Source organism: Salmo salar, chromosome ssa22 (assembly GCF_905237065.1).
Source record: "Salmo salar chromosome ssa22, Ssal_v3.1, whole genome shotgun sequence".
Classification (NCBI taxonomy): Eukaryota; Metazoa; Chordata; class Actinopteri; order Salmoniformes; family Salmonidae; genus Salmo; species Salmo salar.
In genome coordinates, this window is record NC_059463.1 from 48969084 (window position 1) to 49113262 (window position 144179).

A 144179-nucleotide genomic window follows, 5' to 3' on the forward strand; every position below is an offset into this window, starting at 1 on the left:
GGCAGGAGTTTGGCTACGGACAGGGTTCCTAAACCAAGTACAAAAGAACAGACGTTGTCACTGCTGGGAATGACAGGCTATTGTTGAGTGTGGTTAATTGATTACTCTAAAATGGTCCAACTTCTGTCTGATCTCATTCATTTGAAACCCTTGGCCATGGGGGATCAGTTTGAGTGCACTAAAGATGGTGAAAAAGCGCTAATTCGGCTTAAACGGGCACTCTCATTGTCGCCTTGTTTGGGGTTATCTGATCACTCCAAACCTTTCCATTTGTTTGTTTTGGAAAATAATGGGTTTATGTAATCAGTACTGACACAAACTTTGGTAAGATGAGACCTGTTGGTTTCTACTGGAAACGTCTCCATGCTGTTGTGCGTGCACTGCTCCCTTGCCTCCTCTCTGTGGCGGCAGCAACGGAGGCAGTGTTGGCCTGTGCTGACATTGTAGCTATGCAGCCATTGACTGTTCATGTGCTTCATTCTGTTTTCTTCCTTATCTCACAGGCAAGGACAGCACAACTCACCCCCGCAAGGCTGTTACATTGGAAGAACGTGTTATTAACAATGCCCCAAGTTACTTTGAAACGCTGCACTGTCTTAAACCCTGCAACCTTACTCCCCAAACAGTCTGACGGTGATGCACATGACTGCAGTGAGGTGGTTGACCTCTTGTGTAAACCATGCCCTGATCTCCAAGATGTGCCAATTCCTAGCAGTGATTCAATCTATTTCGTGGAAGGTTGTGCTTAACGTTCTTCTTCAGGTGATCCAGTTGCATCTTATGCTGTATGTACACCCCACAGTATTGAGGAGGCAGCTAGACTGCCCTCCCACTTCTCTGCACAGGCAGCAGAGCGTTTTGCTCTTACAAGCGCATGTGTGTTGGGAAAGGGAAAATCCCTCACAGTGTATGCTGACTCTCAGTACGCTTTCTCAGTACATTTTTGGAACCCTGTGGCAACATCATGGTTTCCTCACCTCAACTGGTAAACCAATAGCACACCATAACATGGTTAAATAACTGCTTGAGGTAGTACTCCTGCCCTCTACACTTGCAATTTGTAAATGTCAAATCTAATCAAATCAAATTGAACATGTGCCAAATACAACAGTTGTAGACCTTACAGTGAAAAGCCCTTATTAACCAACAATGCAGTTTTAAGAAAAATAAGTGTTAAGAAAAAATAGGTAAGTAAAAAATAACAAATAACAAATAACAAATAGATAAAGACAGCAGTAAAGTAACAGCAGCGAGGCTATATACAGGGGGTACCGGTACAGTCAATGTGCGGGGGTACAGGTTAGTCGAGATAATTTCGGTAATATGTACATGTACTGTAGGTAGAGTTAAAGTGACTATGCATAGATAACAAACAGAGAGTAGCAGCCGAGTAAAAGGGGGGGGGGGGGACAATGCAAATAGTCTGGGTAGTCATTTGATTAGATGTTCAGGAGTCTCATGGCTTGGGGGTAGAAGCTGTTAAGATGCCTCTTGGACCTAGACTTGGCACTCCAGTATCGCTTACCGTGCGGTAGCAGAGAGAACAGTCTATGACTAGGGTGGTTGGAGTCTTTGACCATTTTTAGGGCCTTCCTCTGACACTGCCTGGTATATAGGTCCTGGATGGCAGGAAGCTTGGTTCCAGTGATGTACTGGGCCGTACGCAGTACCCTCTGTAGTGCCTTGCGGTCGTAGGCCAAGCAGTTGCCATACCAGGCGGTGATGCAACAAGTCAGGATGCTCTCGATGGTGCAGCTGTATAACTTTTTGAGGATCTGAGGTCTCATACCAAATCTTTTCAGTCTCCTGAGGGGGAATAGGCGTTGTCGTGCCCTCTTCACAACTGTCTTGGTGTGTTTGGACCATGTTAGTTTGTTAGTGATGTGGACACGAAGGAACTTGAAACTCTCAACCTGCTCCACTACAGCCCCGTAAGGATAGGGGGCAGTATTTTCACGTTCGGATGAAAAACGTGCCCAAATTAAACTGCCTGCTACTCAGACTCAGAAGGTAGGATATGCATATTATTAGTAGATTTGGAGAGAAACCACTCTGCAGTTTCTAAAACTGTTTGAATTATGTTTGTGAGTATTACAGAACTCATATGGCAGGCAAAAACCTGAGAAAAATCCAACCAGGAAGTGGGAAATCTGAGAATTGTAGTTTTTCTTTTGAATCCCTATCGAAACTACAGTGTCGGTGGGGTCACGTTGCACTTCCTAAGGCTTCCATTGGCTGTCAACAGCCTTTAGAAACTTGTTTCATCCTTCTCCTGTTACTGGGCAGAGAATAAGAGCTCAGTCAATCAGTGGACTGCCTGAGGACAAAGGACTTGGTTATGCGTGAGCACGCAAGCGTGCCGTTCCTTCTTTTTCTTCTGGAATGAATACGCTATTGTCCGGTTAGAATATTATCGATGTTTTATGTTAAAAAGACCCTAAGGATTGATTGTAAACAACGTTTGACATGTTTCTACGAACGGTAATGGAACATTTTGACTTTTCTTGTCTGGATTTACGCTCGCGCATTATGCCTTTGGATAGTGATCTGAACGCGCGAACAAAATGAGGTATTTGGACATAAATATGGAGTATTTCGAACAAAACAAACATTTCTTGTGGAAGTAGGAGTCTTGGGAGTGCATTCTGACGAAGATCAGCAAAGGTGAATATTCATAATACTAATTCTGAGTTTAGTTGACTCGTATCTTGGCTGGTATCTGTATAGCTTGCTTTGATGGTTGAGCTCTGTACTCAGAATATTGAAAAATGTGCTTTTGCCGTAAAGCTATTTTGAAATCTAACACAGCGGTTGCATTAAGGAGAAGTGTATCTATAATTCTTTCAATAACTGTTGTAAAGTTTATCAACATTTATGATGAGTATTTTTGTAAATTGATGTGCTCATTCACCGGACGTTTTAGGTGGCAATACATTTTCTGAACATCACGCGCCAATGTAAAATGGGGTTTTTGGATATAAATATGAACTTTATCTAACAAAACATACATGTATTGTCTAACATTGAGTCCTGGGAGTGTCATCTGATGAAGATCGTCAAAGGTTAGTAATTCCTTTTAGCTGTATTTCTGTTTTTTGTGATGCCTCTCCTTACTTGGAAAATGGCTGTTTGGCTTTTCTTGTTTAGGTGATGTGCTAACATAATCTAATGTTTTTTCTTTCGCCGTAACGCCTTTTTGAAATCGGACACTGTGGTTAGATTAACGAGAATCTTATCTTTAAAATGATGTATAATACTTGTATGTGTGAGAAATTTGAATTATGAGATTTTTGTTTTTTGAATTTGGCGCTGTGCTATTTCACTGGCTAACGGGATTTGCGTGTTAACCTCTTACATCTAGACGTTCCGCTAGCGGAACACCTGCTCCAATATCCAATGATAGGCGTGGCGCGAATTACAAATTCCTCAAAAATACAAAAACTTCAATTTTTCAAACATATGACTATTTCACAGCATTTTAAAGACCCTCCTTTATCTAACCACACTGTCCGATTTCAAAAAGGCTTTACAGCGAAAGCAAAACATTAGATTATGTCAGCAGAGTACCAAGCCAGAAATAATCAGACACCCATTTTTCAAGCTAGCATATAATGTCACAAAAACCCAGAAGACAGCTAAATGCAGCACTAACCTTTGATGATCTTCATCAGATGACACACCTAGGACATTATGTTATACAATACATGCATGTTTTGTTCAATCAAGTTCATATTTATATCAAAAAACAGCTTTTTACATTAGCATGTGACGTTCAGAACTAGCATACCCCCCGCAAACCTCCGGAGGAATTTGCTAACAATTTATTAAATTACTCACGATAAACGTTCACAAAAAGCATAACAATTATTTTAAGAATTATAGATACAGAACTCCTCTATGCACTCGATATGTCTGATTTTAAAATAGCTTTTTGGTGAAAGCACATTTTGCAATATTCTAAGTACATAGCCCAGCCATCACGGGCTAGCTATTTAGACACCCGGCAAGTTTAGCACTCACCAATATCAGATTTACTATTATAAAAGTTTGATTACCTTTTGTTGTCTTCGTCAGAATGCACTCCCAGGACTGCCACTTCAATAACAAATGTTGGTTTGGTCCAAAATAATCCATTGTTATATCCGAATAGCGGCGTTTTGTTCGTGCGTCCCAGACACTATCCGAAATGGTAAATAAGGGTCGTGCGCATGGCGCAATTTGTGACAAAAAAATTCTAAATATTCCATTACCGTACTTCGAAGCATGTCAACCGCTGTTTAAAATCAATTTTTATGCCATTTTTCTCGTAGAAAAGCGATAATATTCCGACCGGGAATCTCCTTTTCGGCAAACAGAGGAAAAAATCACAAAGACGGGGGCGGCCAGGTCACGCGCCTAAGCCCACAGTCCCTTGATCGGCCACTTGAGAAAGGCGATAATGTGTTTCAGCCTGGGGCTGGGATGACGACATTCTGTTTTTTCCCGGGCTCTGAGCGCCCATGGACGACGTAGGAAGTGTCACGTTAGAGCAGAGATCCTTTGTAAAAGATAGAGATGGCAAAGAAGTTCCAGAAATGGTCAGACAGGCCACTTCCTGTAAAGGAATCTCTCAGGTTTTGACCTGCCATTTGAGTTCTGTTATACTCACAGACACCATTCAAACAGTTTTAGAAACTTTAGGGTGTTTTCTATCCATATATAATAAGTATATGCATATTCTAGTTACTGGGTAGGATTAGTAACCAGATTAAATCGGGTACGTTTTTTATCCAGCCGTGAAAATACTGCCCCCTAGCCATAAGAGGTTAAGGGGTCACTAAGAGGTTAATAATGGTGTTGGAGTCGTGCCTGGCCATGCAGTCCTGAGTGTACAGGGAGTACAGGAGGTGACTGAGCACGCACCCCTGAGGGGTCCCCGTGTTAAGGATCAGTGTGGCGGATGTGTTGTTACCTACCCTTACCACCTGGACGTGGCCCATCAGGAAGTCCAGGATCCAGTTGCAGATGGAGATGTTTAGTCCCAGGGTCTTTACATCGCTGCAACTCCCGTCCGGACTCGAGAGAGGCGAAGGTCGAGAGGTCCTCCGAAACACAACCCAACCTAGCCGCACTGCTTCTTGACACAGTGCACATCCAACCCGGAAGCCAGCCACACCACTGTGTCGGAGGAAACACCGTACACCTGGTGACCTGGTCAGCGTGCACTGCGCCCGGCCCGCCACAGGAGTCGCTAGTGCACAATGAGACAAGGATATACCTGCCGGCCTGATAAGGGAATTTATATGTTTAAAGTAATGACTAAAGAATTCCACCCTGAAACGTAATTATTAGACTATGTGAAATGTATTAGCATAATTAGACTATAATCCAATAATGTAAGGGTGAGAAATGTGGGACTGAGAAAACACAGAGGACAATTGAACTATACGTGACCTGACCTGGTTAGAACTCTGAAAAACTTATGACAGGAAAGAGACCCTGTCAAGGTCCCTCTAATCTAGGGAGGGAGGGAATGGCATGGAACTGCCAGCTTAGTGATAAATGAGGAACGTGGACTGTGGGGAAAGATACAGCCCACCTACTGTTTGTGTGTGTGTGTGTGTCGTGTAAGTAGGTGGGGGTGGGAGTTATAAAATGACATGTTTTTTACTTTAGAGCGCTCTCTGAATAAAGCTTACGAACCTTTTGCAGAAGCTGAGTCTTTGCCTAATTATTATTAAACCCAGGGTCTTACAAACCTCGGGGATTGGTCAAAGCTTAAATAATTGTTTAGTTATCATCATTGGGATTGAAAATTCTCGTGACACGGCCAAACACTCCCTAACACGGACGACGCTAGGCCAATTGTGCGTCGCCCCATGGACCTCCCGGTCACAGCTGGCTGCGACAGAGCCCTGGGCTCGAACCCAGAATCTCTGGTGGCACAGATATCACTGCGATGCAGTGCCTTAGACCACTGCACCACCCGGGAGGCAACCCTCAGTGTATTTAAACCTATGTTCTCTGTTTGTCTGTTGCCAGTTCGTCTTGTCTTGCCAAGTCAACCAAAGTTTTTCCTAGCTCCTGTTTTTCCTAGTCTCTCTTTTCTAGTCCTTCCGGTTCTGACCTTTTGCCTGCCCTGCCACTGAGCACGCCTGCCTAACCATTCTGCCTGCCCCTGACCTCGAGCCTGCCTGCCGCCCTGTACCGTTTGGACTCTGGCCTGGTTATGAACGCTTGCCTGTCCTCGACCTGCCTCTTACCTGACCCTCGTTGTTCAATAAATATCAGACTCGAACTATCTGCCTCCTGTGTCTGCATCTGGGTCTCGCCTTTTGTTGTTATAGTAAGGTCTACACCTGTTGTATTCGGCGCATGTGACAAATACAATTTGATTTGATAATTGTTGCAGTCATTTCAGTCACTGTAGTAGCTGACGTGTATAGTCAGTGGTGGAAAAAGTATTGAAATCTCATACTTGAGTAAAAGTAAAGATACCTTAATAGAAAATGACTCAAGTAAAAGTGAAATTCACCTTAATTAAGAAAATAATATTTCAGTAGAAGTCTAAAAGTATTTGTTTTTAAATATGCTTAAGTATCAAAAGTAAATATAGTTGCTAAAATATACTTAAATAATTTAAAATTCCTTATATTAAGCAAACCAGATGGCACAATTGTCTTATTTTATTTATTTACAGATTGCCAGGTTCACAATCCAACCCTCAGACATAATTTACAAATTAAGCATTTGTGTTTAGTGAGTCTGCCAGATCCCCTATTGATGTCACTTGATTAAATCCACTTAAATCATTGTAGATGAAGGGGAGGAGACGTGGATTGGGTATGTGTGCCATTCAGAGGGGGAATGGGCAGGTTGCAGCAACCCCTAGTGCTGAGCCGGCTGAACATTGTTAACGCAGCCACGCAGAAAGGCTTGTGCACTGCGCCACTTGTGGGCGGATATATACACTCAGCCCTCTCTCTCTCCTTCTCCTTCTCCTCCTCCTCGCTCACATTCTCTCTTCTCCTCCATCAGGCAACATCCTGCTCTCGCCTCCATCTCCAGCAACCATGTCCAGCACTGTATCAGGTAAGGCATATGTTACAACCTATTGTTTATAAAATGGGGGGATATGTATTTATCAGATACAATCCTTCTGTTGTATGGTTTTAGATGGAATATCTAGATGTTATTGGAGATGCACTGATGGGTGGGGTGTATTTTGATATGTATTGCTCAAATAGGTTCTTCATTTTATATGTCATTTTTTTTTTACATGTAAAATAGATCTTCAGAGCATTTTTTGTTTGATCTAATGTCTGGCCACTTGAAAATCCACTATTCATGAATGGATGAGATCTTGGTTTCGCATTTGTTTCATTTGAGTGCTTCTAAAGGTCGTATGTTGAAACTGAGTATGTCTCTCTAAAATGACCAAGTGTGGATTATTTCAGGGGATCAGATGGTTTCCATTTGTGATTAGAGATCTCAGGGATTTGCCTCCAGTCATACCAAGGGCTGCGTCTCAAACGGTACCTTATTCCTTAATAAGTAATGCACTACCTTTGACTAGGGCCCTAGGGGGAATTGGGGGGCCATTTGTGACGCAGCCAAGGTGTGACTGCTGGTAAAATGCCGGCTTGATGACGCAGATCTGAAGCAGTAAAAAAAGGAATCTCACATTGAGGCTTGCAGTGCACGCGGCAAATTATACAGTTCAAATTCTAGGTCCTATACAGTTCATTATATAGGAATCACCAGGGGTGTAAACCTCTGACAAAACTATGGTACAGTATTGGATACAAAATATTATATTGAATTCATCTGATTCGATATAGTCTGATACTGACCTTTATTTGCTAATCCCTCTTTTGATGGCATTCATGATCATGACATTTCACTTTTGTGCCTGTGGGGGAGGGGGGGTGGGCATTTTAAAGTGTGTTGAATATGATAGTGAATAAATTGTCTTTGAAAGGCCTAATCGTTTTAGTTGGTGTGCGGGTAATTTGCAGTAATCTCTGACATGCTTAGCCCACCCAATTAGCCATGTACATACGATGTCAGTTCAGTTGGCTGTCATATACATTTTCAGTCCTAAAAGCCCTAAAAGTTAAATCCAACATTTCTGTTATTATGAATTGTAATTTGCAACCTTGTATTTAAAATACAAAAATGTTTCTTAACTATTGATGGCCTATTGCAACCCCGATCGGCCACCGCATTAACACGAGGGTTAACCAGCGCTAACTCAGTGTTCCATGCTCTGTGTAGCTTCTTTAGTTCTTGTCCTTCCATGAATCTGTTCACACAGATTGTGTGTGTATTAGTCTCATCTCTGTCTGAACATTGACCTACAGTATAATAGCTCCACGCTTGATTGAGGAAAAAGACAATAGGCACCTCATTTACAACAGCTATAGGATCTGGAAACATCATTGCCGACGCATCCAGCTAAAATTCAGGCAGATTAACAACAATACTAATTTCACCACTTTTTCATCAAAGAATAACAGTTCTCTGCACAGGTATTGCGGATGAAGTATATATACAGCATGGAAAAAGTAGTAAACATCTTATGGCAATGTGGATTATCATCCTTTCTTGTCAGTACTGTTGTTACAGTGTCAAAAGAATGTCTAAAGTATCCGTATTGTTAATGTTGCGACAGTTCGTTTCTGGTATCAGAACAAAATAGTCAGCACATAGTAACTTCTGATTTATTTGTACTTTAATTAATGCAAACACGTGTGTGGTAAATGGGTTGTTCGTATATACGGTCTCGCTGTTTTACCTCGCAGGGCAAACAGAGAAGAGAACGACACATCCTATTGTTCTCGCTTTTATACTCTGACAGAGATAGTTCCCGCTCAATGCTGGCCTGTCAGAGGGAGGAGGAGCGTGGTTTAAACTTGCTCCTCCTAACGTCGGTGTGCAGGCTGATCCCAGCGTCGTGACGCACTTCCTGTTGCCGGTTGTAGTTCTTCTTGTCTTCAACAGTTGATTTACCCGTAGCTTCCCCGGTATATTATATAAGTTATGCATACAAATAGTCAGTTCAACCCTAACAATCCCCCTTTTCACACCCCTTGGGGTGTGAACATACTCTAATAAGAAATTTCAGGGAAATTTAAGAGTCCCCCTTTTGACACCCCCTAGGGTGTCACTCAACACAATTTGTATATCTCCATTTTAATGATTAAGTGATTAGTAAAAAACCCTCACATCCTTCCGGCTACACCTATTTTGTACTAGGTTGACTATCAGTCATCCAGGAACTTCAAACCTTCACATAAGGAAAGACAAATAGTATACAGGATAAATTCATAACATATTATTCAACACGTATAAAAAATATTTTTGCGACAGTGGCTACACCTAACATGTGTGGGACAGACTCTTTGTCCCAGAACTTAAAACCTTCTCATCCACCTGCCACTACATTCAATACATATGAATTGATTGTGCATACGCTTTATTCAACCTCTTCCTCAACAGTAAAACAAGGATCGTCCTCCGACAGATCCATCTTTGGCCCAGAGCTGGATTTAGTGTTCTCCGGGGTCAATTCCATCAAAGGCATCATTCCGGTTGCTCTGACAACTTCTGTAAGATACTTTCTTATGCAAGTTCCTAACCACCCTTTGTGGTAATTCCTGTCGTATCCGTCCTTTGCTGGTACTAGCCCACCCTTCATCAGTTATATGTGCTCTGAGGTTACACATTTTCTCCTGTGCTTTCAAACCTAAGTCAGTCAGATTAACGATTACTTTCAGCCATTAAAATCATCTTAGTTCTCGGTGCCATTCTTGTATCTACAGGCCACACAACATATCAATAATAGGAACACCAGTACTAGGGTCAGAATTCCAGTATCCACCATAGATGTGTACTTGCCAAAAAAGAAATTCATCCAATTCCCCTCATATACCCCCGCTACACCATTCATTTCAGCAGATAGCTTGTCAAGTCTCAATAGGGCTTAAAATCATATCATTTCCATTACAATCCACCCGTTTTGCTAGATATTTCACATACATTATAACACATTTATTTTTATTGGATTCAGAAATTTCACACAAATTCAAACTAATTCATGCATCTCAATAGATGGTCTCATCTAACATGTGCTCCTCATATTTGAATGAATCCTCCACCAGACTCGGCGGTAGGTACTTGTCGTCTCATTGGTCTGAACTTTGACTCGGTCCGTAGCTCATCATCTGCTCCGTTATCCATCTCTCTAGAGTTCTGGTGATTAAACCTCTCGCACACGGGACCAAACAACAACCACACAATGCAAACACACTCATACAGGTGAAAGCAGCCCATAATACAGTTCTTACACCACTTTTCCATTTCCCAAACATGAGCTGTGCTATCAGAAATGTACGTACAGCAATGAACCTAATCATTCTACCTACACCGCCCTCTTTGCCCGTAACCTATCGAGAGTCATTCTATTTTACCAGGTCATGAGGGAGGTGGCGGATAATTGGTCAGAGAACCTCTTTACTGCATCCCCGGTTTCATTCATGAATCTCTGTTGATTATAAAAGATGTCATTAATTCAATCCACATTTTTATTTATTGTCAACTACCAAAATAATGTAGTGTTAAAGCCCTCACATATGTGATTCATAGCTTTGTATTCATCTGGAACCTCCCTGAGGATGCCAACAGCATCCATCTAGTCAAAGCTATTTCCATCCTTGTCAAAACTCCTCCTGTGCCTTCTTTAGCCTCCTATAACTGGTCTCTGATAATTAATGGTTGGACCAATAACCCCAGGGCGCAAGTTCCTAACCACCCTTTGTGGTAATTCCTGTCGTATCCGTCCTTTGCTGGTACTAGCCCACCCTTCATCAGTTATATGTGCTCTGAGGTTACACATTTTCTCCTGTGCTTTCAAACCTAAGTCAGTCAGATTAACGATTACTTTCAGCCATTAAAATCATCTTAGTTCTCGGTGCCATTCTTGTATCTATCACACTGGTGCTCATCAGGAGTTAAGGTGAACCGAGGTGGTTTGGCTAAGTACTTCAATCTGGCCAACCCCAATTCCTGTACAGCTGTCTGCTTCCCCAGGAAATTGTTTAATGTTTACCTTAAATTCTACATCTTGATCTTCTTTGATTCCTTATTCTGTATGTCACTCATCAGTGTATTATATAGTTTATCTTCTACTTCTTCTCAATGACAACTGTATCGTATGATTAGTACCAGAAGGTGGTGGATCTGAATGAATCAGAAAGATTAGACTATGATGCAGCTCAGAGTTTCTACTCTTCCCAAAAACCGCCAACCCTCTCCCGCCCTTAGTCTCGCTGCTTGGTACCACCCCATACTCACACCTCTAGGAGCACACACAGTGATGAACGGTCGGGATAGGACATCTTCGTTAAGGAGGTAACCCCCAGACCTTATTGGTTCTCGGCTCTTCTCCTAACTCTGTGTGTGATCATCAGTGCTCATATGTGTACATACCTTCTTGCAGTGGATAACGTGGACCCAAGTGACTCTCTCTGCTTTTCTAATGGCAAAGGCAATGGTTTAACAGCACCTGGTATGGGCCTTCCCAACGGGACTGCTTCCAGTTTTTTCTCCTCAGGGACTGGATCCACACCCAGTCTCCTAGTTGGATTGAGTGAATCACCTTCTCCTGTAATTCACCTGCTGGACACAAAATCTTGGACATACGGGTTTGGTTAACAGTCTTCTCATGTGCTCTGCTAGTATTTCTTCAATTTCTATGTCTACCTGTTCTGTTCTCTCTAACTCTGGCATTCTATAGGCTCTACCTAATTAGCTAAACTGTCATCCATCATTTAAAAAGATAGATCCCAGTAAATCAACACTAGGGATAATATCTTGTCCTAATATTCTAGCTACCATAATCATGTCCACCAAGTAAGTTGGGAACACTTCTACCCATTTGCTATACTTATCTGTTATTGTTAAACACCCCTTCTTCCCCTCAATTCGGAATAGTTCAATAAGTCAATTTCCAAATGTTGGAATGGACATTCTACAAAAAATGTTTTTGTTCTAGTAGCATCCTATCCTGTTCTATCGCCTGCTCTACCATACTCCCCCTTTTTATACATGGCTCAAACCATGTATCAATTTTGCTGCATTTCTTAACAATGTCTTTGGTAAGGTTAGTAAATTATCCTTATGTCAGCCCTTCTCTTGTAGGATTGCCCCCTTTCATATACCACATGTCCAATTCTCCCTGGGGCATTCATCCTTAGCTACCCTGTGCATTTCTCTATCAAGTGTCTTATCTTCTTTAAGATTTAACAACTACTTTCAACTAAATTATCATATCTTTTCCTAGCGAATTTGACCAAACATAACTTAAAATCAAAACTAAAATACATGCTAATGGAGCTGACAGGATATTAATATCCTATCTAAATGAACCTAACTACATTATCCTTCTATCTTCTATTCTTATGTCTTTTCTGTCTCTCCCAGTGTCATTTCTGTCCTCACCTGTTTATAATTTAACTATGCTGGTCGTCACTCACTAACCGTTATCTAATTCTTCTATGTCACTTTTATCTTCTCTTCCTTGCTTATGCTCTCCTCCTTCTACTTCCAACCCATCAAGGTCTCAGCAGTGCAGGGGAGTACTAGATGTCTCATTGTCTTATTACATAGCTACTTAAATTTATCTCGATACCCTCAATAATCCTGGATCACCTACAGATGTCATATTTCCCTGTCCTGTTGACTTAAGTCTACCATTATTAACCTTAATTAACAACAAAATATAATATTACTATTATATTAATTCCACAGTCTTGTTGTGTTAAATCTCTTCCACTGCTTTCAACCACAGCTGACTTCCTAAGGGAAAATAAACGTATCTAGATCATGTAAAAAATACCCCTAATTATCAAACGATATTCCCGTAACATAATCAGATCAAAATGACTAATCTGAACTACTCCCCAAAGAAAAATTATTGTACCCTTTTCGTCATTTTGTCTTCTCATTGGTTCAAATTATCAATTGTGTCTAAGAACTTTAACTCCATCATAATTATCAGTTATCCACATATCCTTAAAGTCAGTATCACAAATGACCTTAAATTCACCATCCAAATGGCTTTTCATTGCGGCTGATCAGACCACAAAAGGAAAAGTCACCAGAGGGGTCAAAAGTCATACCCCCTTTTCAGAACCGTGTTTCTTACTATATTAGACAAATGAAGCTAATAACTTTATCTACATTTTGTATCTCAAGTTCCCAGAACATTCCCTATTAAAAGAATTTCACGTGTTTAATTAAAACTCAGAAAACAAAACTTCAAAATGCCATGTGTGTATACCCCTTTAAGATATCCTGTCCCTAGATATTTTTCTCAAAAGAGCTAAGCGCTCCCTTTTCCATAAAATAACCACTTTGTCAGCATTTCCTCATACTACACCGATTCAGAAACCCAAAAGTGAACTACAAACAAAACCTAAAAATGCTTATAATTCCATTGTACTCCCCCCAATCATTAGTTTTAAACTTAATTGAACATGCGCTACCCTTGGATACAATACTGTACTTCAATCTATGAAACCCCATATTTTAACGTACTATTTGACTAATTTAACCCAAGATTGCTTAAAACCTTACAACCCTTTCAGTTTGTCTGCAAACCGGCCCATTCTGTTTGTTAGGAATACCCTGCCATTATACACAACTGTGTTTAATGTGCACCGTCCCTGTAAATATAAAATTAACTCAACCTGCAATTCACTGTACTGTCCTGACATTGTTCCACGTAATGGAAACAGAGTATAATGTTTAAATACATAAACTTCCTTTTCTAATTCACTGGTGTTACCTAAACATTCAAACCCAGAAGCAATAACCAGCTTCACATCACCAAATGCTGCCTTCCAGCCAAACATAGCCCAAGCATAGCTCAGCGCACATAACCAATTCCTTTCTCATCTTTTGTTTTACCCGTAAGCAAAAATATAACCCACTACTCAACCAACATTCTGCCTTACCTCTATAGTAAGATTAAAACCAAACTTTACAACTTCCTCTTCTCTTTCAGCTTCACACTTATGAAATATCCAAGACTTTAAAAGTAACATGTAAATCGCCATACTTATAAAAATAACATTATTCAACTCTTTCTCTGTATGCCATTTCCAGCAACAGACAACGTATTATATCAAAATCCCCTCGCTATTATTTTCTAATTAATTAGCCTTTCAATTTAAACTAATCAAGCTATCAAAACGTTACATTTATATCTTAAACAAACGCTAGCAACCGTATCTCTCCAGGCAAAACATATATTCGTACATTTTAGTCCCATGGTGCATGGGCTGGGATCCGAACCCAGGCCTCCCGCATGGCAGGCGAGAATTCTACCACTGAACCACCAATGCTATTGCTTAGAGCTGCAATTTCGGTGGTTGTGTCCTACTCAGTCACAATGTTTACAGGATGTTTTACAGTATCTGGCGAGATGTCCCGTTCTATCGCAGTTAAAACACCGCTTCTCTCCGTCATTGTCAGCGTGTCTCCCTGTTTTTCCCCTTCTGTCTACGGAGTCTCTGCTCCTCCCCGCTATTTCTCTTAGATTTGCTATCAGGTACTCTGTTACCCCGACAGTTACTGTTAGATGCTCTATCTCAACCGATTCACTCTTTTTGCAGTTTCGACCTATTTTATTGCAGTGTTTACACAGAACCTCACATTCTCTAGCGAAATGACCCGGTTTGTTACAGTTAAAGGATCCATTTCTCCCTTTCTTTTGTCTATTCCCATCCGGTCTTTGATTATGATAAACGAGTCTACTGGGGGCTCCGGGTTGTGCAGCACCATTTACACGCTCTCGACCCCACGTTCTCATCATTATATCTCCCTCTGTTTCTATCCACTTTTTTAATAAAGTGGCTAAATCCTGTCCTCCTCGTTACTTTGTTTTTCTTTCCCCATTTTCTTAAGTTTCTCTGTCATTGTCAGTCCTATTCTCTCCTTCTGTCTGGCTTTCTCCATTGCTTCCATAATTTTACCTTCTCTGGGTTCTCCCGCTTTCTTCCATTTCCCCTCTGCTTTCTGAATTTTCCGCTTCAATGCTCCCAGTATTCTACCTGGCTCACCTTCTGTGGGAACGCCATCAGGGGTCAATACCCAACCATCCTCTATCCATATAGTTTCTCTCCTCGTCTCTTCCATTCCTTCCCTCCATTGATTTCGAGCGTGGATTTCAGAGCCTTTAATACTCTCTCCGCTTCTTCACTGGTATTGATGTTTTTGTTTTACTGAATTATCCCCGTATTTATTTTCCGACCAACACAAAAATAATTGATAAATCAAATCAAAATCAAATCAAATTTATTTTTATATAGCCCTTCGTACATCAGCTGATATTCTCAAAGTGCTGTACAGAAACCCAGCCTAAAACCCCAAACAGCAAGCAAAGCATGTGAAAGAAGCACGGTGGCTAGGAAAAACTCCCTAGGAAAAACTCCCTAGAAAGGCCAAAAACCTAGGAAGAAACCTAGAGAGGAACCAGGCTATGAGGGGTGGCCAGTCCTCTTCTGGCTGTGCAGGGTGGATATTATAACAGAACATGGTCAAGATGTTAAAATGTTAAAATGTTCATAAATGACCAGCATGGTCAAATAATAATAATCATAGTAGTTGTCGAGGGTGCAACAAGCACGTCCGGTGAACAGGTCAGGGTTCCATAGCCGCAGGCAGAACAGTTGAAACTGGAGCAGCAGCACGGCCAGGTGGACTGGGGACAGCAAGGAGTCATCATACCAGGTAGTCCTGAGGCATGGTCCTAGGGCTCAGGTCCTCCGAGAGAAAGACAGAAAGAGAGAATTAGAGAGAGCATATTTAAATACACACAGGACACCGGATAAGACAAGAGAAATACTCCAGATGTAACAGACTGACCCTAGCCCCCGACACATAAACTACTGCAGCATAAATACTGGAGGCTGAGAAAGGAGGGATCAGAAGACACTGTGGCCCCATCCGATGATACCCCCGGACAGGGCCAAACAGGCAGGATATAACCCCACCCACTTTGCCAAAGCACAGCCCCCACACCACTAGAGGGATGTCTCCAACCACCAACTTACCGGTCCTAAGACAAGGCCGAGTATAGCCCACAACGATCTCCGCCATGGCACAACCCAAGGGGGGGGCGCCAACCCAGACAGGAAGACCACGTCAGTGACTCAACCCACTCAAGTGACGCACCCCTCCCATGGACGGCATGGAAGAACACCAGTAGGCCAGTGACTCAGCCCCTGTAAAAGGGTTAGAGGCAGAGAATCCCAGTGGAAAGAGGGGAACCGGCAAGGCAGAGACAGCAAGGGCGGTTCGTTGCTCCAGCCTTTTCGTTCACCTTCACACTCCTGGGCCAGACTATACTTAATCATAGGACCTACTGAAGAGATAAGTCTTCAGTAAAGACTTAAAGGTTGAGACTGAGTCTGCGTCTCTCACATTGGTAGGCAGACCATTCCATAAAAATGGAGCTCTATAGGAGAAAGCCCTACCTCCAGCCGTTTGCTTAGAAATTCTAGGGACAATTAGGAGGCCTGCGTCTTGTGACCGCAGCGTACGTGTAGGTATGTACGGCAGGACCAAATCGGAAAGATAGGTAGGAGCAAGCCCATGTAATGCTTTGTAGGTTAGCAGTAAAACCTTGAAATCAGCCCTTGCCTTAACAGGAAGCCAGTGTAGGGAGGCTAGCACTGGAGTAATATGATCAAATTTTTTGGTTCTAGTCAGGATTCTAGCAGCCGTATTTAGCACTAACTGAAGTTTATTTAGTGCTTTATCCGGGTAGCCGGAAACTAGAGCATTGCAGTAGTCCAGCCTAGAAGTAACAAAAGCATGGATTAATTTTTCTGCGTCATTTTTGGACAGAAAATTTCTGATTTTTGCAATGTTACGTAGATGGAAAAAAGCTGTCCTTGAAACAGTCTTGATATGTTCTTCAAAAGAGAGATCAGGGTCCAGAGTAACGCCGAGGTCCTTCACAGTTTTATTTGAGACGACTGTACAACCATCCAGATTAATTGTCAGATTCAACAGAAGATCTCTTTGTTTCTTGGGACCTAGAACAAGCATCTCTGTTTTGTCCGAGTTTAAAAGTAGAAAGTTTGCAGCCATCCACTTCTTTATGTCTGAAACACAGGCTTCTAGCGAGGGCAATTTTGGGGCTTCACCATGTTTCATTGAAATGTACAGCTGTGTGTCGTCCGCATAGCAGTGAAATTTAACATTATGTTTTCGAATGACATCCCCAAGAGGTAAAATATATAGTGAAAACAATAGTGGTCCTAAAACGGAACCTTGAGGAACACCGAAATTTACAATTGATTTGTCAGAGGACAAACCATTCACAGAGACAAACTGATATCTTTCCGACAGATAAGATCTAAACCAGGCCAGAACTTGTCCATGTAGACCAATTTGGGTTTCCAATCTCTCCAAAAGAATGTGGTGATCGATGGTATCAAAAGCGGCACTAAGATCTCGGAGCACGAGGACAGATGCAGAGCCTCGGTCTGACGTCATTAAAAGGTCATTTACCACCTTCACAAGTGCAGTCTCAGTGCTATGATGGGGTCTAAAACCAGACTGAAGCGTTTCGTATACATTGTTTGTCTTCAGGAAGGCAGTGAGTTGCTGTGCAACAGCTTTTTCTAAAATTTTGGAGAGGAATGGAAGATTCGATATAGGCCGATAGTTTTTATAATTTCTGGATCAAGATTCGGCTTTTTCAAGAGAGGCTTTATTACTGCCACTTTTAGTGAGCTTGGTACACATCCGGTGGATAGAGAGCCGTTTATTATGTTCAACATAGGAGGGCCAAGCACAGGAAGCAGCTCTTTCAGTAGTTTAGTTGGAATAGGGTCCAGTATGCAGCTTGAGGGTTTGGAGGCCATGATTGTTTTCATCATTGCGTCAAGAGATATAGTACTAAAACACTTTAGTATCTCCCTTGATCCTAGGTCCTGGCAGAGTTGTGTAGACTCAGGACAATGGAGCTTTGGAGGAATACCCAGATTTAAAGAGGAGTCTGTAATTTGCTTTCTAATGATCATGATCTTTTCCTCAAAGAAGTTCATAAATTTATTACTGCTGAAGTGAAAGCCATCCTCCATTTGCGAAGGCTGCTTTTTAGTTAGCTTTGCGACAGTATCAAAAATAAATTTCGGATTGTTCTTATTTTCCTCAATTAAGTTGGAAAAATAGGATGATCGAGCAGCAGTGAGGGCTCTTCGATACTGCACGGTACTGTCTTTCCAAGCTAGTCGGAAGACTTCCAGTTTGGTGTGGCGCCATTTCCGTTCCAATTTTCTGGAAGCTTGCTTCAGAGCTCGTGTATTTTCTGTATACCAGGGAGCTAGTTTCTTATGACAGATGTTTTTAGTTTTTAGGGGTGCAACTGCATCTAGGGTATTGCGCAAGGTTAAATTGAGTTCCTCGGTTAGGTGGTTAACTGATTTTTGTCCTCTGACGTCCTTGGGTAGGCAGAGGCAGTCTGGAAGGGCATCAAGGAATCTTTGGGTTGTCTGAGAATTTATAGCACGACTTTTAATGCTCCTTGGTTGGGGTCTGAGCAGATTATTTGTTGCAATTGCAAACGTAATAAAATGGTGGTCCGATAGTCCAGGATTATGAGGAAAAACATTTAGATCCACAACATTTATTCCATGGGACAAAACTAGGTCCAGAGTATGACTGTGGCAGTGAGTAGGTCCAGAGACATGTTGGACAAAACCCACTGAGTCGATGATGGCTCCGAAAGCCTTTTGGAGTGGGTCTGTGGACTTTTCCATGTGAATGTTAAAGTCACCAAAAATTAGAATATTATCTGCTATGACTACAAGATCCGATAGGAATTCAGGGAACTCAGTGAGGAACACTGCATATGGCCCAGGAGGCCTGTAAACAGTAGCTATAAAAAGTGAGTGAGTAGGCTGCATAGATTTCATGACTAGAAGCTCAAAAGACGAAAACGTCATTGTTTTTTTTTTGTAAATTGAAATTTGCTATCGTAAATGTTAGCAACACCTCCGCCTTTGCCGGATGCACGGGGGTATGGTCACTAGTGTAACCAGGGGGTGAGGCCTCATTTAACACAGTAAATTCATCAGGCTTAAGCCATGTTTCAGTCAGGCCAATCACATCAAGATTATTATCAGTGATTAGTTCATTGACTATAACTGCCTTGGAAGTGAGGGATCTAACATTAAGTAACCCAATTTTGAGATGTGAGGTATCACAATCTCTTTCAATAATGGCAGGAATGGAGGAGGTCTTTATACTAGTGAGATTGCTAAAGCGAACACCGCCATTTTTAATTTTGCCCAACCTAGATCGAGGCACAGACACGGTCTCAATGGGGAAAGCTGAGCTGACTATGCTGACTGTGCTAGTGGCAGACTCCACTAAGCTGGCAGGCTGGCTAACAGCCTGCTGCCTGGCCTGCACCCTATTTCATTGTGGAGCTAGAGGAGTTAGAGCCCTGTCTATGTTCGTAGATAAGATGAGAGCACCCCTCCAGCTAGGATGGAGTCCGTCACTCCTCAACAGGCCAAGCTTGGTCCTGTTTGTGGGTGAGTCCCAGAAAGAGGGCCAATTATCTACAAATTCTATCTTTTGGGAGGGGCAGAAAACAGTTTTCAACCAGCGATTGAGTTGTGAGACTCTGCTGTAGAGCTCATCACTCCCCCTAACTGGGAGGGGGCCAGAGACAATTAATCAATGCCGACACATCTTTCTAGCTGATTTACACGCTGAAGCTATGTTGCGCTTGGTGACCTCTGACTGTTTCATCCTAACATCGTTGGTGCCGACGTGGATAACAATATCTCTATACTCTCTAAAATCACCCCGCTTCTAGCCCACCTCGCTTCTAGCCCACCTATCTAAACTTGGTGTTCGTACACTTGACAAATACCAGATATCAACAAAATCAATAAATCAAACCATTCTACACCATCAAACATTTAAACATTGAAACAGCAAGTTAATTGATAAATCAACCCGTTTTAGCCCCCCTTATTCCAACGTGGTGCCTGCGTACCATCAACCATTGAACATAAATCAATTGATAAATCCCCAGCAGTGCCCACGATAACCCATCAATTAAAACATATATTTCTTCAAACTTAACCATACCCTTAGTACATCAAAATCACATTACCCCACCATTCAAAACATATACGTTACAACCCAAGGCACGCCTGCAGTATGTGCCTTACCAATAGCCACAATTATCGTCCTATGTAAAATATTCCTCCAGTCCTTTTACTGGCCTTTAAGTTATTTCAATTATTCCCTTTACCCCCGGGTCGCACCCTCCAAGTGACAATCCCAGCCTGAGGTCTCAGTATTTTCTATTTTATTTCTCCGGGTGGCACCCTGTATGTTACGATCCCAGCCGGAGATTTCGTTATTCAATTATTCCCTATTTCACCGGGTCGCACCCTACCCGTAACGATCCCAGCCGGAGATTTCAGTTTCTATTTTTATTTCTCTATTTCTCCGGGTCGTACCCTTTGTTACGATCCCAGCCGGAGATTTCAATTTCAATTTTTTTTATCTCCGGGTCGCACCCTTTAAGTTACGATCCCAGCCGGAGATTTCATTATTCAATTAGTCCCGGTATCTCTGGGTCGTACCCTCTGTTACGATCCCAGCCGGAGATTTCAGTATTTTCTCCGGTCCTAATCGTGACCTATAGTGTCACGGATCTTGCCGGTAGAACAATACTCAAAGTTACCCAGGTAATAACAACACATTCACCATGAGTTTGCATGTCACTATAATGACTCTATAATATTTCTAATCTACTCATAATAATTCATAATTTTGTACACTTACATCAAACAGGTGCTTCACAAATTAACCTTTTGGGCGCACCCTAGGATAGGGGGCGCCACAGCGCATTTTGAAAAAAATGTGTGCCCATTTTCAACGGCCTACTAATCAAACTCAGAAGCTAGGATATGCATATAATTAATACCTGTGGATAGAAAACACCCTAAAGTTTCTAAAACTGTTTGAATGGTGTCTGTGAGTATAACAGAACTCATATGGCAGTCAAAACCCCGAGACCGATTGAAACAGGAAGTGGAATTCTGAATTGTGGACTCAACTTCACATCTTTCCCTATTAATCACACCGTGAGCTATCGTTCATTGAGCACTTTCTATTGCTTCCACTAGATGTCCCCAGTCTTTACACAGTGGTTTGAGCCTTCTACTGTCGAAACTGAATGAATGAGACGCTGTGGAAATTGGTCACAGAGGGAGGGCCATCACCATTATGACGCCCTGTCTACCCCCTCCTTTTGAAACGTTTTGAAACACAATACAATCGTCCCCCTCGAATCTTATTGGCTCTCTTGTTGAAACAGGCCCTGAAGATTTATGTTATACAACGTTTGACATGTTTGAACGAACCTAAATGGGGGAAAAATGTTATTTTTCGAAACCGCTGTCCCGCGCCCGACGGAGCATTTGGATACAGCCTTCAGACGCGCTAACAACAGCAAGCTAATGGAACATAAAGGATGGACTTTTTCGACCGAAAATACATTTGTTGTGGACCTGGGATACCTGGAAGTGCTTTCTGATGAAGACAACTAAAGGTAAGGGATTATAGACAATAGTATACAAGATTAGATGTGATATGCGATTGTTCCAAGATGGCGGCGAGCTGGAATTACTAGCTAATTTTCTGAGTATCGCATCCCCTTTTATCGCAAAGTGTGATTACCCAATAAAGTTATTTTTAAATCTGGTATGACAGGTGCTTTCAAGAGATATTCATCTATAAATCTTAGAATGACAATATTACATTTTTAAAATGTTTTCGAATAGTAATTCAGTAAATTGTAGCACTGTTTCCCGGGATGCATTTGAGGGAAAATAGTTAGTCAACGTCAGACCCCGATGTAAAATGCTGTTTTTATATATAAATATGAACTTTATTGAACAAAAGAATGCATGCATTGTGTAACACGATGTCCTAGGTGTGTCATCTGATGAAGTTTGTAAAAGGTTAGTGCTGCATTTAGCTGTTTTTTGATTATTTGTGATGCATGTGGTTGGTCGGAAAATGGCTATGTTGCTACTTTTACCATGTACTCCTCTAACATAATCTAATGTTTTGCTTTTCCTGTAAAACCTTTTTGAAATCGGACGACGTGGGTCGATTCAGGAGAGGTGTAGCTATAAAACGATATGAGACAGTCCTATATTTGAATTTTTTTTAAATTAAATTTCGTTATGCTATTGTCGCTAGGAGTTTTTCGCTGGATGTTGATCCCGCTTACGGGACGAGACGCTCAAGTTAATTTGGTTAAAGCCAATATGCAGATCTTTAGTTATTATAACAATAGGTGTCTGCTTACCTGTTTTTAGTTGTCCGGACACTTTGAAAAGTACACCGTTTCCCCGAAAGCGAAGTCCAATTGGCTGATCAATACTCAGCGAAAACGTTCTATATACCAGACCGTCGGGGTTACCATGTTAATGTTGCGACAGTTCGTTTCTCGTATCAGAACAAAATAGTCAGCACATAGTAACTTCTGATTTATTTGTACTTTAATTAATGCAAACACGTGTGTGGTAAATGGGTTGTTCGTATATACGGTCTCGCTGTTTTACCTCGCAGGGCAAACAGAGAAGAGAACGACACATCCTATTGTTCTCGCTTTTATACTTTGACAGAGATAGTTCCCGCTCAATGCTGGCCTGTCAGAGGGAGGAGGAGCGTGGTTTAAACTTGCTCCTCCTAACGTCGGTGTGCAGGCTGATCCCAGCGTCGTGACGCACTTCCTGTTGCCGGTTGTAGTTCTTCTTGTCTTCAACAGTTGATTTACCCGTAGCTTCCCCGGTATATTATATAAGTTATGCATACAAATAGTCAGTTCAACCCTAACAGTATACATAACAATATCCTGTCAGTCAATAATGTATTTTGTGGGCGTATAGTGTCATCCTGACCGCTGTGCTCTCAAAGCTTCAGGATGGTTGTACGAGGCTAGTATACTGTACGTTCACATTAGTGATCTTTTAGCTAAAACTATGGTAAATATAGATTTTAAATAATGTTAATAGGAAGTTCATAGTATCTGTTTATTAAATTGAAGTGCTTGATCAACGTAAATCCGCAAAATCGCTAAAACATTTATTTGCAGAAACCCAGTGAATTATGCATTTGCTCATAGCCTATGGCCCGGTGGCCTAGCCCTGATCAATCAGCTTGTGATGCTCTTTTTGTGGTTTGAACCTGTTCTCAAACACACAGATTGTTATATGCCACTGGTTAAACACACCACTATCACACAGTAGGGAGTCAAAAGGAAAGACTGTAGGAGAAAAGAGATGCACAGGAATTTGTGTGTAATTTATGCCCAGATTGTCGAGCAAGACAAGAGTTCACATTCTGAACATGAATCCCTGAAACATTTCCTTAATCTCCTAAACAGGCCTTGAAATATGTCAGTTATATTTTCAACCTGAAAATGGGTTGTGATTAGATAGAGTACAGCAACGGCCGGAAGGGACTTTTCGTGGCAGGTTAGGAGAGCAGTTTAGCTAATGCAATTAAAATTGTATGACTGCCTTAATTTCACTGGACCCCAGGAAGAGTAGCTACGGCCTTGGCAGGAACTAATGGAGATCCGTAATAAATACAAATACAAACCCTATGTTACATCTGCTCCTGCCACGCCCTCTACTGCTCATCCTGTGTCTCCTTGACCTGCCACCACTCCCCCAGCGCTCTCTCCCTCTCTTTCTCTCTCTGTGTGTGATTGTGTGGGCGGAGACAGGTGTGCTGGAGTCAGAGCAGATCCCCACCCGATGCAACCTGTTCCATAATCAAGACCTCTACAAATACTCAGTCTTGCCACTTCCACACTGCCAGATCGTAATCTCTGCTCAGTCAGTCTACGTTTCTAGCCGTTTGTTGCTATTTAGATCCTGTTATCCTGTTCTGCCTGTTTTCCTTGCCTGACACGGTTTTCCTCTCTGCTACAGTTCTGCCCGCTCTGACTCTGGTCCCTGTCTCCAGTCCCATATGGATTCCCCTCCTGGATTCCCCTCCTGCTTACCCTGTCCCAACCTCCTTGTCTGAGTCTGCTCTTCGGTTTCCTTGTTCCACTCTGCGTAACAGTACGATCTGGCCGTTGGTCTGGGGGTGATATCCAGAAGAAAGACTGACATTGATACCAAGATCTGAACAGAAGGATCTCCATAACTGGGAGGTAAACTGGGGTCCCCTGTCGGAAATTATGTAAGTGGCAATGCCATGCAGACGAAACACATGGGATATTAGCAGGTCCACAGTCTCCCTGGAGGACAGGAGCTTGGAGAGGGGAATGAAGTGAGCCACTTTGGAAAACCTGTCAATAATGGTGAGGATGACGGAGTTACCGTTAGATGGGGGAAGGCCAGTGAGGAAGTCCAGAGCTATGTGTGACCAGGGGTGACTGGGTAAGGGAAGAGGACGTAAATGACGTAAATGACGCAGCAGCCTGGAGGTGGGTTTAGTGGAGGTATTGTTCCGAGCACAAACCGAGCAGGCTGAGACAAACTCCCAGACATCTCTCTCCATGGTGGGCCACCAGAAGCACTGACACCACCAGAAGCACTGACACAGGAAGGCGAGGGTCCGGTTCATACCAGGGTGACAGGTGAGGTGAGTAGAATGGCCCCACTGAAGAACCTCAGAGCGAACACAATCTGGAACAAACGTGGCATTCCTAGGACCGTTACCCGGGTCAGGCTGGTTCTGCGGCACCTAGAGGATACAGGACTCGATCTCCCAGGCGACGGCGGCAACAATGCAGGTGGATGGCACAATGGCTTCTGGCTCGGTACCCGTGTTGTCGATGGTGAACTGGCGGGAGAGGGTATCAGGCTTGGTATTCTTTGAATCGGGGTGATCAATGAGTGTGAAATTGAATCTACCGAAGAACAAGGCCCACCTGGATTTCCGGGAGTTCAGACGTTTGGCAGTCTGGATGTAGGACAGGTTTTTATGGTCAGTCCACACAATGAAGGGGGTTACAGAGCCCTCCAGCCAGTGACGCCATTCCTCAAGAGCCAGCTTAACTGCCAGGAGTTCCCGGTTTCCAATGTCAAAATCCCTCTCTGCAGGTGAGAGCTTATGGGAACAGAATGCACATGGATGGACCTTCTGGCCAGAGGGGGAACATTTGAGACAGAACAGCACCTACCCTGGTGTCAGAGGCGTCCAACTCCACAATGAACTGGAGTTCTTGGTCAGGCTGAGTAAGGACCGGAGCGGAGGGGAAGTGACGCTTGTGTTCCAGGAATGCTGCCTCTGCCTCAGGAGTCCAGTGGAACGGAGTGGAGGTGGAGGTGAGAGTGGCGAGAGGTGCAGCCAGACGGCTGTAGTTGTGGATGAAACGTCTGTAAAAATGTGCAAACGCCAGGAAACGCTGTAGCTGCTTCAGGTTGGAGGGCGCAGGCCACTCTGTGACTGTCATGACCTTGGCGGAGTCCATACGTAACTGTCCCTGTTCAATAATATAACCCAGGAAAGACACTGAGGCAGCATGGAACTCACATTTTTTGGCTTTAACAAAAAGCTTATTCTCCAACAGCTGTTGAAGAATTTGGCGAAGGTGTTTCTGGTGAGCCTCGGGGTCCTTGGAAAAAAATCAGGATGTTGTCTAAATAGACAAAAATGAAGCGTCCAATCACATCCCTCAGCACATCATTGACTAGTTTCTGGAAAACAGCAGGGGCGTTAGTAAGACCAAAAGGCAAGAAGAAATACTCAAAGTGACCCAGTGGTGTGTTGAACGCAGTCTTCCACTCGTCCCCCTCTCTTTTGCGGACAAGGTGGAAGGCATTCCGGAGGTCGAGCTTGGTAAACACCGTGGCAGCATGGAGGGGGGCAAAAGCAGAGCTGATGAGTGGCAAGGGGTACTTGTTCTTTACTGTGATATTATTCAGCCCACTGAAGTCTATGCAAGGCCTCAGTGACCCGTCCTTCTTCTTCATGAAGGAAAACCCTGCACCCATCGGGGAGGAAGATGGCTTGATAAGTCCTGCAGCCAGAGAATCCTGGATGTACCTCTCCATAGGCTCTTGCTCGGGGCGAGAGAGGCTAAATAACCGGCTACTGAGAAGAGGAGCTCTAGGCTGGAGGTTAATGGAGCAGTCGTACGGCCGGTGAGGTGGCAGCGACAGGGCGCGGTGCTTGCTGAACACAAGAGCTAGATCGCAATACTCTGGAGGAACTGATAACAGGTCTGGAGGTTCTGGAATGAACTGGGGCACAGACAAGGCAGGGGCAAGGGCAGAATGTAGACAATTAAAGTGACAAGATGAACTCCAAGGGGTTGCCTTTCCAGCGGTGCAGTCAATCTGTGGGTTGTGTAGCTTTAACCATGGATGTCCAAGAACCAGGGGGGAGTAAGGACAGTCGATTATGTGGAAACTGATATTTTCCTGGTGGTTTCCAGAGAGACGCAGGATGACAGGGATGGTTCTCTCACAGACGGGCAAGGAGCTGTCCATTGAGAGCGTTGGCATCGAGGGGTGAATCGAGTGGGACAGTGTCCAGGCCCAACTGGGTATCGAGACCTTGGTCCAGGAAGCTCCCGTTGGCTCCCGAATCGATGAGAGCAGACAGAGGAAAAGCCTGGCTCTGCCACACAGGGTTGCCTTCAAGCAGGGGTCGGGGGAAAGATGGGCAGGCGATTTGGCTCAACAGTATATCCCCCATTACTGCCGAACCCCCTCTTTTGCTGGACGCAGGGAACAAGTGGAGACAAAGTGACCAACCTGGCCACAGTATAGGCAGCTCCTAGCGCCAATTCCTGCGCTGCCTCTCCTCTGGAGAGAGACGGGCCCGGACGAGCTGCATGGGTTCAGGATCAGGAAGAGCCTTGGAAAGGGATGCAGTCGGAGAAGGAGGACAAGGCGCTGAAGCAGATGTTATGGTACATGCAACCCTACCTACTCTCTCCCTCCGATGCTCCCGGAGACGGTTGTTGTTGCAGATGGTGAGAGAGATGAGTTCATCGAGTCCATCAGGCTCATCCCTGGACACCAACTCGTCCTTGATGGTCTCAGTGAGCGCGCTCTGGAATGCTCTCTGAAGGGCCTCCTCATTCCAGCCACTCTCAGCGGCAAGGGTACGAAACTCACATGCCATCTCAGCAACACTATGGGGGCCTTGATGGAGGGACAGGAGTTGTTTAGCAGCATCCTTACCGCAGACAAGGTGGCATCGAAGAGACTTTCCCCCCGATTCATTGGTCCCTTTGAAATTGACCGTGTCATTAACACCTCTGCTGTGGGCCTGAAACTCCCAGCCTCTCTTAGGATCCATCCTACCTTCCATGTATCCCTGATTAAACATGTCTGCTCTCGTCCCCTGTTTCCTCCTGCAGCAGCTCCTCCACCCCCTTGGCTCATCAATGACCACCCTGCCTATACCGTCCGGCGGCTATTGGATGTGCGCCTGTGTCTCCTTGACCTGCCGCCACTCCCCCAGTGCTCTCTCCCTCTCCCTCTCAATCTCTCTCTGTGTGTGTGATTGTGTGGTCGGAGACAGGTGTGCTGGAGTCAGAGCAGATCCCCACCAGCTGCAACCTGCTCCATAAACAAGACCTCTACAAATACTCAGTCCTGCCACTTCCACACTGCCAGATCGTAATCTCTGCTTAGTCAGTCTACGTTTCGAGCCGTTTGTTACTATTTAGATCCTGTTATCCTGTTGTGCCTGTTTTCCTTGCCTGACATGGTTTTCCTCTCCGCTACAATTCTGCCCGCTCTGACTCTGGTCCCTGTCTCCAGTCCAACGTCTCCTCATCCTGCTACTCTGCCCTGGATTCCCCACTCTACTGCTCCCTTGGATTCCCCTCCGGACCTGCTTACCCTATCCCAAACCCAACCCCATCCGCTGCAGCCTCTGCACCTGTTTCCTGCAACCCACCCGAGCTTCCCCTGGCCTGCACTCCATCTTCCCCCTGTATTTCAATGAATACCTTGGTTACTTTATCCCAGTCTCCTCGTCTGAGTCTGCTCTTGGGTTTCCCTGTTCCACTCCGTTTAACACCCTAACCCTTTTCCTAACCTTAACCCCAGTCTCCTAACCTGCTACGTTAATTCTCCTAACCTGCTGCGTACGTTCTCTTAACCTCCTAAAAGTAAATTCTGGTCATAGCTGTATTCAACCTAGTCAGCACCCTTAAAATGACCTGGAATACAAGCGGCCATTTTGAAGTATTTTGGTGGAATAATGACTTACAGCTCACACAGTAGGTGTCTCGTTAGGCGTTCAGTTCTTTCCAAAGAGGGTTAGTTTTCAAGTCCTCCTTTTTCACATTAGGTACGTAACAATATACACTATTTCATAGATCAATAGGCTTCTCAGCCCATCATTGAGTGAGAGAGAGGTGTAGTCTGTTTAGTCTCTCTCTCTCTCTCTCTCTCTCTCTCCTTTGTAACATACAGTGAAGGCTACAGATGGGCAATCTGCAGTGAAATTACATGTTTTTGGCCTGGGGCCGAGAGGCTGGATATGATTTACCACTATGTCCTCTGCAGCTCAGATCTGTTTTAATAGAGCTCACAAAGGTAACAATATACAGCTTAGTTCTGTTTTAATAGAAATCACAGAGGTAACAATATACAGCTTAATTCTGTTTTAGTAGATCTCACAGAGGTAACAATATAAAGCTTAGTTCTGTTTTAATAGAAATCACAGAGGTAACAATATACAGCTTAATTCTGTTTTAGTAGATCTCACAGAGGTAACAATATAAAGCTTAGTTCTGTTTTAATAGAGCTTACAAAGGTAACAATATACAGCTTATTTCTGTTTTAATAGAGCTCACAGAGGTAACAAAATAAAGCTGTTCTGTTTTAATAGAGCTCACAGACGTAACAATATACAGCTCAATTCTGTCTCAATAAAAGGGCTAACAGAGGTAATAATATGGCTGTATCAGTCAAAGGCTATGGCTTTGTCTGTCTAGAGAGAGGTCGTTTTTCAGCCATAGAGCCATGATGTTTTTCCAGGCCGTTTCATAGATAGCTGACCACAGGGACTGATGTATGAAGATAAAACCATGATCCATCTCTGTGGAGGTACTGAACATTTGGTCCTGTCAGAAGCTGCCCTCTGGTATTCCAGTGTACAATTCTAGAATTTTTGTGCATACTACCCCCTCTCCACACGTATGCACGCACACATGCAAGCACACGCACGCACACACACACACACACACACACGCACGCACGCACACACAGTCTTGTATAACTAACCTTGTGGGGGGGACACAATTCTGTCCCATTCAAAATCCTATTTTCCCTAACCTTAGGCCTAACCCTATAATGAACCCTAGCTCCTAACCCTAAACTTAACCCTAGCTCCTAACCCTAAACTTAACCCTAGCTCTTGACTCTAAACTTAACCCCAGCTCTTGACTCTAAAATTAACCCTAGCTCCTAACCCTAAAATTAACCCTAGCTCCTAACCCTAAACCTAACACTAGCTCCTAACCCTAAACCTTATCCTAACCCTAACACTCATTCTAACCTTAACCCTAATCCCCCTAGAAATAGCATTTGACCATGGGGAAATAACAAAATGTCCACAGTTGGTCAAATTTTGGTTTGTTTACTATTCTTGTGAGGATTCTGGTACCCACAAGTATAGTTAAACATGTCCACACACACACGCACACACACGCACACGCAAACACAAACACACACACATATTTTGCTGAGTGGGTCTAATGTGCATCGTACTCAGCCGAGCTCTGACGAGAGTGTCAATAATTGATGATGGTGCCTGTGAGGATGCCCTTTATCCGTGATGTAAGCAAGGAACATAAAACTAGCAATCTGCTCCACTGTTATTACATCACTAGGCCATTAGCTGTAATGCAGCTTGCCATCTTGATGTAATAATATGTATCACTAGCCACTTTAAACAATGCCACTTTATATAATGTTTACATACCCTACATTACTCATCTCATATGTATATACTGTTCTCTATACCATCTACTGCATCTTGCCTATGCCGTTCGGCCATCACTCATTCATATATTTTTATGTACATATTCTTATTCATTCCTTTACACTTGTGTATATAAGGTAGTTGTGAAATTGTCAGGTTAGATTACTTGTTAGATATTACTGCATGGTCAGAACTAGAAGCACAAGCATTTCACTACACTCACATTAACATCTGCTAACCATGTGTATGTGACAAATAAAATGTGATTTGATTTGTATATCTAAATAGCTTTATGTATGTATTGATGATGATTGAATGTTGTGTCTAGGGTTGATCCCACCTTGAGTTGAACTATTGTTGTCCAAGGTCCTTTTGGGACTTTATCACGCCCTCTTGTCCCACGTGCTTTCATTTGTTAACTACAGTGCATTGTCCATTGAGAATGTTGTGAGAAACACCTTTGAACGTCAACAAACATAGAAAAGTCTACATTTTCATGGAAGGCTCAAGCTATTTGAGGCCCAAAGCAGGATTTGAGTTAGGGTTAGGTTAGGGCACAGTGTGGATTGTTTGAATAGTGGCCATGGACAGAGAGTACACACTTATGGCTAAGGGTTGTACTTCTCAAATCATAGTAATAATGAATCACTATGCCTGCTGCTTCAGACATGGCCGCCTCTAGCTGATAGAGAGAACCTGTTCCCTGCCTAGCCGCCAGAGATGCCATCTTGGCAGTACACTGTGATTGTTGCCATTTTTAGGAGCACTGAACTCACAGACACACACAAGCTACCCCTCCACTCTCTCTCTCTCTCTAGCTCGCTCTCTCTCCCCCTCTCTCTCTCTCTAGCTCTAGCTCTCTCACTCACTCGAATGCACACATGCACGCACACTCAAATACACACGCAAACACACACACACACACACACACACACACACACACACACACACACACACACACACACACACACACACACACACACACACACACACACACACACACACACACACACACACACACATCCTTCATCTCTGAGCTGCTGATTTGAGTAGTACTGCTGCAGTGAGTGGAGAGAAAGGGAGGGTTGGGTTGGGTTTGCACTCTGCCTAGCTAAGACTGCGATTTCCAGAGTGCCTTGCTGCCGCCCACGCCCATCAGACATCTACCCGCAGTGAAAATGCTTTCAACTCGGCACAGCACGAACCCACTGACCAACATACTGTGTCGCCCGGGAAACGGTGCCTGTGTGTGCCATTGTCTGATTACACCCGCCTCTATTCCATTACCTGGGGTGTCTGTGAGAATTTACGAACATGCATTCAATGATAAAAAAGTATATTCATCTAAGTATACGGTTTCTTAAAGCAGGAAGACTGTTCATTTGGACTCCTGCTAGATAACACCTGCCTGGATTTGATTATAAGGTTCATTGTGTCATCCTAACATTTCTCTATGACTGCTGCCTAACTGTGTCGAACACCTAACAACAACAAAAAAGTCAAACAATGAGGATGCACTCGGCATATTTTCACAACATTATTTTGATATGAGGAAATCTCTGTGGCTTCCCCCTCCCAAGGCAGGCTACATACCAACACCATGACTGGATCTTTGTGGTATTTTAGATTGTTTAGATATTGTTTAGATATGATTCATTTGGATAAAGTGATATTTTGGGGAGAGGAAATGAGTAATACACATGCAAAACAAAACAATGACTTCTATGAAGGTGATAGAAACGCTAGAAGCTGGTATCATTAGCATAGTGTATGTTGTACATTCAGATAAGATGTGCTGTTCATACTCTACTGGGGTGATTTATGTTCATACAGCGTCATGACTCATGTCAGAGAAAAGCTAACGCTTGTGTCAGTTGTGGGCCTACCAGTATGTCCAGATCTAACACTGTGATATATACACAAAAATAATGGTTCTAAATAGTACCAGATAGGGGTTCTTTGGCTTATAAACATTGTTGAACCTTTTTTTGGTGCTATATAGAACCCTTTTTAAAAGACTCTATAAAGAACCATGCTCATAAGGTTCTAAATGGAACCTGTATGGTGCTATAAAAAATGTAAAACTTTCCTAAGGTTCTATAACGAACCATTAAATAAGATTCTATAAAGCACCAAAGAGGGGTTCTACTACTTTTTGGGGTTCTTTATAGAACCTTTATGGAGAATGGTTCTATAACAGACCTTTCTCAATCTGAAGAACCATACAGTTATTTTTTTTATTCTGGTCAGCCATTTTATATTGTTAAAATTCCATTGGTGTTATTATTGTATTAATTCACAAGTTGAGTGAAATGAGCTGCCAGCATCCCACAGTCGCCTCTTCACTGTTGACATTGAGACTGGTGTTTTGTGGGTACTATTTAATGAAGCTGTCAGTTGAGGACTTGTGAGGCGTCCGTTTCTCAAACTAGACACTCTAATGTACTTGTCCTCTTGCTCTGTTGTGCACCGGGTCCTCCCACTCCTCTTTCTATTCTGCTTAGAGCCAGTTTGCACTGTTCTGTGAAGGGAGTAGGACAGTCGTGGCCAAAAGTTTTGAGAATGACACAAATATTAATTTATGGTAGAGTAGGTCAGGGCGTGACAGGGGGTGTTTGTCTGTTTTTGTATGTCTATGTTCAGTTTCTAGTTTTGCATTTCTATGTTGGTGTTGTTTGGCATGACCTCCAATTAGAGGCAGCAGGTTGTCGTTGTCTCTAATTGGAGGTCCTATTTAAGTTGATGTTTGTTTCACATGTGTTGGTGGGGGATTATTCGTTGTGAGTGTATTTGATCATCCTGCGTCACGGTTTGTTGTTTTGTGTATATTTTGAAGTGTTTAATTGTTGCATTCGGTTTCACTGGTTAAATAAATATGTGGAACTACGAAAACGCTGCATCTTGGTCCGCTCCTTCTAACAGCTGTGACACATTTACAACATTAACAATGTCTACACTGTATTTCTGATCAATTTGATGTTATTTTAATGGACAAAAAAATTGTTTTTCTTTCAAAAACAAGGACATTTCTAAGTGACCCCAAACTTTTGAACAGTAGTGTATATTTTCCTTTATTATTTTCCCCTAACTCCACCACACCTAATGGACAACAGCACTTACGCTTCTACTTCCAGCTTATACATACTATATACATTTTACGGACACAGTATATTTTACAATAGTTATCTTTTGTTTGTTTTTAGTCCCATCCTTCAGCTACCATACATTTTAAAAGAGCAAAGAAAACTTTAGTGAACTGTAAAGAACCGTTGAAGAGCTCAAAGGGTTCTTGAGTCATTATGGTTCCACATAGAACCATCACCCTTCCCAGAACCGTTGAGGAACCCTAATATTTTTGTGTGTAGCATATTGAACATTTAGACACTCCTCTAACCTTATTTTGTTGTGCAGGTCAGTAATAGATCAGTGAAGATCTCTCATGATTTTATACAGATACAGGGTGTCATTTCTATGAAGTAACTTAAACCCCTGTTGAAAGAGCTTGTGATACTAAAAGTCGCTGCCACAAAAAGGAATGAACTTGATGAACCTAGCCAAGTTGTGTTGAGGCTATCCTTGCTACCATGGGAAGCCTGGCACATGCGTTGCGTGAGGGCCCTGCTGCTCATCGACGCTATATAAATATTACATGAGTCAAAGCACAGTGAGGAAGAGTCGAGAGGGAGGAGGAAGTTTGCTGCATACAAGTATTACTTTAATGTCATTCAACTTGTAGCTTGTGTGCCAGTTTGTTTCTGCCTCAGTCAACTCCTTCATCACTGCCCAAACATGATTTGGCATGAAAATGACAAGGGAGTTGGCTAAAGCCTGAACAACTTGTTGAGTTGGAAGTATTTTTTCATCATTAACCAGTTCTATTGTCACTTACTGTCAACGGCAATGGAGCAGAACCAACCGCTGACTCCAAATGTCAACATGGTTAGCGTCATTCCCAAACCTGAGTCAATACGTTTACTTGAACATCAAGATGTATATTTGTATTTATTGTGGATCCCCATTAGATGTTGCCAAGGCATCAGCTACCCTTCCTCGGGTCCAGCAACATTTAGGCAGTTTTATACAATTTGAAAAACATTACATTCACAGATTTCACAACACTCTGTGTGCCCTCCGGCCCCTACTCCACCACTACCACATACTGTATCTACAGTACTAAATCCATGTGTATATGTGTGTGTATAGTGCGTATGTTATCATGTGTGTGTGTGTGTGTGTGTGTGTGTGTGTGTGTGTGTGTGTGTGTGTGTGTGTGTGTGTGTGTGTTTGCAAGAGGTGTCAAGAGGTGAAACAAAATGTAATTCTATGCGGTTGTGAATAAACACTTGTTATAATTATATATTATTTACACGAGGCACAGGGTTCAGTGGAGATGCTACTGGCAGCTGGGGCTGTTTTTGTGGCAGTGCTCCCAGTAACTTGACTGAAAGGCCTCCTTAGTAAGTTGACTGAACGGCATCCTTAGTAAGTTGACTGAACGGCATCCTTAGTAAGTTGACTGAACAGCCTCCTTAGTAAGTTGACTGAACAGCCTCCTTAGTAACTTGACTGAACGGCCTCCTTAGTAAGTTGACTGAACGGCCTCCTTAGTAAGTTGACTGAACAGCCTCCTTAGTAAGTTGACTGAACAGCCTCCTTAGTAACTTGACTGAACAGCCTCCTTAGTAAGTTGACTGAACAGCCTCCTTAGTAACTTGACTGAAAGGCCTCCTTAGTAAGTTGACTGAACAGCCTCCTTAGTAAGTTGACTGAACAGCCTCCTTAGTAACTTGACTGAACAGCCTCCTTAGTAAGTTGACTGAACAGCCTCCTTAGTAAGTTGACTGAACAGCCTCCTTAGTAAGTTGACTGAACAGCCTCCTTAGTAACTTGACTGAACAGCCTCCTTAGTAAGTTGACTGAACGGCCTCCTTAGTAAGTTGACTGAACAGCCTCCTTAGTAACTTGACTGAACAGCCTCCTTAGTAAGTTGACTGAACAGCCTCCTTAGTAACTTGACTGAACAGCCTCCTTAGTAAGTTGACTGAACAGCCTCCTTAGTAAGTTGACTGAACAGCCTCCTTAGTAAGTTGACTGAACAGCCTCCTTAGTAACTTGACTGAACAGCCTCCTTAGTAAGTTGACTGAACGGCCTCCTTAGTAACTTGACTGAAAGGCCTCCTTAGTAAGTTGACTGAACAGCCTCCTTAGTAAGTTGACTGAACGGCCTCCTTAGTAAGTTGACTGAACAGCCTCCTTAGTAACTTGACTGAACGGCATCCTTAGTAAGTTGACTGAACAGCCTCCTTAGTAAGTTGACTGAACAGCATCCTTAGTAAGTTGACTGAACAGCCTCCTTAGTAAGTTGACTGAACAGCCTCCTTAGTAAGTTGACTGAACAGCCTCCTTAGTAACTTGACTGAACGGCCTCCTTAGAAAGTTGACTGAACAGCCTCCTTAGTAACTTGACTGAATGTCCTTAGTAATTTGACTGAACAGCCTCCTTAGTAAGTTGACTGAATGTCCTCCTTAGTAATTTGACTGAACAGCCTCCTTAGTAAGTTGACTGAATGTCCTCCTTAGTAAGTTGACTGAATGTCCTCCTTAGTAAGTTGACTGAACGGCCTCCTTAGTAAGTTGACTGAATGTCCTCCATAGTAACTTGTCTGCACGGCCTCCCTAGTAACTTGATTGAAAGGCCTCCCTAGTAACTTGTCTGCACGGCCTCCATAGTAACTTGTCAGCACGGCCTCCCTAGTAACTTGATTGAACGGCCTCCATAGTAACTTGTCTGCACGGCCTCCCTAGTAACTTGTCTGCACGGCCTCCCTAGTAACTTGTCTGCACAGCCTCCCTAGTAACTTGTCTGCACGGCCTCCCTAGTAACTTGTCTGCACGGCCTCCATAGTAACTTGTCTGCACGGCCTCCATAGTAACTTGTCTGCACGGCCTCCATAGTAACTTGTCTGCACGGCCTCCATAGTAACTTGTCTGCACGGCCTCCATAGTAACTTGTCTGCACGGCCTCCCTAGTAACTTGTCTGCACGGCCTCCATAGTAACTTGTCTGCACGGCTTCCATAGTAACTTGTCTGCACGGCCTCCATAGTAACTTGTCTGCACGGCCTCCATAGTAACTTGTCTGCACGTCTCCCTAGTAATTTGATTGAACGGCCTCCATAGTAACTTGTCTGCACGGCCTCCATAGTAACTTGTCTGCACGGCCTCCATAGTAACTTGTCTGCACGGCCTCCCTAGTAATTTGATTGAACGGCCTCCATAGTAACTTGTCTGCACGGCCTCCCTAGTAATTTGGCTGGACGGTTTTTCTGGCAAGCTTCATCCATATCCATTTAGAGTGGAGGGAACCTAACCCACCTGCACACACACACGATCATACACACACAGACACACATACTGTAAGGTCCCGTTTCATAAGCTGTGGGCAATGTAACCCACCACACATGCACTCATGCACGCACGCACGCACACACACACCCACACACACACACCACAGTCCCAGTGGGTGGAGTTAAAACCAGAGATAAAGTATATGTATGAATAATTGAGAATACTCCACATGTTACTGGAAGTCGGGTTTAAAAAAAGAAATATTCATGAAATACCTCCTGGCATGTACAGCATTCGGTAAGTATTCAGACCCATTGACTTTTTCCACATTTTGTTACGTTAAAGCCTTATTCTAAACTTTTTTTTTTTAAATGTCCTCATCAATCTTCACACAATACTCCATAATAACAGAGAAAAAACAGGTTTTTAGAAATGTTTGCTAATTTATGACGAATAACAAAAGGAAATATCACATTTACATAAGTATTCAGGTCCTTTACTAAGTACTTGGTTGAAGCACCTTTGGCAGCGATTACAGCCTTGAGTCTTTTTGAGTATGACGCTACAAGCTTGGCACACCTGTATTTGGCGAGTTTCTCCCATTCGATCCTGATTAGTCTCCCAGTCGATCCTGATTAGTCTCCCAGACGTGATGATTGGCATTCAGGCCAAAGAGTTCAACCTTGTTTCTCCTTCTGGAAGGTTCTCCCATCTCCACAGAGGGACTCTGGAGCCCTGTCAGAGTGACCATTGTTTTCTTGATCACCTCCCTGACCAAGACCCTTCTCCCCGATTGCTTAGTTTGGCCCGGCGGCCAGCTCTAGGAAGAGTCTTGATGGTTCCAAACTTCTTCCATTTAAGAATTCTGGAGGCCACTGTGTTCTTGGGGACCTTCAATGCTGCAGACATTTTTTTGTACCCTTCCCCAGATCTGTGCCTCGATACAATCCTGTGTCGGAGCTCTACGGACAATTCCTTCAACCTCATTGCTTGGTTTTTGCTCTGACATGCACTGTCAACTGTGGGACCTTATATAGATAGGTGTGTGCCTTTCCAAATCATATCCAATCAATTGAATTTACCACAGGTAGACTCCAATCAAGTTTTAGAAACATCTCAAGGATGATCAATGGAAACAGGATGCACCTGAGCTCAATTTCGAGTGTCATAGCAAAGGGTCTGAATACTTATGTAAATAAGGTGGGGTTTTTTGGTTTTGCTTTGTCATTATGGAGTATTGTGTGCAGATTGATGAGGGAAAAAAATTGTTCATACATTTTTGAATAAGGCGTAACCAAATGTGAAAAAGTCAAGGGGTCTGAATACTTTCCGAATGCACTGTACAGTACAGCCTTGATTCACCATTTTACCATTAGACTCTTCACGCATACATTATCTAGTCATATGACGATATCAGCCAGTTTAGCAAATGCTAAATTACTGTGGCATTCACAATAAATTACATATGCCAATTTAAATGTAGATGTAAGGATAACCGTGGATGTCTTTTCTCGTATCCCTGTTTTTCAGCCTACTCCGACAAGATCAAAGAGATGTCCATGCTGTCTCTGATCTGCTCCTGCTTCTACTCACAACCACAACCCAACAGCCTCTACCAATACGGAGGTTAGTAGTGAAGAGCTCTGTGTTTGTCCGTGTCCCATAGAGATGATATAAATGCTGTATATGATCTCTCGATGGTCTATCTGTCTCTCTCCCCTTCTCTGTCTGTCTGTCTGTCTGTCTGTCTGTCTGTCTGTCTGTCTGTCTGTCTGTCTGTCTGTCTGTCTGTCTGTCTGTCTGTCTGTCTGTCTGTCTGTCTGTCTGTCTGTCTGTCTGTCTGTCTGTCTGTCTGTCTGTCTCCCCTTCTCTGTCTGCCTGTCTGTTCTCCCCTTCTCTGTCTGTCTGTCCTCCCCCTGTATGTCTGTACTCCCCGTCTGTCTGTTCTCCCCCTGTCTGTCTGTCCTCCCCCTGTCTGTCTGTCTGTCTGTCTGTCTGTCTGTCTGTCTGTCTGTCTGTCTGTCTGTCTGTCTGTCTGTCTGTCTGTCTGTCTGTCTGTCTGTCTGTCTGTCTGTCTGTCTGTCTGTCTGTCTTCAAGCTGCTGTGTGTTAGTACCATAGCATGGTGTACAAACAGGCCAGTAATTCTGAGTCCTGGCCGCCACAGCCTTACTGCCCTAATACCTGCTGTTCTCCACAGACTTGGAGGTGAAGTCCCTGAACAAGCGGGCATCCGGCCAGGCCTTTGAGATCATCCTGAAGGCCCCCGCTGACCTCTCTCCAGACAGGCCCCAGCCCCTGCTTTCTGCTCCCAAGAAGGACCTCTCCCCGGACGAGCTCCAGAAGAGGCTGGAAGCTGCGGAGGAGAGGAGGAAGGTAAATGGAGAGCATGACAGAGAATGGGTCAATATCTCTTCTCACCCTTCGATTCTTCTCACTCTTCCTCTCACTCTTCACAATCTCTCTCATCATCTATCCCTTTTCCTCTCGCCCCTCTCTCTTTCTCCCTCTTCTCCATCATTGTCTCCTTCTCTCCCTCAACATCTCTCTCCCTCGTCTCTCTCTGCAGTCTCAGGAGGCCCTGGTGCTGAAGCAGCTAGCTGAGAAGCGGGAGCACGAGCGACAGGTGCTCCACAAGGCCCTGGAGAAGAACAACAACTTCAGCAAGATGGCCGAAGAGAAGCTTAACTACAAGATGGAGGTCAACAAAGAGAACCGCGAGGCCCAGCTGAATGCGCTGAAGCAGCGGCTCCGGGAGAAGGTAAGACACCCACTGATTGTCAATCAAAGCTATGGCCTAACTTAGAAAAAGTGTTTTGTGGGTAGAGAGTAGAGTATCCAAAACAGGATTGGAGGTGATCTTTGGTTTAGGGGTCTACTGTAATGAAAAAACCAAGGAGGACCAAGGCCGTTGACATGGGCATTGTGAATACTTACTGGAGGAGTGTGATGACCTAGTCGCCTTTCTGGCAACAGGAGGAAATTCATTAGCATTAAATTATTAGCCTGAATGACAGTCTGTAAATGGATGACCAGTCTGTAACTTAAATTGGCAAGGAAACAATTTAGCATTGCTGAATGCAGAAAAAATCAGATCCCTCCATTCTTCACTTTTGTTTGATGGCAGTTGATGTTGAAACTCTAACCAGTGTTAATAGAATAATAAAGGAAAGAAGGGCACTGAGGAGTATTTCTCTCCTCTCATACAGGAGTAATAAAGGCCTAGTTCACAAATTTTGTGGATTTTTTATATTTAATTATTATTATTATTTATTTTTTACTGCAGTACCCTCAACACCCCTACTTCCTGCGGCTAATTTATGTGTAAAATATTAAAATAAAAAGAGAATAGAGAACAATGGTGTGACTATGTAAATTACCTTCTATTGCAGTATTTTATAGCACATCTTCTCTAATTTTCACTTTGTTTCATCACAGGAAATCCATGCCGCTGAGGTCCGTAGAAACAAAGAGCTCCAAGCTGACCTCTGTGGTTGAAAACATTTTCTACAGTTTTGTCAAGAGATTCTCATCTGATGGGTTTTGGTTGGAGGAAATGCTACTTTTTAAAATCTCAATGTCTCAAAGGCTCTTGCATTGTTCAGTATACACTGGTTTCACAAGCTAATAATTTACACAGATCTCTCAGTGTGTATTTTTTTGCAAACCACAAACATTTTGAAATGCGAAGGCACAGTAGGTCAAAGGTCAGATTTACTAAACCTTTGTACCTGTGTTAAGACTGCACCTGTGAGTTCATACAAAACAACAACATGAAAACAATTGAAAAGTTATTTCTCTGACCTTTTTTTACCTTTTGTTTAAAATAATAATGTTTGGTTCTGTCCAGAAAAATGACCAGTTACATTTTGCAGTAGTGTAAATACTTGGAAAATCTGTCTGTGTGTCAGACCTAAAAAGCTACTGTAGAGTGGCGTATGGTGAAATATTTGATTGTTTTGGCTCATGGGGCAGGCGAGAAGAGGTGGTGTGTGTGTGTGTGTGTGTGTGTGTGCATCTTTAATGTTTGTTTCTGTGTTGGGGATGTTGGGGATTTTGTACAGATGCTAGTTTTATGCATGTTCATGCACACCTTTTCAGAAGGGTGTGTGTGCGCCTACGTCAGAGAGAAAGGCTGTGAGTCGATTCAAAACATAGTAGTTCAATAGGTAATGTTCAATTCTCATAGGAAGTCAATGTCTACGCTGCATCTGTATTCATTTATAGTAACACCCACTGTCAGTTTGTGCAGCTGTCTTCAATCAAACATGTAAAGTTAATCAATTGAGTATATAAAATGGAGCATAGTCACATTTAGGCCTCAGTTCAGTAAAGTTCAGTATTCACGTTGCTGTAGGTCAGGAAATGAATAAGGTTACGACACATATGTTTAATTTGCTTGAAGAGTGGCTTCCGTTCTCGCTTCAGTTTCGTTTCCTAGCTACTGAAATCTCCCACACAGTCTGTTTATTTCTGAGAGTCACTCACTTGTGACTGTTGAGTAAGTGCCACTGTAGGGGACTACATTGAGTAACAAGATGACTCCACGACAGAATGCCATAGTTAGTTTGCAGTGAGATACAGAGTCAATGTGACAGAACTAGTTTTATGCAAATCATATGCAAATAAGAAGGATTATGACGTGAACTTTGGCATGCGATGTAGAGGTATCAAATGCTGACATAGCCTGAATGTATTACCAGACACACTTGCCCTTCTAGCAGCATATAGGCCTAGGTTACTCGTGCCAGGTTTCCCTATACAGTATAATACTGGGATAATGCTGAGATAATGCTGCTCAGCTTCAGTGGGGTTGCGCTAGGACACACAGTGGGGTTATGCTAGGACACAATCCCGTCATGCTGGTGCTTGATTTGGTTGGTTGTTGCCTTGCCTTAAGTAACCTTGACATCGTGCCAACTACTGTTTTAATTATCTTTGTCTAAGATGGGTCCAGCAGTCCATTATGCTCACATACACACAGTCTATTATGCTCACATACACACAGTCTATTATGCTCACATACACACAGTCTATTATGCTTACATACACACAGTCTATTATGCTCACATACACACAGTCTATTATGCTCACATACACACAGTCTATTATGCTCACATACACACAGTCTATTATGCTTACATACACACAGTCTATTATGCTCACATACACACAGTCTATTATGCTTACATACACACATTCTATTATGCTCACATACACATAGTCTATTATGCTCACATACACACAGTCTATTATGCTCACATACACACAGTCTATTATGCTTACATACACACAGTCTATTATGCTCACATACACACAGTCTATTATGCTCACATACACACAGTCTATTATGCTTACATACACACAGTCTATTATGCTCACATACACACAGTCTATTATGCTTACATACACACAGTCTATTATGCTTACATACACACAGTCTATTATGCTCACATACACACAGTCTATTATGCTCACATACACATAGTCTATTATGCTCACATACACACAGTCTATTATGCTCACATACACACAGTCTATTATGCTTACATACACACAGTCTATTATGCTTACATACACACAGTCTATTATGCTTACATACACACAGTCTATTATGCTCACATACACAGTCTATTATGCTCACATACACACAGTCTATTATGCTCACATACACACAGTCTATTATGCTTACATACACACAGTCTATTATGCTTACATACACACAGTCTATTATGCTCACATACACACAGTCTATTATGCTCACATACACACAGTCTATTATGCTTACATACACACAGTCTCCGCACATACAACGACTGTGTGAATAACTCAACAATAGCTCACCTTTGGTCAGCCGTTGTTGCTTGCATATAAAGTCTGATAAACTATAATAAAGTTGGTGATACCTTATTTTTTCATTTACATTTGTGACATTTAATAATTTACATATGTATTGTTTACAATTGTAGTAAAATATGTCACATGAGATCTGATATCATAGCTTTCACACATCTTTGAAAAATCTAGCCTGGTAAAAATAATGCTTCAGAATGAATTTCACTGGATCAATAAACCCTTCATGGCACGTTCAAACATTTTTGACTTTCTGGTTCATCCAAAGAACAGGGGACTGCTGCCTAATCATCCACAGGTAGTGAAATGTATGATGTATCATCATGTGATAGTTATCTGCTATTTGCCGGACTATTATCAACGTTTGGATGATTTGTCTGTCGTAACGTTTGACCAGTAAAATGTGTAATGTGATAACGGATATCATCGAGGCTCTATAGCAGAGATTATGTTAGAATTCTCTAATCTTATTCGTATTATTTATCAACTGTCTCTGTTTACACTAGTCATTCTGCACAGTATCATATGATGATGTCCTCATTCCGACGCCCAGAATGACAGAAACGAAACTTAACTGTGCAGCGAATGAAACAATACTAGTGATGGGCATTCCGAGTCTTTTCGGTGTACGCCAAACGGTTCTTCGTTCAAAATGCTTAAGAATCGACCTACAACCACAAAAAAATGCTAAATTGCGTTCAAATAAATGTTTACCTGGCCAAATTATTAGATGGCCTGCAAAACAATCTGGACCAGATTGACGCATTCTCCCCACTATTTGTTGTTTCTGCCCTGAATATTCACCCTCTTTAGATAATTATTTTGTAACTTCTCTGCAGAAAAAAGTTATTTTGTGCTCAAAAAGCAGTAGCAGGAGGGGAAAGGCAGTAGTAGCAGTATGCAAATCAGGGAGCCAAATGATCGGCTCTTTCACCGATGCGTTTCGGTTGCCGACGTTCACCAAAAAGATCCGTTCAAAAAGAGCCGTTGGTTCGCGAACAACCCATTACTAAATGATATTCCAGCGATGGGAGGGATTTATTGTTCCCATATCCACTATATCTGATACAACGGAAGAAACTGGAGTTTCAATTTAATGTGAAATGTCTGACTGTTAAAAACTCCTCAAACTATTGCGGTGAGTTCAGCATTTTAAAATTAGTTAATTAACCATGTGTGGGTTATAAGCGATCGTTTTGAAAATAATTGTAAATGTGAAGCGACAGACGAACCTGCGACTTCCTTCTAGATCAAACCAGGAATGACTTGATGTTGCATTTTTTTATGACAACAAATGATCTAATATTTTCCTGGTGAAAGGTAAGCAAGGTAAAGCGCCTATAAGAGTCGTCGGAGACGTGTACGCACAAATATTGGACCATATGTGTTTTTCATACTTTTCGTATTCTTAGCGCGGCTCTAACAATTTCTGTAAACTGTAAACACATTTAAATGAATAGAGGATGGGTACGGAGCCGCGTTTGTTGGGAATTTGAGCTGTGCGTCTATCGTGGACCGTGGTCAAGAGATCCATATAGCAAGTTGGGGGCGATGAAACAACAGAAGCACATTCATGAAGCGAAGTGCGCGGGAGGACCGTTGGGCGATGCGAGAATGGCCAGAGAGGAAGAGAGAGGCCCAGCTCGGCAGAAAATCTGTCTCCCTCTAGCAGGTGGCGTTTTTTCGTTGTTTCGCCCAGCAAGCAAGTCGTTTTTGTTTGGAGGTCAATGAGGGAGTGTCGAATTTGGTCAACAAAAACATTTATGGCTTATTTGCTACTCGAGGCTTATTTGATTGAATAGAAGTTTTGTAAGAATGTACTGATATAAATAGAACACGTGACATCCCGGTCACTGAGAAAAAATAATAATATCAGAGTTGTCTCAATAGGGCTTTGCATATTCATGACATGAGGCTCATAGCTTAGCATATCTTTCCATTGAATACTGGTAGTTGACGTCAGTCAACAACCTCATCTAATATTTAAAAAAGCATTAAAATAATGAGACGTATTCACCAATCCAAAGAAAGGATAGGTGGGAGCTAGACAGCCTGCAGTGGCGCTTTGTGGACAATGACTCCCATTGTTGGGGCGGAGCAAAATGTATCTTGTCAGTATATCCATAATCTTCGGAATGGGCGAGGGAGCTTGAACAGGGCGGGAACAAAGTTGGGAAAAGTTTGTACTTGCTATTGACCAATCAACTCTCACTATAGTTTCCAACCCCTAGTGGATTGGCTGTTGATACTTAGCACTACCTAGCCTGGTTTCTAGCTCCTATCACCAACATGAGGGCGAAGGAATCTTTGCTATCTGACTGCTTGACTAAATAAATCTCTGTTGGCCAACAGCCTATCGACCAAACAATCGACCAGTCAACTAAATGGGATCAGTCTTAGTTGACTCCATTGCTTCCAACAGTTGTGTCAAGTTGTCTGGATGTCCTTTGGATTGTGGACCATTCTTGATACACACAGGAAACTGTTGAGCGTGAAATCTTTTGTCTTGCCTATTCACCCTCGGTATGGCACACATACACAATCGATGTCTCAATTGTCTCAAGGCTTAAACATTCTTCTTTAACCTGTCTACTCCCCTTCATCTACACTGATTGAAGTGGATGTAACAAGTGATATCACTAAGGGATCATAGCTTTCACCTGGACTCACCTGGTCAGTCTGTTATGGAAAGAGCAGGTGTTCCTAATGTTTTGTACACTCTATTTGTTGGTAGACCTATAACTATTTCCTCCAATAGTGTTACCGTGCACTCTTTAAATAGGCCTACCTCCTTTCTGCATTGGACTCAGGCCTCATGTCTGGGGTGGAAAATGAACTTCTGAAAGTACAATGCTTAGATTCATAATGACATCTAAGATTGAAATCTTTACAAAACAGCGACAGTTTCATTGCAAACAAGACACACAGGTTTGGCATTGGAGAAATGCGGTACGATGAATATCTTTTAATAGAGTAGGTAGGTAAAATCTTTCCTCATCAATAGCGCTACAAGCTTGGCACACCTGAGCACTCTGCAGCAGGTTTTCATCAAGGATCTCTCTGTACTCTGCTCTATTAATCTTAGCCTCGATCCTGACTAGTCTTCCACGGCATGATGCTGCCACCGCCATGCTTCACCGTAGGGATGGTGCCAGGTTTCCTCCAGACGTGACACTTTGCATTCAGGCCAAAGAGTTCAATCTTGGTTTCATCAGACCAGAGAATCTTGTTTCTCATGGTGTGAGAGTCTTTAGGTGCCTTTTGGCAAACACCAAGCGGGCTGTCATATGCTTTTTACTGAGGAGTTTCTTCTGTCTGGCCACTACCATTAAAGGCCTGATTGGTGGAGTGCTGCAGAGATGGTTGTCCTTCTGGAAGGCTCTCTCATCTCCACAGAGGAACTCTAGAGCTCTGTCAGAGTGACCATCGGATTTTTGGTCACCTCCCTGATCAAGGCCCTACTCCCCCTGTTGCTCAGTTTGGCCGGGCGGCCAGCTCTAGGAAGAGTCTTGGTGGTTCCAAACTTCTCCCATTTAAGAATGATGGAGGCCACTTGTGTTCTTGGGGACCTTCAATTCTGCATACATTTTTTTGTACCCTTCCCCAGATCTGTGCCTCGACACAATCCTGTCTCGGAGAACTATGGACAATTCCTTCGACCTCATGGCTTTGTTTTTGCTCTGACATGCACTGTCAACTGTGGGACCTTATATAGAAAGGTGTGTGTCTTTACAAATCATGTCCAATCAATTGAATTCACCACAGGTGGACTCCAATCAAGTTGTAGAAACATCTTAAGGATGATCAATGGAAACAGGATGCACCTGAGCTCAATTTCGAGTCTCACACGGGACCCAAACCGGCTGCGAGCGTGCGACATTGTGCATAAATAGATTTTGTCCCCCCCCACCAAACGTGATCACGACACGCAGGTTAAAATATCAAAACAAACTTTGAACCAATTATATTAATTTGGGGACAGGTCGAAAAGCATTAAACATTTATGGCAATTTAGCTAGTTAGCTTGCACTTGCTAGCTAATTTGTCCTATTTAGCTAGCTTGCTATTGCTTGCTAATTTGTCCTGGGATATAAACATTGAATTGTTATTTTACCTGAAATGCACAAGGTCCTCTACTCCGCCAATTAATCCACACATAAAACGGTCAACCGAAATGTTTCTAGTCATCTCTCTTCCTTCCAGGCTTTTTCTTCTCTTGACTTTATATTGCGATTGGCAACTTTCATAAATTAGGTGCATTACTGCCACTGACTTCGTTCGTCTTTCAGTCACCCTTGTGGGTATAACCAATGAGGAGATGGCACGTGGGTACCTGCTTCTATAAACCAATGAGGAGATGGGAGAGACAGGACTTGCAGCGCAATCTGCGTCAGAAATATAACTGATTTCTGTTTTAGCCCTTGGCCATGGAGACGCTTGTTGGCGCGCGCGAGCAGTGTGGGTGCAATAATTGAATAACATAGATTTCTAAATGTATTTTGCTACGCTCGTGCATGCGACGCGAGCGGTGTGGTCAGCCTGTCATACGTAGCAAAGGGTCTGAATACTTATGTAAAAAAGGTATTTCTGTTTTTTATTTTTAATAAATTTGCTAAAGTTTCTAAAAAACAGTTTTCGCTTTTTTCATTATAGGGTATTGTGTGTAGATTTCTGAGGGGAAAAAATAATTGAATCCATTTTAGAATAAGGCTGTAATGTAACAAAATGTGGAAAAAGTCAAGGGGTCTGAATACTTTCCGAATGCACTGCAGTCTCTCCATTACCGTCTGATGTTTATATTTAATATAATACATGAATGGTGACCATAGCCCTTCAAAATACATTTGAATTGTGTTCTAATGAGATTTTTCCCACCCTGCTCCATGTATTCACTGTATTCCATTTCAAATTTGGCTCCCAGTGCAGCTAGTTCTGGGGGTATTGTGACGCATCTGACGGTTTCTTCTCTGTATGTTCCGAGACGCGTACACGTTTGCTACCCTGATAGACTGTCTATCAGACACAGGATGTTGGTGGCACCTTAATTGGGCAGAACAGGCTCGTGGTAATGACTGGAGTAAAATTAGTGGAATGGTATCAAATACATCAAACACATGGTTTCCAGGTGTTTGATGCCATTCCTTTTGCTCAGTTCCGGCCATTATTATAAGCCGTTCTCCCCCAACAGCCTCCTGTGCTATCAGCGTACCAAACTGTACGCATAAGCACAGCAGAGTTCTACAATATTGGACCGTTGGCTTTCATACTTTTCTAATTCTCAGCGCAGCTCCAACAATTTCTCCAACTGTCAACACATTCAAATGAATAGAGGACAGGAACCAAGACACACATTGGTTGGGTATTGTGGGGAGGTGCGCGTTCAGGCTGTGCGACTCCCGCGGATGGTGGAGGCCGGACTATCGCTTCCTCATTTATGCTTATGATTGAACAGTCAAAGACAAAGGTTTCCTCTGAAGTAGCCTACATGACAGTAACTTCAGATATTTACTGTTACTGGAAGCACATTGCTGGACTGTTGGGAATTGGAGAGAAATGTGATGGGAAAGCATAAACTGTCTTTTTTCTTTAAAGAGCGACTGAACGCACAGATTCCACATGTGTTAAGAAAAACAAGATTTTAGTCTTGGGGGTGTGGTTAATGTGGCAGTTTCTGATGTTTGAATCCCATGAGACACCCTAGTAACAAAGCCAGTATTACTTCCTCAAAATAGTCATGCTGAGCGATTTAGTGTTTTGAGGTCATTTCGGTTCGATTATAAAAAATGTATAATGGTTTTCGATTTCAATTTCTATAATTTTTTAAAACATTAAATGCATTATGAAATGGAGCTTTTTTATGGAAATTACAAAGCCCAGAATAGTTAGCATTCAATTGCCAAAACATTGTAAATATTCCATTGTCTCTGTCAAGTCCACATTGGGTAGACATCAGTAGGGAAATAGGAAATTACTATGAAATAATACAATATTTAAGCTGTGTATATTACTTTTTATTTGATGACTTTATTATTTTTCATTTCATAAAGTCATCATCTGATCTCTGCTCAGACAGTAACAGTCTGCCAGCCAGACCTAACGTTATCTATGTGCTCCCCATACTGTATTGTCTGTCTTTAGTCATCCTATTTAGCTACCCTGCCTAAGTGGCCTATGCCAAAGAGCTGTTTGACAAAATAATTTTACTACTTCTTCAAAGGCATACTTTCACGAACTGTCTCTGTCCTTCTCGTCATTGTGTAGATTCCTCTCTCATGCGGTCTATATGGTCTGTGTGTATCTAACCTAATGACACGTTTACATCTTAACGTATTTCATTATCAGTAACTCTTCTTCAGAGTCTTGCCCCGCTACTGAACGGACAAGTTTAGTGTTTGTGCAAAATGGAGGAGTGACTTTTTTAAAATTAGAGACAGGATACATATATTATTTCAGGTGATAAAATATTAAACATGTTTTGTTTAACTATTTTATCCACAACTTGTTTCTCTAACTTTATAGCAATTCAAGCTAACTTGCACTGCAGAACAACTAGCTAGCTAGCTAAAAACTAGGCTAGGTTAAAGATACCATTGTTGCTAGCAAAAATACCAATAATACCTAATAATTATCATCAAAAAACAAATGTCATTACAATCACAATAAACTTAGATGCACTATGCAGAAATTGCTCTGCCATTGCTAAAATTGTAATAGTTTGCCTAATTTCAGTTGATGTGACAAAACAAGCCAGTATAGTGTAGAGCAGTGGTCGTCAACCTTTTCTGAGTCAAGATCACTTTCTGAGTCAAAATCTGAGTCGAGATCTACCGCTCAGGTAAAAAAAACTTTGACCAATTCAAAACAGTTCTGTAGCAATAAGATTTGTGCAGTAGGCCCAATACATTATCACTGCATATTGGCTATGCTTGAATTGCCCTGACAATGTTTTTCTTCTCAGACCATTTTGAGAAAAAAAATGATTTGCTCTCTGGGCCTGCCGGGTAGGTGGAGTTCTACCTACAGGCACATGAAATTGTTCAAAATGCGAACATTTTGCCTTCCTGTTGATAAGGCTGCTGAATCAAGTGCATCTACCGCCAACAGCGCAAAACAAATAAAAAAAATTGGAACGCAAGGCTTTATCATAGTTTTTTTTTATACAGAAATGTTTGGTAATCGACAAGGTTGGTGACCACTGGTGTAGAGAATCATTGTACCACCTTAACCACTGTGAAATATATTTTCCATAACCCAAAATATTGTAGATTAATCTGTCTGAAGCTGGTGTACAAAACCGAAAGTTCAAGACAAACAGGAAGCATAGAAATGTCGACAGCTTCTTAGACATGCTTTCAATGAGAATGACAGATCTACAACTACTATGATTATTATTATTTGACCATGCTGGTCATTTATGAACATTTTAACATTTTAACATTTTGACCATGTTCTGTTATAATATCCACCCTGCACAGCCAGAAGAGGACTGGCCACCCCTCATAGCCTGGTTCCTCTCTAGGTTTCTTCCTAGGTTTTTGGCCTTTCTAGGGAGTTTTTCCTAGGGAGTTTTTCCTAGCCACCGTGCTTCTTTCACATGCTTTGCTTGCTGTTTGGGGTTTTAGGCTGGGTTTCTGTACAGCACTTTGAGAATATCAGCTGATGTACGAAGGGCTATATAAAAATAAATTTGATTTGATTTGATCTATAACACAAATTTCTATGGTCATTTGGTTGGGTCGCCCAAAAAGTTAAGTATTGCAGCTTTAAACGGGAGGCAACAGTCATATAATATAATAGCCAATGTGTATTATTTAACATTTACTATTAAAATAGTACGTACTTTATAGGAATGGTAGTTGTTTAAAAGTTGCTAGCTATCTTATAAAGCTATCACATATGTGACTGACCGCCTTGATTCGGTCTTATGTAGCAAAATTTGAAATTGTGTTTTTTACATTGGATAAAAGCAGAGACACAGAGCTACTACATTTGCATTTGAGGAACAATGGGAAAGTAATTCTGCTTTGAAAGTTGATAAACTTGTAACTTCACTTTTGAGAAAATGGCTTTTGAATGTTTTGGTACCTACTGGAGAGCTCTTCTTTGTCTACACCCAATTCAGCATCTCTTTAAGAGTTGATCCGAGCGTTCTGGCCTAACTAGTGGTTAGAGCGTTGGGCCAGTAACCGAAAGGTTGCTGGATTGAATCCCCGAGCTGACAAGGTAAAAATCTGTCGTTCTGCCCCTGAGCAAGGCAGCTAACCCACTGTTCCCTGGCCGCCGAAGACGTGGATGTCGATTATGGCAGACCCCTGCACCTCTATGATTCAGAAGGTTTGGGTTAAATGTGGAAGACACATTTCATTTGAATGCATTCAGTTGTACAACTGACTAGGTATCCCCCTTTCCCTATCAACAACAGTCAAGCTAACTGGCTAACGTAAGAGAACCATTCACTGACCATTTTACTCGCCCTAGCAGAGTTGGTTAGGCTGTTTTTATGTGCTGCTGGCATAAATATACGTTTTTTTTTGCCAACGTTTACTGACACCGGCCATTCAACGGGTGTTGAGTGTTCGTAAATTCGTCAGTTATTCTGCGCTCTGGCACACTCAGACTAGAGTGCTCTGAAATTGGAGTAGATAGCCAGAGCCAATTTACCAGTTAAGTCTATCAACAGTTATCACAGTGACATTCTATTGAAATGGTTACTTGCATAGTGGAGTCTTTTGTTAAGACATGTAGCTAGCTAGCTAGGTAAACAATGAACCATACTCCCAACTCATGACATTGCTACCCTGCATGAATCTGCAGGTAGCTAACCAACCAGGTTCAATATTAGATAGCTAACATTAGGCTATAACTAACTATTAAAGCAAATGGCTAGCTAGCTAACAAGCTAACAGTACACTTTAACTTGAAATGAAAAATTTGAAAAGTGTAAGATCCGAAAATGTAGCTAGCTAGACTATCTTACCCGTATACATCATGGATGGATGCCTCTCCCTGTCACAGATGCCATGGTTGCCCTTAGTTTGAAGATGTAATCCGGACACAGGTGTTTTCTCCATCTCCATAGCTATCATACTCTAATTCCACTGATTTCAAAAACTCTGTCTTCCAGAAAGTGGAGAGCAAAACTTATGCAGTTCTACTACGCGATACATTTTTTTTTTAAAGCCGCGTTAGAGAGGATTACCTACACATACTGACCAGCTCAAATAGACAGAACCTTGCTATATGGCAGAACAATCCGAACTCATCTCTCGGCATGTCCAGCACACTCATTATCTCAGCCAATCATGGATAGGGGGAAGGTTGACAGCTTTTTCTGTGGCTAAACATTTACATTCACATTTACATTTAAGTCATTTAGCAGACGCTCTTATCCAGAGCGACTTACAAATTGGTGCATTCACCTTATGATATCCAGTGGAACAACCACTTTACAATAGTGCGTCTAAATCTTTTAAGGGGGGGGGTTAGAAGGATTACTTTATCGTATCCTAGGTATTCCTTAAAGAGGTGGGGTTTCAGGTGTCTCCGGAAGGTGGTGATTGACTCCGCTGTCCTGGCGTCGTGAGGGAGCTTGTTCCACCATAGGGGTGCCAGAGCAGCGAACAGTTTTGACTGGGCTGAGCGGGAACTGTGCTTCCTCAGAGGTAGGGAGGCGAGCAGGCCAGAGGTGGATGAACGCAGTGCCCTTGTTTGGGTGTAGGGCCTAATCAGAGCCTGAAGGTATGGAGGTGCCGTTCCCCTCACAGCTCCGTAGGCAAGCACCATGGTCTTGTAGCGGATGCGAGCTTCAACTGGAAGCCAGTGGAGAGAGCGGAGGAGCGGGGTGACGTGAGAGAACTTGGGAAGGTTGAACACCAGACGGGATGCGGCGTTCTGGATGAGTTGTAGGGGTTTAATGGCACAGGCAGGGAGCCCAGCCAACAGCGAGTTGCAGTAATCCAGACGGGAGATGACAAGTGCCTGGATTAGGACCTGCGCCGCTTCCTGTGTGAGGCAGGGTCGTACTCTGCAAATGTTGTAGTGCATGAACCTACAGGATCGGGTCACCGCCTTGATGTTAGTGGAGAACGACAGGGTGTTGTCCAGGGTCACGCCAAGGTTCTTAGCACTCTGGGAGGAGGACACAATGGAGTTGTCAACCGTGATGGTGAGATCATGGAACGGGCAGTCCTTCCCCGGGAGGAAGAGCAGCTCCGTCTTGCCGAGGTTCAGCTTGAGGTGGTGATCCGTCATCCACACTGATATGTCTGCCAGACATGCAGAGATGCGATTCGCCACCTGGTTGTCAGAAGGGGGAAAGGAGAAGATTAATTGTGTGTCCTCTGCATAGCAATGATAGGAGAGACCATGTGAGGATATGACAGAGCCAAGTGACTTGGTGTATAGCGAGAATAGGAGAGGGCCTAGAACAGAGCCCTGCGGGACACCAGTGGTGAGAGCACGTGGTGCGGAGACAGATTCTCGCCACGCCACCTGGTAGGAGCGACCTGTCAGGTAGGACGCAATCCAAGCGTGGGCAGCGCCGGAGATGCCCAACTCGGAGAGGGTGAGGAGGATCTGATGGTTCACAGTATCAAAGGCAGCAGATAGGTCTAGAAGGATGAGAGCAGAGGAGAGAGAGTTAGCTTTAGCAGTGCGGAGAGCCTCCGTGACACAGAGAAGAGCAGTCTCAGTTGAATGACCAGTCTTGAAACCTGACTGATTTGGATCAAGAAGGTCATTCTGAGAGAGATAGCAGGAGAGCTGGCCAAGGACGGCACGTTCAAGAGTTTTGGAGAGAAAAGAAAGAAGGGATACTGGTCTGTAGTTGTTGACATCGGAGGGATCGAGTGTAGGTTTTTTGAGAAGGGGTACAACTCTCGCTCTCTTGAAGACGGAAGGGACGTAGCCAGCGGTCAAGGATGAGTTGATGAGCGAGGTGAGGTAAGGGAGAAGGTCTCCGGAAATGGTCTGGAGAAGAGAGGAGGGGATAGGGTCAAGCGGGCAGGTTGTTGGGCGGCCGGCCGTCACAAGACACGAGATTTCATCTGGAGAGAGAGGGGAGAAAGAGGTCAAAGCACAGCGTAGGGCAGTGTGAGCAGGACCAGCGGTGTCGTTTGACTTAGCAAACGAGGATCGGATGTCGTCGACCTTCTTTTCAAAATGGTTGACGAAGTCATCCGCAGAGACGGGGGAGGGGGAGGAGGATTCAGGAGGGAGGAGAAGGTGGCAAAGAGTTTCCTAGGGTTAGAGGCAGATGCTTGGAATTTAGAGTGGTAGAAAGTGGATTTAGCAGCAGAGACAGAAGAGGAAAATGTAGAGAGGAGGGAGTGAAAGGATGCCAGGTCCGCAGGGAGGCGAGTTTTCCTCCATTTCCGCTCGGCTGCCCGGAGCCCTGTTCTGTGAGCTCGCAATGAGTCGTCGAGCCACGGAGCAGGAGGGGAGGACCGAGCCGGCCTGGAGGATAGGGGACATAGAGAGTCAAAGGATGCAGAAAGGGAGGAGAGGAGGGTTGAGGAGGCAGAATCAGGAGATAGGTTGGAGAAGGTTTGAGCAGAGGGAAGAGATGATAGGATGGAAGAGGAGAGAGTTGCGGGAGAGAGAGAGCGAAGGTTGCGACGGCGCAATACCATCCGAGTAGGGGCAGAGTGAGAAGTGTTGGATGAGAGCGAGAGGGAAAAGGATACAAGGTAGTGGTCGGAGACTTGGAGGGGAGTTGCAATGAGATTAGTGGAAGAACAGCATCTAGTAAAGATGAGGTCAAGCGTATTGCCTGCCTTGTGAGTAGGGGGGGGAAGGTGAGAGGGTGAGGTCAAAAGAGGAGAGGAGTGGAAAGAAGGAGGCAGAGAGGAATGAGTCAAAGGTAGACGTGGGGAGGTTAAAGTCACCCAGAACTGTGAGAGGTGAGCCATCCTCAGTAAAGGAACTTATCAAGGCGTCAAGCTCATTGATGAACTCTCCAAGGGAACCTGGAGGGCGATAAATGATAAGGATGTTAAGCATGAAAGGGCTGGTAACTGTGACAGCATGGAATTCAAAGGAGGCGATAGACAGATGGGTCAGGGGAGAAAGAGAGTCCACTTGGGAGAGATGAGGATTCCAGTGCCACCACCCCGCTGGCCAGATGCTCTCGGGGTATGCGAGAACACGTGGGCAGATGAGGAGAAAGCAGTAGGAGTAGCAGTGTTATCTGTGGTAATCCATGTTTCCGTCAGCGCCAAGAAGTCGAGGGACTGGAGGGTAGCATAGGCTGAGATGAACTCTGCCTTGTTGGCTGCAGACCGGCAGTTCCAGAGGCTGCCGGAGACCTGGAACTCCACGTGGGTCGTGCGCGCTGGGACCACCAGGTTAGAGTGGCAGCGGCCACGCGATGTGAAGCGTTTGTATGGCCTGTGCAGAGGGGAGAGAACAGGGATAGACAGACACATAGTTGACAGGCTACAGAAGAGGCTACGCTAATGCAAAGGAGATTGGAATGACGAGTGGACTACACGTCTCGAATGTTCAGAAAGTTAAGCTTACGCTGCAAAAATCTTATTGACTAAAATGATTAAAATGATACAGTACTGCTGGCTGGTGAAGTAGGCTAGCTAGCAGTGGCTGCGTTGTTGACTTTGTTTGAAAGTGTAGCTGGCTAGGTAACCTCGATAGTTTCAGTACTACACCTTATCATGATACAAAGGCAACTATGTAGCGAGCTAACATAACACTAATAAGATGTTCCTTTGTAATGTATTTAGTTTCTACAATGCTGCTCGTCGGTAATAGTTGGCTAGGTTTGGAAATGGCGTCACGGGGGACGAAAATAGCTGGCTAGCTAACCTCGATAATTACTCTAAATTACACAATTATCAAACTATGACAAAGACAACTTATTGACTAAAATGACTAAAATGATACAGTACTGCTGGCTGGTGAAGTAGGCTAGCTAGCAGTGGCTGTGTTGTTGACTTTGTTTGAAAGTGTAGCTGGCTAGGTAACCTCGATAGTTTCAGTGCTACACCTTATCATGATACAAAGGCAACTATGTAGCTAGCTAACTCTAGCTAACCTGGCTAGCTAACCTCGATAATTACTCTAAACTACACAATTATCTTAGATACAAAGACAGCAAAGACATCTATGTAGCTAGCTAACACTACACTAATCAAATCGTTCCGTTGTAATATATTAGTTTCTACAGTGCTGCAAGTCGGTAGAAGTTAGTTAGCTAGCAGTGTTGACTAAGTAGGAGAACGGTGGCGCGGCGGACGAAAATAGCTGGCTAGCTAACCTCGATAATTACTCTAAACTACACAATTATCTTTGATACAAAGACAGCTAAGTAGCTAGCTAAAAAATTGCTCAGATCAAACACATCAAACCGTTGTAATGTAATGAGATGTAATATTACCTGCGGAGCGAAGTGCAGCACGACTACTCGCTCCAAACCCGGAAGTGGCGGGCCGGGCGCAGTAATTTAACAATTGTATTCGTATTTACAAATGGCATACAAGTCTGTTATTAAGGCACATGAAAGCTCACCTTCTGCCCCCCAAAAAGTTTATGTTCAAATGGCTCTCCTGTGAAGTAGTGGCCCGCGACATACGCCTAGTTTCCTGAAACTAGTCATATATTCGCAACAAAGCCTCCTTCACTCATGGTGCCAAACATACCTCGTAAAACTGACTATCCTATTGATCCTTGACTTTGGCGATGTCATTTACAAAATAGCCTCCAACACTCTACTCAGCAAATTGGATGTAGTCTATCACAGTGCCATCCGTTTTGTCACCAAAGCCCCATATACTACCCACCACTGCGACCTGTATGCGCTCGTTGGCTGGTCCTCGCTTCATATTCGTCACCAAACCCACTGGCTCCAGGTCATCTATAAGTCTTTGCTAGGTAAAGCCCCACGTTATCTCAGCTCACTGGTCACCATAGCAGCACCCACCCGTTGCAAGCGCTCCAGCAGGTGTATTTTACTGGTCATCCCCAAAGCCAAGTCCTCTTTGGCCGCCTTTCCTTCCAGTTCTCTGCTGCCAATGACTAGAACGAATTGCAAAAATAACTGAAGCTGGAGGCTTATATCTCCCTCACTAACTTTAAGCATCACCTGTACACAGCCCATCTGTAAATAGCCCACCCAACTACCTCATCCCCATATTGTTATTTTTTTTGTTGCTTCTTTGCACCCCAGTATCTCTACTTGCACATTCATCTTCTCCACATCTATAACTCCAGTGTTTAATTGTTCAATTGTAATTATTTCGCCACTATGGCCATTTATTGCCTTACATCCCTAATCTTACTACATTTGCACACACTGTATATAGATTTTTCTATTGTGTTATTGACTCTACGTTTGTTTATCCCATGTGTAACTCTGCTTTATCTTGGCCAGGTCGCAGTTGTAAATGAGAACTTGTTCTCAACTGGCCTACCTGGTTAAATAAAGGTGAAATAAAAAAAATACATATATTTTCATATTTTTCTGTGGTTTAGTAACTTCTTGTTCTTCGAACTCCGGCTGGACTGAAGACAATGTAGAGTTAGAAAAATGTTAAAGTATGCGGTGTTCAGGCCTCCCGGGTGGCACAGTAGTCTAAGGCACTGCATCGCAGTACTAGCTGTGCCACCAGAGAGGGGCGGCACACATGGGGCGGCACACAATTGGCCCAGCGTCGTTCGGGTTAGGGAGGGTTTGGCCGGCAGGGATATCCTTGTCTCATCGCGCACTAGCGACTCCTGTGGCGGGCCGGGCGCAGTGCACTCTGACCAGGTCGCCAGGTGTATGGTGTTTCCTCCGACACATTGGTGTGGCTGGCTTCCGGGTTGGATGTGCATTGTGTCAAGAAGCAGTGGGTTGGTTGGGTTGTGTTTCGGAGGAAGCATGGCTCTCAACCTTCGCCTCTCCCGAGTTCATACGGGAGTTGCAGTGATGAGACGAGACTGTAACTACTACCAATTGGATACCACGAAATTGGGGAGAAAAAAGGGGTAAAAAAAAATAAAAGTATGTGGTGTCCTTCAACCGCAAGGGGGAATTGAAATGCATGACATCCAGCGCAACGTATCAGAGTGCTTATGGGTAATATAACGTATCAGGCTTAAAAGTGTATTCGTCCAGAGATCTGTATATAATGACGAGATGCTCATGTCTCCGCCCTAACAATGGGGTTGTTGTCCCAAAGGCGGGAAGGCAGGCGACAAGCTTAGGTCCAAAAAAACTCCAATAGAACTGCATTGGGATTATTTTTGATAGATTTTTGGTGATAGTGAAACCTCTCGCTTCGCCTCTTGCTCTATGATCCATCTCTGTCTTGAGAAAAACTGCCGCAATGGATTATTGTCATTGTAGTTACTACATTTCTGAGCTGAACTAGGTTGAATATTTGCTTAATGAAAACTACAACTCCCTCCAGCCCAGCATCCCACATCAAATAAAATCAAATTTAATTGTATTTATCACATGCGCCGAATACAACTGGTGTGGACTTTACAGTGAAATGCTTGCTTACAAACCTTTCCCAATGATGCGGAGTTAAAATAGTAACTAACACGAGGAATAAAATAAAATACACAAGAATGGAAATATATACAGGAAGTACCAGTATCAGATCAATGTGGAGCTATATACAGGAAGTACCAGTACCAGACCAATGTGGAGCTATATACAGGAAGTACCAGTACCAGATCAATGTGCAGAGGTACTAGGTACTTGAGGTAGATATGTACATGAAGGCAGGGTAAAGTGACTAGGCATCCGGATAGATAATAATAAGAGTAAAATATAGAACAGTACCAGCAGCAAACGATGGGTGTAAGTATGTGTGTGCGTGTCTGTGTGTGTGTATGTACAGTATGTTTGTGTTGTGTCGGTATGTGTGTGTGCATATGTAGTGTTTGAATGTGTGAGAGATTTCTGTGGAAGTGACAGTGGAGTGTAAGTGTGTGTATAAAGTCTAGTGAGTGTGCATAGGGTAGAGTCAGTGCAGATAGTTTGGTTATTTAGCATTTGTTTCAGAGCCTGTTGGTCCGAGAGCCGATGCTCCGGTACCGTTTGCCGGATGGTAGCAGGGTGAACAGTCTATGGCTGGAGCTTGGGTGGCTGCTTGGAGTCTTTGGCAATTATTCGGGCCTTCCTCTGACACCACCTGATATAGAGGTCCTGAATGGCAGGAAGCTCAGCCCCAGTGATGTACTGGGCTGTCCGCCAACCATGTTGAGGGTCAGCGTGGAGGAGGTCTTGTTGCCTACCCTCACCTCCTGGGGCCGACCCATCAGGAAGTCCAGGATCCAGTTGCTGAGGGACGGGTTCAGTCCCAGGGTCCCTAGGTTGGTGATGAGCTTGGAGGGGACTGGTGTTGAACACTGAGCTGTAGTCTATGAACAGCCTTCTCACATAGTTATTTCTCTTCCTCAGGTGGAAGAGAGCAGTGTGAAGTGGAATTGATATTGCGTCATCTGTGGATCTGTTGGGGTGGTATGCGAATTGGAGTGGGTCGAGGAAGATGGTGTTGATGTGTGTCATGACCAGCCTTTCAAAGCACATCATCATTACAGATGAGCTCTTGGGAACAGGGACAATGGTGGTTAGCTTGAAACATGTTGGGATTACAGACTGGGACAATGAGAGATTTAAAATGTCTGTGAAGACACCTGCCAGCTGGTCTGCACATGCTTTGAGAACGCACCCTGGTATTCCGTCTGTTAACCGGTTTAAATGTTTGGGGACGGAGAGCGAGATCACACAGTCATACAACGAGTTTCGTAATCCATGGATTTGGTTGGGATATGTTCTTATAGTCACTGTGGGGACGACATTGTCTATGCACTTATTGATGAAGCCTGTGCTGTTGTGGTAAACTCCTCAATGTTATCGGATGAATCCCGGAACATATCCCAATCTTGTACAAGTAAAACAGTCTTGTAGCCTTGTTTCTACTTCGTCTTACCACTTCCATATTGAGTGGATCACTGGTACTTCCTGTTTGAGCTTTTGTTTGTAAACAGGAAGCAGTAGAATGAAGTTATGGTCAGATTTGCCGAAGAGAGGACGAGGGAAGGCCTTATATATGTTTCTGTGGGTATAATATAAATTGCATTTACATAAGTATTCAGGCCCTTTACTCAGTACTTTGTTGAATCACCTTTGGCAGCGATTACAGCCTTGTCTTCTTGGGTATGATGCTACAAGCTTGGCACACCTGTATTTGGGGAATTTCTCCCATTCTTCTCTGCAGATCCTCTCAAGCTCTGTCAGGTTGGATGGTGAGCGTTGCTGCATAGCTATTTTCAGGTCTCTCCAGAGATGTTAGATTGGGTTCAGGTCCGGGCTCTGGCTGGGCCACTCAAGGACATTCAGAGACTTGTCCCGAAGCCACTCCTGCGTTGTCTTGGCTATGTGCTCTGGAGCAGGTTTTCATCAAGGACCTCTCTGTACTTTTCTTTGTTCATCTTTGCCTCAATCCTAGTCTCCCAGTCCCTGCCACTGAAAAACATCCCCACAGCATGATGCTGCCACCAGCATGCTCACCTTAGGGATGGTGCCAAGTTTCCTCCAGACGTGACACTTGGCATTCAGGCCAAAGAGTTCAATCTTGGTTTCATCAGATCAGAGAATCTTGTTTCTCATGGTGTGAGAGTCTTTAGGTGCCTTTTGGCAAACTCCAAGCGGGCTGTCATGCGCCTTTTACTGATGAGTGGCTTCTGTCTGGCCACTTTACCATAAAGGCGTGATTAGTGGAGTGCTGAAGAGATGGTTGTCCTTCTGGAATGTTCTCCCATCTCCACAGAGGAACTCTAGAGCTCTATCAGAGTGACCATCAGGTTCTTGGTCACCTCCCTGACCAAGGCCCTTCTCACCCGATTGCTCAGTTTGGCTGGGCGGCCAGCTCTAGGATGAGTCTTGGTGGTTCAAACTTCTTACATTTAAGAATGATGGAGGCCACTGTGTTCTTGGGGACCTTCAATGCTGCAGACATTTTTTCGTACCCGTCCCCAGATCTGTGCCTCAACACAATCCTGTCTCGGAGCTCTACGGACAATTCCTTCAACCTCATGACTTTGCTATGACACGCACTGTCAATTGTGGGACCTTATATAGACAGGTGTGTGCCTTTCCAAATCATGTCCAATCAATTGAATTTACCACAGGTGGACTCCAATCAAATTGTAGAAACATCTCAAGGATGATCAATGCAAACAGGATGCACCTGAGCTCATTTTCGAGTCTCATAGCAAAGGGTCTGAATACTTATGTTAATAATGTATTCATATTTTTTTATTTTCAAGAAATTTGCTAAAATTTCTAAAAACCGGTTTTCGCTTTGTCATTATGGGGTTTTGTGTGTAGATTGCTGAGGACATTTTAGAATCTCTAATATAAAATATATTTTGATTTGTTTAACACTTTACTACATGATTCCATATGTGTTATTTCATAGTTTTGATGTCTTTACTATTATTCTACAATGTAGAAAATACTAAAAATAAAGAAAAACCCTGGATTGAGTAGGTGTGTCCAAATATTTGACTGGTACTGTATATCAGGCGAGAAAAAGTTTGAGATTTCCTTCACACTTGAAGCAGCACACCAGTTGTTATTTCTGAAAAATACACATCGCCGCCTTTCATTTTCCCTGAAGCCGCAATCTGATCCTGCCTCTGCATGGAGAATCCAACGAGTACTACATGCATAGAGTCATCCTCCAGCCGCGTTTTAGTAAGACATAATGTTGCAGATTTTCAAGTCTCTATGATACGAAACTCGAACGAAGCTCATCCATCATATTCTCGAGTAACTGGACATTTGTCAGTAGAACGGAGGGGAGCACCGTTCGGTTTATTCTTCGCCTTAATTTCACCACCGCTCCACCTCATCTCCCGCGTTTACACCTGCAGCGTTTTGGTAGTCCATGGATCAAAGGAATAGGGTCTGGTATGAACAGTGGAACAGTCAGAGTTGAATTCAAACTCAAAGTTAGTAAATGACGATCTGATGTCCAGAAGTGCTTGGCGGTCATATGTGATAATAGATGTGGTGTTTAATCATGGATGCCAAGTGAAGCCAGGCTTCCCCCCAAAAATGACCAAGAATAAAACAAACAATTTATCTTTCGTGCCTGTTTCCATAACTTTCTATCAATTCGCAAGAGGCTGAATGTATCTCATTGGAGAAAGCATCTGATACAGCACCCCTCTGTATGTGTAGGCCATCTATCTGATTCTATCTGGTCATAAAGAGTATGACATAGTTTTTTTCTTTTTTTTCTTTACAGGGTAGATCAGCTTTAGTATTGCAGATAGATTGTGGCTTTTGTCAATGTAATTGTCTGCATCATTTCCAATCCACCATATATTTAATTTGTAAATATATATATATTATTTTAAATATATATATATTTTTATATATATTCATTCTTTATTATTTTCCCCTAACCCTACCACCCCTCCCCTAATTTCAGTAAACTATTGGACAAAAATAAATAGGCTTTCCACTTCCAGTTTATACATACTACATACATTTCACGGACAGTATATTTTACATTAGTTATCTTTTGTTTGTTTTTATTCCCATCCTTCAGCTATCATCAACCCCTCCCATCCATCTCCGAAGCCCATCCTGCTTGATTTCTACTTTGCCATATATTTTTAACTGTGCTGTTTCATAAAAGTTCCGAACCCATGTACATTTTACGGACAGAGCATATTTGACATTAGTTATTTTGTTGTTTTTAATCCCACCCTTCAGCTCCACTCAACCCCTTCCATCTATCCCCCAACACCATTCATTTGCCATATATTTTTGAACTGTGCTGTGATGTTTCACAAAAGTTCTGAACCTTTCTATTCTCATAGTTTCTACAGTAACATTTTTCTATAAGTATTATTATATTATTGATCAACTGACTATGACTTTTCAAATCACCCACTAGTGCTATCTGCAGAGTTAGCTCCAGGTAAATGTTGCTCTTCTTCAAACATTCCTGGACCTGCGACCAAAGACAAGCAACATATGGGCAGTACCAAAACAAATTATCTAATGATTCTGTCTCTTCGCAGCAAAATCTGTAGAGCTGGGATGGTTGTATCCCCATGACATTCTATTGGTTGCGAGAATTTAGTATAATAATTTAAATTGAACAATTCTAAGTTTTGAATCCAGCATTGTTTTGCGTATAAGTTCATAAACCATGTGCCATGGAATCGGTTCATTGAAAATCTCTTCCCAACTATTTTGCAATCTACACTGCTCAAAAAAATAAAGGGAACACTAAAATAACACATCCTAGATCTGAATGAATGAAATAATCTTATTAAATACTTTTTTCTTTACATAGTTGAATGTGCTGACAACAAAATCACACAAAAATAATGAATGGAAATCCAATTTATCAACCCATGGAGGTCTGGATTTGGAGTCACTCAAAATTAAAGTGGAAAACCACACTACAGGCTGATCCAACTTTGATGTAATGTCCTTAAAACAAGTCAAAATGAGGCTCAGTAGTGTGTGTGGCCTCCACGTGCCTGTATGACCTCCCTACAACGCCTGGGCATGCTCCTGATGAGGTGGCGGATGGTCTCCTGAGGGATCTCCTCCCAGACCTGGACTAAAGCATCCGCCAACTCCTGGACAGTCTGTGGTGCAACGTGGCGTTGGTGGATGGAGCGAGACATGATGTCCCAGATGTGCTCAATTGGATTCAGGTCTGGGGAACGGGCGGGCCAGTCCATAGCATCAATGCCTTCCTCTTGCAGGAACTGCTGACACACTCCAGCCACATGAGGTCTAGCAATGTCTTGCATTAGGAGAAACCCAGGGCCAACCGCACCAGCATATGGTCTCACAAGGGGTCTGAGGATCTCATCTCGGTACCTAATGGCAGTCAGGCTACCTCTGGCGAGCCCATGGAGGGCTGTGCGGCCCCCCAAAGAAATGCCACCCCACACCATGACTGACCCACCGCCAAACCGGTCATGCTGGAGGATGTTGCAGGCAGCAGAACGTTCTCCACGGCATCTCCAGACTCTGTCACATCTGTCACGTGCTCAGTGTGACCTGCTTTCATCTGTGAAGAGCACAGGGCGCCAGTGGCGAATTTGCCAATCTTGGTGTTCTCTGGCAAATGCCAAACGTCCTGCACGGTGTTGGGCTGTAAGCACAACCCCCACTTGTGGACGTTGGGCCCTCATACCACCCTCATGGAGTCTGTTTCTGACCGTTTGAGCAGACACATGCACATTTGTGGCCTGCTGGAGGTCATTTTGCAGGGCTCTGGCAGTGCTCCTCCTGCTCCTCCTTGCACAAAGGCGGAGGTAGCGGTCCTGCTGCTGGGTTGTTGCCCTCCTACGGCCTCCTCCACGTCTCCTGATGTACTGGCCTGTCTCCTGGTAGCGCCTCCATGCTCTGGACACTACGCTGACAGACACAGCAAACCTTCTTGCCACAGCTCGCATTGATGTGCCATCCTGGATGAGCTGCACTACCTGAGCCACTTGTGTGGGTTGTAGACTCAGTCTCATGCTACCACTAGAGTGAAAGCACCGCCAGCATTCAAAAGTGACCAAAACATCAGCCAGGAAGCATAGGAACTGAGAAGTGGTCTGTGGTCCCCACCTGCAGAACCACTCCTTTATTGGGGGTGTCTTGCTAATTGCCTATAATTTCCACCTGTTGTCTATTCCATTTGCACAACAGCATGTGAAATTTATTGTCAATCAGTGTTGCTTCCTAAGTGGACAGTTTGATTTCACAGAAGTGTGATTGACTTGGAGTTACATTGTGTTGTTTAAGTGTTCCCTTTATTTTTTTGAGCAGTGTATATGGCACAGCTGTAAAAAAAAATCTCCTTAAATGAAACTGGTATACCTTTTTTTTTTTTTACACTTTTTTTTTTACACTTTTCTTTAACCAATTTTGGTCTTTAATGCAGGGCCAACAGACAAGTTCCTTACTTTTCCCCCCTTCCACTTGCCTTTCCATTTTTGCAGTAATGCTGCAATTAGTTGTTTGTCATTTTGGGTAGAGCAGACATTTCCATATATTTTTGTTAGCTGCATGTGTGACATAACTCCACCAGTCCTATTTACGATATAATTTACGAAGATTATACATTTTATTATAATACAAAAAAAGTATAATATTTTTTTTATCAATTAGTATAATTGAGTATTATTTTCTCAGTCTTTTCTGGTTGATTAAACTGAAATTGCAACCAACTTTCTATGGATTGTTTTAAAAATAGCGATATTTTGGTGATTATTTCATTTTCAAATAACCAAAAGTGAGAGGTTGTGATCTTAATTTAAGGGAAAAATGCCATTCTTGAACATGGGAAGAGACATTCTTACTAATCTGGTAGAGAACTTTTGTATGACTGACGCCTTTAGTGAGAGGTCTAATGCGTTAATATTTAATAATTTCTACCCTCCGAATTCATATTCATTATATAAATAGGTCTGTTTAATTTTGTCTGGCTTGCCGTTCCAAATAAAATGTAATATTCTTTCCTCAGATAATTTTTAAAACAGGTCACTAGATGTAGGCAAGGCCATAAGTAAATAGGTCAACTGGGATATGACTAAAGAGTTAATCAGGGTGATTTTTCCACAAATAGACAGGTATTTTCCTTTCCATGGTATGTCCACATCACCGTCAGACCATTTTATTGTTAATGTAAAAGTTGTATTTTTTAGTAATCCAATTAAGTAATAAGGCCCGAGTGGGAGTGGTATATGGCCAATTTACCATGGCTAAGAGCTGTTCGAATGCACCTGGATACAGCCCTTAGCCGTGGTATTCTGGCCATATACCACAACCCCTTGAGGTGCCTTATTGCTATTATAAACTGCTTACCAATGTAATTAGAGCAGTCAAATGAAATGTTTTGTCATACCCGTGGTATACGGTCTGATATACCATGGCTGTCAGCCAATCAGCATTCAGGGCTTGAATCACCCAGTTTTATAATACATAATATAGTACACTTGTAATCCAGAGAGATTCGAAAAAGTATCTAGATCCTCTGTAAGACTGTGGAGGGATCCAAATTGTGGATTTATAAAAAAAAACATGAATCATCAGCCTACAGGGACACCTTTGTTTTTAACCCCTGGTCGGGCTCCGTCCACATCCAGCGAAACATCCTATCTCCATTAGCATAACAAAATTATTATTATTTTTTTTTTTCAAATATAGGACTATGTTATATCGTTTTATAGATACACCTCTCCTGAATCGAACCACGTTGTCCGATTTCAAAAAGGCTTTACAGAAAAAGCAAAACATTAGATTATGTTAGAGGAGTATATCGTAAAAGTAGCCACATAGCCATTTTCCGACCAACCACATGCATCACAAATAACCCAAAAAACAGCTAAATGCAGCACTAACCTTTGACAATCTTCATCAGATGACACACCTAGGACATCATGTTACACAATACATGCATTCTTTTGTTCGATAAAGTTCATATTTATATATTAAAACAGCATTTTACATCGGCGCGTGACGTTGACTAACTATTTTCCCTCAAATGCATCTGGTGAAACAGCGCTACAATTTACTAAATTACTATTCGAAAACATTTTTTAAATGTAATATTGTCATTCTAAGATTTATAGATTAATATCTCTTGAGAGCACCTGTAATGCCAGATTTAAAAATAACTTTACTGGGTAATCACACTTTGCGATACTCAGAAAAATAGGCTACCGTTACAGGTCAGCGCCATCTTGGAACAATCGCATATCAAATCTACTCTTGTATACTATTGTCAATAATCCCTTACCTTTGATTATCTTCATCAGAAAGCACTTCCAGGAATCCCAGGTCCACAACAAATGTATTTTCGTTCGAAAAAGTTAATCCTTTACGTCCCAATAGCTTGTTCTTGTTAGCGCGTTCTGAAGGCTGCTCCAAAACTTCCGTCGGCCGCGGGACTCCTCTTTCAATAAAATACATTTTTTATTTTATTTAGGTTCGTTCAAACATGTCAAACGTTGTATAACATAAATCTTTAGGGCCTTTTTCAACCAGAGCTCCAATAAGATTCAAGGGGGACGATTGCATTGTCTTTCTAAACGTTTCGAAAGGGGAGGGTAGCCAGGGGCGCCGGCGTCATAATGGTGATGGCCCTCCTCATGTGACCACTTTCCACAGCGTCTCATTCAGTCAGTTTTCACAGTAGGAGACTCAAACCACTTTGTAAAGACTGGGGACATCTAGTGGAAGCAATAGGAAGTGCTCAATGAACCATTGCTCATGGTGTGATTTATAGGCAAAGTTATGAAGTTGAGTCCGCAATTCAGAATTCCACATCCTGTTACGATCGCTCTTGGGGTTTTGACTGCCATATGAGTTCTGTTATACTCACAGACACCATTCAAACAGTTTTAGAAACTTTAGGGTGTTTTCTATCCACAAGTATTAATTATATGCATATCCTAGCTTCTGGGTTTGAGTAGGAGACCGTTTAAAATGGGCACAATTTCTTTTCAAAAATCGCTGTAGCGCCCCCGAAACCTAGGCGACCGTCAAGAGGTTAAGCCATGGATTTTGAGTCCCTTAATATTATTGTTGGATATGTTTTTAGTAGCAAAAATTTAAATGTCCATAATAAATACAGTTGAAGTTGGAAGTTTACATACACCTTAGCCAAATTCATTTAAACACAGTTTTTCACAATTCCTGACATTTAATCCTGGTCAAAATTCCCTGTTTTAGGTCAGTTAGGATGACCACTTTATTTTAAGAATGTGAAATGTCAGAATAATAGTAGAGAATGATTTATTTCAGCTTTTATTTCTTTCATCACATTCCCAGTAGGTCAGAAGTTTACATACACTCAATTAGTATGTGGTAGCATTGCCTTTAAATTGTTTCACTTCTTATGGCTTGGGGGCAGTATTTCGACATCTGGATGAGAAGCGTTCCCAAAGTAAACTGCCTGTTACTCAGGCCCAGAAGCTAAGATATGCATATTGGTAGATTTTGATAGAAAACACTCTAAAGTTTCCAAAACTGTTAAAATAATGTCTGTGAGTATAACAGAACTGATATGGCAGGTGAAAACCTGAGGACAATCCATCCAGGAAGTGGGATTTCTTTGATGTGGGTAGTTTTCAATTGAATGCCTATAGAGTATCTAATGGGTTAGGCCCCAGATTGCAGTTCCTATGGCTTCCACTAGATGTCAACAGTCTTTAGACATTGTTTCAGGCTTGTTTTCTGAAAAATGAAGAAGAATGAGACCTTTCTGTCAGTGGACTGTAGTATCATGCAGTGCTGGGTTGCGCACGTAACCGAGGGGACGCCCTTCGTTGTTTTTCCTTTCTATTGAATACGCTATTGTCCGGTTGAAATATTATAGATTATTTAGACATCTGACAAGCTGAGGATGAATTATAAACATCGTTTGACATGTTTCGACGAACTTTACTGGTACTATTAGGATGTATTTGTCTGCATGTTTTGACCGCCTTTGAGCCAGTGGATTACTGAACAGATCGCGCCAACAAAACAGAGTTTTTGGGATATAAAGAGGGACTTTATCGAACAAAACAAACATTTATTGTGTAGCCGGGACTCTTGTGACTGCAACCAGATGAAGATCTTCAAAGGTAAGTGATACATTTTATCGCTATTTCTGACTTTCGTGACTCCTCTACTTGGAAAATGTTTGTGTGCTTTTTTAAGCGGGGCGCTGTCCTCAGATAATCGCATGGTATGCTTTTGCCGTAAAGCCTTTTTGAAATCTGACAAAGCGGCTGGATTATCAAGAAGTTTATCTTTAAACCGATGTATAACACTTGTATTTTTTTGAATGTTTATTATGGCTATTTCTGTATTTTGAATTTGGCGCTCTGCAATTTCACCGGGTGTTGTCGAGGTGGGTCGCTAGCGGAACGCCTGCGCCAAAAAGGTTAACTTGGGTCAAACATTTTGGGTAGCCTTCCACAAGCTTTCCACAATCAGTTGGGTCAATTTTGGCCCATTCCTCCAGACAGCTGGTGTAACGAAGTCAGGTTTATAGGCCTCCTTGCTCACACACGCCTTTTCAATTCTGCCCACAATTTTTCTATAGGATCGAGGTCAGGGCTTTGTGATGGCCACTCCAATACCTTGACTTTGTTGTCCTTAAGCCATTTTGCCACAACTTTGGAAGTATGCATGGGGTCATTGTCCATTTGGAAGACCCGTTTGCGACCAAGCTTTAATTTCCAGACTGATGTCTTGAGATGTTGCTTCAATATATCCACATAATTTCCTTCCTTATGATGCCATCTATTTTGTGAAGTGCACCAGTCCCTCCTGCAGCAAAGCACCCCCACAACATGATGTTGCCACCCCCGTGCTTCACGGTTGGGATGAGGTTCTTCGGCTTGCAAGCATCCCCCTTTTTCCTCCAAACATAACAATGGTCATTATGGCCAAACAGTTCTATTTTTGTTTCATCAGACCAGAGGTTATTTCTCAAAAAGTACGATCTTTGTCCCCATGTGCAGTTGCAAACCGTAGTCTGGCTTTTTTATGGCGGATTTGGAGCAGTGGCTTCTTCCTTGCTGAGTGGCCTTTCAGGTTATGTCGATATAGGGCTCGTTTTACTGTGGATATAGATACTTTTGTACCTGTTTCCTCCAGCATCTTCACAAGGTCCTTTGCTGTTGTTCTGGGATTGATTTGCACTTTTCGCACCAAAGTACGTTCATCTCTAGGAGACAGAACGCATCTCCTTCCTGAGCGGTATGGCGGCTGCGTGGTTCCATTGTGTTTATACTTGCGTACTATTGTTTGTACAGATGAACGTGGTACCTTCAGGCGTTTCGAAATTGCTCCCAAGGATGAACCAGACTTGTGGAGGTCTACAATTTTTTTTCTGGGGTCTTAGCTGATTTCTTTTGATTTTCCCATGATGTCATGCAAAGAGGCACTGAGTTTGAAGGTAGGCCTTGAAATACATACACAGGTACACCTCCAATTGATTCAAATGATGTCAATTAGCCTATCAGAAACTTCGAAAGCCATGACATAATTTTCTGGAATTTTCCAAGCTGTTTAAAGGCACAGTCAACTTAGTGTATGCAAACTTCTGACCCACTGGAATTGACCTTATGACCAAAAGTATCCTTTTGTAGTCAATTTTGACTTCACTGTGTTGGAGCTCCCGAGTGGCGCAGCGGTCTAAGGCACTGCATCTCTGTGCTAGAAGCATCACTACAGACACTGTTTCAATTCCAGGCTGTATCATAACCGGCCGTGATTGGGAGTCGACATAGGGCGGTGCACAATTGGCCCAGTGTCATCTGGGTTGGGGTATGGCCGGGGTAGGCTGTCATTGTAAATAAGAATTTGTTCTTAACTAACTTGCCTGGTGTTTTCATCTCCTCTAGAATCAACTGGCGAAAGGAGGCCATGGACATAGATTACATTGTCTTTGAATAATTGCCACATTCTTGACATTTGCAAATCTTGAACACCATCGTTGTGTTCCCTCCATAACGTAAATCCCACTGTCTTTATATCGGATTCTATGAAGATTAAACAATGCCAGCCAAAGGGACAAGTAGGTCCAACCTGACTGATCTCTTGTTGACATATAACTTTAAAGTTGTGTGTTCTGCATGCTCTGTAAAAGAGAACGAAATCTCGTACACCCTTAAAGCAGTCGACCACCAATGCAGCAGAGAACTTCTATTGGCTAAAGGCAAAGGTACTAACAAATGGAGGCTTGTTTCCCGCCGCCCTGAATTTCCAAACCCAAGCCAGTATGAAGTTTGTTGGTTCTTCAAGGAGGGCTCTGGGTGTACGAAGCACAGGAACCGCTGCACCTTCGCAAGGAGCCACGAGGAGGCCACAGTGTGGAACTTTGTAAAGCACCAGAGGATAGATCACAGCACGTTAATTAGACTGATAACCGAGTTGGATAGAAGTGCCGTCCTACTGCAAAACACTGCCGAAACCATCCTCACTGAGTTCTCAGGGGAATTTCAAGAGCTTTGTAAAGACTGCTTCCTCGGCACTCCACAAACAATTACAGGTAAACGGTGGAACAACACTTGCTCAATGGATGCAGCCCATGTCTGGAGCCCAGTCTTGGTTCATTACCTGGCAGGAAGTCAGGGGAAGGAAGTCTACAATCAGATAAGGCCTCTGCCCCCAGTCTGCCCTTTCCAGTACTGCAACCATGTCATGCAAGGTATGCCCTGTTGGCACGGGCCCAGACAGTGCCAGTTTGCCCACAGCGAGGTGGAGATGGCTGTCTGGCGAGCAGAGGCACCAGGGTGTCGCCAGGAACTCCTGCATCTCTCCCAGGAGAGGCAACGTCAGAAGCAACAGTCGGCTCAAGACGTAGTGCCCGCCCCTAACCTGCAGGTGGCGATCTACTGCAAGGCTTGCCTCGTAACCCTCTCCTCTCGGGAGAGCTTTTTCAAACACTGTGCCTCATTGGAGCATGCCCAGATGATCTCCGGGGACACGACCACAGAGTGGAAACATCGTCCCCCGCCCCACGGCCGCAAAGCAGAGTTTTGGCTGTGCGAGAGGTAAACATATTTTTGTAAACTCAAGGAGACAACCTCCACACTCAATGCACATTCCAGACGTTTTTGTACACACCTGAGTGACTGCGAACACTGCAAAGCCTAAAAGTGCAATCTGTATGATAGATGCATATGTAAATAGCCCTTATTGTCTATATTATATTGTCATCAATAAGCCATTTTCTTAACAAATCATGGGATATACAGTAAATGTAATTTGTTGAAATGATCAATAAGCAGCAATAAATCTTACTGATTGTGCCTTTAGCGTCTCATTATAGTTTGTACTGCCATTTCTTCTCAGGCCTGACACCTGTGAATATGGCACCAACTGTGTGAAAGCTCACTCTGAGGAGGAGCTTGAAGAGTGGGTAATGCGAGCCAAAGAGGACAAGGAGATAAGGCGCAACATAGAGGCTCAAGGCCTCATGTCTTACAGGGATCGTCTTTTGGAGGAGTACAGACACAGCAGCAATGAAGTGCACATTGTAAGTCATCATAGTTCAGATCAGGAACAAATGTCTCCATGCAATTGAGATTCAATCCAACCTGTACTTGAGTAAACCTGCACTGCTTAATAATAATAATGTTCCTGCACAATTTCACTGAGGCAAATAATTAGATGATGCCTCACGTGTGAAATGAACAAATCAATATTAAATGTTGACAAAGTGGTGCATTTTTCCAGGAACAGAGTGATTAGTCAGCAACACAGGTTTCCTGCATTGTGGATTGGACTGAATCTAACAATGAGTGTCAGTTATGTTTCAATGTAAAGAACAAATGGTTGATTTATTCAAGTGGACATGAACTATTACATCTGTCAACATATGCCATAATAACACCGATCATAACTGTTTCCAATACATTTAATGACACTGTTATACCGTTTTGTTACTGCCCTCCAGCATACTGATATAACTTTTAGATATTCTACCTACTATATATTATCTACATTTGTTTACTATAAAATGCTCATTGTCCCCAAGCAACTAACAGTGTGACTTCATGTTACAGATGTCAGAGCAAGTTGATGACGTGACTGTCACTTTTGAAGAGGAGGAGTGTGTGGAGACTGATGCAGAATTCCAATGGAAGTTCCAGATCAAAACAGAGGTAACAGTTGGCTAGAAGTATGACCTGTTGTTTTGATGGTTATTCCTAACTGCCCATTACGTCAATATATAGGGCTCTTGAATACAGTCAATACACTGTGAGAACATTTCTCTGCTCAGTGCCTGTGAATATAATACGCTGTGCTTTTACATTTTCTTCTTTGTGTTTCTACTCCATCTAAGTTTACTGTTGGCAGTAAAAGAGTCAAGGCCAGGGCTCTTTCTCACAACTGTTTCAACTTTTTTTGTCCTTCATTGCTATCTCTTTAGACTCTGAGAAACAGAGTACATTCTCTCCACTAAAGTTTCTATGTCCAACCTCTAATTTCAAGTGGAAACAAACTGGCTGGGTGGAAACAAACTGGGCTACTAATAATTAATTTTGTCATACAAAACAATAAATTAATTATTTTCACCCCTCAGCTAGCCAAGTTAGCGAACTTGCAAGGATGAGGTGACTCTAGCGAAGTTAGCATTTTGCAAACATAATTCATAGTGTATTGTGTTTAAGTGTCATTGGTCACCTGTATATTTTGCCTGTATCTTCACAGAGACTACTTGCACATGTAGCATTACTGAAAGAGGAACGTGGAGCCTCTTTCTCCCTGGATGAAAACAGTTCTGAGCCCTGCACTTACTCCACGGGTGAACTGTTCTGTAAATCAGACATGACCTATGACATCATCGTGTCCTTCAAGTCCAACAACCCGGGTCTTTACCAACAGTGGTTGGTGTTTGACTTTGGCATGAGGCCAGTGCTCCTGCAGAAACTGAAGGTTAAAGTCGGACAGCAGCTATCCCCTAAGCTCGAGGAGCCACCTGAGGACGTTGGGCCCCCTTCCCAGAATCAGGAACGCTGGCATCGGGGGAACAGGGTCTTCATCCCCTGCTTGGAAAAGACAGAAGTACAGGAAGAGCTTCTGAAGGAGTACAAGCCTCCTCAGATTAGTTTGCTGTATAAACCACTTGACGACCGCAACACGCCCATGAATCACCAGAATTACAAAGAGAGGATGCACAGCTTCCTGTACACAGAGGAGCAGGCAGAAGATCAGGTGGTTTCAAGGTAATAGCATCAGTAACTTTTTCATGGTTTTATTTCCTAGCTGATCATCTTTAATAGTATTGTGTCGTTCCACAAAATGAGTGCACATTTTTATATCCTTTTGATATTTTAAATAGAAATTGTTCACTAATATTACATCTTAAAAGCCTGTTTTATTCAATGAAGTGCCCATTATTATAGATCACATGGAGTATTCAATGAATCAGATTGTTAATATGAGTAAAGATATGCTAAAGTCCCAAAATGTCCTTCTGTGCACCCTCTGTGACTTCCAGGAAGATTTTAACCCACTTCACCCTAACATTTCACCTAGTTATTTTGTTGCTTTGACAAAGTCATTTATTATTATTAGATTATTATTTATTTCATGTGTTTAAGGTCAAAGGTCAAATAGGGGATAACCTGCACGAGTGTGAGATAGAAATGTGAGTGGGGTCACGGCCAGGGACCAGCCATTATTAATGGCGACCATGGAGCAATTAGGGTAGTGCCTTGCTCAAGGGCACATTGGCAGATGTTTCACCTAGTCGGCTCTGGGATTCGAACCAGTGACATTTCATTTACTGACCCAAAACTATTAATCACTAGGCTACCTTCCGCCCCTAGTGATTCATAAAAAAAAAAGTAAGTTCAACCCTGTTACGTGAACTGAACTTTTGTTTTAATATGGTGAGACTATTCCTTTTTAAATACCTTTTATTTTATTGAACATGTAATAGTCAAATCATAGTGTAAAAGCAGGTGAGCTGGTTCTACTCTATTTGGCCATTTTCTGGTGTTTTGTGTTAGAAAACTGAGTGGATCGCGCATAACACACCAACCCTGTTACCTATACATAGGTAGGCTAGACATTTTTTCAACAATACATTTGTTTTGGTGAAGCTTGCGTTCAATTGCCCCTCCCTGTTGCAGACAAGCTTTCATTTCCTCTTTCACAAGGGGATTTATGGCTGATTTAAGATTAAATCGTCAACCTGGTTACAGTCAACCTTGTGACTTTATTTGGCACTTATACTATAGTATATCTTTTTTTCATTTAACCTCTTGAGATGGGAAAACATATGTTTTATTAGGTTGAATGTGTGCTCTTTATGACAGAATATTACATTTATGTGAAATCAAACGTTTTTCTTTTCACCAAGTCACACATCTCAAAAGACAACGAACGACCCTATTATAAATTATTTTAGGTTAAAAGGACAACAACCTCAAAGTCCCTCCATTTTCTTTTGTGTTTTAGACTCAATGTTCGAGGGACCGTCACCTTGTCGGCCACCCTAGACAACCCTCTGTTTGGGATGAAGATAGCTCCTCTGGGGGAACTATTCTGTGCCATCTTAGTCCCTTTTACTCTCACCCCAGACACACCAGAGGGTTTGATGCTGAGACGAGGCATCCAGTCAGCTCTCATAGCACCAGTATCATCAGATAATCAAAGTCACAAGGTCTACGAAGCCATCATTCTCAGAGACGCCACCAGTGAGTGTAAAATGCACTTGCAGCTGTCTAAAAGATGCTGCTCTGACCTGAAGCTCCAAAAAAATGAAACATGTGAAATGGAAGTCCAGTTCCAGCTGAATCGTCTGAAGTTCTGTGAGATGCACAAAGCCATAGATCTCCTTCCTGACACAGAGAGAGTGTTACCAAAATTCAGGAACTGCAGTGTCCCTGTTAACAAAATACAATTCCCCAAACTCAATGCAAAGCAGCAGGCAGCCATTGATTTCATCATAGGGGACTCCGATGGAAGAGAAAGTGTGGCCCCCCTCCTCATTTATGGACCGTTTGGAACTGGGAAAACCTTCACGCTCGCAACAGCAGCCAAAGAGCTGGTACGCCAACCTCACACCAGAGTACTGATTTGCACTCTTACAAACAGGTAATGACCCCAATGTTCTATTGACCCCAATTCACTTACACCGAGTTCAACTTTCTAGTCCCTTCATGTATTTTCAGTCTTACCTAATACAATTCATTGACTGGCACAGATACTCATTTTTACATAATAGTGCTTAAGACTGGTAAAAATTTGTTTGTGCAAGTAGTCCTACTTATGCGAGCTTTTTGTAAACATTAGATTAGCAACAAAGGAAGTTTATTTGACATCTATGTAATGATTACTTAAAAGAACACAGTGAGGGTATTATGAGTGTGTCCATCAATCATTTGTATTGTGTAAGCCTCATATCAATTTGACAGTTACACTATACACTGACAGTTAAGTATTATGTAACAAATTGTGAAAATACACTGTGGTTAATAATCCTGCAGCAACAGGAAATTAGAATTATGTGGATTATAATAAATTGACATTTTGTTGATACATTTTTCATTAGGACAAATCAAGTCTGAAATGTTAAAGTGGAAATTACAAACTTTATATAGTCTTAAATTGGCATTTTCTGCTGCGACAACAGAATTATCAAATTAAGATAGCACATCTGTATGCCATGTATTAATCCCAATGTTAATACATATTTGAATTACACTAGTAGTTACAGTGTACCTGCTTATGAATTACTTGTAAAGCATCAATTTCATTTAAAAAAGTAGGGCAAGCAATTTTCAGTTCTGGGTTTAAGGACAATCACTGTTAAAAGTTAAGCACGACTAACCTCTCTCTTGTCAGCTCTGCAGATTTGTATGTCAAAGACCACTTCCACTCATACATTAACTCTGGACACCCTGAGATGAAGCCACTGAGGATAAAAGCAAATAAACTAGGGGTTCCAGTGAGTGCCACGGATGAGATCACACAGAAGTACTGCCTTCTATCAGAAAACGGACAGTTTTTCCTACCTCCTGCCAAATGCGATTTAGATTGCCATCGAATAGTCATCACAACTACTGCAATGGCAAGGCACTTCCAGGACCTGAAGCTCCCTGATGGCTACTTCACCCACATCCTGATTGACGAAGCGTCCCAGATGCTTGAATGTGAAGCTCTGATGGCCCTTGGTCTGGCTGGGCCAGTAACTCGAGTGGTTCTAGCTGGAGATCACATGCAGATGGGACCAAAGCTCTTTTCAGTGGACGATGACCAACGCTCCAATCATACCTTGCTGAACCGTCTGTTCCACTACTATCAAGCCCAGGAGAGTAGTGCAGCTTTGAAAAGCAGAATCATTTTCAACGAGAACTATCGCTCCACCAAAGAGATAGTAGAATTTGTGTCCACTAACTTCTACGTTGGCAAGTCTGATGCCATCAAGGCTGTAGGTAATGTTCCAGCTCACCCGAACTGCCACCCCCTGAGGTTCCACCATGTCAGAGGAGAATCTCACTTGGACACCACATCCATGTCGTGGTTTAATCTTGAAGAGGTTACATGCGTGGTTAAAATAGTGCAAAATCTACTCAGAGATTGGCCACCCGCATGGGGGAATAAGGATCAACGCTCAGTCTGTGTTCTTTCTGAAGGATGCCAGGTAAAAATGGTTATTTGTCATTTGAACTTAGTTTAGGAAATCTAATCAATTTCTTGAGTAAATAGGGGAACACCAACATTTTTTATGTGACTTTTTTGTGTCATCGTTTGTCTTTTTTCGTAGGTTCCAATGATCAGGAAAGAGCTTCGGAAAATATCCCTGAGCCGAGTGACTGTGGAAAATATTGCCAATGTTCAAGGTATTTATCATTAGATGTTAGATATTACTACACTGTTGGAGCTACTGTACTGTAGGAACATAAGCATTTCGCTACACCCGCAATAAATATGTGTATGCGACCAATGAAATTTGATATGATTTGATTCATTTGCAAACATTGGTTAATATTCCAATAATTTGTTAATGTTTCCTAGACATGTACATTAAATAACACTATTTTGTAGATTTAACTACTGGTATGTTAATTTTGATCTTTGTATAGAAACCTTTTTATCTGTCAAAATAATGAGTCCTTAACCATACCATTTTTTCATTATTTCTTGACAGGCAAACAGTTCAGAGCAATAGTATTGACAGCCGTTCAAACCCGTGACAGCATTCACCCTTCTGACTCACATTGTGTGGAGTTTTTCAACGATGCTCGCGTGCTGAACACGGCCATGACTAGGGCTCAATCCCAGGTTGTTGTGGTTGGAGATGCTGCCGCTCTGTGCTACTTTGGAATGTGCTCAAGAATCTGGAGGAACTACATTGACCAGTGTATAACAAAGGGAAGTGCTGAACCGAAACACCTTACACAAGACATAATTGATGGCGATATCAAGGAAATGTCAAGATTCCAACGGTCAGAAGACCTGGATGAGACCAGCACTCAGTCAGTTATGTTCGGCACAGGGAACAACGTGGATGCGATTCTCCAACAGCTGCAAGAGGAACAAAACATGGCAATCTACAATTCATCTGATGGAGACAAATCGGAATCGAAAAATGTAGACCAAAATAGACCATACGATAGTACCGAAGTTGAAAGAGATGAGTTGTTGCAGTTGTTGAGAGAGCAGCCAAATGTGTACAAGCAAGGTGAATTGGTCATGGAGAAATATAACGCAGGTTATATCATACCATTTGACAACCCAACCAAGCACATTATCATCAAAGGTAGAGGTAACCTCGGCAAGTCCTTCGCTGGTGACGAAGTGGTCGTAAAAGAATTTCCTTGTGAGGGCCATTCACAGGGAAAGGTGTTAGGCACCATCAAGGCAGCTGAATCCTCTCGTGTGTTTGTTTGTACCCTCGAAGATGAAGATTACCAGAAACGCAAACCGAAGTCTGAATATCAAATTCCCAGAAAGATAATGGTACCCCTCAATAAGAACACTACCAAAATTTGCACCTTGGTCAGAAAGAAGAATCGCAATGTTATTCCAATATGGAAGCATGATGATGGAGAATGGGAGTTTGTCAGATATCAACACCTTGATGAAGACATCAAACACAATCATGTGTTTGTGGTGGAGGTCTTTGACTGGAAAACGAAAACTGAAAGCAATGAAATCTATCCCTTTCCGTTAGGGAACGTAATAGATATTGTTCCCATAGGATCATCTTTGGAAGAGGGCTTAAAGATTTTGGACGCAGAATTTAAAGTCGAACGATCGCCTCCCAGACATGTTTTAGATGAAGTGTGTTCCTGGGAAGACACCCACATTGGTAACAGAAAGGACCTCCGAAAGTTGACTACTTTCACTGTTGACCCAAAACATTCCCAAGACTTGGATGATGCAATTAGTGTCATTGACAAGGAAAGCCATTATGAGGTTGGAGTCCACATAGCAGATGTGGCAAGTTTCGTGAAGATTGGTGATTCGTTGGATGATTGTGCACAAAAACGGGGTGCAACAATATACACTCCTAAAGAACCATTTTACATGTTCCCAAAACCATTTAGCATCAACCACTTGAGTCTCCTGCCTGGTCGAGATCGTATGGTGATTTCATTAGTGGTACAAGTAGACAAGGCAACAGACAATATCATTGACAAGAACTTCAATCTTTCTCAGATCAATTCTGATAGAAAGTTGTCTTATGAAGAGGCGGAGGACATCATCAGTAAGCAGTCAAGAGAAGAGGCCAAGTTTGATACTGTAGAAGACTGTGTTGCTGTGGCATATCGTTTTGCCAAAGTCCAAAGGAAGGCCAGGCTTGGCAAGGATTGGAACTATAATCGACTGGATGATCACCAGATGCCGGGGAAGAGGAGATCCCATCAGATGATTGAGGAGCTTAGTGTACTGTTCAACAATTCTGTGTCTGAATTTTTGATCAACGCAGAAGAAACCATGCACTGCACTCCTCTCCGATGTCAAGCAAGTCCTGACCCTAAAATGGTCAAAGACTTGAAAGCGCAGTGCAAAGACATCATATCACTGTCCTCACACCTAAGGCACAACCTTGAATACGCCCATGACCAGGAGGTCTTGGAGAGCAAAAGCTTCCCCGTGCTAACATCAGTGTGGAATGAGATCCTATCAGCTGCTGGGAACGGGGAAGTTGACACTGACAGATTGATTGATCTGATAGCTACAGATGACATCTATCCCCAGCTCCTTCCAGTGATATCTAAGTTTAGGAAGTGTCTTGGCAAAGCGTATGTCATCCGTTCCAATTCATCCCCTAAGGCAACTGTTGGGCACTATTCCTTGCATCTGAAGTCCTATACACAAGCATCCTCGCCCATACGTCGCTACATGGATGTTATCCTGCAAAGGCTTTTGCATTCAATCCTAAGCGGCACTCCAGTCCAATATTCTCCACAAGACATTGACATTCTGGGTCAGAAGAATGAAGAAAGATACAAGAAAGCCAATGAGTATGAAAAGAGGGCTGAGATGATTTCCTTTGCCATGGACATGAAGAAACAAAATGCTTTGAAGATAGCATTTGTTGTTGGTGTTGAGGTAGGAGACAGTTTCAAGCTGTCATTTCCATTTGACAGGCACTCATTTCCAGACAGTTTGCCTGTTATGTACAGAGATTTGCAACTGGAGGATCAACCACTGTACGACTCAAACGAGAATCACATGACTCTAACATGGAGAAGACGAGTGTACTCAGTTGACACTGCCAAAACTCACCAAGAGCTAAAAAGGGTGCAAAATTCTTCTGCATGCACTGAGCTTTCACAAAAGACTTGGCGAGACATTGTTGATGCAATTGACCAGGAAAAATGGAACATAGCAAGGTCTCTCATACTAAGCGCCACAACAAAACAAACGGAACATTTTAAGAGTGTGCCAAAACATACCACACTGGATTTGCTTGACACAGGGAATGACTCTCATAGAACTGCACATGGACAAGATGAAAAAATTGAAATGGAGCACTATGTTGATCTTACTCTCCAGTTGAAGCCAGGAGACACACTTCAAGTCCAAATTACATCTGAAAAAAAGCGAGGTTATTGGACACCCACTCTTCAGTTGGTGTGCATCAAACCAACGTTTGAGGTGTGTGTAGACCACGCCCACAGCCCTATCACATGCTTCTCCAAATGTGCAGACCGTCCATCCAAGAGTGAATATAGCAACGCTGAAGAGTATGTGAGGATCTGGAAACCACTTTGTGAGATGGAGTCTGCAGCCAATGCTGTGGATGAAAGTGACATCATAATCATTGAGGACCTGGAGCTGAACTTGAAGCAAGGGAGCAAACTAGAAGGAAGTTTTGACCTTCCTCTCGAATACATTAAAGAATGGGCCATCGAATGCAACCTTAACAAGTGCTTACTGTGTATCCGAAAAAGAGGGTTGAAACTGGCCTCAACCCCTGACCAATCAGATGAAGTAGTTGACCCTAAAAACTACACATGGGTGGCCCATGGTGTTACAACCAAGTTCGACGAACCAAAGAAGAAGGCTCCAAATCAAGCCAGAAAAGTGCATTTCTACATCCACCATTTGCCAATGGATACCATTCCAGATTGTGTCTCCCAGAGAAAGACAAGATATACAGTTGAGATAATCCCGAAGCTTCTACCAGACGTGTAAGTATTACATTAATTAGTAAGAGAAAGAAGAGAGAGCCATGAATTTATCAATTGTCATTTCAAATGTATAGACATTACAGTAACACTTTATATTACAGATCCAGTACTTATTTAAAACTAAGTCAACAAAATGTTGCTTAAAATGTAATTACCATTTAAACATGTAACGTTTTAGTAAATACCTGGTAATTTCTTACCCACATTGCATTCTGTTTAAAATAAGGTCCTAATGTAAAACTACTATCCCATATTTGTATTGGATGGGCATAATGTTCCTATATTAATTCAGTATATTATAATTAATGGTGTTTAACATTTTCTACTATCTAGACGTAAAGAAATGGCTGTGAACAACGTTGTGTCTGCAAATGAGCTTGTGCAGAAAATAGCCCTAGGACAACCTATTCCGAAAGGAGGTAAGCGCTGGACAATAACATAAATAGACAAATAAAATGTCTTAAGTAATCCCATCTTACATCTGAGGAGATTTACAGTTCACAATGTCATTGTTAAACATTATGTTTGAAAGTATTGTTTTGCTGTCTTTTTTGGGATTGTAGCTTCGCAATCTGTTGTACCACGACACCGACTCATGAGAGAAAAGGCACCAGAAGGTCTCCCAGAGCTGAATAAGAGTCAATATGATGCAGTGGAGAAAGCTCTGAATAACAAATTCACACTCATACAAGGACCACCTGGTAAATTATTAAATAGTACTACCAGAGTACATGAAGCTGTTATATGGCCCTTTGCAATGTTTACGGGAATAAAAACCACACCTGTTTCATAGGGACTGGAAAGACCGTTGTAGGAGTGTACATTGTGTACTGGTACCGTGTGCTAAACTCCCACAACCCCAGAATATTTGAAGATCCCAAGGACAAGGACAAGAAAGAAGTTATTCTCTACTGTGGTCCTTCCAACAAGTCTGTCGATGTGGTTGCTGGCAAGTTACTTAATGCATACATTTAAATTGTCATTACAAAATAATGTATAATACATTCACAGCTTAAACATGAGTAAAGTTCTGTAGGGAACATTCTAGCATTCTATGAATTCTGAACATTCTGTAGAGTACCTGTTGAGGTTTGGAGACAAGCTGAAGCCCCTCAGGTTGTACAGCCGACAAATGGAGATGCTGGAGTACCCATACCCAGGCAGTATCCTTCAGCTGTCTCCCAGGTCACTTCGCCAAGAGCGGTCCAAGCCAAAACTCAGGTATAAAACACATGAAATCACTCTGCAGTTGTGCACTGTAAAAAGTAATTCAGCGTTTTAGTTGTTTCAGGTCATTTTCCAATATCGACTCAACTGAAAAGAATAGAAATTGTTTACATGTTTTTTATAAAAAATATTTCAATGTTTTTTGGACACTTTTTCAGGGAAACCATCTCACTTGTCTTTGATAACCTGGTCGTAGTGCTGGCTTCATTTGTCTGACCGGTGTCAGCATGTTTTTTGTCAAATGTTTCCTGCAATTGTTAATGAATTTGGATCTCACACTATGTACCATTTTCAGAGCTATTACCTTGCATCATCGCATACGGGAAGAACAAAATCCGCATTCCGGGGAAATAATAGAGTTTGACCGCAGAATAAACCTAGCCAGAGAATCAAACGGACAGCAGCTGACAGACGAAGAAGTTGAGGAGTGAGTAAAGATGCATTACCGTATTCCCTTGTAATATACAGTACATTCTTATTGAATTTTCTTTGAAACCTACATCTGATAGAATTGGTAATATGTATTACAGTATTCCCTTGTAATATACAGTACATTCTAATTACATTTTCTTTGAAACCTGATAGAATTAGTCAGTGCATTCGGAAAGTATTCACACCCCTTGACTTTTTCCACATTTTGTTACGTTACAGCCTTTTCGAAAATTGATTAAATTGTTTTTTTCCCCTCATCAATCTACACACAATGAAAAAGTAAAACACTTTTTTTTTAGCAACTGTAAAAAAATGTTTACTGAAATAGCTTATTTACATAAGTATTCAGACCTTTTGTTATGAGATTCGAAATTGAGCTCAGGTGCATCCTGTTTCTATTGATCATCCTTGAGATGTTTTTACAACTTCATTGGAGTCCATCTGTGGTAAATTCAATTGATTTGAAAATAAGGGAGAGCCGCACACAAAAATGTAATATCCAACGTTCATCAGGGTATGATCACAAACACTGCGAGATGACTCGTTTATATAGTGTCAAAAGACACACAGGTGTCTGTAATCATGGCCAAGTGTGGCCTAATATCATTGGTTAATTCTCAAATATAAAAATGGCATACAAAGAACAGCATACAAAAACCAAATGGATAGCATACGATCATAAATTCATTTTAGACTACACAAGCTTACAAACAATTACAATGGCAAAGTCACAATAATCACAAGAATGGCTTAAGATCAAAGTCTGTGTTGAGACCGAAGGGTGCAAGGGTCTTTAAGTTAAAGATCCAGGCAGCCTCTCGTTTTAACAATAAATTATCAAGGTCACCCCCTCTCCTAGGGAGGGTGACATGAAATAGTTATGTGTGAGTACTATTTCAGCCAATGTTATAATGCAGGCACTGGAAGGTAGTTCATTAGGGTCACTTTGCAGAAGAAAATGTTCCATAGCTTCAATACCACCCTCGTGTGGAATATTTGTGTATAACAGCTCAACATCAAAAGTAACTCATAAGGTATTCTCAGGAAGAGGATCGAGAGATTCAATGATAGAGATCATACTGCTGGTGTCCTTTACAAAGGAGGGGAGCTGTTCTGAGAATGGTCTAATAAAAAAGTCAACAAAAGTAGATAGAGGGGCCGTTACTGCATCAATGCCCGCTACAATAGAGTGCCCTGGAGGTTTTGTAACATTCTTGTGTAATTTCGGCAAAGTATAGAAAGTGGCAATTTTAGGCTGTTGAATAGCCAAAAAGTCATGTTGATTGGACATGATTTGGTAAGGCACACACCTTTCTATGTAAGGCCCCACAGTTGACAGTCCATGTCAAGAACATAAACCAAGCCATGAGGTCGAATGAATTGTCCGTAGAGATCCGAGACAGGATTGTGTCGAGGCACAGATCTGCGGAAGGTTACCAAAACATTTCTGCAGCATTGGAAGTCCCCAAGAACACAGTGGCCTCCATCATTCTTAGATGGAAGAAGTTTGGAATCACCAAGACTCTTCCTATAGCTGGTCTCCCGGTCAAACTGAGCAATCGGGGAAGAAGGGCCTTGTTCATGGAGGTGAACAAGAACCCGATGGTCACTTTGACAGAGCTCCAGAGTTCCTCTGGGAGAACCTTCCAGAAGGACAACCATCTCTGCAGCACTCCACCAATCAGGCCTTTATGGTAGAGTGGCAAGATGGAAGCTACTCCTCAGTAAAAGGCACATGACAGCACACTTGGAGTTTGCTAAAAGGCACCTAAAGGAATCACAGACCATGAGAAACAAGATTCTCTGGTCTGATGAAACCAGGATTGAACTCTTTGTCCTGAATGCCCAGCGTCACGTCTGGAGGAAACCTGGCACCATCCCTACGATGAAGCACCGTGGTGGCAGCATCATGCTGTGGGGATGTTTTTCAGTGACAGGGACTGGGAGACTAGTCAAGATCGAGGGAAAGATGAACGGAGCAAAGTACAGAGAGATCCTTGATGAAAACCTGCTCCAGAGAGCTCAGCACCTCTGACTGGGGCAAAGGTTCACCTTCCAAAATGACAATGACCCTAAGCACACAGCCAAGACAACGCAGGAGTGGTTTCGGGACAAGTCTCTGAATATCCTTGAGTGGCCCAACCAGAGCCCGGACTTGGAACCTGATCGAACATCTCTGGAGAGACCTGAAAATAGCTGTGCAGCAACGCTCCTCCATCCAACCTGACAGAGCTTGAGAGGATCTGCAGAGAAGAATGCGAGAAACTCGCCAAATACAGGTGTGCCAAGCTTGTAGCGTCATACCCAAGAATACTCTAGGCTGTAATCACTGCCAAAGGTACTTCAACTAAGTACTGAGTAAAGAGTCTGAATTCTTATGTAAATGTGATATTTCCGTTTTTTATAAATTAGCAAAAATGTCGAAAAACAGTTTTTGCTTCGTCTTTATGGGGTGTTGTGTGTAGATTGATGAGGGGAAAAAACTATTGAATACATTTTAGAATAAGGCTGTAACGCAACAAAATGTGAAAAAAAGTCAAGGGGTCTGAATACTTTACGAATGCGCTGTATAAACATTGTTTTTTTGTTTTTCTTCTAGCTACAAAAAGCTTCTGAATAAAGCTCGTGTGTATGAGCTGCAGAGACACGATGTCATTCTGTGCACCTGCACAGCAGCCTCCAACCCTAGCCTGATTAAAACAGTCAATCCACGCCAGATCCTTATTGATGAATGTGCTATGGCAACGGAACCTCAGGCCCTCATCCCACTGGTCAGCAACAAACCAGAAAAGGTAAGTTAAGGTAATATAGCCAATAAGGCCCGAGGAGTTGTGGTATATGGCCATATAGCACAAACCCCCGAGGTGCCTTCTTGCTATTATAAACTGGTTACCAACGTAATTAGAACAGTAAAAATCTATGCTTTGTCTTACCCGTGGTATACAGCTTTCAGCCAATCAGCATTCAGGTCTCGAACCACCCAGTTTATAAGAGAGAATATACACTACATGACCAAAAGTATGTGGACACCTGCTCGTCAAACATCTCATTCCAAAATCATGGGCATTAATAAGTTGGTCCACCTTTGCTGCTATAAAAGCATCCAGTCTGGAACTGAGGGGCCTAGCCCAAACCATGAACAACAACCCCAGACCATTATTCCTCCTCCATCAAACTTTACAGTTGGCACTATGCATTGGGGCAGGTAGTTCTCCTGGCATCCGCCAAACTCATATTCATCCGTCGGACTGCCAAATCGTAAAGTGTGATTCATCACTCCAGAGAACGCTTTTCCACTGCTCCAGAGTCCAATGGCGGCGAGCTTTACACCACTCCAGCCAACGGTTGGCATTGCGCTACACCCACAATAACATCTGCTAAATATGTGTATGTGACCAATAAAATTTGATTTGATCTTAGGCTTGTGTTCGGCTGCTCGGCCATGTAAACACATTTCACGAAGCTCCTGACTAACAGTTCTTGTGCTGACGTTGCTTCCCGAGGCAGTTTGGAACTCGATAGTGAATGTTGCAACTAAGGACAGACGATATTTACTCGCTTCAGCACTCGATGGTCCCATTCTGTGAGCTTGTGGCCTACCACTTCGCAGCTGAGCCGTTGTTGCTTCTAGACGGTTCCACTACACAATAAGAACACTTACAGTTGACCGGGGCAGCTCTAGCATGGTATACATTTTATGAACTGACTTGTTGGAAAGGTGGCATCCTGTGACGTTGCCACGTTGAAAGTCACTGAGCTCTTCAGTAAGGCCATTCTACTGCCAATGTTTGTCTATGGAGATTGCATGGCGGTGTGCTCGATTTTATACACCTGTAAGCAACAGGTGCGGCTGAAATAGCCTAATCCACTCATTTGAAGGGGTGTCCACATACGTTTGTGTATATATAGTGTACCACAGGTATGACACAAAACTACTTGTTTACTGTTCTAATATCATTGGTAACCTGTTTATAATAGCAATAAGACACCTCTGGGGTTCTTGGTATATGGCCAATTGCTTAAATATATAACATAAATATTTAGTTACCTTTTCTTATAGAATGGTGTGTACATGTTTAAAATAAAGGTAAAACATTTATAGGCCTGGTTTGTGATGCTGCTTGTTCATTATGTAGTAGAATGATTTTGTCTTCCATCGGTGTTCAATCCAGCAGCAACTGTTTAGGCCTGGGCCATACAATGTTCACCTCAGTGGGGCTCCTCAGTAAGATTTTCATTTGTGTAAAAATGTTCAGTAAAAAAATGTTGATTTTTTTGCATGTAGTCTAACCCTTGATTTTGGACATGGAAACAGTGCATTGTTATAGAATCACACTGCTAACCTTATGCCTAACCTTTAAATAAGGCCAACAAGCACATTTTGACTGTGGCTATAGATTCTAGTGGAAACCCAACAGGAGGGTAGCTGGCATCAATTTCTCAGGTGCTCCCTACTCCCTATGTTCCCTTGAGCAAGGAATTTAACCCCCTTATCTGCTCACTGGGCACTGCACTGCAGCTGCTCTCTGCTCCAGCTTCTCAAACCTAATGTGTGTGTATGTGTGTGTGTGTGTGTGTGTGTGTGTGTAAACTGAGTGGACAAAACATTACGAATACCTGCTCTTTCCATGACAAAGACTGACCAGGTGAAAGCTATGATCCCTTATTGATGTCACCTGTTAAATCCACTTCAATCAGTGTAGATGAAGGGGAGGAAACAGGTTAAATAAGGATTTTTAAGCCTCGAGACAATTGAGACATGGATTGTATATCATTCAGAGGCTGAATGGGCAAGACAAAATATTTAAGTGCCTTTGAACTGGTATGGTAGTAGGTGCCAGTCGCACCGGTTTGAGTCAAGAACTGCGTTGCAGTGTGGAGTTTTTTCACGCTCAACAGTTTTCTGTGTGTATCAAGAATGGTCCATCACCCAAAGGACATCCAGCCAATTTGACACAACTGTGGGAAGCATCTCTGTGGAACACTTTCAACACCTTGTAGAGTCCATGCCCTGACAAATTCAGGCTGTTCTAAGGGCAAAGGTGGGGTGCAACTCAATATTAGGAAGGTGTTCTTAATATTTTGTACTCTCAGTGTATATGTGTATCGGATCAGTTGAAAAAAGGCAGAAGACAAAATTCCATCTCATATGGACTAATAAAGTAGATCTAATTTTAAACTAAGCCTTAACAGCAACCCTGTTTTATCAACTGCATGCCAAGGCCAATGTAAGTCATCGTTTTTGCAAGTCATGAAGATTGATGGCAACATAACCTCTTTCCACTTCCAAGATTGTGTTGCTCGGTGACCACAAACAACTACGTCCCATCATCAAGAATGAACTTGTGAGGAAGTTGGGGATGTCAAAGTCTCTGTTTGAGCGCTACTTTGAACGCCGGTCCCAGACAGTGATGCTGGATACCCAGTACAGAATGGTAATATCGTCTTCATATTTATATTTCTTAATTCCATTCTTTTACTTTTAGATTTGTGTATTGTTGTGAATTGTTAGCTACTACTGCACTGTTGGAGCTAGGAACACAAGCATTTTGCTACACCCGCAATAACATCTGCTAAATATGTGTATGTGACCAATAAAATGTGATTTGATTTAAGAGGGGGGTCATATTTAGTCTTTCATGAATTTATTCAAAATGGTACTCTTAATTCACATCACAAAATCTCATGATTGTTGATCAAGGGTAAAATGCTACGGTGCCTTTGACAATACAGATACGGATTTAGATGGATTGAGATCCAATGAGAAAATACAAATACTTCTATCTTTTTGTAGCATGAAGATATATGCAAGTTCCCATCAGAGGAGTATTATGAAGGAAAACTGAAGACTGACGTGGATCGCCCAAATAGTGTCCTTCAGGCTGACAGCAGGCAGACGCACATTGTTTTCGGCAACGTCAGTGGAGAAGAGGTCAGCCTGGTTGTGAGCACAGAAAAAGGAAATGAAAACTCCAAAGCGAATATGAAGGAGAGAGACGTAGTGGTAAGGAACGTCTTGGTTTTCTCAACTCCAACACTCAAATCTTGCCATGCCACTGGTACACTGAGTTTCCAAAATCAACTTTTTGTTTATTACAGGTTCGGATCGCCAACCAGCTGGTGACAGAATCCAAAATAAAACAACAGAGTATGGCGATCCTATCTCCCTACAATGCCCAGGTGGCCGAAATTAAGAAAGAACTGAGAAAATTAAAACTGGACGAAATCACGGTCACCACCATCACAAAAAGTCAAGGTTACTCTTTCTTACTATCCCTTTAGTTCCATCTTGATTGTGATTCTATGGTTGTCCCCCGCTGTTCTTTTGAACTTTGAACTGGTTAGGTTAGCCCTGGGTATAACCAACGCTGCTTCGTCTCCCATGCAGGAAGTGAATGGCGCTATGTCATCCTGTCCACTGTGCGCTCCTTACCCAGCAAGGAGATCGAGACAGAGCCGGACAGGGCCTGGTTGTCCAAACATGTGGGCTTTGTTCGTGACCCCAACCAGATAAACGTGGGCATTACCAGGGCCAAAGAGGGACTGTGCATTATCGGTGAGAGATGTTTCCTCAAGGGCTAAATGTTAAAGATCACTGGATGATCTAAACCATATGATCTAAACCAATGTTTCCCAACCCTGGTCCTCCAGTACCCCCAACAGTACACATTTTCATTGTAGCCCTGGACAAACACACCTCATTCAACTCATTGAGGGCTTGATGATTAGTTGACAAGTTGAATCAGGTGTGCTTGTCTATGGTTACAATAAAGATGAGTACTATTGGGGGTACTGGAGGACCAGGGTTGGGAAACAATGGTTTAAAATACACTGTCATTGTACTCATTTATTTTCTTCCTTTCTCAAAGGTAACCAGGAGTTGTTGAGCCGCAGTGGTGCTTGGAGACAACTCCTCAAACATTATACGGCAAGGAACTTTGTCACAGAAGCTGAAAAGATCTCTGTGCGCAAAGTAGCAAAATAGCCTGTTAGCACTGTCTACATTGAGCGACGTGGTCTCGGCACCGGATCGGTGCACAATGAACTGTAAAAATAACTTTTTCAGGATACATTTATGATGTTGCTTCAGTTTCAATGTTGAGTCAAATGAGTTAAATACTGCACTCACTGTCATTTTTAATGTGACCTTTCAATTTTAATCAATGGCCTCCTTTTTTAATTACTACCTATGCTCTTAGTGTCTGGTTTTTGTGTGTTTAAACTGTGAGATGTTATTCTGCACAATTATTTAGTGAAGTTCAAATTATATTTCGAGAAATGTTATATATTTTTGTAGAATCAAATACTGTGATCTTTAAATCAACTGTACTAGATAGTGTACATTTGTATGGCTGTATTCTCTTTTACTATTTGTATTTTACAATTTCATTTCAACTGTGTTCTTCTACACTGTTTTTTACGGCAGACCTTTTTGGTCAAATTTTTCAAGGTATCACATTCCATTTATAAATGATCGTCTTCCCAAATGAAGCTTAAATCTGACAAATGTTATGCTATAAAATATGTTTCATAGTAAAAGGACTATGCATTAGTTAATCCTAGTCTGACTGCTGTAGGTGTATTCCAGTGTGTATACTAGATATAGATTATATTAGATGTAGTATGGTAAAGATTGGATTCATTTTGATCTAAATCATTTAATAAAGTAATAGCTGATCATAAAAATGGCTTTGTTCTTTTTGTGATAATGCAGTTTTTTTTCTGTTCAGAGGACTTCACCTGAATATTGTTTGCAATGTCTAAAACTATATTTATATCCATATCAAAGTACCACTGACTAATACATAGTCATCTGAGTAATCCCCACACACGTTTATGCAAATTTAACCAGTCATATACGAATAGTATGCTAGAGGGAAGATTATGATTGTATGCATTGTAGACTAGGGGCCATGGTATTAGTCCGATTGGACCTTGGCCAGCACACTGAGGATTAGTCCACTACTGATTAATAATAACTGAGTCAAGGCTTGACTGATCATGTCATCACTGGATGGATGAAATGGAATCCAATTGGACCAGAGGGAGGATGTCCTCTAGTGGCTTTGAAACACCACTTCCTGCTTCACATGTACTTTATTCATGATTGTGTGTCTGCCGCCGCATCCATGAGTGACAAAGGAGTATGACATTAATATGGTGCTTATATTAATTTGCTGAGATAATTTGACGTGGGGTTCTGATGACTAATCCTATGGGAACTAAAATAGGTTGGGCCTTCAATTCAGTACAACTTCATCAACCCAGTTACATTTACATTTTAGTCATTTAGCAGACGCTCTTATCCAGAGCGACTTAAGGTAGTGAATGCATACATTTCATACAATTTCATACATTTTTTTTTTTTTTTTTCTGTGCTGGCCCCCCATGGGAATCGAACCCACAACCCTGGCGTTGCAAACACCATGCTCTACCAACTGAGCTACAGGGAAGGCTGTTGGAACATAAGCATAAAATAACATAAATACGTATATACCAGAGGAGGCTGGTGGGAGGAGGTATAGGAGGACGGGCTCATTGTAATGTCTGGAATGGAATTGGTGGAACAGAATCAAACGTGGTTTCCCTATGTTTGGATTCCATTTCATCCATCAACTGTACTAGATAGTGTACATTTGTATGGCTGTATTCTCTTTTACTATTTGTATTTTACAATTTCATTTCAACTGTGTTCTTCTACACTGTTTTTTACGGCAGACCTTTTTGGTCAAATTTTTCAAGGTATCACATTCCATTTATAAATGATCGTCTTCCCAAATGAAGCTTAAATCTGACAAATGTTATGCTATAAAATATGTTTCATAGTAAAAGGACTATGCATTAGTTAATCCTAGTCTGACTGCTGTAGGTGTATTCCAGTGTGTATACTAGATATAGATTATATTAGATGTAGTATGGTAAAGATTGGATTCATTTTGATCTAAATCATGCACTTTCACTGGCTGTTGTCAAATCGATCCCGCTAAAGGGATTTGATCCGCAAGAAGTTAGGTAAATATTACTATTTAACCTATATGAAGGTGAATGAAGGTATACTGCAAATACATCTGAAATACTTGTTTTGATTTGGCTATACTCGGCCTTGTCTTAGGACGGTAAGTTGGTGGTTGGAGACATCCCTCTAGTGGTGTGGGGGCTGTGCTTTGGCAAAGTGGGTGGGGTTATATCCTGCCTGTTTGGCCCTGTCCGGGGGGTATCATCGGATGGGGCCACAGTGTCTTCTGATCCCTCCTGTCTCAGCCTCCAGTATTTATGCTGCAGTAGTTTATGTGTCGGGGGGGCTAGGGTCAGTCTGTTACATCTGGAGTATTTCTCTTGTCTTATCCGGTGTCCTGTGTGTATTTAAATATGCTCTCTCTAATTCTCTCTTTCTCTCTTTCTGTCTTTCTCTCGGAGGACCTGAGCCCTAGGACCATGCCTCAGGACTACCTGGTATGATGACTCCTTGCTGTCCCCAGTCCACCTGGCCGTGCTGCTGCTCCAGTTTCAACTGTTCTGCCTGCGGCTATGGAACCCTGACCTGTTCACCGGACGTGCTTGTTGCACCCTCGACAACTACTATGATTATTATTATTTGACCATGCTGGTCATTTATGAACATTTTAACATTTTAACATTTTGACCATGTTCTGTTTTAATATCCACCCTGCACAGCCAGAAGAGGACTGGCCACCCCTCATAGCCTGGTTCCTCTCTAGGTTTCTTCCTAGGTTTTTGGCCTTTCTAGGGAGTTTTTCCTAGGGAGTTTTTCCTAGCCACCGTGCTTCTTTCACATGCTTTGCTTGCTGTTTGGGGTTTTAGGCTGGGTTTCTGTACAGCACTTTGAGAATATCAGCTGATGTACGAAGGGCTATATAAAAATAAATTTGATTTGATTTGATTTGATTTGATTCAGTCCGACCTGCATCAAAGTACAAACACAGTAAAATAACATACTGTACCTTCAAGCATTAACTATAGAATAGTGAAACTTATGTTCTACTAAGCTATATGGAATTGTTTTAAGATAGCAAAATGATCCTTGGTCTATTTGATTTTGAATTTTAAGACCCCTTTAAGTAAAAAAAAAAGATATAAAAAAAAAATATTTGATGAAAAATTTATTTTGGGCCTTACTGCCATTAGCCCATACAAACACATTGAATAACACATCCACTAACTCAACAAAAAAATAAACTTCCCTTTTTCAGGAACCTATCTTTCAAAGATAATTGGTAAAAATTAAAATAACTTCACAAATATTCATTGTAAAGGGTTTAAACACTGTTTCCCATGCTTGTTCAATGAACCATAAACAATTTAAGAACATGCACCTGTGGAACGGTCATTAGACACTAACAGCTTATGGACGGTAGGCAATTAAGGTCACAGTTATGAAAACTTAGGACACTAAAGAGGCCTTTCTACTGACTGAAAAACACCAAAAGATAAATGCCCAGGGTCCCTACTCATCTGAGTGAACGTGCGTTAGGCATGCTGCAAGGAGGCATGAGGACTGCAGAAGTGGCCAGGGCAATAAATTGCAATGTCCGTACTGTGAGACGCCTAAGACAGAGCTACAGGGAGACAGGACGGACAGCTGATTGTCCTCACAGTGGCAGACCACAAGTAACAACACCTGCACAGGATCGGTACATCCGAACATCACACCTGCGGGACAGGTACAGGATGGCAACAACAACTGCCAGAGTTGCACCAGGAACGCACAATCCCTCCATCAGTGCTCAGACTGTCCGCAATAGGCTGAGAGAGGCTGGACTGAGGGCTTGTAGGCCTGTTGTAAGGCAGGTCCTCACCAGATATCACCGGCAACAACGTCGCCTATGGGCACACCGTCGCTGGACCAGACAGGACTGGCAAAAAGTGCTCTTCACTGACGAGTCGCGGTTTTGTCTCACCAGGGGTGATGGTCGGATTCGCATTTATCATCGAAGGAATGAGCGTTACACCGAGGCCTGTACTCTGGAGCGGGATCGATTTGGAGGTGGAGGATCCGTCATGGTCTGGGGCGGTGTGTCACAGCATCATCGGACTGAGCCTGTTGTCATTGCAGGCAATCTCAACGCTGTGCGTTACAGGAAAGACATCCACCTCCCTCATGTGGTACCCTTCCTGCAGGCTCAGCATGACAATGCCACCAGCCATACAGCTCGTTCTGTGCGTGATTTCCTGCAAGGCAGGAATGTCAGTGTTCTGCCATGGCCAGCAAAGAGCCCGGATCTCAATCCCATTGAGCACGTCTGGGACCTGTTGGATTGGAGGGTGAGGGCTAGGGCCATTCCCACCAGAAATGTCCGGGAACTTGCAGGTGCCTTGGTGGAAGAGTGGGGTAACATCTCACAGCAAGAACAGGCAAATCTGGTGCTGTTCATGAGGAGGAGATGAACTACAGTACTTAATGCAGCTGGTGGCCACACCAGATACTGACTGTTACTTTTGATTTTGCCCCCCCCCCTTTGTTCAGGGACACACTATTCAATTTCTGTTAATCACATGTCTGTGGAACTTGTTCAGTTTATGTCTCAGTTGTTGAATCTTATGTTCATACAAATATTTACACGTTAAGTTTGCTGAAAATTAACGCAGTTGACAGTGAGAGGACGTTCCTTTTTTTTTGCTGGGTTTGGAACAACAGATAGTCCCCTGCAAAAATCAAAAGGAAGTTTGTTCTATATATATATGAGCGATATAAGAAAGATCAGATTCTTCTTTTATTTTTTTTATTTTTTTTACATGTATTTAAGCCCTTATTTTTCACGATAATCTGGTGTTTCCATTCATTTTTTCAACTGGTACCGGGGAACCTTCAGACAAGTTTTGTGAGGCCTGTAGGCATCCTAGAGCAGAACATGTACGTGTTTGTGAGAGTCTCACCTTTCCACAGAGAGGTAATATTAGTGTGTAGCCCAAATGGTTCAGACGCTAAAGACAGAAGTTGGCAAATCGGCTGTACCAACTTCGGACGAGTGGGGGTCCAGGGCAAAACATAGAACACCATTGTGTTTGTGAGAGTCATCTTTCCATAGAGGTGTCATAATACACTGCTCAAAAAAATAAAGGGAACACTTAAACAACACAATGTAACTCCAAGTCAATCACACTTCTGTGAAATCAAACTGTCCACTTAGGAAGCAACACTGATTGACAATACATTTCACATGCTGTTGTGCAAATGGAATAGACAACAGGTGGAAATTATAGGCAATTAGCAAGACACCCCCAATAAAGGAGTGGTTCGGCAGGTGGTGACCACAGACCACTTCTCAGTTCTAATGCTTCCTGGCTGATGTTTTGGTCACTTTTGAATGCTGGCGGTGCTTTCACTCTAGTGGTAGCATGAGACGGAGTCTACAACCCACACAAGTGGCTCAGGTAGTGTGGCAAGAAGGTTTGCTGTGTCTGTCAGCGTAGTGTCCAGAGCATGGAGGCTCTACCAGGAGACAGGCCAGTACATCAGGAGACGTGGAGGAGGCCGTAGGAGGGCAACAACCCAGCAGCAGGACCGCTACCTCCGCCTTTGTGCAAGGAGGAGCAGGAGAAGCACTGCCAGAGCCCTGCAAAATTACCTCCAGCAGGCCACAAATGTGCATGTGTCTGCTCAAACGGTCAGAAACAGACTCCATGAGGGTGGTATGAGGGCCTGACGTCCACAGGTGGGGGTTGTGCTTACAGCCCAACACCGTGCAGGACGTTTGGCATTTGCCAGAGAACACCAAGATTGGCAAATTTGCCACTGGCGCCCTGTGCTCTTCACAGATGAAGCAGGTTCACACTGAGCACATGTGACAGACGTGACAGAGTCTGGAGACGCCGTGGAGAACGTTCTGCTGCCTGAAACACCCTCCAGCATGACCGGTTTGGCGGTGGGTCAGTCATGGTGTGGGGTGGCATTTCTTTGTGGGGCCGCACAGCCCTCCATGTACTCGCCAGCGGTAGCCTGACTGCCATTAGGTACCGAGATGAGATCCTCAGACCCCTTGTGAGACCATATGCTGGTGCGGTTGGCCCTGGGTTCTTCCTAATGCAAGACAATGCTAGACCTCATGTGGCTGGAGTGTGTCAGCAGTTCCTGCAAGAGGAAGGCATTGATGCTATGGACTGGCCCGCCCGTTCCCCAGACCTGAATCCAACTGAGCACATCTGGGACATCATGTCTCGCTCCATCCACCAACGCCACGTTGCCCCACAGACTGTCCAGGAGTTGGCGGATGCTTTAGTCCAGGTCTGGGAGGAGATCCCTCAGGAGACCATCCGCCACCTCATCAGGAGCATGCCCAGGCACGTGGAGGCCACACACACTACTGAGCCTCATTTTGACTTGTTTTAAGGACATTACATCAAAGTTGGATCAGCCTGTAGTGTGGTTTTCCACTTTAATTTTGAGTGTGACTCCAAATCCAGACCTCCATGGGTTGATAAATTGGATTTCCATTGATTATTTTTGTGTGATTTTGTTGTCAGCACATTCAACTATGTAAAGAAAAAAGTATTTAATAAGATTATTTCATTCAGATCTAGGATGTGTTATTTTAGTGTTCCCTTTATTTTTTTGAGCAGTGTATGTAGTTTGTAGGCCAAACCGTTCAGACGTTAAAGTTGATTTTCAGGATGTCTCATGGTCTGACAAACACTGCTCTAGCTCTGTCACCTTTCAACGCAGATGCAGAAGTGCGACATAGGCAGATGGATGTGTCAATCCACCACAATGCACAAAACATATCTCTAGCTTAAATTGAGATTTTTAATGGGGATTTTTTATTATGCTAATTAGATAATCACAGAAGACATCGACTCTAGGGGGTTAAAAGGAATTACATTTTTCAGAGGATACATTATATACGAAGACTGGATAAATTGGCACGATTTCTTATACTTTATGGTTTTATTATTGTGCCAGTTTTGCATGTAAGCATAGTATGACTTTGGTGTGTGAATCCCTTCCTGATAAACAAAACTATATTCCCTTGCAAAGCTATCCTCTAGCTGTGGTGTACACGGCAGTATCCCGACAGTTCATCAGTATATCCAGGAAACCCATCTTCAGAATGGAGAATGGAGCTGAGCACAGGCAACATCCTAGAGGAAAACCTGGTTCAGTCTGCTTTCCACCAGACACTGGGAGATGAATTCATCTTTCAGCAGGACCATAACCTAAAACACAAGGCCAAATCTACACTGGAGTTGCTTGCCAAGACTGTGAATGTTCCGGAGAGGCTGAATTATAGTTTTGACTTAAATCTGATTGAAAATCTATGGCAAGGCCTGAAAATTGTTTTCTAGCCACAATCAACCAATTTTACAGCTTGAAGAATTTTTAAAATAATCAATGGGCAAATATTGTACAATCCAGGTGTACAAAGCTCTTAGAGACTTACCTAGAAAGACTCAGCTGTAATCGCTGCCAAATGTGATTAACATTTGACTCAGGTGTGAATACTTATGTACATTAAGAGATAATTCTGTATTTCATTTTCAATCAATTTGCCAAGATTTCTAAAAACATGTTTTCACTTTGTCATCATGGGGTATTGTGTGTAGATCCGTCATTGTAAATAAGAATTTGTTCTTAACTGACTTGCCTAGTTAAATAAAGATTCAATTAATAAAAGATGGATGAGAAAAAAACATTTAATCCATTTTGAACAACAAAATGTGGAATAAATCAAGGGGTATGAATACTTTGAAGGCACTGTAAGTCAAATAGATAGATCCAGGGACCTTGTGAAGTGGAATCAATATGTTTGAATAAAGCGATGGGAGACCATCACTCCCTCACTCAGTCCAATATTTTGGAATGCAAGCATTTGTATAAGTAAGGTCTATAATAAGAGATTGGTGGTCAAATGTTTTCAAACAAGTTTACACCCTGGAACAACAGATAACGCAGTAACACTGCATAACTTGCCGTAATGGAATACATTTTCTTATTTTATGTAATAAATCACCTGATAGCATAATAAACATGTTGAACTTAAAAAGAACGTAATAACTTAATATATTTTCCAGTGGGTATTACATGCAGGTGAGTAAGAACATTTTGATGAAAAATCAGCTAACTTCAACTGATAAAGTATTACCATTACCCTGGTGACGAGGGTTTGAATCCCATCATGTTGGTTTTCCCCTCTTCATGTGTATCCCACGCTATCTTCCTAGTGGTCTGTCTCAAAAATATAATAAAAGGAACCGGAATTTCCGATCTCCTTAAAAAAAAAATAACTGCTGACATTCTATACATGTATTCATCACACCAACGGAAATCGAAGAACCAAAGTTCAAGTCAAACTACAGTTAACTGTTCTGAAATGTTTATTACATAATCTTCTTCATACTGTAATTAAAATACATTTTCAGCCTGATCCTCTGGATTACTTTACATGTCACCAGGTTAGACTGACAGAGTAAAAAGAGAGTGCATGTCCCAAATGGCATCCTATTCCCTATACAGTGCACTACTATTGACCAAAGCTCTATGGGGTGCCATTTGGTACTCAACCATACACCACACGGCATTTCAAACTCTAAAACTAGTATTTCCCGGCTATGAATATATCGTTGACCCTCTGTTACAATGTACAATTCCATTACATGTAGTGTCTTTGCATAATATGAATCATAAAGTTGTCATGTTTCATCCTCTTGACCGTTAAATGATAGACTACTAAGCCTAATTGGGTTGAGAGTAATATAATCCATATAAATCTGATTATTTATGATCTAAAAGGCTAAACTGATCCTAGATCAGTACTCCTATTCAGAGATGCTTTATGAATAGAGGCCCTGGAATTATATTACCGAAGGGAGGTACTTAGAGCCAGGGAGAAACTTTAACGACATGATGAAGCTATAATAGTTTAATCAGAAAGACACATTAGCTGAGGCCAAAAGCTTTACACCTCAAGGTACATATCCAAATAATCCACAATAATCAATTGTATCCCCAATTGTTTTCCCCTGACGCTAAGCTGCATCTGAAAACTAAATGAGTTCAGAGCACCCAAATAAGAGGACAGGGAGCCGGGGCTTGGGTAGAGTTCATCACGGTTTCTGGAAGTCACATTGTAGTAAAAGGGACACCTGGGTCGTTCGTATTCATTAAGGTTGTATTTCAATCGAAAACGGTTCATATTGGACAGTAAGTCCATATAGTCCCTCCCTGTTTCAGTCCGTGTTCTACCATTTGGTGCCTAAAGAATACCTCCTGGTTGTGGGAGCTCTGGAGTTGGGAAGGCCATGTTCTATGTGATGTCCTTCTGTCTCGGTGTCCGGTGAATGTTTCTGATGACACACTTCACCATCCACTCAATGCCTTCGTTAACCCCCTGCCTAAGAGAGAATTCATGCCTTAGTTAACCCCCTGCGTGAGAGAGAATTTATGCCTTCATTAACCCCCGTCTGAGAAATAATTAATTATCAGCAAAGAGTACAGCTGTTCTTTGAGCAATGATGATACACAGTTCATTTGTGCACACACACACACACACAGAGGGTTGGGGAGTAACCGATTACATGTAATCTGATTATTTAGAAAAACTAGATGATTACTTCTTGGAGTACTTTTAAATTCAGAAAGGATGTTGGCTGGGATGCTTTTTGTCTTCTTCTAATGCCTTTTAAGGGAAAATTAATCCAGAAATAACTCAAAGTAACACAATGATGTTACGGCGTTTGGGTAATCCAAAATTACGTTACTGATTACAATTTTGGACTGGTAATTTGTAACTAACGGATTACATTCAGAAAGTAACTTAACCACACCTAATGGAGTTCTCCAATCAGACCCGATATACATCAGAGTAATGCGGACTCTATTCTTACCCTGTTAGGGCTGTGCAAGGCTGCACCAGACAATCTCTTTTCCCAATCTTTGGAGCGCAGTCGCTAAAAGCGGTTTTGATGTCTGGCACAGACATGCAGTTCTAGGGAAGAAACACAAAGACATAAGCCTAAATGAATACAATCCTAGAGGATCTTCTGAGAGAGAGAATTTGCATATCTGTACCGCAATCACATGGATTTAGATTAAGATCACCCTATTGGTCAAAGACACACACAGTCCAGCTGGAATTTGACTTCCACTTTTAACCCAACCCCTCAAAGACAAGCATACATACACATACAGGTTTTTGGAGAGGTGCGGGGACTGCCACACTGGGTGCCCGGGGAACTGTTGTAGTGGGGGGTTAAGTGCCATGCTCAAGGACACAACAGCAGGCAAATGGCATCTAGGATTTGATACCAGCAACCCTCTGGTTGCTGGCTCACTTCCCCACATATTTTTCCTGTCAGACCCGGGATTCAAACTGTTAACACTCCCATTGCTGGCTTGCGTCTAACTGCCAGGCTGAATTTCAAAGAGTTAAAAAATTATGCATTATGCTGAGCTTGGCAACGTATAGTATGTTAAACACTGTTTTTGTCATCTACCAAGGTGTGCATGAGGGATGGAGGACACCTTTGTTGTGATCATAGGGGCAAAAAAAATTTTCAACAGGCCTCGTCATATTTTGTTCATACAAGACAAGGTCAGTTTAGACAGGGCTACTCGTGATTTCAAAACAACCAGACAGGACTGTATACCTCCACATCCTGCTTGTTGGCGAGCACCAGGAGAGGCACACCTTCCAGAACCTCACTGCTGATCATTTTCTCTGGAAAAGAAAAACAAAGCTGTCAGTCCAAGCTAAGGTTCAATTCTCTACCCTTCTCTTACGAGTGGATCTGCCGACAGCCTCTCATATGAGTTTCTGCTCTGTACTGAAAGTGCTCTATCTTGAAAAGGTCATTGCATTGGGATTGTATTTACAGTGAACTAATAAACAAAATACTAAGACAGTTTGAGGGAACTAGCCCTTTAAAGTCATTTGATTGGTGTAAGCAGGGCCTAAGGATTTTCTACCATATTCTCACACCAGTCCATTCCTTTGACAGCTATGATATGGAGTGAACAAGTACACACTTCAGGAAGTGAATCGGACTGTAGCCCATGACAAAGATAAGTCCATGAGCATTGTTGACATTCTTCCCCGAATGCCATGGACAACCTAGTGAGAAACTCACCAAAGGCCTCTTTTGATTCTGCTAGGCGCTCCTCATCGGTGGAGTCTATCACATAGATCACTCCGTGGGACTCAGCATAGTACTGTGGATTCAAAGTTAACAAAGCCATGTTTCAGCAATCAACCTCAAATCATTGTACTCAGTTGACAGATAATGAGGCATATTGCATCATGCTAGATATAATTTATTTTGAGTGTGTGTAATTTGATATCGGTGTTCACTTTGTCCCACAGCGACTGAAGCTCCTCTTGACCACCAAGGTCCCAGAACATTAGACGAGCCTTGCCCACATCGATTGTGCCGACTTGTTAGGAGAGAGTAGCAGAACATATTGCAATGGCATGGACTCCTGGAAAGCAATGTGCTACAATTGAATGCAACACAATGTCGGTCTTGCTGGTTTGCTACTTACTGTTTAGCCCAACTGTAGTGGTGATTTTGGACAAATTCATCCCCTTGTAGTTCTTACTGAACTTGGTCTTAGTCTGTTCCAGAAAGGTCTGTGTGTGTAGGAAAGACATGCCTAATCAAACAAGCAGCAGCACTTTCTCCAACAGAGACAAACAAGAACAATAAACAGTAATATCAACTTCCTCTTCTAACTAAAAGACTAACCGTTTTTCCTGCATTGTCCAGTCCTAGGATCAAGATGCAGTATTCGTCCTTCTGGAACACGTATTTGTACAGGCCAGATAATAAGGTGTACATCTTAGGATTGTAAACAAACACTAGCTGATGCGCAAGGCGAACACCAACTCACATCGTGGAAAGATCCAGCTGTGAGGCTAGCTAGAATTAGGAAGTCGAGTTAGCTAACTGTTACCTGACTAGCTGTTTAGCTAGCTACCTGTGGGTTGAGGCAAGCAAGTTAGCTAACGTTACTAGTTCATAATCGATACTAGCTAGCTGACTTGACACCAAACACTAAAGTAAAATATAACTAATGCGCCAATCAAGGCACAAATACTTGGCTAGCTACAGTAGCATGCTAAAGCTAACTTTTATAGCTGTATATCTCAAGACGTTAATGCCGCTGACGAGTGTAAAAATATATTTGCTAGCGGACAATTTTAGGAACTCACAAATCGCATAAGAAGATCAAGGGCACGCTAACTATCTCCACAACATGCCATCATGCTATATCTACTTTGACAGAGGTATCGTATTTTATCTCGTCTCATTTTAGTAAACACCGTGGCCACCTGAATTTATGAAGTCACAAAGCAATGCATTGTGGGACTTGCTGTCTTGTGGCAAATTGGAGCAAATTAAATAGCAACTGAACACTATTGCCCATAATGCGGCTTTAGGACGTACGCAGCAAAATGTTACACGTTTGTAGTTTTTACCACATGTATTCCTCTTTTCTTTTTTGGGGAATGCTATTATAAAGTACCACATTATGAGTCATAATACCCATAAAACTTAGCAGTCAAACAAGAAAATTGTTCCAATCGTTTTTCCACCATTCATTTTTCCAGTAGCGGATTTTAGAAACACATAAAATAAGGGCTGTGTTTCGTGTAGGCTTACCCTGGCGTGACGTTTGGTTAACTGTGTAAATCTCTCTAGAACAAGGTGACTTTTATCAATATATTCACCTGTATTGATCCCCGAAAAATGAAATGCTAATTATCTGCTAATGTGGCTATCATAAAGAACTACCCATTTTTATTTAACTAGGCAAGTCCGTTAAAAACAAATTATTATTACATTAACTGCCAAACCCTAATCCGGACAACACTGGGCCAATTGTGCGCCGCCTTATGGGACTCCCAATCACAGCCGGTTGTGATACAGCCTGGAATCGAACCAGGGTCTGTAGTGACACCTCTAGCACTGAGATGCAGTGCCTTAGACTGCTGCGCCACTTGGGAGCCCCCAAGTGCCATAATAATCTGGACAAGACTGCCGAATCGAGGCAACAGTAAGACTCTCAGGATTAACTATCTAATGTTAGCTAATTTTAGTAATGAAGAAATTAGCTACATTTAAATTTAAATGGACAATTCTGTGAAATGTCTTGTGCAAGGTTTAAATTGACATTGATACCTGTTAACAAAGGTGTCAGCTGGAGAGAACGTGCAGGAGCTTGCAGGGATTTGTAGTCTTGCATGATATCTACTTTGATGCTAATTAGCATTTTCGAATCTGAGAGTATATAGAGCTGAATATGTTGATAAAAGTCAAATTTTCCGAGAGATTTACATGGTTATCAAAACGTCATGCCAGGGTAAGCGTACACGAAACAAAACCCTTATTTTAAGTGTTTCTAAAATGTTCAATGGGAAAAGTGGATGGTGGAAAAATAATTTCCCTGTCTGATCGCTAGGTTTTATGGGTATTGTCAATGCTAAAATACCATCCCTGCATGATTAACAATTAAACTCGCCCCTGCCTACCCAATAGCAGGTCAGTTATCAATCCTCATTAATCACTACAGATCTGATAGATGCCGCTCTGCCTTACCACTGAGCTAGTATTTAGCTTGGGACAGTTTGTCAAACTCAACAGCAAGGGTCTTACAGTAAAGTGGGCTATTTCCGGAGTCGAGTGCCTACGCTCCCTCACCCTGAACCTATAAACTCGGTGCCTTCTGAGGATCGTCCTGGCCAGAGCTTCCGCTTCAGCACACTATGAGCGTGTCGTCCTCCTCTGGGTTGGCTTTAGCCCAGAGACACCCCTCCTTATGACTCCTACCAATGCACTCAGTACCTATAGTTGGGTCTCAGGTTAGGTTCCTTTATACCAGCCACTCGGCCCCCCGACAGACTAATTAACCAGATGCAAAAAAAATCCTCAATTAATCAGGTCTATTTCAGAAACCTAGAGTAAATCGACATGCACTCGTGTGACTCTTTGATGACACAGGGTGACAGAACAATAAAGCAAGTTTATTCAAAATTCCAGAAACAATAAAAAATCCAAGTTCAATCAATCAATCACAAATCAATATCACCAATCAATGATAGGCAAACGTCAACAGTAAATTAAATTGATAGACCCCTTCAGTGCCCTTAACTAAACCCTTACTGGGGTGTGCCAATAAAATATTTTTTGTCTATTATAATTTTATGAGAAGCACAATATTTAATAACAAGAAAAAACATCTACTACCTTCTACAACTGTATAAATAGTCGCTCAGATGGCATCTAAAAACTCTAACAGCTACTTCAGCACACTTCTATCAATGAGGTGATATTAAGGATTCCTCCTAGAATTTTACAATAACAAAAATATACACTACCATTCAAAAGTTTGGGGTCACTTAAAAAATTGCTTGTTTTTGAATGGAAAGCACATTTTTTGTCCATTAAAATAACATCAAATTGATAAGAAATACAGTGCAGATTTTTAATGGAATATCTACATAGGCGTACAGAGGCCCATTATCAGCAACCATCACTCCTGTGTTCCAATGGCACGTTGTGTTAGCTAATCCAAGTTTATAATTTTAAAAGGCTAATTGATCATTAGAAAACCCTTTGCAATTATTTTAGCACAGCTGAAAACTGTTGTGCTGTTTAAAGAAGTAATAAAACTGGCCTTCTTTAGACTAGTTGAGTATCTGGAGCATCATCATTTGTGGGTTCGATTACAGGCTCAAAATGGCCCACTTTTCCCATTGAAAAAGTATTCAGACCCTTTACTCAGTACTTTGTTGAAGCAACTATGGCAGTGATTACAGCCTCAAATCTTCTTGGGTATGACACTACAAGCTTGGCACACCTGTAATCTGTGGAGTTTCTCCCATTCTTCTCTGCAGATCCTCTCAAGCTCTGTCAGGTTGGATGCGGAGCATTGTTGCACAGCTATTTTCAGGTCTCTCTAGAGATGTTTGATTAGGTTCAAGTCCGGGCTCTGGCTGGGCCACTCAAGGACATTCAAAGACTTGGCTGTGTGCTTAGGGTCGTTGTCCTGTTGGAAGGTGAACCTTCACCCCAGTCTGAGGTCCTGGGAACTCTGGAGCAGGTTTTCATCAAGGATCTCTCTGTACTGTGCTCCGTTCATCTTTCCCTCAATCTTGATTAGTTTTCCAGTCCCTGCCGCTGAAAAACATCCCCACAGGATGATTCTGTCACCACCATGCTTCACCGTAGGGATGGTGCCAGGTTTCCTCCAGTTGTGACGCTTGGCATTCAGGCCAAAGAGTTCAATCTTGGTTTCATCAGACCAGATAATCTTGTTTCTCATGGTCTGAAAGTCTTTAGGTGCCTTTTGGCAAACTCCAAGCGGGCTGTCATGTGCCTTTTACTGAGGAGGTGCTTCCGTCTGGCCACTCTACCGTAAAGGCCTGATTGGTGGAGTGCTGCAGAGATGGGTTTCCTTCTGGAAGGTTTTTCTATCTCCACAGAGGAACTCTAGAGCTCTGGCAGATTGACCATCGGGTTCTTGGTCACCTTCCTGACCAAGGTCCTTCTCCCCCAATTGCTCAGTTTGGCCGGGCGGCCAGCTCTAGGAAGAGTCTTGGTGGTCCAAACTTCTTCCATTTAGGAATTGTTTTGTCTTTGGCTATGCCAGATTAAGTGATATGACATGCTATTCTTTAAAATAATTTCTCTGTAATTAATATTACCTGATTAAGCTAATCATGTAAATGTAATTAACTAGAAAGTCAGGGCACCACGAAATAATGTTTATAGAGCTGTTATCTTCCGAATAAACTCTAAAAGACCTGGTAATCTTTTACCTCAATAGCATTCAATATTTAATTGTCACCTTATTTCAGTCTCATCTGAACATCGTAGAATTCTTGGTTATCTTCACAAACCCTGGCTAACAAGTTGAAACAGCAATACAAACTTTTCTTTAATAATTTATTTACTAAATACCTAAATAATCACACAGAATTACATAAACACAGAATGGATCATACATTGATTACTAATTATGTCCTACAAGAAAACGTCCCTGGGGGACAGAACCTGTATGTCGGCTGGTTACACAAAGAGAGGGGGTTGGACTTGAATGAAAGCGCGGGAGGACTGAAGAACAAAGGGAGAAGCTATGCTATCGTAAATACAGAATCTTATGCATTCTAAATAACCGGCCATTTGGAAAAGGAAAATGCAATAAATATTTACTCTGAGCTGCGCTTCAATAGGTTGGTTGTAGATGGAAGGCCGTGTTGTCCAACAGAAATCTTCCTTGTCCTTTGAAGAGTGTCTCTGGTGGTAAACTGGATACGTTGTAGTATCGTCGTTGTGGGGTAGACTGGATACATCGTCCGTCCTTTCCTAGCCCATGTTTACAGCGGCCGCTGCTAACTCAACGGCTAGGAGGTATCACTTCTGGAGTGAATAAGAGTTCAAAGTTCATACCAAGTTGCCTTTCTTTTAGCTCATGATTTATTCTGGCTGGTATAGTCGAAATTCATCCTTTCGGAGTGTTGATCGTCATCTTCAAGTTGAAATTCGATGCTAATTTCGTTAGGTTATTATCTGAGCCCTTTCAATGTGGGGACCGTCGTCCTCTCGTCCTCGGAACACGAAGTTACATTTTTGTCAAGGGCTTTATATAGGAGGGGAGAGAAGGGCGTGTTTCATAGTTTATAACCAATGTCTGTTCACATGGGCAGGGCTACTGAGTTGAGCATAGTTTACTCTATGACAAACCGTTCTCTCATTAAGAAGCTAAATTACATTTCATCTTTTCACAAATAGTTTCATATTTAAACATTTAAATTGCACAACAATTCCATGTGAATCTGATAACTATAATGTGTAGACTTTCTAAGATACAGTTTATGTCATCCTATCATCAGTAATCATGTCTCAGACGACAACTGAACTGACATCATATTCATCAAGTCCCAACTCATATTTTCAACTGGTTGGATTTCTGAAATATGGTTCCTTTTCCCCCACCTTTTGATGTTCCCAGACTCTCTATGTTTAACAAGGGCTTTTCAAGAGTCAAGAGAGAGGAAAGGGACAAAGGTATTTATGGGGGGGGGGGGTCATAAACCTCACCCACAGGCCAACGTCATGACAGAATGATGGAGACCACTGTGTTCTTTTTGGACCTTCAATGCTGCAGAAATGTTTTGGTACCCTTCCCCAGACCTGTGACTCGACACAATCCTGTCTTGGAGCTCTACGGACAATTCCTTCGATCTAATGGCTTGGTTTTTGCTCTGACATGCACTGTCAACTGTGGGACCACTTATATAGACAAGTGTGTGCAGTTCCAAATCATGTTCAATCAATTTAATTTACCATAGGTAGACTCCAATCATGTTGTAGAAACATCTCAAGGATGATCAATGGAAACAGGATGCACCTAAGCTCAATTTCGAGTCTCATAGCAAAGTGCCTGAATAGTTATGTAAATAAGTTACATTATTTATGGGGTATCATTATGGGGTATTGTGTGTAGATTTCTGAGAAATTGTTTGTATTTAATCCACTTCAGAATAAATCTGTAATGTAACAAAATGTGGAAAAATCGACATTTATTTCATTCTTAAAAAGCTACAGAACAATTCTTCTTTCAGCATTTGACAGGTTCTTCTAGCAAGCTCAAAGAGAGCTTTACTTCTCCCAAAAATCATGGCTGTTTTAAACCCTCCATTTCTCTTTCTGCTAACTCATTGTGGCTAACACATGCTCCGATGAAGCATTCAGTGGTTAACACCTTATGCGGCCATCGCTCAGAATGTGCTTTCTCAGCACCCACCTATCCTCGCCTAGGCAGGATGTTTGCTTTCACAGGATGCCTGCCTTGACAGGATGCCTCCTTCTGGCCGTTCTGACTTTCTGAAATTCATTCATTTTTAAACATTTAAACATTAAAAAAAACAATTACATTCCCTACTTCACTCCAATATAATCCCACTCTATGCTCAAACATTTTTGTGTGTTATTTCTTACATTATTAGCCCAGAATAGTTTTTGTGTTATTAAATACAGCTGGAAATAACTTTTGGATATCAGAGCGGCGGTAACTCACCAGCATTCAGTAATGGGTCACCAGCATTCAGGCTAGCTGTCTGAATCTCACTGGACCCTTTGATCACTTGGCTAAGCATGCCTCTCCTTAATGTCAATATGCCTTGTCCATTGCTGTTCTGGTTAGTGTTTATTGGCTTATTTCACTGTAGAGCCTCTAGCCCTGCTCATTATACCTTATCCAACCTCTCAGTTCCTCCACCCACACATGCTATGACATCTTCTGGTTTCAATGATGTTTCTAGAGACAATATCTCTCTCATCATCACTAAATGCCTAGGTTTACCTCCTCTGTATTCACATCCCACCATACCTTTGTCTGTACATTATACCTTGAAGCTATTTTATCGCCCCCAGAAACATGCTCCTTTTTCTCTCTATTCTGGACGTCACAGACGACCAATTCTTATAGCTTTTAGCCGTACCCTCATACTCATTCTTCTCTGCTCCTCTGGGGATGTAGAGGTGAATCCAGGCCCTGCAGTGCCTGGCTCCACTCCTATTCCCCAGGCGCTCTCTTTTGATGACTTCTGTAACCGTAATAGCCTTGGTTTCATGCATGTTAACATTAGAAGCCTCCTCCCTAAATTTGCTTTTTCACTGCTTTAGCACACTCTGCCAACCCGGATGTCCTAGCTGTGTCTGAATCTTGGCTTAGGAAGTCCACCAAAAACTCTGAAATCTTCATCCCTAACTACAACGTTTTCAAACAAGATAGAATGACCAAAGGGGGCAGTGTTGCAATCTACTGCAGAGATAGCCTGCAGAGTTCTGTCCTGCTATCCAGGTCTGTACCCAAACAATTTGAACTTCTACTTTTAAAAATCCACCTCTCTAAAAACAAGTCTCTCACCGTTGCCGCCTGCTATAGACCTCCCTCGGCCCCCAGCTGTGCTCTGGACACCATATGTGAACTGATTGCCCCCATCTATCTTCAGAGCTCGTGCTACTAGGTGACCTAAACTGGGACATGCTTAACACCCCAGCCATCCTACAATCCAAGCTTGATGCCCTCAATCTCACACAAATTATTAATGAACCCACCAGGTACAACCCCAAAGCCGCAAACATTGGCACCCTCATAGATATCATCCTAACCAACGTGCCCTCTAAATACACCTCTGCTGTTTTCAACCAAGATCTCAGCGATCACTGCCTCATTGCCTGCACCCGTAATGGGTCAGCAGTCAAACGACCTCCACTCATCACTGTCAAACGCTCCCTGAAACATTTCAACGAGCAAGCCTTTCTAATCGACCTGGCCCTGGTATCCTGGAAGGATATTGACCTCATCCCGTCAGTAGAGGATGCCTGGTTATTTAAAAAAAATGCCTTCCTCACCATCTTAAATAAGCATGCCTCTTTCAAGAAATTTAGAACCAGGAACAGATATAGCCCTTGGTTCTCCCCAGACCTGACTGCCCTTAACCAACACAAAAATATCCTGTGGCGTTCTGCATTAGCATCGAACTGCCCCCGCGATATGCAACTTTTCAGGGAAGTTAGAAACCAATACACACAGGCAGTTAGAAACGCCAAGGCTAGCTTTTTCAAACAGAAATTAGCTTCCTGCAAATCAAACTCTAAAAAGTTCTGGGACATTGTAAAGTCCATGGAGAATAAGAACACCTCCTCCCAGCTGCCCACTGCACTGAGGATAGGAAACTCTGTCACCACCGATAAGCCCACTATAATTGAGAATTTCAATAAGCATTTTTCTACGTCTGGCCATGCTTTCCACCTAACTACCCCTACTGCATTCAACAGCACTGCACCCCCCACAGCTTCTCGCCCAAGCCTCCCCCATTTTTCCTTCTCCCAAATCCATTCAGCTGATGTTCTGAAAGAGCTGCAAAAATCTGGACCCCTACAAATCAGCTGGGCTTGACAATCTGGACCCTTTCTTTCTAAAATAATCTGCCGAAATTATTGCAACCCCTATTACAAGCCTGTTCAACCTCTCTTTCGTGTCGTCTGAGATTCCCATAGATTGGAAAGCAGCTGCTGTCATCCCCCTCTTCAAAGGAGGTGACACTCTTGACCCAAATTGCTACAGACCTATATCCATCCTACCCTGCCTTTCTAACGTCTTCGAAAGCCAAGTCAACAAACAGATTACCGACCATTTCGAATCCCACCGCACCCTCCCCGCTATGCAATCTGGTTTCAGAGCTGGTCATGGGTGCACCTCAGCCACGCTCAAGGTCCTAAACGACATCGTAACCGCCATCGATAAGAAACAATACTGTGCTGCCGTATTCATTGACCTGGCCAAAGCTTTTGACTCTGTTAATCACCACATCCTCATCGGCAGACTCAGTAGCCTTGGTTTCTCAAACGATTGCGTCGCCTGGTTCACCAACTACTTCTCTGATAGAGTTCAGTGTGTCAAATCGGAGGGCCTGCTGTCCGGACCTCTGGCAGTCTCTATGGGGGTACCACAGGGTTCAATTCTTGGGCCAACTCTTTTCTCTGTATACATCAATGATGTCGCTCTTGCTGCTGGTGAATCTCTCATCCACCTCTACGCAGACGACACCATTCTGTATACTTCTGGCCCTTCTTTGGACACTGTGTTAACAACCCTCCAGACGAGCTTCAATGCCATACAACTCTCCTTCCGTGGTCTCCAACTGCTCCTAAATACAAGTAAAACTAAATGCATGCTCTTCAACCGATCGCTGCCTGCACCTGCCCGCCTGTCCAGCATCACTTCTCTGGACGGTTCTGACTTAGAATTTGTGGACAACTACAAATACCTAGGTGTCTGGTTAGACTGTATACTCTCCTTCCAGACTCACATCAATCATCTCCAATCCAAAGTTCAATCTAGAATTGGCTTCCTATTTCGCAACAAAGCATCCTTCACTCATGCTGCCAAACTAACCCTCGTAAAACTGACCATCCTACCAATCCTCGACTTTGGCGATGTCATTTACAAAATAGCCTCCAATACCCTACTCAATAAAATGGATGCAGTTTATCACAGTGCCATCCGTTTTGTCACCAAAGCCCCATATACTACCCACCACTGCAACCTGTACACTCTCGTTGGCTGGCCCTTGCTTCATACTCGTCGCCAAGCCCACTGGCTCCAGGTCATCTACAAGACCCTGCTAGGTAAAGTCCCTCCTTATCTCAGCTCACTGGTCACCATAGCAGCACCCACCTGTAGCACGCACTCCAGCAGGTATATCTCTCTGGTCACCCCCAAAGCCAATTCCTCCTTTGGCCGTCTCTCCTTCCAGTTCTCTGCTGCCAATGACTGGAACAAACTACAAAAATCTCTGAAACTGGAAACACTTATCTCCCTCACTAGCTTTAAGCACCAGTTGTCAGAGCAGCTCACAGATCACTGCACCTGTACATAGCGCATCTATAATTTAGCCCAAACAACTACCTCATCCCCTACTGTATTTATTTATTTATTTTGCTCCTTTGCACCCCATTATTTATATTTCTACTTTGCACTTTCTTCCACTACAAATCTACCATTCCAGTGTTTTACTTGCTATATTGTATTTACTTTTCCACCATGGCCTTTTTTGCCTTTACCACCCTTATCTCACCTCATTTGCTCACATTGTATATAGACTTATTTGTATATAGACTTATGTATTATTGACTGTATGTTTGTTTTACCCCATGTGTAACTCTGTGTTGTTGTATGTGTCTAACTGCTTTGCTTTATCTTGGCCAGGTCGCAATTGTAAGTGAGAACTTGTTCTCAACTTGCCTACCTGGTTAAATAAAGCTGAAATAAAAAAATTAAGTAAAATTTCATCATTACCACATTTCAACATTATAACCTTTCATTATCAACCTCCTACAGTCCCTAAGTCCTTGTTCCTCTAAGCTTAACAAACATAGTCTATGTGCATTCTACCTTAAAGCAAACAACATTATCACATTGTTAACCATTTTACTGCATTACTTCAATCATCCACTTATATCTCCCTGGGTACATTTCAAATGCTTTCAACTTCTAACATAATTTAACCTTGAATTATTATTTTATTTTTCTTATTTTCTTCAATCAATGTCAACTCTCAATGTTCATTCTCCTTTGTGTGTGTGAAAGTGAAACTTTTTAATTTGTGTGTGCGTGGGTGTATGCAAGTTTGTCTTTTAAATGTCACAGAGAACTGAGCCTTAACCTACCACTTTGTCTGTATCATGACACCTCCACTGTGGGGCTCCATTCTTTGCTTCAAAATTATATTTGCAATTAAAATTTCTCTCTCTCTCGTCTCTGTGCGTGAGTTAAGAGAGAGAGATAATAGGACATGTCTTTATTCTTTTAGAACTTTTGTGTAATGTTTACTGTACATTTTTTGTTTATTTCACTTTTGTTTATTATCTATTTCACTTGATTTGTCAATGTAAACATATGTTTTCCATGCCAATAAAGCCCCTTACATTTTTTTTTGGAGAGAGAGCAGACTGCTCACAAAATGAGGTAGAAACTGAGCTGCACTTCCTAACCTCCTGCCAAATGTATGACCATATTAGAGACACATATTTTAAGCTGAACTCTGCCTAGCAGAGATATCATTGTATTAGCAACTATTAATTATGAGTTTATATGGTATTAAAGTTGAGGGACATCACCCTGGGCGGGGTGATCCTCAGTAGGGGATAAAAAGGGAAAACACCATATTTTGTACTGAGTGTGTTACTTGCAAATGACTGTAAGTGTATACTCTGGGTTGCAGTCCTTATTAAACAAACTAACCCCTGATCAAAGAAGTGTCCTGTGGTCACTTGTATAAACACAGGGCAGAATTTCCTTACAGCAATCACAGGAGCAACATTTGTGGCCTGTTGCCACAAGAAAAGGGCAACCAGTGAAGAACAAACACCATTGTAAATACAACCTATATTTGTGTTTATTTATTTTCCATTTTGTACTTTAACTATTTGTACATCATTACAACACTGTATATAGACATAATATGACATTTGAAATGTCTTTATTCTTTTGGAACTTTTGTGAGTGTAATGTTTACTGTAAATTTGTAATGTTTATTTAACTTTTTGTTTAGGCCAGACAAAATTGATTCACAGTTTAATGGATTTTACACCCGGAAAAGTGAGGCGAGTAAAAAAATTAAATAAATAAACATTAAGTGGATAAGGAATAACTGTCACGTCCTGACCAGTAAAGGGGTTATTTGTTATTGTAGTTTGGTCAGGACGTGGCAGGAGGTGTTTGTTTAGAGTGTTTCGGGGTTTTTTGGGCTATGTGCTTATGTAAGACGGGGTGTTTGTTTTATGTGTTCCGGGTTTTTTTGGTCTATGTTCTATGTTAGTGTATTTCTATGTTCAGTCTAGTCTATGTTTAGTTTATTGGATTGACCTTCAATTGGAGGCAGCTGTTCCTCGTTGCCTCTGATTGAAGGTCCTATGTATAGGGGTGTTTTTGTAATGGGATTTGTGGGTAGTTGTCTCCTGTTTTGTGTCTGTGCACCTGACAGGACTGTTTAGTGGTGTTCGTTGTTTTGTATACGTGTTTCTTTAGTTTTTTTCCTTCTTTTCAATAAATAAAGAAGATGAGTATACACGTTCCCGCTGCACCTTGGTCCAATCCCTATGACGCCCGTGACAGAACTACCAACCACAAACGGACCAAGCAGCGGAGGAAGGAGCAGCAGAGGAACTATGTGGACTATGTGGAATCATGGACATGGGAGGAGATCCTGGATGGGGCAGGACCATGGCACCAGGCTGGGGAGTACAAACGCCCTAAGGAGGAGCTGGAGGCAGCCAAGGCAGAGCGGCGTCATTATGAGGCATTATACGCGCCAATGGGCAAGTACGAGAGGCACCCCCAATAATGTTTTTGGGGGGGCACACGGGGAGATTGGCTAGGGCAGGCAGTAGACCTAAGCCAACTCCCCGTGCTTATTATGGGGAGTGTGTGGAGACGAGAGCACCGGTGTATGCGGAAGTGCGCACGATCTCGCCCATGCGCACGCACAGTCCGGTGCGAGTGATCCCAGCCCCTCGCAAGTGCCGTGCTAGAGTGGGCATCCAGCGCAGCACATCTGGCCACCTGTGCGCCTCCTAGGCCCAGGCTACCCTACGCCTGCTCTACGCACGGCAACCATCAGGCCTCTGCACAGCCCAGTTCGCCCTGTGCCAGCACTCCGCTCGTGCAGGGCTACTGTTACCATCCAGCCAGGACGGGTTGTGCAGGAGGTGCGCTCCAGACCTCCAGTGCTTACCCATGGCCCGAAGTATCCAGTTCCTGCTCCTCGTACTAGCCCTGAGGTGCGTGTCTCTAGTCTGGCGCCTCTAAAGCCAGCACCACGCACCAGGCCTCCAGTGCGTCAGCCCAGTCCAGCTCGTCCTGCTCCTGCTCCTCGCACTAGCCCTGTGGTGCGTGTCCCTAGTCTGGCGCTTCCTAAGCCAGCCCCACGCATCAGGCCTTCAGTGTGCAGTCCCCGTCCAGAGCTTCCGGCGACAGTGCCTCGTCCAGAGTGTCCTGGCGACAGTGCCCCGTCCAGAGTGTCCGGTGACAGTGCCCCGTAGAGAGACGGCCCACAGTCCGGGGCCGAGAGAGACGGCCCTACAGTCCGGAATCGGCGCTCCCAGAGTCGCCCTACAGTCCGGAATCGGCGCTCCCAGAGTCGCCCTACAGTCCGGAATCGGCGCTCCCAGAGTCGCCCTTCAGCCCGAGGTCTCCAGCGTCGCGCATCAGCCCGAGGTCTCCAGTGACGCACATCAGCCCTCAGGAGGCAGGAGGTCTTCAGCGATGCGCCATAGCCCAGAGACTTCGGGAGGGGTAATATTTAATAAGTATTTAGCCGGGGTGGACAGGTTAGGTTGGGGTGTAAGGCCGGAGCCTGATCCACCTCCATAGTAGGTGGGGAGGGGGGGGGGGGGGTGTAGCACAAGAACCGTCGGTGACGGTGGCCACCCTCCCTTCCCTCCCTTTAGTTGGGGATTATTTTTTGTTTGTTTAGTTATTGGATTAGGTTTTGTTTTGTTGTTTTAGGTGCATCCGGGGTATGCACCTTTGGGGGGGGTACTGTCACGTCCTGACCAGTAAAGGGGTTATTTGTTATTGTAGTTTGGTCAGGACGTGGCAGGGGGTGTTTGTTTAGAGTGTTTCGTGGTTTGTTGGGCTATGTGCTTATGTAAGAGAGGGTGTTTGTTTTATGTGTTCCGGGGTTTTTTGTCTATGTTAGTAAATTTCTATGTTCAGTCTAGTCTATGTTTAGTTTATTGGATTGACCTTCAATTGGAGGCAGCTGTTCCTCGTTGCCTCTGATTGAAGGTCCTATATATAGGGGTGTTTTTGTAATGGGATTTGTGGGTAGTTGTCTCTTGTTTTGTGTCTGTGCACCTGACAGGACTGTTTAGTGTCGTTCGTTGTTTTGTATACGTCTTTCTTTTTTTTTTTTTTCTTTTCAATAAATACAGAAGATGAGTATACTCGTTCCCGCTGCACCTTGGTCCAATCCTTACGACAACCGTCACAATAACAGTACTTTACCACATTGTCCTAGGCGCTTGTGCACGCTCTAGGTCTAATGTGAGCTTCAAGAGTGACATTATTCCAGGCGAAAACGTAACAATTTTTCTTAAGAAGAAACAGATGTTACAATGTTGTTATAACCATGAGGAATGAAACACAATGGGAAGTATAACTTCGGACAGTTTCTTTATTCCTGGTTTAAAAAAAAAAGATCAGATAAAAGTCAAGAACACCATAACTAAATTTGGCCCGTGTGCAGCAGAGCAGCTACTGGGTGTCAATAAACAATGGCGATTCAACATGTAGAATGACGGCCGATGTTCTGTGGTCAGAGGCAATAGCACAATCACCTGCTGCTTTTTACTGTTCAATAGCACAGTCTGTTTTGTCCTTTATTTGTTGTTTATTCTGGTCTCTAGGGTGTTTTCTTTTTGCTTACTGTCGTGGAAAATTGCAAGATTATGTTATAATGCTTGTATTGCAAAGTATGTTTGTGATATACGTGTCTATTAGAATGTATTTCTAATAGACTCTAGTTTTGGCAGTTGCATTTCTTCCTTCAGCTGGGGCTCAGTCACTTGGGGCCCGGAGAGGGGAGAGGTCAGGCTTGTCTTTCACATATCCATGGTGCTATGCAGAATATCAGAAAGGGAAGAGGACAGGATGGAACGTTGTCTTCATATTTGAATGTATCTGTTAAACCATGTGAAGGGATGGCGTGATTAATGGGGAACCAATTACTTTTCTCCACAATGTCTGTGCACAAGTCACTCCCTCCTTTGGCATCGGGGGGAGGTGTATGGTAGTGTCTGGAACCATTGTATGTCCTCTCTGATGTTGCACTTATCCTGGGATAGTGTATGACCTAGAGACTCACTCCCCTCAGTGAGCTTGTCCAGGAGTGGGGTCAAGAGGGGGTTTACTTGAGATGGGAGTATCTAGAGTTGACAATTGATTTATGCCATTGGATGAGATGGGGTTTTTGTGCTATGAAGTACCAGGAACGGGATTAGAACCTCATCTTAGGGACCAAACTGAACGATAATTTATAGCGAATGCTATCTGGCTATGGGATACTCCTCTCTCAAGTAAAAGTATTTCTTTGTGAACTGTTCCTAAATCTGTGGTTCATCATGTAGGTTGAGAGGGGTGTATCTTGGCTATAAAAGATCTTTGTACTTTTGTGTTGTCACTTTCAATGGTTCATTAGAAATGGTGCATCATTGAAAGTCAGTGCTATTGCAAAGCTCTTATTATTAAAGATGTCGTTTAAGTATAACTCTGACTGGTGTGTGAAGTTTGTAACTCTCCTCATCTGGTAATGCAGAAATGAACCACCACATTACACATTGAGCACATTGGCCTGACATGTTGCAATTGTTGTTTGAGCCTCACCACCTCTTCCCCCTCAAGAACATCTGGACATCCACAATGAACACACACATCTGGGAATGACACTGTGATTGCTGACTAATTCTGCATCTCCACTTGCGTTCCACAGGTTAGCCCCTTGAAAGCAACTATCTGCACGTCATATGGATAGTCTTCCTGGAAAATCTCTGAACCACATGTAAAAATGATCTCATCCCATATGCGTTGGGACTGCTTTCTGTTCTTCTTTAAACAGCTTGCTTTTGGCATACAAGCAACTTGGTTTCTCACATTCAACACAGTTGATGGTAGTTTTCACCTTTGCACTGATCATGGCAGCACTCCTTTTTACATGTTCTATATTTCTCGTCAGAGAAGGCCTATCCTTGTCAGTGGTGTCCAAGCTGTACAGATCATCAAATGTCTGGTACTCACGTCTGTCTGCTGTCAATGTTTGATCAGGCACAAACCTTAATTTCTTAAATTGTTCTTCTGGCAAGCGTGAAGGATTTGTTAAGCAGTACCAGCATGGATCTTCTCCCTCGCATTTATTGATCTGTACCATGTATTGTGACATCTTGAAATGTCTGTCCTGGAATTGCTTGTACTGTTCCTTTTCTGCTGAGGTCATGCATCATGTCAGCTTTTTTATCAATGATGTTGAATTGTTGTGAAATATTGGCAATTTCTTCCTGTGTTGTGGGCTGATGTACTCCTACGTGTGTTCCTTTCCAGGTGCTCAAACCGGCCAATCACAAGAGCTGCAACAGAATGCATACTCTTTTCAAAAGCCTCTTTCAGGTCTGGTTGTTTGGTGGCTGTTTCACGTAGGCCTGTCATTGTTCTACATTTCCTGTGTGGCTCAGTTGGTAGAGCATGGTGTTTGCAACACCAGGGTTGTGGGTTTGATTCCCACGGGGGACCAGTACGGGAAAAAAAAGTATGAAATGTATGCCTTCACTACTGTAAGTCGCTCTGGATAAGAGCGTCTGCTAAATGACTAAAATGTAAAAAAAAAAAGAATGTTCACACGCTTCTCATTTGATTCTTCCATCTTCTAACTAGCCAGGGCTGTTCCCTGAAACCCCAAGTTTAGAAGGGAATTAACTCTCTTGGCAGAGTTGGCCCAGCTTTCACCTGGTGCTGTTCTACAAGCGATAAGCATGTCAAGATCCAGTTGAACAAACAGGAGTGTGTGGAATGCTTGAACAGAGGCATAAGTTGTTCTGGCCCACCATCAGATTGAATGATCAAGATTGACTTGTTGAGAGACACATCATCTTCTCTCCCCTGAGGATGCTGAGATTTTCAACTGTGTGTCGAAGGGGGCTGGATGGCTGGAAAACCTTGTCCTTGACAGTGACATGAACGTTCCCATCATAGAATGAATTAGATGGAGATGCTGGGATCAACATGATAGATGGTACAAGTCTACTGATGTGGTAACCATGGTCGGCAGCTGCTAGAACTGGCCCACTCACAGGAGCAATGCTTGGATGTCTGCCTCTGTTACAGGTTCCAATAGGCTGGCCAGGTTCTCCAACAGGAATGATTGCCTTATCATCCACACATAACATTTCACAGTCCTTCTGCCACATGCAGGCAAACTGTTAAATGTAGTTCCACTGTACTGCAACAAACTTTGAGTCTTGATGATGTCCCTTTCTTATCACCCTAGACTGGACCATGAACTTGAGGTCAAATCTTCCTGTGTACTGGAGAGCAGACATGGACCATGGATTCTTGGGTGTAAACTGCAGTCTTATCCACTGTATTGATGGGATTTTAGTTTCTTGTGGAAGCCGCTTTTCCACTGCGTCAAGCAAATCCGCAACTGATATAGCAAAAAAGGTACTCCTCCCCATGTCTGTGATCGTTGACCTGAGCTGTGAATTCGTTAAAATACTTCTGTACTTAATCCCAAAGGGGCTGGAATGAGGATTGAGGATTGTGGTTTGCCATTCAGCTTCCTTAAATCCATGATCAGGTCTGGGTCATCACCATCAAGGAGGAACAGGGATACTCTCTCATCAAGTAGGCCCTGTTCATCATCGTTTGCTGAACTATTTTCATCTGTCAGAAACCGATACATTTCTCTCAGGAAGTAGCTGTTCACTTTGGCAGCATGTGTGTATTTGTACAGGAATGCTTGTTGTATTGCTCTAGTGTGGTATGTTGGTATTTCCTTTCTCAGTGTGGAGATGACAGAAGCTTGGTCTCATGAACACCATTGCTATGTGAGGATACATTCCATATGAATGTCAGAGTGCCTAGGTAGTTACCACAGGCATACTTATACAAAGTGAAAGTCAATGGAAGTTTCAAGTTGTCAATCCATTTCCTTCTCTGGAATCTATCTTCAGGAGCAAAGTCCAGTAGAAAGAGGGGGAGGTATTGGGGCACTTTCTCCAAAGCTTGAAATAGAGTGCTGTACTGGGGTCTGACCGGTCCGCATGATGCTCTCACATTGTAGCATAAAACATCAGACTTTGGTGTCCGTAGGGTGTGGGCTGCTGGTGACGTCTGGTCATTGCTTGATTCACCTTCTCCAAGTGGGATGCATCAGCTGCTATGGACTCTGTTAGACGCACCACATCTTCTCTGAGATCTAATGCGAACAAGGAATACAGGCCACTTTAGTTGAGAGGTTTAAAACATAAAGCTTACACTTACGTTTGAAAATAAACATTTTACATTTCCTGAATAAATGGTGACATTTTACAATATCAGATACAGTATGTTTGACAGTAGTGTGTGTGCCACAAACTTAATTGATAATTGAAAAATGACACAATACATTCTTTAAAATACCTGTGTAGTGATTCCGGTGTGCCCTGGGCTGGGATATTGAGATAGAGAGCTGACTGCAATGATCCCGAAGCTGACCTTTACTTAGTTTTGGTGCCTTGTGTCGTATTTCCTGGTATCTGTTGTAGGATTCAAGGCCTTGTGGTAATTGCAGGAATCTGTCTGGTATGGCTAAGCCTCTCTCTTTGAACTTCTCTAGATAGGGGTCCATATACCAGAATGCTTTTGATAATCGGGTAACACATGTCCAGGCTATATGGACATGAAAAATAGGAGAAATATTACATTTCAACCTGATTATCAGATTATTATTAATACACAAATTAACATTAATAAACATTATTCGCATAGAATATTGCATTCTATTATACATCCTATCATATTAAACAATTATTGAAAAAAAAGAATCTATGAATGTATTATCAGTTCATTAATCTACTTGATTGTTTAGCCTGACAAGGCTTTAACAAATTAACACAATACAAATATAAAGGCCTATCATAGACTACCCTTTCTAGGAAAAATATGCCATTGCTAATAAAGGGAAATCATTCGAATTAGGTCAGATGAATGTAACACTGGAAAAAGTGCAATCCAATCTCGTAACTTAATGTGATGTATAGGGTAATGGAGAAGACTATTTAAAAATAGATATATTTCAAGAATGATTGACAATAAATAATTGTAATTAAATTAAAATGTTGATATATAATGAGTTCATTACCTGAATGCATCTTGATAGCCTACAAATATGACTAGGCCTCTCAGACTAGGCCTTGTAGAAAGAGGGTCAATCAAGTTAGGTCTGGCAAGTTAATGTAGAATTGGAAAAAAGACATACATCCAGCCATAGAGTATAGCCTATCATCATCAAAATAAAAAATGTAGTTTTTAACATGCACAATTAGAAGCATCAATCTATATAGAGCAAGCTCGACTAAATTTGAGCCCAGTAACTTTGCTCATCGCATCTTCCTTCGATTGTCTCGTCTGGCTGCCACGAGAAGCCCCCACCTTGGAGACAGTCGATCATGTGGAGCTGCAGATCTGCACAAATTAGTGTGCGCGTGCCACTGGCGATGTACTTTGCAGGACATGCTAGCTGTTCTTGGCGGCGCACCATCACTTCAAATGCATTCCATCTTGGTGTTATCGGTTGGCCTAGACTACTGGTAGTATGTAAATTATGAATCGCAAATCACCATACAGCTGACACACTTCGATTTCATCAATCATTTTGACTTCAATTTGGTTGTCCAAAATACTATCAGTCTTTGCTGATGAATGCCCTGATCTCTGGACAGTGAATTGGTTCAATGACGTTGTTTCGTCTATTAATCCCTTTTAATATATCTGAAAATGCTGCATTAACCATGAATTTAACCGACTGTTTGTTTAATTCAACTTTGCCCGGCCTTCTCTATTTCACTTGCTTTGGCAATAGAGAGAGCGAGAATAAATGCTGATCGGCGCTTGTAAGGACGGTATGTTGATAAGCACAGTCATTATCAACCTGACAATAACTGAAACCGATGCAGTCAGACTCGGGTGGTCTTGGGTGTAATAAGCAGGAAGAAAATCGCACATCATAACCATCAAACGAACAGAGGGTAAGCAGAACAGACCAGATGATATCACTATACATGTACAGTTGGTTAGTTATTGTTTTCTTAAAAGGGAAAATGTTTGGTTTTATATTAAAGGATTCACTATGACCTAGGCAACGAAGTTGTGGGCACATACTGTTGTGGCGGGTTGGACTGGAATGTGCTTTGGGGATTACTTATTGGTTCCAGTAATGCATTTCATTGTTGTCCACATGATATAGTAATACCTCTACTCGGATGTAAAGTATTAGTTAGTGCTCCAGACGTCATGGCGTATTAATTGTTAAACTGTTTTCTGTGATGCATTTGGCTACTCATGTGACGCTGGTCAAAAGGAGTAGAGCAAGGTGCAGCGTGTCGAGTGCTCATGATAAATACTTTATTTTAACTCCGAACACTATACAAAACAAACAGCGGAAAAACGAATGTCACATTCTGCAGGCTACTAAGCTATGCAAAAACAAGATCCCACAAACTCAGGTGGAAAAAACCCATACTTAAGTATGATCTCCAATTAGAGACGAAGACCAGCTGCTTCTAATTGAGATGATCCCAAAAAACAACAACGTAGAAATAGAAAACTAGAACCTAAACATAGAAATACAAAACATAGAAAAACACCCCCTGTCACGCCCTGACCACTCTACCATAGAAAATAACAGCTTACCATGGTCAAGACGTGACAGTACCCCCCCCCCAAAGGTGCAGACTCCGAATGCCACTGAAAAACAAAAGGGAGGGTACGGAGGGTAACAAGTGTCAACGGCGGCTCTGATGCAGTACCCAGAACCTTATCATCCAGCGAAATCCTCCAGTAGAGGAGGCGGCTCTGGTTCGGGGAGTAATCCCCGCTCCGCCCGCTGATCCCTCTGCTTCTGTGCCACCGGACCATGGATCATCGCCGGAGGTTCCGGGCTACAGGCTGTCTCAGGAGGTTCCGGGCTGCAGGCCATCTCAGGAGGTTCCGGGCTGCAGGCTGTCTCAGGAGGTTCCGGACTGGGGACCGTCGCTACAGGCTCCATGCCATGGATCATCACTGCAGGCTCCGCGCCATGGATCACCACTGGAGGCTTTGTGCCATGGATCATCACTGGAGGCTCCGGGCCATGGATTATCACTGGAGGCTTCGTGCTATGGATCATCTCTACAGGCTCCGGACAATGGATCATCCCTACAGGCTCCGGGCCATGGATCATCACTGGAGGCTTCGTACGTGGAGCCGGAATAAGTCTCACCGGACTAGGGAACGTTGCTGGAGACTCCGGACTGGGGAATGTCGTTGAGAGTTCTGGACTAGGGAACGTCGCTGGAGGCCGGGTGCGCAGAGCAGGCACAGGGTATACTGGGCCTTGGAAGCGCACTGGAGGTCTGGAGCTTATGACTGGCACAACCCGTCCTGGCTGGATACTTATTTTAGTCCGGCAAGGGCGGGTCGCTCGCACAGGACGGACTGGGCTGTGCAGGTGCACTGGCGACACAGTGCGTAGAACTGGCGCAGGATATACTGGGCCGTGGAGGCGCACTGGAGGTCTGGAGCTTATGACTGGCACAACCCGTCCTGGCTGGATACCCCCCGTAGCCCGGCAAGCGCGGGGCGTTGTAACAGGTCGCACAGGTTTGTGCTGGCGAACTGGGGGTACCGTGCGTAGAGCTGGTGCAGGATAACCTGGCCCGAAGAGACGCACTGGAGACCAGGAACACTGAGCAGGCACAATCCTTCCTGGCTGAATGCCAACTCTGGCACGGCAACTGTGGGAAGCTTGCACCGAGCGCACCAGGCTGTAGCTGCGCACTAGTGACACAGTGTGCATCCCCGCGTAACATGGTGCTTGCTCGATCACTCGCCCCCCACGGTAAGCACAGGGAGTTGGCTCAGGTCTCCACCCTGACTCTGCCAATCTCCCCATGTGCCAAAATGGGGGGGGCTGCCTCGTGCTTGCCTTGTTGTTGGGCTAGTTCCTCTTCTCGTCGACACTCTGCTCTCGCTGCCTCCACCTGTTCCCATGGGAGGCAATCCCATCCAGCTTTGATCTCCTCCCACGTCCAGGATCCCTTGCCGTCCAGAATTTCTTCCCAGGTCCATTCCTGTTCACGCTGCTTGGTCTTTTGGTGGAGGGATCTTCTGTGACGCTCGTCAAAAGGAGTAGATCAAGGTGCAGCGTGTCGAGTGCTCATGATAAATACTTTATTTTTAACTCAGAACACTATACAAAACAAACAAACAACATAAAAACAAATGTCACGTTCTGCAGGCTACTAAGCTATGCAAAAACAAGATCCCACAAACCCAGGTGGAAAAAAACCCTACTTAAGTATTGTTATGGGAATTATTTTATCCCCATGATAATAATTAACAATCAATAAGCCTTGACCAATTCCCAAGGTTTGAAAGACACTGGGTAAAGAATAATTAGGCAAGGACTCAGCTTTCTGCAAAAGGTTCGTACGGTTTATTCAGAGAACGTTCTGTCCAACATTAACAAAGAAGTTAATTTTATCCTCTCCACTTACGCACACACCTCCACACAAACAGTAGATAACCTACGCACATACATACACACAAACAGTAGGTGAATAGTATCCCTCCCCGGACTTCCCACCACTGTTAATCACTATCCAGCGCTGCCTGTTCCTTTCCCCTGAGATTAGGGGAACCTTGAAGGCTACTCCCGGTCTCTTCACACACACACGTCTACAATTCCCTTAGGCCCACTAATCATTTACATTTACATTTACGTCATTTAGCAGACGCTCTTATCCAGAGCGACTTACAAATTGGTGCATTCACCTTATGATATCCAGTGGAACAACCACTTTACAATAGTACATCTATATCTTTTTTGGGGGGGGGGTTAGAAGGATTACTATATCCTATCCCAGGTATCCGTTAAAGAGGTGGGGTTTCAGGTGTCTACGGAAGGCGGTGATTGACTCCGCTGTCCTGGCGTCGTGAGGGAGCTTGTTCCACCATTGGGGTGCCAGAGCAGCGAACAGTTTTGACTGGGCTGAGCGGGAACTGTGCTTCCGCAGAGGTAGGGGGGCCAGCAGGCCAGAGGTGGATGAACGCAGTGCCCTTGTTTGGGTGTAGGGCCTGATCAGAGCCTGAAGGTACGGAGGTGCCGTTCCCCTCACAGCTCCGTAGGCAAGCACCATGGTGCACACACACACACATTTCTCTCCCTTCCGGGTCTCTACTAGACCTTATGGGACTAACGTTCAGTAACTTAATTATTCATTACCCATGCTACATAACTACTAATTAATAATGGATTCTTTATTCATTTACCTTTATTATATAATTCTCTTATCAAGTATGATCTCCAATTAGAGACAACGAGGACCAGCTGCCTCTAATTGGAGATCATCCCCCCCAAAAAACATAGAAATAGAGAACTAGAACCTAAACATAGAAATATAAAACATAGAAAAACACCCCCTGTCACGCCCTGACCACTCTACCATTGAAAATAACAGCTTACCATGGTCAGGACATGACAACTCACCACTGTGGCTAATGATTGACAGAGGTTTTACAGTAACCAAGTTATTTATCAGGAAGAGACATATAAACCTGAACGTATCCAGACAGATTGGTGTTTGCGCTATGTGACTGATCAGAAAACATGTATTTATTTTTAGAGTAAACAATTGTACAGTTAATAAAGGACAAATCAAATAGAGAATAACACATGAAAGCTTTTTTTTATACAACACTTGTTTTCAGTGTGGGTCTCAGGCTTTCAAGCTGCCTACTTGACAAAACTAGAAACATTGGTATGGCTGTATACCAATTGTCAACATGACGTTAATAGCATGTGGGTAGACTGTGCACATACCTCTCTTTAGGCCAGGCCAGTCGAAGTGTTCTTTTATCACGTGCCCATGTTATGTAAGATATCCGTAGATAACACATACCTAGAGTATGCAGTTTAAGATAGTGGCCGTGGTCCAGGCCGACTGCATTGCGGACGCCTAGCTGCCAGATCTCACAACGCATGGATTGGTATTTAACATATCAGCTAACCACATCTTATGATATAGCAATCTGATGCCCAAATACATAGTCAAGGACGTGGCACACAACCATTGGTTAATGTAATGTAACGCTTGAAATGTATTTTGCCTGGAACGTGACTATTATGAAAACAGTGGTGGCGTTGTGAGATCTGGCAGGCATCTGAAATATAGTCAGCCTGGGATGTGCACAGCACTAATGAGTGTATAAGTGCTGCCCTTTAGAGAAAACCAACATATTTATTCACCAAATTGATAGAACAAAAGCAAAGGGCAGTGCAACAAAACTATTTTTATTTAGAGTGGGACACCTGTGTTTGTCCCACTGTGTGTAAGAAATAATAAAATAAAGATCTCACTGCTCCGGACCGAAACGTTGCTGCTATGGACTTACTCTGTAAATACAAAGTGAGTTCTGAAAAAAGCAAAATTGTGCCCTTTAGTTCTGAAGTAATAATAGGAGCAGCTAGAGAGAAATAAATTGGTTATGAGTCTCAGTTTTACAGAGTTTAGTTCTCGTCTGGTGGCCATGCTAACGTGTATGTTTCAGCTTGTCAGCATGACACACTCCCTTATAGACCTCCTGGGTGACCAGGAGCATGAGTTGGTTCAGGTTGTTCTGTGACTCAGGAAACTCTGTAGGACTTCCCACCCAACCGAAGAGGCGATGTGACAGACATTGTTGAAAATAATATTGAAGGTCTACCGTGATGAAGGATCCAAGTGCATGTGCTGATCCGCTGTAATGGAACACAGGTGGGTTTTTGTCCTCTATGGGTATTGAAGAAGAGGGGGATACATGGGCTTATACACACGTTTATTCTACCTCCTGACAATACAACACCCTGTGTGTGGACACCTGTCATGAAAATAAACAATGACTTCCTGTTAATGGTATTGATTGCTAAACACTCGTGCTGGCTCAGCAGGCAGTTTCGCCACAGCAGAGGGATGGCACAAGCTTTCTTAATTGGTCATTCTTCATGTTTTTTTTTGTTTCAGTCTTTTATGTTGCGTCAACAACCCTCAATAAAGCCACAACGACATGTGACAGACACATGACACTCACGCACAAAGCTATGTTTTTGTGAAATTTCAGAAGTTTTTGGACTGTACAAATGCTTGACCATTAAAAATCCTATTTTCCCTAACCTTAAACCTAACCCTAAATCTAACCCTAACCCTAACCTTAATCCCAAAACCCTAAAATTAACCCTAAAGCTTAAAATAGCATTTGAACAAATTCAGGACCTGAAAAATGTCCTGACTTGTTTTCCTACCTTTTCAGGACATTAGGGTGAAATGTTAGGACAATGAGGTCCTGATAATGTAGGAAAACAAGTACATACACACAAACACACTGAATAGCTCTTCTCTCTCTCAGCAGTGAGTGGAGCTGGAGGGCAGGTCTGACCAAGCATCAGTCCAGCTGTTCAGTGTGTGAGCAAGGGCTGAGAGACCCCGTCTCTTTTAACTGTGGACACAGAGTGTGCAGACAGTGCATCGGCAGCTACAGGGACCAGCCTGGTCCATCAGGAGACCCTGGCTGCCCCCAGTGTGGAAAGAGATCCAGAACACATTCTGAACCAAACCTACTACAACAACATGCTATTAGACACCAAGAAAGTAAGACACCTTTTTGAAAATTAGTATTATTTTTCCAATTTATTTGTATGAAAAAGAATCCTTGAAAAAGTGTTATAGATCAAAATGATTGACCAAGTACATTTGGATCTACATTATATCGTGAAATTAGAATGTTTGCCACCAATTTTCAAATCACTGTGCCAATGTTGTTCTGTTTGATTGTCAATTAACAGAAGACCAGCATGTTGAGGAGCATAGAGTAGCTTCTACCCCAACCTCCATTAGAGCTCAGGATGGAAGCACTATCATCGCCCCATTCATCTACAACTCTACTGTAAGAGACATCATCATCACTGTGCCAAAAACAGGTGAACACTTTATCATTCTCACACAGTTGATGTCTGTATGAACAAATACTGGTTTTAGTGAAACATCTCAGATCAGATGTTGTGCTGTGCAGACCTGGGATAACTATAATTTTAACTATGCTTTGTGGAAAGTAACTATTTTCCCTGGGGAACAAATAGTTACTGTGGAGGTGACTACAACTATTTGAATATAGTATTTGGCAGCCATCAAATAATTGTATATTGCATATATTGAAATACTTTGATATTTAATGATGATAATGATATTCTCGAGACATACAAAGCCAGTCTGAGGTAGAAGTTTGCATTGGTGTTAGAAGGCACTGCAGTAGATCAAACTCCCCTTTTAATAGAATTTACACACAGCTCTACATCACACAGGGAGAGTGTGAAGGGGTTTTAATAAAGAACATGAGGTTCGGCAGATTGAACATACATCCAGGACAAAAACATCACCAGACACCCCTATTAATGTAATACAATTTTTAAACAATCACATGGAGAAGAGGAACACATAAGAACTGTGCTGACGAAGGGCATCGCTGGAATTGGAAAAACGGTCTCAGTGAAGAAGTTCATCGTCGACTGGGCAGAAGGACAAGCCAATCAGGATGTAGATTTCATCTTTGTGCTTCCTTTCAGAGAGCTGAATCTGATTAGAAAACAATGCAGTCTTCATGGACTTTCAAATGGCTTTCACCCTGAACTTTCTGAGATAGGAGATGTAAAGAAGTACACTGATTGTGAAGTTCTGTTAATCTTTGATGGTCTGGACGAAAGCAGACTTCCCTTGGATTTCCAAAACAATGAGACACTGTTTGATATGACACAGATGTCATCAGTAGACGAGTTTCTGACTAACCTCATCAAGGGGACTCTGTTTCCCAATGCACTCCTCTAGATAACCTCCAGACCAGCAGCAGCAAATCAGATTCCCCGCGACTCGGTCAGTCGGATTTCAGAAGTACGAGGGTTCACTGACACGCAGAGAGAAGAATACTTCAAGAAGAGATTCGGTGAAGGTAAACTAGCCAACTAAATCATCTCACATGTAAAGACATCAAGGAGCCTCCACATCATGTGCCACATACCAGTCTTCTGTTGGATCACTGCAAAGGTTCTAGAGGACGTGTTTCGTAGACAGAGAAATGAGAGAGGAGAGATCCTTACAACTCTGACTGAGATGTACGCTCACCTCATGGTCATTCAGATAAATCTGGCAAATGAAAAGTATCAGGGGCAAAATGAGAGGGATAGACAGAAGATCTTGGCATAAAATAAAGTCTTCATTTTGAACCTGGCACAAATAGCATTTGAACAGCTGCAAGAGGGCAATATCATATTCGACGAGGAATACCTGAGAAACTGTGGGATTGATGTTAGTGAAGCCTCAACATACTCTGAGTTTTGCACAGAATTCCTGAAAGAAGAGTGTGGGTTGTATACAAAGGTGTACTGCTTTGTGCACCTGACCATTCAGGAGTTCCTTGCTGCACTGCATGTCTTTCACTGCTATGTGAGCAACAACATCAAGGCCCTTGAGTCTTTCCTGGAGAATGCTTCTGCAGCGCTTCCCTTGCATGAGTTGCTGAAGATTATGGTCGATAAAGCCATTAATAGTCTAAATGGACACCTGGACCTATTCCTCCGCTTCCTTGTTGGCATAACACTGGATTCCAATCAGAGACTGTTGCAAAGCCTACTGCCAAAGACAAAGATCAGCTGAGATACTGTTGAGGAGATTAGGAAATACCTCAAGAATCCTGGTGCACATCATGTGTCACCTGAAAAGTACATGAACCTTTTCCTCTGTTTGACTGAGATGAAGGACAATTCAGTTCAGGAGAACATTTAGAAGTTCCTTGAGTCCAGAGAAGAACTGTCACCTGCTGACTGCTCAGCACTGGCCTACGTGCTTCTGATATCAGAGGTGCAGGATGATTTTGACCTGGTGAAATACAACACATCAGGGAGGGGCATGACAGACTGGTCCCAGCTGTAAGAAACTGCAGAAAGGCAATGTAAGGCTTCAGTCAAGACTAAACTCACACATACCAGAAAACGATGAAATCTGAAAAATTCTAGTCTAGTATGTATGTATGTATGTATGTATGCTGAGAGACCTAATACCCCTAAACCATTTGTGTGTTTGTGTTCATTTCACTTAAATATGTTTTTATCAGAACAACAGGTTGCATGAGATCAAGTTATTATGGACAGATCCTACTCAGCAGACACCGAATACAATAGGATTCACTTAAACTTGTGAATACCATTTGTATGACTGTGTACAGTATGAAGGAAGTTAGAGGCCAATGCTAACTACAGTAGCATTTGCTTGCCCTAAAGCTAGTTAGCAATTGCGCTAACGCAAGTTAGGAATTGCGCTAACGCAAGTTAGCAACGTCCATCACACTGAACACAGAGACATAATAATGGGTTACACAAGTTCAACTGACTCTTGGGAAGTAGATAAAGGGCATCGTTGCCAAAATCCCAAACTATTCCTTTGAAGTTAATTTTCAGCCTAAGAGCAAGCTCTAATGCATTCTGTTTTCGTTGATCATAATTAGCATTAAGATCATCTTAAGTACACTGGAAAAAAATGGACGAACAATGATCTTAATGCTAAAGATGATCTTTATGTTTTTGGGAAGTTCATCCCAGCCTGTTTCAATGGTATGTTCTCACATCTTTATAGACTTACTGGCTGTGGCATCACATGGGAGTCTTGTGAAATATTGGTCTCTCTTAACTTATCTCTTATTGAGTTGGACCTGAGTTACAACAGACTGAAGGATTATGGAGTGAAGCTGCTTGCTGCTGGATTGTTGAGCCTACACTGTAAACTGGAGAAACTGAGGTCAGTCATTACTTTGTGATTTTTTTCTCTTTATGGCTACTTGTTGCCTAGTGTGTTATAATATTATTATTTCTCTCATTTAGGCTGAATCGATGTTGTCTGACAGAAGACTGTTGTGAAGAGTTGGCCTCAGCTCTCAGCTCAACCTCCTCTCACCTGAGAGAGCTGGACCTGAGTCACAATGACCTGCAGGATTCAGGAGTGAAGTTGCTCTCTGCTGGACTAAGGCATCAAAACTGTAGACTAGAGATACTGAGGTCAGTATTTATGAACATACTGTACATTTCTATGGCCTGGATTCAGTCAGATCGAGCGTTAACCAGCGTTAGAGGTGTAACTGCGGTATGAGGTGACATATCGGTGAGCAGCTGCTCTTGTGTGTCACAAACCAGTCCCTTTCTTATTATTCCTACTGTGTTAGAAGTTCAAAATGGCGCTAGAAAGTGTAGGCTCTATCGATGTTAGAATTAATGACTCTCCAATGTCAAACCATTGATGTGAGGCTAATGCATGTTTTCATGTTCATTTGGATGGGGGGATTTATGCATATCAGTCTAATTTGAGTGTTTGAACTTGTAACGCGGCTGCATGGGATTTGTCGGATTATAGTCGGGTGTGGTTTCGTTGTATCCAATGGCAGTGTCTGTGATCAGGTAACGCAACGAGCTGCTTGTGAATTTGACAGCTCTAACGCAGTTCCACCTTTGACACCGCCAAAACAAAGCTATGCGGATGTCAATCTGATGGCATATAGCCCTAGATCATTAAACACCTTACTGTCTTTCTTGCTCTAACACTTGTCTTCCCTCACTTGCTCTGATTTCTCTGATAGATGTTTTATTGAAGAAAGTTTGTACTTACAATGACTGTGATATGTGGTTCTCTTACCTACCCTATTTGAATGCACTGGCTGGATACCATGTAGATATAAATGCTTTAACAATAGTGTATCTCTGAAAAGATAGGTTCATATTTCAGCTCTCACCAGCCTCAGTCAAGTTGTAAAACCCAGAATTGTTTTTCTCTGCAGGCTGTTATTCTGTAAAGTCACAGAGGAAGGCTGTGCTGTTCTGGCTTCAGCTCTGTGATCAAACCCCTCCCACCTGAGAGAGTTGGACCTGAGCTTCAATCACCCAGGAGACACAGGTGTGAAGCTGCTTTCTGCTAAACTGGATGAGGCCCATTGTAATCTCAAGTTAGTGCAGTAAATCTGTGCCAATCTTTTCATTTGCATGTTTTCGTATGCATATTTCTCTCCTATTTGAACCACAACATTGAATTCTGACCTTCAGTAATTCCAATGGCAACACTTTACTTGTTTCCTTGTCACTCACTCACTCACTCACTCACTCACTCACTCACTCACTCACTCACTCACTCACTCACTCACTCACTCACTCACTCACTCACTCACTCACTCACTCACTCACTCACTCACTCACTCACTCACTCACTCACTCACTCACTCTCTGTTCCTCTGCCACAGTGTGGACCATACTGAAGAGATCTGGATAGAACCACAGCTGCTTAAGAAGTGTATGTATGTTTGTTTGTTTTAACATCTCATCTATTTTGGTCAATGTACTAAAATAACACATTTATTATTCCTGTAAATGTAGTGGAGGTAAGACACTTTAGTGATGAGATAGTTCAGATCCCACCCGTGACTTAAACACACGGACACGTTGGTTTGATCCAGCTTATTTCCCCTCTAACCTCTCTTTTCATCCACAGATGCCTGTGAGCCCACTCTAGACCTAAACACAGCAAGCAGACTCCTATCTCTGTCTCAAGGAAACTGACCACCCCGAGAGATTTGACTGTCCACAGGTGCTGTGTACAGATGGTCTGAGTGGGCGCCATTACTGGCGGGCAGAGGGGAGTGGGCACTTGACTGTCATAGGAGTGGCATATAAAGGAATCAGCAGAAAAGGAAATGGACGTGTCTGTAAGCTTGGATCCAATGACAATTCCTGGTGTCTTGCTCTAAGTACCATGACTCTGCCGACTACAATAATGAAACCACTAAAATAACCTCCCCCCAAAACTATCTGAGCAAAACAAGAGAGTAGGAGTTTTTTTGGACCATCCTGCTAGAACTGTCTCCTTCTATGAGGTCTCCTCTGACACAATGACCCACCTTTACACTTTTCAGACCACATTCACTGAGCCGCTCTATCAAGCGTTTGGAATCCAGAGTACAAACTTCTCAGTGTCTTTTGGGGTTGCCAGTAATCCTGTAGAGGCTAAGAGGCCATCAGTGGAAGAATTTCAAGAATTGGGTGGTATTTCCTTAATTGGAGGATTTCTTCATAAAGATCTTTTCCATTACAGAAACTGAAGAAGCACAAATGTTTCACTATTGCTAATTTGACACAATGATTGTGGTAGATGTTTCAATCGTAAGATGACCCTGAAGAAATCACAACAGCATTCAAGAGAGGGAAAAATGTTTGCATTGTGAATTTGAATTTTAGTTTTCTTGCAAGTGCAAAAACAACACCACTACAGCACAGAGAAAGAGGATAAAAACATGAAAGTCAACATGTGAAAATGTGTCGATTACAACAAGATTTAAGAGTACGTTAAACCTTACAGCTTTAGGAAAATACCACCTACGGCACATAGTAGCTATTGTAGGGCACAGCTGGATTGAATAGGCATACGTTTCAGGTATAAATGACTTAATGCTAGAAGTAGAGGAATATTGTTGAGACCTAATTTCCAAGGGTATGTACAGTATTTACCTTCACCCACTGTTACCGGACGGAGCCACTATCCTCTGTTCTCTTCTGTTAAAGAATAAGGTTCCTTGTTTGGATATTAAAATATGTTCCATCTAGGCTACTTTAGCTGCGTTTACACAGGCAGCCCAATTCTGATATTTTTACCAATCAGATCACTGCCAATAATTGGACAAAAGATTAGAATTGGACTGCCTTTGTAAACTTAGCCTAAGGCTCTGTGTTTTAAACTAGCTTAAATATTGTTAGAAATTATGCTCTAATGATTTATTAAAGCTCTTTATAAACTATCATTTTGTACAACTTTATTTGCTTAGTATTCCTATTGTTTCCCCAGATATCCTGCATAGTATCAGGTAGAGATACAGGTAAATGCTGAAATAAAGGGAACACCAACGGCTTCAATGCACCTTGGCATAGATTCTACTGGAACTCTATTGGAGGGATGCAACACCATTCTTCCACAAGACATTCCATCATTTGATGTTTTTTTTTATTATATATTTTTTTTAGCCCTTTTTTCTCCCCAATTTCGTGGTAGTAGTTACAGTCTTGTCTCATCGCTGCAACTCCCGTACGGACTCGGGAGAGGCGAAGGTCGAGAACCATGCGTCCTCCGAAACCAACCAAGCCAAGCCGCACTGCTTCTTGACACAATGCACATCCAACCCGGAAACCAGCCACACCGGCCCGCCACAGGAGTCGCTAGTGCGCGATGAGACAAGGATATCCCTGCCGGCCAAACCCGCCCTAACCCGAACGACGCTGGGCCAATTGTGCGCCGCCCCATGGGCCTCCCATCTGCGACAGAGCCTGGGCTCTAACCCAGATTCTCTTCTGACACAGCTAGCACTGTGATGCAGTGCCTTAGACCACTGCGCCACCCGGGAGGCCCCTCATTTGATGTTTTGTTGATGGTGATGGAAAACGCTGTCTCAATCTCCCATAACTGTTCAATTGGGTTGAGATCTGGTGACTAAAAAAGCCATGGCATATGGTTTAAATAATTTTCATGCTCATCAAACCATTCAGTGACCACTCATGCCCTGTGGATGGGAGCATTGTCATTCTATGGGGGCATAGCCATGGTAGCCAAAATAATGGCCTGCCCAGCATTTTTATACATGACCCTAAGCATGATGGGATGTTAATTGCTTAATTAACTCAGGAACCATACCTGTATGGAAGCACCTGCTATCAATATACTTTGTATATCACATTTTCTCAATTATTTTCATTATTTTGGCAGTTACCACTCTGCTGGCTCCTGGAAAATAAAGCATCGCCAAAACATTTATGTGTCACTTTTTATCTACAAATGCACTTTCACAATGAATGAATGAATGAATGAATGAGAAGGTTTCCTGTCCACTGGTCACATCCTCCATAGCCCTGTTCACACTCAGGTCTGCACAACTGATATACACTGCTCAAAAAAATAAAGGGAAGACTTAAACAACACAATGTAACTCCAAGTCAATCACACTTCTGTGAAATCAAACTGTCCACTTAGGAAGCAACACTGATTGACAATAAATTTCACATGCTGTTGTGCAAATGGAATAGACAACAGGTGGAAATTATAGGCAATTAGCAAGACACCCCCAATAAAACAGTGGTTCTGCAGGTGGGGACCACAGACCACTTCTCAGTTCCTATGCTTCCTGGCTGATGTTTTGGTCACTTTTGAATGCTGGCGGTGCTTTCACTCTAGTGGTAGCATGAGACGGAGTCTACAACCCACACAAGTGGCTCAGGTAGTGCAGATCATCCAGGATGGCACATCAATGCGAGCTGTGGCAAGAAGGTTTGCTGTGTCTGTCAGCGTAGTGTCCAGAGCATGGAGGTGCTACCAGGAGACAGGCCAGTACATCAGGAGACGTGGAGGAGGCCATAGGAGGGCAACAACCCAGCAGCAAGACCGCTACCTCCGCCTTTGTGCAAGGAGGAGCAGGAGAAGCACTGCCAGAGCCCTGCAAAATGACCTCCAGCAAGCCACAAATGTGCATGTGTCTGCTCAAATGGTCAGAAACAGACTCCATGAGGGCCCGACGTCCACAGGTGGGGGTTGTGCTTACAGCCCAACACCGTGCAGGACGTTTGGCATTTGCCAGAGAACACCAAGATTGGCAAATTCGCCACTGGCGCCCTGTGCTCTTCACAGATGAAAGCAGGTTCACACTGAGCACGTGACAGACGTGACAGAGTCTGGAGACGCCGTGGAGAACGTTCTGCTGCCTGCAACATCCTCCAGCATGACCGGTTTGGCGGTGGGTCAGTCATGGTGTGGGGTGGCATTTCTTTGTGGGGCCGCACAGCCCTCCATGTGCTCGCCAGAGGTAGCCTGACTGCCATTAGGTACCGAGATGAGATCCTCAGACCCCTTGTGAGACCATATGCTGGTGCGGTTGGCCCTGGGTTCTTCCTAATGCAAGACAATGCTAGACCTCATGTGGCTGGAGTCTGTCAGCAGTTCCTGCAAGAGGAAGGCATTGATGCTATGGACTGGCCCGCCCGTTCCCCAGACCTGAATCCAATTGAGCACATCTGGGACATCATGTCTCGCTCCATCCACCAACGCCACGTTGCACCACAGACTGTCCAGGAGTTGGCGGATGCTTTAGTCCAGGTCTGGGAGGAGATCCCTCAGGAGACCATCCACCACCTCATCAGGAGCATGCCCAGGCATTGTAGGGAGGTCATACAGGCATGTGGAGGCCACACACACTACTGAGCCTCATTTTGACTTGTTTTAAGGACATTACATCAAAGTTGGATCAGCCTGTAGTGTGGTTTTCCACTTTAATTTTGAGTGTGACTCCAAATCCAGACCTCCATGGGTTGATAAATTGGATTTCCATTGATTATTTTTGTGTGACTTTGTTGTCAGCACATTCAACTATGTAAAGAAAAAAGTATTTAATAAGATTATTTCTTTCATTCAGATCTAGGATGTGTTGTTTAAGTTTTCCCTTTATTTTTTTGAGCAGTATACAATGTATTTGACACACACAATGGTTGTCATACAACTGATATTTTCTGCACACAAATGTTTACACAATCATTGTGCAGTGTCTCCACAATGCTTGTGTAATTCATGTTGTTCAGAAAAACATTGTGCCAAATGAGTTGTTCATCAGTTGTACAACTTGAGTGTGCATAGGGTCAATGGCTTCAGAAGTGTTTGGTGTCAGAAAGATAGGTCTATCATTCCAGCCAGCCAGGGAGGGACGAAGAGTCCGAGGGTCCCCAGGATACACACCATGATGAACAACCACAGAAAGATCCGGTCTAGGACCATAGCCACGTACTTCCACTCCTGCTTCACCTGAATAATGACAGAAATCAGTTTTTAGTTACTTCGTACACAAAATGAATCACTGTTGAAATATTGAAATTGATAGAATTTGTGTTCCTACGGTTCAGGTTGTTCACCATTGAAGTACAGAATACAGCATTGCGCTCTGAAATATATGGCATTGTGCGGCAAATGCCAAGTCCCTTATCCACTGGCATTCATAACTGTAAAGCCCGATTGAGTTTTGTGTCATGTATCTTTTTTGATATCTTTGAAATAATTATGGGTAGAAATAAACAATATGTATCTTCAGCATACAAATAGCTAAAACTGAGGGTGCCCTGACGCACCATATTCTCTATTTTCAGAGAGCAAATACTGTAGATAAACTGAAGGGGCCTGGGTCTGTGCTCATAGACCTGCCTCCTCAGTTTACATGTTAATGATGACACCCTTGCTTACAGAGAAGTCGATATCCTCCGAACGGAGGTGGTCTGCGATGTACTGCACACCTTCCATGGCCATCTTCATGGACGGGGATAAGACGAGGAGCCGCTGGTCCTTGGTCATTGCTTTGGCTTCCTTGGCCAGGCCTGAGTGATACTTGCAGACAGCTGAGCAGCTCTGCTTCCTCTCCTCCATCAGGGACGGGTGCTGAGAGAGAGGCCGCTGCATGCCGTTACGCATGGAGGAGACCTCCTCATGCAGGCAGCAGTACTGGATGCTGCGTGAGCGACAGCGGACGCTGGTCTGGGGCTGCTCCCTCTCACCCAGGCCGTACTGTAAGCTGAGGGAGCGCATCTTGGGCCTGGCCATGTGGTGCTTGTCCCTGGGCAGGAAGAGAGGGTGGAGGAACAGAGGAGAGCAGCCTGGCTGGGACGAGGTGGTCGGCTCCTCCGGGAGGATAGAGTACTGGCTGGGGGATCTGTCCAGGGGCTGCTGCTGTTGCTGGGGAAACTTGGGGGGCAGGGAACCCTCCATGGATCGGCCCATGGAGAGAGAAGGGGAGCGGGCCAGGATCTCTTGGACCTCCAGGGGGGAGGTGGGTGGGAAGCTGGCCTCCAGCTCAGCCTCCATCTCACCCCATAGCGTGGCCCTCTTTTGCATGGCCTCCGCCAGCCTCTTGCTGTTGTCCTTGACCACGGCAGGCCGCCGGATGAACAGGAAGCCGGGGACGACGTCCAGGAAGACGTGGCGCACCCAGCGGGGCATGGTGTCCGTGCGCGGCGAGCGGTGGTGCACGTTGAGCACGAATATGGTGATGCTGATGGAAAGGGTGACGAAGATCATGGTGAAGAGGAGGTACTCCCCGATGAGCGAGATGACCAGTGAGGTGGATGGGATGATCTCAGTAATAAGCAAGAGGAAGACGGTGAGAGACAGCAACACAGAGATACACAGGGTGATCTTCTCTCCACAGTCAGAGGGCAGATAGAACACCAGGACAGTCAGACAGGAGATCAGCAGACAGGGCACTATCAGATTAATGGTGTAGAACAGCGGTAGCCTCCGGATGATGAAGGAATAGGTGATGTCAGAGTAGACCTCGTGGCAGCACTCGTACTTCTTGATGTTGTAGTTGCCCACGGCATCCACCAGCACCCACTCGCCACTTTCCCAGTAGTCCATCTGGTCCACATTGCCCGCCATGCTGATTAGGTCGATCTTGGTGCGGTCGTAGGTCCACGAGCCAAACTTCATGGTGCAGTTCTGCTGGTCGAAAGGGAAGAAGGTGACGTCGATGCTGCAGGAGGACTTGTAGATGGCCGGGGGAACCCACTTGATGCGCCCGTCGTGGAACAGGTGGGCCTTGGTCAGGTGGGTCACGGAGAAATCACCATCTGCACTAGAGATAAGAAGGGATGATAGAGATAGATTGTATGTTAAGGAAAGGCCTGACAGATTAGACAATAAAGATCAATTACCCGTCCACTCTCATTGTTTTTTGGTCATCAATGGTAGAAAAGAGTGGCTGTGGCTATATATACAAACATAAAGTGTGTATTGCAGCATGTCCTAGTGAAGTCGAATTGCAGTGGGGTCGCCACATACATTTTTTACAATTTTATTTAGATATACCAGGGGTACGACACTTAGACTCACAGTGGCGTGTATTCATGGATGCCAAGTGAAGCTAGGCTTCACCCAAAAATTGACATTGAAGTAAAGAAAAAAGATACATAATAATATATTTCGTAATATCTCAGTATCTTTCGTCTCTCTGTGTTTCATACATTTCCTTCAATTCACAAGAGGCTGAATATATCTCACAGGAGAAAGCATCCAAGCGAATCAAACAGCGCTCCTCTGTCTCTGTATGAGTAGCCCATCTATGTCTGGTCAAAAAGAGTATGACATTGTTGCCGCCAGTAGCATAGATTGCAAGGGAAGCCAACGAGCATTTGGCCTCCCTTGAATTTGTTTTGTTATAAAATAATAGCCAATCAGCGTTGAGCTAAACTGAGCGAGCTCAGGTGTGAATGGTCCTTCTATCTTTTAGTCACTGTAGTAGACTAAGCATAGGTGATTAGATGATGTTGAAATGGTGCTGGAATAGTGGAGGCAGGGCTTGATTTCTTTGCAAGTTGTGGTTATCTAATCCAAGATGGCATAGCAGTCAGACGTCATTTGTCCTCGTCTTGTCGTGTCCCGTGTATATATATATTTACATATTTTCTTCGCATATCTTTTTATATATTTTTTTCTTCTAAAAACTCAACTTCAAAACACTCTCCTGCAACCCGCCTCACCAATTAAAAAAAAAGTATTATTTACCTAAAATCTGAAATCCACAACAGAAGCTAGCCAGAAGTTAGCCAGAAGTTAGCCAGCCATTTCTACCGCAAGCTCTGGATATTTACACCTGGATCTTGCAGCTAGCTAGCTGCTATCCGAGTGACTATTGGCTAACGTCGGTCCCGGAGCTAACATCAATTATTCCGGAGCTAGCCAGCTGAGGAGTTCCATCAGCCACTCCTGGGCTACAATCACCTATCTGGACCTGTTTTACTGCTGATGCGGAGCCCCATCGGGCCTTCATGACTGGACTACTGACGTTATCTGCCCGAGGGAGTTATCCAACTGGCCCCTCCGTCGCGACGTAACCTGAACGCCCATCGGTGGCCAGCTAATCGTTAGCTGTCTTATCAGCTGCTATCTGAATAGGCCAATTATCTTGGGCCACTATAACTATAACTATTTTTGCTAATTGGATTTGCCAATTGGATTGGTCCCCTCTACCCTCTACCACAAGGAACCCCACTAATCTACCGACGGAAATGCACGAGGTGGCTAAAAACAGACCATCTTCTGCCAACTTGCTACCCATGGCCCGGCTAGCTGTCTGAATCGCCTTGACCGTAACCGACCTCACTACTCACTGGACCCTTTTGATCACTTGGCTAAGCATGCCTCTCCTTAATGTCAATATGCCTTGTCCATTGCTGTTCTGGTTAGTGTTTATTGGCTTATTTCACTGTAGAGCCTCTAGCCCTGCTCATTATACCTTATCCAACCTCTCAGTTCCACCACCCACACATGTGATGACATCACCTGGTTTCAATGATGTTTCTAGAGACAATATCTCTCTCATCATCACTAAATGCCTAGGTTTACCTCCACTGTATTCACATCCTACCATACCTTTGTCTGTACATTATACCTTGAAACTATTTTATCGCCCCCAGAAACCTGCTCCTTTTACAAACCCACTGGCTCCAGGTCATCTACAAGACCCTGCTAGGTAAAGTTCCCCCTTATCTCAGCTCGCTGGTCACCAGAGCAGCACCCACCTGTAGCACGCGCTCCAGCAGGTATATCTCTCTGGTCACCCCCAAAGCCAATTCCTCCTTCGGCTGCCTCTCCTTCCAGTTCTCTGCTGCAAATGACTGGAACGAACTACAAAAATCTCTAAAACTGGAAACACTTATCTCCCTCACTAGCTTTAAGCACCAGCTGTCAGAGCAGCTCACAGATTCCTGCACCTGTACATAGCCCATCTATAATTTAGCCCAAACAACTACCTCTTCCCCTACTGTATTTATTTATTTATTTCGCTCCTTTGCACCCAATTATTTCCATTTCTACTTTGCACTTTCTTCCACTGCAAATCTACAATTCCAGTGTTTTACTTGCTATATTGTATTTACTTCGCCACCATGGCCTTTTTTGCCTTTATCTCCCTTATCTTACCTCATTTGCTCACATTGTATATAGACTTATTTTTCTACTATATTATTGACTGTAGGTTTGTTTTACTCCATGTGTAACTCTGTGTTGTTGTATGTGTCAAACTGCTTTGCTTTATCTTGGCCAGGTCGCAATTGTAAATGAGAACTTGTTCTCAACTTGCCTACCGGGTTAAAGAAAGGTGAAATAAAATAAAAACTCTCCATGGTTCTAATCAATAGTTGTTTAGTAGTTTGAAAATGTCGGAATCATTAACTTACTTGAACATGCTGTTGTCATGTAACTGTTGTTTTGTGGACTTCACCAGACAGATGTTTCTCTCTGGTTTTGTGATGAAACAAAGGTGTGGTTGAATTTATTCTGCCACTGTGTCTTGTTATTGTCTCGGCCTTAGGTCTTACATCATGGTTGCAAGGCATATGAATTAACAGGTTATAGAGCAAACAACGCAATTATCACGACACAGGTTGTAATCTGGAATGTTTCTTGCATGGCTTCTCCAGGGCTTTTACCCATGCAACGCTACTGTTGACTGGCACCGTTGATTGGGCAGGATGATCTTAGAGTGGACTGGGTCAATCAGGTCACTTTAGGGATTATTCTATTTCAGAAATAATGATCTACTGTGGTATTGCCGTATTATGTTTCCATGACTATGTTGGTGTAATAGTAAAATCTATCTGTATCTGTCACATCCTGACCATAGTAAGATGTTATTTTCTATGGTAGAGTAGGTCAGGGTGTGACAGGGGGTGTTTTTCTATGTTTATATTTCTATGTTCATGTTCTAGTTTTGTATTTCTATGTTGGTTTTGTTTGGGATGATCTGCAATTAGAGGCAGCTGGTCCTCGTTGTCTGTAATTGGAGATCATACTTAAGTAGGGTATTTTTTCCACCTGGGTGTCATACGCGCCATAAAGGACAGACCAAGGCGCAGCGGGTATAGTGCTCATCTTCCTTTATTTAGATTAAAGTGAACACTTAAACCAAAACTAACAAACAACAAAACAACAGTTCTGTAAGGTACAAAGACTATAACGGAAAACAACCACCCACAAACCCAAAGGAAAAAACAGGCTGCCTAAGTATGGCTTCCAATCAGAGACAACGAAAGACACCTGCCTCTGATTGGACCCCTTTACTGGTCAGGGCGTGAAAATAATTGGGGGCTGCCTCTCTGTCTTGCCTTTAGGTGCATTTAGAGCCTCCTCTCGTCGCCGCTCTGCTCTTGCTGCCTCCACTTCTTCCCATGGATCCCTTCTGGATCTCCTCCCATGTCCAGGATCCCTTGCCGTCCAATATCTGCTCCCATGTCCATTCCTCCTGCTGCTCCTTCTTCCACTGCTTGGTCCTTCTTTGGTGGGTGGTTCTGTCATACGCGTCGTAAAGGACAGACCAAAGCACAGCGGGTATAGTGCTCATCTTCCTTTATTTAGATAAAAGTGAATACTTAAACCAAAACTAACAAACGACAAAACGACAGTTCCGTAAGGTACAAAGACTATAACGGAAAATAACCACCCACAAACCCAAAGGAAAAAACAGGCTGCCTAAGTATGGCTTCCAATCAGAGACAACGAAAGACACCTGCCTCTGATTGGAAACCATACTCGGCCACACATAGAAAATGAACATAGAAAAAGAAAACTAGAACATATCCCCTGGAAACAAACAAACCCCAAAACACACAGAAACAACACCCCCCTGCCACGCCCTGACCATACTACAATGACAAATGACCCCTTTACTTGTCAGGACGTGACACTGGGTTTGTGGGAGATTGTAATTTTGAGTAGTGTATGTTTCACCTCTGTGTCACGGTTTGTTGTTTTTTTGTCATTCAGTTTATTTATATATTGCGTAGTTTCACAGTATAAATAAAATGTGGAACGACACACGCTGCACTTTGGTCCGCTCATTCCTACGACAACCGTGACAGTAGCTATCATCTAAGATCATAAGAGTTGGTATAAGAAAATATGAACTTTGAACTGTAAAATGGTTTGGTCCATTTCCTGTGAACTTGTTGCATTGCCCATTTTACTTCCTCTTTCCTTCTGCTCCTGTGAGAGGTTTCCACTAGTTACCACAGTCACAAAGTCAATATCGTAATAAATCACGAAAACAAAAATGTGTTTTTTGGTCTTAATTAAAGTTAGGTTTAGGCGTAAGGTTAGCAGTGTGGTAAAGGTTATGGTTAAGGTAAAAAATCGGATTTGGGGGAAATAGGTGGGATTTATAACTTGGTGTGGTAACTAGTGATGACCTTGTGAAAAGGTAACGTAAACTCACTCACTTTTGTACATCGCCTTGGTCTGTACAATTTACCTTATTTTAGCGCCCCAAGAACGTAATACTTCCAGATCAACTGTAATGTCAATACCATTGTAAAGCACAATTTCTCCCCTTTCCAACAAAATTAATGACATGACCTCCAAGCTGCCCGTTTCTACATAATTCAAGAAGGCAATGAGCTCCGTCGGGTCTTTTTAAAAATGGCGGGTGGGGAAGCGAAACTAATGCGTGATAGTGAGAAGGAGAGGAGATGTGTGGGAAAACGGCTTTTTTTCACTCGATCTGTCCAACTTATCACCTTACCGCCTCTAAAATGTAAATAAAACACTATAAAGAGTTTATATAATGTGTCATTACATACCTATTTGAAGGTTTGTGTCGAATTTGAATCGAGTTTTTAGGGCGGTGCTAAAGTGATCTTCAGAAGTAAACAGCGGCTTTGAGAGTCATGATCGCTTACTGTGATGACGCAAAAAATGACTAAGTATCCCCCTTACCTCCGTCACTGTCCATTTCTTGTTTTTAAACGATGAGAGAAGTGCTACACCTGGTGGAGAGAGATTGTAAGAAATAAATAGTTGCTTTATGCGTGCTGCACTTTACGGCATGACACTTCACGATGTAACGGAGGGTCAGTTTTTTAAACTTTTCTCCAATACTATAGAGCCATTACCATGTCGATCAACGCTTGAATAGAAACGTAGTTCACACCCCAGATTTTGAAGTCAACACAGTCGCTACAGACCCATTAGTTTTCTTTGCAGCCTCGTTTGAATGTCGCGGTTGCACACATTTTTACGGAATGGGTGAGTTTACGTTATATGTTGTTTCTGCTCTGCTAATTCTGTAATTTAATCAGCTGATTCTGTCATTATATCTGCTAATTATATCATTAAAAGAGTGACAGTATCATTACATGTCCAGTAAAAGAAGTGAAATGTGTTGCCTGTAAACGTTATTCTTATATTTAGTCTGAATTTTGTTTGTTTCGAATTTTCTCTTTGTACGCAGTCATAACGGAATGTACACCGAGCACGAGCTGCTAGCTCTCTGTGTTGTTTTTAGCATTCTATGCTAGCTATATAGCCCAGCATGTTAGCATTGTGGCTATGCTGTTATTGCTTTTGGTCAAATGAAACGAGTATTCATATTCTCTATGGGCACTGAGTTATATTGTTTTAGGGGAGAGCCGGGGCAAAAGTAACACGCCCATTTTCTCAGATAACACACAAACTAGAATGACGTAGTGAAGTCAGCACGTTCCTAATCTGGTGGAGGACCTCCCTGAAAAAAAAACAGCCTAATCTGACCATGTTTCGCCGAGTTATAAACAAAACGTTTTGAGCGATGTAAGTAAAAAAACGGACCCGGAAGTGTTTTTGGTTGTAGAGTTGTGTTTAGTTGTTTAAGGTTCCAAACATATGTAATTTTCTTAACCAATTTAGTGACTAAATGATACCATAGGTTTCAAATATCATTCTAGCTAGTCTCTAGCCTCTCCTGTGTTGTCTTGGCTGTGTGCTTAGGGTCGTAGTCCTGTTGGAAAGTCACCCTTTACCCCAGTCTGAGGTCCTTAACGCTCTGGAGCAGGTTTTCATCAAGGATCTCTCAGTACTTTGCTCCATTCATCTTTGCCTCGATCCTGACTATTCTCCCAGTCCCTGCCGCTGAAAAACATTCCCACAGCATGATGCTGCCACCACCATGCTTCACGGTAGGGATGGTGCCAGGTTTTCTCCAGACATGGCGCTTGGAATTCAGGCCACTGAGTTCAATCTTGGTTTCATCAGACCAGAGAATCTTGTTTCTCATGGTCTGAGAGTCCTTTAGGTGCCTTTTGTCAAACTCCAAGCGAGATGTCATGTGCCTTTTACTGAGGAGTGGCTTCCATCTGTTGCAGAAATGGTTGTCCTTCTGTAAGGTTCTCCCATCTTCACAGAGGAACTCTAGAGCTCTGTCAGAGTGACAATCAGGTTATTGGTCACCACCCTGACCAAGGCCCTTCTCCCCCGATTGCTCAGTTTGGCACAGGTGGACTCCAATCAAGTTGTAGAAACATCTCAAGGATGATCAATGGAAACAGGATGCACCTGAGCTCAATTTTGAGTCTCATAGCAAAGGGTCAGAATACTTCTGTAAATAAGGTTTTCCTGTTTTTTATTTCAGTACATTTTCAAAAAAATAAATAAACCTGTTTTCGCTTTGTCATTATGGGGTATTGTGTGTAGATTTCTGAATCATTTGTTTTATTTAATCAATTTTAGATTAAGTCTGTAACGTAACAAAATGTCGAAAAAGTCAGGGGGCCTGAATACTTTCCAAAGGCACTGTATATAAGCTGTTTGACATAACATATGGTGTCTGTAGCTCTATTGATCTGCGTAATTGGGGGGGGAGTGTTACTTTCGTCCCGGTTCTCCCTTACGATTCATCAGGCGTGGATGCAGTTTAGACACATGAAACTAATGCCTGTTATTTCTATAAATAAAAACTAAAATCCATCCAGACAGAAGTCAATCC

At 42.8% G+C, this 144179-nt stretch overlaps 4 protein-coding genes and 1 long non-coding RNA gene across 7 annotated transcripts; 3 read left to right on the top strand and 2 right to left on the bottom strand.

Moving 5' to 3' along the window:
- The first annotated feature begins 6900 nt into the window (after positions 1-6900).
- On the top strand, positions 6901-42442 carry LOC106583652 (stathmin-3). Its single transcript, XM_045705115.1, has 5 exons — positions 6901-7071; positions 37881-37976; positions 38550-38725; positions 38919-39110; positions 39788-42442. The coding sequence occupies exons 1-5, from the start codon at positions 7053-7055 to the stop codon at positions 39845-39847; spliced, it is 543 nt and encodes a 180-aa protein (XP_045561071.1). The 5' UTR covers positions 6901-7052; the 3' UTR covers positions 39848-42442.
- Positions 42443-43122: 680 nt separating this feature from the next.
- Positions 43123-89686, top strand: LOC106583651 (helicase with zinc finger domain 2). Of its 2 annotated transcripts, none has more exons than XM_014168089.2 (20): positions 43123-43340; positions 69581-70732; positions 71034-71217; positions 71747-71845; positions 72396-72910; positions 74151-74789; positions 75540-76338; positions 76462-76537; positions 76846-80341; positions 80675-80760; positions 80905-81042; positions 81135-81290; positions 81418-81562; positions 81864-81995; positions 84600-84792; positions 87292-87435; positions 87795-88004; positions 88100-88256; positions 88389-88556; positions 88870-89686. In XM_014168089.2, the coding sequence occupies exons 2-20, from the start codon at positions 69735-69737 to the stop codon at positions 88983-88985; spliced, it is 8451 nt and encodes a 2816-aa protein (XP_014023564.2). In that variant the 5' UTR covers positions 43123-43340; positions 69581-69734; the 3' UTR covers positions 88986-89686. The 2 variants fall into 2 exon arrangements, with proteins under 2 accessions (XP_014023564.2, XP_045561070.1); XM_045705114.1 differs by having other exon boundaries at positions 43244-43522.
- Positions 89687-97312: 7626 nt separating this feature from the next.
- LOC106583650 (ADP-ribosylation factor-related protein 1) lies at positions 97313-101311 on the bottom strand. Its single transcript, XM_014168088.2, has 7 exons — positions 100697-101311; positions 100494-100581; positions 100303-100385; positions 100082-100163; positions 99602-99672; positions 98840-98940; positions 97313-98347 (listed from the first exon to the last, which is right to left on the bottom strand). Exons 1-7 carry the CDS (start codon positions 100787-100789, stop codon positions 98260-98262), a joined length of 606 nt encoding a protein of 201 aa, XP_014023563.1. The 5' UTR covers positions 100790-101311; the 3' UTR covers positions 97313-98259.
- A 27673-nt stretch (positions 101312-128984) lies between these two features.
- LOC106583649 (uncharacterized) lies at positions 128985-131816 on the top strand. Of its 2 annotated transcripts, none has more exons than XR_001323578.2 (5): positions 128985-129133; positions 129217-129390; positions 130164-130328; positions 130620-130669; positions 130868-131816. It is a non-coding gene; the product is annotated as an uncharacterized lncRNA (long non-coding RNA). The 2 variants fall into 2 exon arrangements; XR_001323577.2 differs by having other exon boundaries at positions 130164-130279.
- A 2849-nt stretch (positions 131817-134665) lies between these two features.
- On the bottom strand, positions 134666-142145 carry LOC106583646 (neuronal acetylcholine receptor subunit alpha-4). The gene is made up of 3 exons (XM_045705792.1): positions 142021-142145; positions 135638-137021; positions 134666-135205 (listed from the first exon to the last, which is right to left on the bottom strand). The coding sequence occupies exons 2-3, from the start codon at positions 136874-136876 to the stop codon at positions 135068-135070; spliced, it is 1377 nt and encodes a 458-aa protein (XP_045561748.1). The 5' UTR covers positions 136877-137021; positions 142021-142145; the 3' UTR covers positions 134666-135067.
- Positions 142146-144179: the final 2034 nt, after the last annotated feature.

Excerpts from the sequence above, each read along its gene's own strand:
- LOC106583652 (XM_045705115.1), top strand. Across the intron at positions 37,977-38,549 it reads CAGCCTCTACCAATACGGAG|ACTTGGAGGTGAAGTCCCTG; the intron begins GTTAGTAGTGAA and ends TGTTCTCCACAG. Across the intron at positions 38,726-38,918 it reads CTGCGGAGGAGAGGAGGAAG|TCTCAGGAGGCCCTGGTGCT; the intron begins GTAAATGGAGAG and ends CTCTCTCTGCAG.
- LOC106583651 (XM_014168089.2), top strand. The coding sequence starts at position 69,735 with ATGCCAGCCAAAGGGACAAGTAGGTCCAACCTGACTGATCTCTTGTTG. Across the intron at positions 76,538-76,845 it reads AAATATTGCCAATGTTCAAG|GCAAACAGTTCAGAGCAATA; the intron begins GTATTTATCATT and ends ATTTCTTGACAG. Across the intron at positions 80,342-80,674 it reads CCGAAGCTTCTACCAGACGT|ACGTAAAGAAATGGCTGTGA; the intron begins GTAAGTATTACA and ends TCTACTATCTAG.
- LOC106583650 (XM_014168088.2), bottom strand. The coding sequence starts at position 100,789 with ATGTACACCTTATTATCTGGCCTGTACAAATACGTGTTCCAGAAGGAC. Across the intron at positions 100,582-100,696 it reads TGGACAATGCAGGAAAAACG|ACCTTTCTGGAACAGACTAA; the intron begins GTTAGTCTTTTA and ends CTACACACACAG. Across the intron at positions 98,348-98,839 it reads CCTTGCACAGCCCTAACAGG|GCAGGGGGTTAACGAAGGCA; the intron begins GTAAGAATAGAG and ends ATTCTCTCTTAG.
- LOC106583646 (XM_045705792.1), bottom strand. The coding sequence starts at position 136,876 with ATGAAGTTTGGCTCGTGGACCTACGACCGCACCAAGATCGACCTAATC. Across the intron at positions 135,206-135,637 it reads CGGAGGATATCGACTTCTCT|GTGAAGCAGGAGTGGAAGTA; the intron begins GTAAGCAAGGGT and ends GTCATTATTCAG.